Source organism: Dromaius novaehollandiae, chromosome 4 (assembly GCF_036370855.1).
Source record: "Dromaius novaehollandiae isolate bDroNov1 chromosome 4, bDroNov1.hap1, whole genome shotgun sequence".
Taxonomy (NCBI): domain Eukaryota; kingdom Metazoa; phylum Chordata; class Aves; order Casuariiformes; family Dromaiidae; genus Dromaius; species Dromaius novaehollandiae.
The window spans coordinates 9594867-9704231 of record NC_088101.1 but is presented as its reverse complement, the minus strand read 5'-3'; the positions used below and the strand labels follow the sequence as shown (position 1 = coordinate 9704231).

Genomic DNA, 109365 nt, shown 5'->3' with positions numbered 1-109365 from the left:
ACTTTCTGAGTGTGTTGCATTATTTCACAGATCTCACACTGCCTACTTTGTTGCATTGTGACTTGCCAAGACATCATTCTCTGCCCCAGTAGTTCTCTGTGCCAGTAGTAAGTCCCATCCCTTCCAGCATGCCTAGCAGTTTCATGGGCCCACCTGGCTAAAGATAGTTCTCTGTTATGCTCACATCCCAAATCTATTTGTTCAAGTTGGGTCAACTGGTCTGCCTGACTATTGTGTTTCTCTTCTTGAGATGCCTTTGAATTTGGGACACGTCCATTACCATGATATATTAAAGGAAGTATTTTCTTCGAGTAGCTGTTGCACTACTTTCCATTCTACTGCTGCCCAAATTGTTTTTCCTTGCTGCTGCCCGTTATATGATTCCATTGTTAGAGGCATTTCCACACTGCATTAGCTGCCATCCAGGATTATCACCTTCTGCTTCCTGCTGTGATTTTGCAGGAACCATCAGGAAACAAACTCCATCATTTATTTTCAATACGTAATTCAACACTGGGTCTTCAACAGCCTAAGAGTTTGGTCTTCCTTGTATTGTTGATTTGCTGGCCACCAACTAATCCCGATCTGGAGCTTGAACCAATACATTGTTGCTGGGTAAGGGCCAGAACCCATTTTTGCCACATGGCGGTGGTTGCTTTTTCTCCAGTAGGTGTGAATCCTTGAACACAAAATACAGGACAGGTAGTCTGGGATATAACCAGACTTTGCCCTGTGCCTAATGCTTCAGCAGCACTCAGAATGCCCTCATATGCAGCAAGGATCCTGTGGAACAAGCTCTTTTGTAGCTCTGACTCCAGCATCCCAGCAGTCTCCTTCTCATCTCTTGGGGCATTCTTTGCCATGAACTCCATATGATGCTGTTCTTTCTTGCACTGGTATATAACAGATTTTTCACATTGCTGCCTTCCCAGATTGGTCCTAATGGCACCACATGAGCCATTTCCCGCTTGACCTGCTCAAAAGCTTGCTGCTGCTCCTCTTCCCACTCGAAATGATATTTTTTAGGTCACTTAATATAAGGGTTTGGTCAGTTGGCCTTAACTGGAATGTGTATATGCCAAAATCCAATAATGCCCACGAAGACTTAGGTTTCTTGTTTACTGTATGGGGGTCTACGGCACTTACCCAAGCAATTTCATTAACCAGGATATGTCTCCATCCATCTTGCCATTACGCACCTAAAAACTGTATTTCTCAAGTATGTATAAAACCGTATTTTTCTGTATTATTACCTATTATCCCTTTTACTTTGGAGGGCTAAAAGGTAAATCTGTCATTGAGAAAGATAACGATTACTGTAGCCCTTTACTTAGTACTTCTCCTGGAACTGTTCCTCCAATCAACACATCATCAACGTGGTGGAAAAATACTTCGGAGAACGGCTGCTCTAAAGTTTGGTGGATGATGCCACGGCAGATGGTAGGGCTGTGTTTCCACCCATGGGGCAGCCAGTTCCAGGTGCACTGAATACCACTTCAAGTGAAGGCAAATTGAGGTCTCACTTCTTTGGCCCGAGGGATTGAAAAGAAGGCGTTTACAACATCAGTTGTAGCATACCAGGTATATTCTCTGGCTTCTCGTTCACACAAGAGCTGCAACATGTCTGGAGCTGCAGCAGCTAATGGCAGGTGACTTCACTCAAAGCTCTCAAGTCTGTTGTTAACCGCCATTCTCCAGTAGGCTTCCATAACAGCCAGTCAGGTCTCTTGTAAGATGTACGCATTTTTGAGGATGCATCCCCTTGTTTTTTCCAGGGAATCAATTAATTTTTGGATGTCACCAGTGGCTCCTCAGTCAGTTTGATACTGCTTTTGGCACAAACAAAGAAATCAGCAATAATCAGTGTCTCAGGCCCCTGTTGGTACAGCGAAATTTAAATATTAATAGTCTGCCTTTTGCAGAGAAGAGGTAAAACACTGTCTTTGTCAGGAAGTGAGATATTCTAAAGATGATTACAGATGAACAAAACACTGTCTTTCTTTGTTGGCGTCGTCTGCTTTTGGCTCAGTGAATGCAATGATTATGGTATAAATGAGGATGAGAATAGGTGGAAATAGGCAGTTTTCACTCTAGCAACTGATTATTTGTAGTGCTAGCTAGCTCTGCCAGTCCTGCTTTGACTGTGCAGTGTAATCTGTCAAGCAGAACTCTTCTGCGAGACAGAGCCCATTATTTCTAGTGAGAGGAGAAAACAGTTAACCACATCAGTCAGTTTGGGTATATGCTGAAGACGTACTGCTTGTACAGGACCCTGATCCTGCAGTATAAGACGCATGTGGAAGGGTCTTCAAGCTCTCCCATTGAAATCAGTGGTGCACTGCGAATGGAAAGAACTTGGTAGGGTCAAGGACTACTCTTTACTCCATCTGCTAAAAGTGGCCTCAAACCTATTTCTACCTTATCCATAAAGTGTTGCAAATACTGAGATGCCTTTCACTTGACTTGAGATGAGATGAATCACCTTCTGGAGGTGCCAAGCTCTTTCCAATGTCTTAAACTACATGTGGAAGACTTTAGCCTGTGATCACAATGTGAGATGAATCTCTCTCAGAAAAGAAGGCTCTTTTGTCTGAAAGCCAAACACAAATGTAATTTAAACTAACCCAAAACAACCCACCTGCTTCAGAGGTTGTGGAAGCAAAGTGTTATCGAACTGATACATGAATGGGCCAACACAGGCGGTAAGAATATGATATACAGCAACAAGGTAAGAGGCAGCACTTTGAAAACTTTTTTGCATTTTAACCAAAGCTGGTAAATATTAACAGAAAAAAGAATGTACCTGAAAACATTGTTGAAATACTCCTTGGGGTTCATTCCCCGAGTATTTGCACTTGCGGGCTTGTTGTATGTTTTCCCCATGGTTTTAGAGTTCTGTCTGGGGTTTTTGAAGCCCACCTCTCCTTGTGGAATTAGAGAAAAAATGAATTATAAGAGAGAAAATTCATGTGGAACCATATAACTCATTTGGTAAGTACTGAGAGAAATTCTTCCACCAGTTCTAATTTTGAATCAGTAGGATGTAAAACTACATGAAGAAAGAAAAGCTCTCCTCACACTCTTGACCTTATAGTTTCTTCCACACCGGGTTTTACTGTGCCACCATCCCCAGAATATCTGACCACTTCTCAGCGGCACATTAAGCAAGACAGCATTTCTCTGTCATGTGCTTATTCTTATTTTCTTTACTCTGAAGAAGCAGCCTTTCCAATTGGTGCAGGATGGGTTGTACAGTCCTACCTGAATTGCTGCTCATTTTTAGCTTTATTCCAATTACAAGGTACCTATTTCAAGGGAAAAGGTCGGAAAAGGAGATTGTTTAGGAAATAGGCACAGCAAATTTTATCATGATGTTTAGTTCTCGTGGGATTCACACCACCGCCTCATGGGATTCACACCACAGTTTTATTGAACAGTTCAATCTTCCAAGGCCCATGAGCAGCTTCTTCCTGTACAAAGTCCCATTGTAGCACAGAAAGGGAAAAAACTTTATCAAGAAGTTTTGTGTTCTGATATTGACTTGTTAGCAAGTCAAATATTCCCAGTCTGCTATTAGAGCTAAACTGTGCAGCTCATCAAAAATCTCAGGAGGCAGTTTATTTTATGTAGATCAGACAGTGTAAGTCCTGGTAAAACTCAATCCATCAGCAAAGCAGATAGTCTCATACAATGCACCATTGAGAGTTTTCAGAGGCGCTGAAAGATCATTCATAGCTAAATTGACTTCTTTTGTGGATGACTGTGAAGTGTAATGGAGGATGTAAATGGGACTTTAAATCTTAGCTTAGTCTGAGCAGGAAAAGAAAAGGAAGTTATTTGTGATATGCAGCACTGATAATGCTCATAACAGCTCTGAACCAGCAACTGGGCATACACTAGCCCTGACACACCAAACTGCCTGGCATTAACTCAAACTGCCTTGTAAGGCTAGCTCTTGAGCAACTTTGGAAAGCTTCCTTGTTATAAAGGCAGATCTCTCTGACTGTTTCCCAGGGAGGTCACTGTCACTAACACTGATGTGATCCCTGCAAAAGGAAATAGATCTCTCCTTGGTCAGTGTTTTTACTCAAGGGCTTTATTTTGTTTTCTAAAGATAGAAAGGACAATTGGATAAGAAATGTGTATTACATTTTTGTGTATCAAACAGATTTTCTTACTTTGACTTTATTTTGCTTTTGCTTTCTTTATTTTCTATATATTGGCATCTTTGTTTTAATTAATTCAAGAATTGCTGGTTCCTTAACAGTAATTTTATTTTTCACATGCTCACTCAGGAGTGTCCCTCAGGCATTCTCACGGCCATCATCCACATACACAACAGTGGACAGACATGAGCCTGGCCCATCCAGCTGGCCAAACACCCATCTGACAAGCTTGTCACCTCAGTGCTACACTGTTTTTTAAGCCTGGGCCCTCTGAGCAACTTACTAGCTCAGGCACGGAGCTAGAGCTATGCTATTACAGTTACATGTCCTCAGGAATAGAATTAGCTCACATGTGCCCAGCTCTGTCCACGGGCACAATCTGCTTTAAGTACCCCCAGTCACTGTGCAAGCAGAATCCTTGTAATAGGTTAAGCTCTGGCCAGAAGAGCATGCAAACAAGACAGCTCTAAAAAGACCAGGAGTATATCTTTATTTTTGGATAATAACACTGGGGAACTGAGTGACAAGGTCCTGAGAGCACTAATAAGCCTTAGTGGCCCTGACCAGTCTCATCTGAGGCCTCCACCCACACCTCCTGCCCATGGGCCCAGGAGCTCATTTAAGCTCAGCCCTGGATTTTTCATTCTTTCCCAAGCTCTGCTGGAGGAATATTGGTCTCTAGCTCAGCCATGCTCATTCCTGATCATGAACCCCATTAATCTGACTTGCAGGCTGGCTTCCTGGCTTGACTTTGGATTTTCCTTGTCATTATGCATGGCAATCACTGGAGCTGATCCTGGTCCTGATCTGCAGTTTGAAGTCCTGGCTTGATCTCAAACCTGCTTCATCACCACAAGTTTGCCTGATGAACTCAATTCTTTGTTGAATCTGGCCACAATTTCTGCATCTCCCCTGGTTGCCTTGCTCAGGTACTGTGGGACTAGGCCCTGGCTGGGGAGGTCCCTGTTCTACCAGCCAGCTTATCTCCTGTGGCTGCCAGTTTGCTGTCCCTTAGGGATCAGCCAGCTTTCACTGCCCCTTAACCCTGCATAATTTGCCCAAGTCATTGAGACTTAAGTTAGATCATGTTAAAGATACATATTAATGTATACTACATGATTTCAATTTATTTTTAAAGAAGAATATATGTAGTATTTAGGTATTACATCGCTGAAGTTAAATCATAACTTAAACATACATCTCCTAAGCTTCAGTCCCATGCTTCTACATCAGTGACATCTAACACCTCATAAAACAAACATTACTACTTACATGGATGAAACAGCTATCAAACACAACCAAATCCCTACTTCCTTAGGCCCAGTACCCTGCTTGTATGAGCAGTCAGTGAGTCTGTGCACACAAGGTCTGTGTGATGGAGTCAATACTCCACCAGTGCAAAGAGATGCCTTCCAGGAGCTACACTGTATTTGAAAGAGGCCAGGTGTCACCTTGGTTCAATGAAATATTTTTCTGAAGCAGAATCTAATGACAGTTCCTTGGATGAGGCCCAAAAGGCTGTCACCTCAGTGATCCTGCTGTTTGCTACTATTTTTGATTGCAGTTTTATACTCAGGTCTAGATTTGAGAAGTGATCAGCAGTGATTCATGGCTTCAAGGCAAGGGGCCCTCTTAGCCACGCTGGCTCTTGCTAGCATTTCTTGGGCAGGAGTACTGTAGATGTTTTCAATCAGGTGAAAACCAAAACCTCCAGAGAGCAGGGCTTTAACCCAAAGAAAACCTCTCCTGAATATGACTCTTTCTTTCTGTCTCAGGAAAGTAGTTGAGACAGCTGCTTCACACAGGTGGTATTCCATGCAGTGAATTACACTGCTTTTATGGGTGGCTGGAGACACACAGTCTCTGAACAATTAATTTTACCACTGCAGCTTTGACCTATGAGCACTTTTTATCACTGCAGAAAATCCTCATCAAATCCTCATGTGCAGGTGCAACATAAACACCTTGGGGAGAGCACGGTGCCTGTGGCAGGTACAGCTGGGAACAAATTATACAAGTGACAGGGGAACAGAAGTAGAGGCAGGACACAAGGCAAAACTCACCTGGGCTAAAGGAAAATAATAGAATAACCTCTGCTGCCTCTCCCTGCTGCTCAAAAACACCTACCTCCTTCTCATCAGTAGGGGCCCTGCCCTCAGCCAAAGGGCACACAAAGAAAGCCTCAGGACCTTGTTAACTGGTCACTGAAGAGAAGGGCTTCACACACAAGCTGTTTAGGCACAATCTCAGGAGCAGCTGTGTTTTCCTCACCACTGGACCCTCCAGGGAGTGGTGCAGCCAGCCCCACTCCCCACACACTCCTCAGCTCTACCCAGTCCCTGCCAGACCCACCTGACCTGGTAGGCAGCTGGAGAGCCACAGCTGGGCACTGAGCTGGGGAAGAGCCCCTCCTCCAGCTCCAGAGACTTTGCTCTCTGCAGGAGGACCACCCCCGGGCAGCCAGCTCTGCGCTGCACCCAGGAGCTGGCAGAGCCTGATAGAACAGAGGGCAGGGATGTAGTGGGAAAGGTTTGCTCCAGGGGCCTTAAAATGGGAGCCGGAGAGAAAGTTTTGCTGGGAGTAGTTCTAACCATTGCACAGCAAAGGAGGGGAGAAGCATTCACAAGGTGTACTCTGCACAGAAAGCAGCTAAGTGTTTTCTTTGTTCTTTTTTGGGGTAGGAACAAAGTTTCCCAGGACTTCTGCTTTGCTGCTGTGTGCACTGGCTGCAGCCCCCTTCAGCGTGTAATCAGAGACACTCAGCAGACTTTTCAACCCAGTTGTCACAATCCTGCAAAATTGGCCCTTTTGTACAGTATTCTGTGAAGTCATACCCTTCCCCTGCTCCCCCACGCTGACAGCAGCCACACGCAGTACTGAATCAGCCTCAAGAAGTGCATGTCAGGATTTAAGTAACTTACCACAGTTAAGCAGTAAATCAGCACCAGCATTGCAGATTGTGCCATTCCCTTGCTTTGAAGACAAATCAGATCATCCCCCTAGGAAAAAGAAAAAAGTTTCATCCTTAAAGTATCCCTCCACTATTTTCTGCAGCTCTTCCTTAGCATATAGCACCTCTTTGGGGCTTCCACATGGATTTTTTGACTGTGGTTGACATAGCTGAATGAAGGCATTTAGCTTGTGGAATTGAATTATCTCAATGAGAGACATCCTAGGTAGGAATACCTTCAGCACTGCAAAATGCTCCTATGAAAACTGATAGAGGATTCCAAGCGGTTAGCACTGTCATCATCACACAGTTACATATGCCTCCACAGTGCCATCTAAGACAAAACAGACTTTTTCCTGACCCAGTCAAAGGACATGGTATACCTGGGAGCTATGACTGCTTGTGAAAACAACAGTCTGTAGCAACATTTATGCCTGTGGAGAATTATCCTTGGCTTTTGCCATTACTGATGTTTTTAGTTTTCCACTCAAATTAAGAAAATTCTCATCTGGCCACTTCTGTCTTCACATTTAAATGAAGAAGAGCAAAAAAAAATCCACCACCCTTCAGGTACATTCCATGATTGTTCTCTACCATGATAATAGCCTTGATATGGTTGACAGACCTTCTGTGCTGATCAGCAGCACATTCCCAGCGAGGGGGGGACAGCGCGCAGGCTAATCCAGTGCATGGCAGGAGACAAAGGCTCAGACTTGCAGAAGACACCCAGCACACCCCTGGCTAACCATGGTGGTCTCCAGCTCCCCCAGCATTACCCCGCTCCCTGGGCAAGCCTGAAGTCACCCTCATTCTCTGGTGGTGTGCCAGCTCTCAGTGGCTTAATCTAGTCTGAGCTCTGCAGGGAAGTTCTGGACCTCTGCAACGTTTCCAGAACCGGATGCGCAGGCCTGTGCCATGCTTTAATTTTCCTCTTGGCCACAACACACACTTTGGAGTCACTCATTAATGAGCGAGTTGCAAGCAGCCAACCAGCGTTGGGGCAGTTAACATCTTTTCACTAACCGTCTGCCAACAAAAATCACACAAACGTTTACACCAACTGGGCAGCGTTCTGCTTGGGCCAGGCAACTAATTCTGGAAATTAATGGTTTTTTTACATTCATCAGACCAGCTAACTAAAGGGTCATAACATGAGCCAGAACCCATAAAAACTGAAGGGCTGGGTAACTTGATGGCTACTGACACTAACACAAACTGAACCCAGCTGTCTTTGTGAGCCTGTGTGCTTTGTATGGGAGTCAGATTTTCACTTCAGGCCAGTGTAACTCTTCACCTGGCTGGAGGCACTCCTGACTGACCCGGTCTCACAGAGGTGACCTCACCTGTGACAGAGCAGCCTGGTCCTTACAGACATGAAGGCCCCACCACCTTCCCCCCAAGATACAGGTCCGCAGAGAAACACTCTGCCGTTTCACTGTCCTGGCAGTACAGGAACTGCCAGCTCCAGATCCTCCGTTTGTGTCCCAGGAGCTGAGAGACCACCCATAGCAAGGTGGGAAAGGCTACCTCAGCCTCTTGGCTGGAGAGAGGGGTTTCCCCCACACCAGTGAGCACATACACCTCTTTTCTCACCATTGCAACTTCTAGAGGCAAAGGGCCTGAAAGGAAGCAGCCCATTCGGGACCATCCGGCTGGGCTCCACTGCTGTTCTAGCTGGCCACTCCTCTCCCTCCCCTCCGGGCAGCCTCGCTGACAACACCATGTTCCCGGCCTGTCCCGAGAACCGCACACGGGGCCTGGAAGAACCACAGCTCATTCTGAGGGCAAACGTTAACAACTCTGGCACGGGAAAGGCTAGGGTGATCTGACCTAACTGCCCTCTGATCAAGAAAAACTGGGACAAAACGTTTCCGTGGGTAGTCTAAGAAACTCAGCATAATAAGGGATAGGATACAATGCTCAAAGGGAGAATTTATTCCTGCAAGCCTTCCAGAATTACACCACATCATGGGTCCCAGCTAATCATCCTGCAATGACAGAAAGAAAGCTCGTTTCCAAAAAGCTGCAGATACAGACCACCTCTTTCTCGTCCCTCTGGCTTTCTTCCGTCCAGATTCACAGGCCTCACTGTCCCACAGAAACTACTGGGCCAGATTTTAATGGGCAAACAGAAATGGTCATATGACCTATGAAGTAAGTCACAGTGCTGGCAGAAGACATTAGGAGCTAAAGCAGTCTTTATAAGGACCCAACTACGCATCAGGGAAGGGCTTTCAAACACAACAGGCCTAGGCCAGATATGTGTCAATACCACTAAGGCAAAAGGGGCTCTGAAACCTTGCACAAATCTCTCCATTCCTAAACACATATACTTTCTAAAATCATATCTCAGAATACGCTGGAGTGAACCATTTGCCACAGTCAGGTGAAGGGCCATGAGGTAATACAGCGTGACACAGCCAGGTGGGGAGAGAGTCCCTGCGGCAGGAGATGCCTAACATTTTTTATTCTTGAGATCTTTCGGATTACAGATCTGCCATCCCTCCACACGAAGCGCATCTAACTGGGAGGGTTTCAAGTAGCCAGAAGCACCCTAAGCTGAAAAACAATCAGGGAGAGAAGTGGATTTGTCACCGGCTTGGGAAAGTGAATTATTCCTGACCAATGCTTCTCCCACGGCACCACAGCCCACCGGCAGCCACCCCACGGTTGCCCGCCTCACTGCGTGCAGCATGCTCTTCCGCCAAGCAGCAGCCACAGGGAGCCTGCTGGCCAAAATGTCATGGCCTTTGTGTGTGTGTGGGGGGGGACCCATGATATAAAATATTATTTCCCCCTGTCAGCTCCAGCTTCTGCAGGCTGAAGCCCACCTGTTCTCCCAGCCCTTCCCCACCACACTGCAGAGGAAGGGAGCGGTGCCCTCCCACGCACGGCTACTACTTGTGTGAGGTGGGGAGCAGCCCCCCCACCCTTCCCACACCCCGCGTGCAGAAGCCGGGCCCCCAGCCCCAGATCCAGGCTCACCCGCGGGCAGTCTTCGGGCCCCGGGCCCTGCCAGCGCTGCTCCCCGAGCTGGCTGCGACAGCCGAGGCTAAGGCACGGCAAGGCCTCGCGGCACCTCCAAGTGGTGAAGGCACCGGTGCCAGCTCCCATCGCTGTGGAGCAAACGGCGCGCCGGGACCCTGGTAACGGCCGCACGCGAGATCGCTGCCCTCACCCCCCCCCATCCACGCCGGGCCCAACGGCCGCGCGCGAGACCGCGTTTCCCGCCCTTCCCGCCGGGCCCAACGGCCGCGCGCGAGACCGCTGCCCTCACCCCCCCCATCCACGCCGGGCCCAACGGCCGCGCGCGAGACCGCGTTTCCCGCCCTTCCCGCCGGGCCCAACGGCCGCGCGCGAGACCGCTGCCCTCACCCCCCCCATTCACGCCGGGCCCAACGGCCGCGCGCGAGACCACGTCCCCCGCCCTTCCCGCCGGGCCCAACGGCCGCGCGCGAGATCGCTGCCCTCACCCCCCCCCATCCACGCCGGGCCCAACGGCCGCGCGCGAGACCACGTCCCCCGCCCTTCCCGCCGGGCCCAACGGCCGCGCGCGAGATCGCTGCCCTCACCCCCGCCATCCACGCCGGGCCCAACGGCCGCGCGCGAGACCGCGTTTCCCGCCCTTCCCGCAGGGCCCAACGGCCGCGCGCGAGACCGTTGCCCTCACCCCCCCATTCACGCCGGGCCCAACGGCCGCGCGCGAGACCGCGTTTCCCGCCCTTCCCGCCGGGCCCAACGGCCGCGCGCGAGACCGCTGCCCTCACCCCCGGGCCCAACGGTCGCCTGTGAGGGGCCAGAGCCGGGGCCGGGGTCCCCGCCCTGAACTGCCGGTCCGGCCGCCTGCTGCCCGGCGGCCCTGCCTCCTGACAGGGCCGGCTGCATCCCGGCTGGCGCCTCAGCTGCGAGGGGGCAGGTGGGGGTAACCGCGGTGGCTTCCACTGTCGCTCAAAGAGCCTCGAAGCTGCTTGTTCCGCAGGGGGCCGAGGAGGGACCGAGCCAGCGCTCCTGGGCAGAGGAGACGCGCGTGCCCAGGTAGGCCAGCGAGGCAGCGCCTCTGACCGTGCACTGATGGGGAAACGCTGCCCTTCCCCTTCCCGTCCAGGCAGATCTGACACACGCCCTCAAAGAGCAGCTGAATGTTAGCGCTGACACTGACAGACACCAGGGGAGGGAGCAAGCAGGAGAGAAAGGCATCACGCACCCAAGGCGTCCTGGGGAGCTCAGGCACCTGCGGCGGCCCTGGCGATGCCCTACGTTGCGCCGTTCTGTGGTTCGGGGGCTACCCAGTGCCCCCGACTGCAGCTGGGGCACCCAGCAACAGGTAGCAACACGCACAGGGCCCGGTGTTAGCCATGGTCTGCTAAAAAACTGAAGCACGACAGAGTTCAAAATTTGTGAGAACATGTTTCCTTGGAAATGTGGGAATCGGGGTTTGGCCTCCACTCTATCCACACTGGTTCTGTAGATATTTCTGCAGATAGATTACTGTATTTGTTTGTCTTCCAGGGAAATGTTGGTTTGCTCATGTAGAATTTACATTTTTGCCTGTTTAACTGTACCCCAGCAGTTACTGCTATTTCCAAAGGCACTCAGAGGTGCTGGTTGAATCGTTCTGTTATTTCTCTGTGTATCAGAAAGAAAAGATGATGTACTTTCTCACAAAATACCTCGTACAGCCATCTGAGGAAACAGTGTCTTTCAGAGTGGGAGTGACTCCTTCTTACATCTTTTGACTCTAGCATTCAGTTTTCCTTTTGTCAGCCTTTCTACCTGCAGTAAAACCATTTATTTTGCTGTTTTTTTTTCCCCCCCTACTTGCTCTATAGCTGCGACATCAACTAACTGATGTAGCTCCCCTTTTAGTCCCTAGACTGAGGAGCTTTCCCTGGGATATAAATTATACGGGTTGAGCTCTTTTAGCTCTCACCCGGTCTGCACTCAGCTGAGAACTTCTCTATCCCATGGAAGACATCCCAAGACTCTTCCTCCAGCGCTTCAGTCCCCTGCTTTTTCAATGAAATCCAATGTAAAATAGTCTAAGTTACAATGTGTGGATAAAGGTGACAACATATGTAAATAAAGCAGCTGTTGGGTGTTTGTACAATCTAAACAGATTTTTTTTTCCTCCTGTGAGTATTCCCCATGCACCACTATCTCCTTATTTATTTTTCATTTTCATCACAAGAGGGCACTAGTTGCCTAACTACATTAATTTTCCCACCCACAGCTTGACAGAAAAAGCAGAAAAGCAGAGATGTTCTTGGGATTACACCCACTGAGTAAATGTAATTACACTTGCATTGAGAGGGACGATGAAAGCAGACCCATCCGGAAAGGCAGATCGCATCTTCAGCGGGACTGACTTCCTGCTGTCTTTGAAAGTCACAGGGCAGCGCGAGCAGGTTACAGCAGCAGCCTGCTGTGCTGAGCAGCGCTTCAGCTGACTGTGGCCAGGGCTCTCTGGGATCAGAGGGGTCTCTCCTCCCGTGCTATGTAGCAGAGCGCAGGAATCCCAGCTTCCCCTCTCGTGCTCTGTTCGGGACACTTTCTCATGGTTGTGCTGGTATAGGTATGGCTAAAGTAGCTGAAATGCTAATTTCTGGCATTTCATTTGTGTCATTGATACTATGCAAGACTCAGCAGCTCCCAGGAGAAGCACACAGTGTTGCTTGGATTTTGTTTTCAATTTTTATTAAAGCTAGTTTCAAAGCTTCTGCTCTGTGCTGTGGCAGATGCCCAGGTTACCCGGGCACCTGGACTCTTGAGGGAATTGGTTATTCTGAGAAGGGTAAATATTCATTCTCCTTTGCATGGTTCTTGAGGAGGGAGGTTTTTACTATTTTTAAAACCTAATTCAAAAGTAGCAGACTAAAAATAAAGCATTTCAAAAAAATCCATATAGCACTTTGCACTGAAAATGCAATCCAAATCATGATGGAGCTAATTGAAATGCAACTCTTCCCTTTTTTTCCCTCTTATTCTTCACTGTTCTGCTCTCCAGACAACCCAACTGCACAAGCAGTTTAAAACTGCTGTGCCAGGTATGCAGTTTTTATGCAACTTCATGACCTGTAGCTTGACACTGAGCATCATTTTGGTATCAGTTTGCCTGGCTTTCTTCCCTACTGATGAGTGTCTCAGCGAGAATCTTGATGGAAATACTTTCATTGTTTGCCACAAGTAGGTGGCTCCAATGGTCCAAGGCCAGCAAAGGAGGTGGTTTTGTCCATGCCAAGCCTTTCTCCCTGGTTTGACAACATATACAATGTGCAACTTGTAAATTGGTTTGTATATGTTGTCACACCTGCTGGATCAGCCATAGAAGAGGGACAGTGCAGTAAAACTGGAGGGTGAAATAGTGCAATGAGTAACTACGTTATCAGATGCAGGTTAAGACACTTAAGTTCAGATACACATGGATGGCTCAGCTCCTGATGTAGTCAATGGAAACTTACAGCCCAGTTCAGTTACCAAAGCACAGGCCTCTAGTATTGCATTCGAAACATGCTAAAGGTATCCCACAGGCCCTCTGAGTGTCTGTCTCAAAGGATCTGGGTTTCCTCTAACTCCTGTGCCATACCTGCCTTTCCCAGAAGAGTATCTGATACTCTGGGGCATGTGAGCTGCCAATCTGCCTGTAGGCATGTGGAGTACACCCTCCCAGGCGTTGACTTTAGAGTTCCCTGAATAGTCAATAGTCCCTGTTGTCTAAATGTCCATTGCCAGTAAGGGGAGCTTACTGTTGTCCTAGTGTGGACCCTATCCATAGGAAAGAAAATAATCTTCCCTGGCCAATTTATTAAACCATTTATACTCTGAGGTATTTGAACTAGCTATTAGCTACAAACTAGCTAAATGAATTAGCTACAAACCTAATTTTTTAGCTACAAACCTAATTTTTCAAAATAAATTCCCAGACAGACCAACTGCCCAAAACCTTGGGGAAAAGAAACCTTTTTTTCTGTATATCCGGTTACCAGCATCAGTTGTTCTAATTTTTTCAGATTACATTACTTTCCTCCTTTCCTCATTATTAGTTTTCCATCTTTTAGTCTCTCTCGAGAAGTGAGGCCAAGCAGCTGTTTATAACAAAATCCATGATATATTAATTTCATTACTAGCAAACATATTCATAAATAATTAATGAAAAAACTGCTAAATATACAGCTGGTACTGTTTGCAAGCAATTATGCAGCTAGTCTTATTTTGCAATACAGTTAATACGAAGGAGAGAGCTTTATTCCTTGAGAAGAAAAGCAGCCCATAAATAATCCAATGAAATGTTTCCATTATATAAATGGAATTGCATAAATGCATGCTTTGATTCTAGAGAAGGTGACAGTCCATTTCTTGAAAACTGACAAGTATCCAATAGCACTTTGACAAAAGATGGACTTTGACCTACAAGTCTGTATTATAGAAGTGAAGGACTACCTTCTGGCTGAAAATATTTTATTTTGTACTGAGTATAATGAAAATTCTAAGTTTTGTTGCTTAAAAATTATTTCATATATTTATCATTCCTTTTCCCTTGAAACCTAATCTAATGACATAGCCCTTGAATATTACTCTCAGATGTATTTTCATTATGAAAAGAACTCTAATGTGTTTTGTGAAGACAGTTCAATATATATAGCAGTTTCTGGTTTTCAGTTTACACATGCTGAAATATAACATGATAAGTACCATCAAAACCAAATCTTCCTAGACAAAAATGGCAAGCACTGAATGCTTGCCATAGCATTGGGATTTTTCAGTGAGATCTAGTGAAGGCTTGAATGTCTGGAATGAACACTTAGCTGAGTATCTTCTGGAAAAGCAGGTTTTATAGGTGACTAACAATTTACGTCAATAAAGTTTAAAAAGAACACGAGGGAAAGAAGTTGTATTTCCAAGTGATCATCCAAGAGTTAACTCAGGAGGCCAAAAAGCTAGTTTCACTCTGCATAGCCTTTTGTTTCCTGTTCAATGAGATAAAGGGAGCAAAATTTGGTTTGGACTTTGCTTGCAATTTATTATTGGTCATGTAATATATAGTGTGTTTCTTAAAGGTGTGGCTCCAAGAGTCGTATAACAATGGGAGAACCATACCATTATTTTGAAGAAAAAGGGAAATTATAAGCTGTGGTGGTTGTAATGAACCAAACGGTTGGTAACATGATCCCAAAATGCACTGAAAAAAACTCAGAATACATTCACTGAAAATATTGCAGTGTTTAAGCCAATCTTCTGATCTGGGCAGTAAAGGGAGTGTTTTTTTAACACATAGGACTGGAAAAAACTTGAAAAATGAAAAAAAAAAAAAAAAAGGTAAAAGCATTCATATACTTTGTTTTACTCTGATGTCCCAAAAATATAGACAGTGCAATTAACAAAGCACAATATTATACTTTTATTTGTGAATCACATTTTTCAGAGAAACAAAATTTAATTTCTTAATAATTATGCAAGGCAGAAACATTTGAACCCTGTTTTAGCAGCTGGGTAAACAATGGTGAAAAGACTGTAGATGACCTACATTATAATCATAGCATATAATCAGAAGTGCACAAGATGCATCTCCCTCTTTCTCCTGTTCCTCAGCTGCCAGTGGTTACAGTTGACTAGTATTTGTACCTAAAGCGGAGATTTACAGGCCAGATTTCTTTAATACTCAGCCCTCAGAATTAGAGTTGGATTTTCAGATGAGATCTGTTCTCTGCAATGTTGCTTAAAAACATTTAGTAGTATAAACATATTTTTAATAGGGGACAATTGGCCTCTGAAAATTAGCTCTGTTGATTGTCAAATTAGCTGGGCTTACATGGGGACCAAACACTTGCTATTTCCTCTAGGCATGATTCTAACCTGTCAGACAGAAAATAGTACCAAAAAAGTTACAGATTTGCTCAAGGAGAAATTAAGAAAAAACATATCATTCTCCATTGTTAACAGCAGAGTAGATCATTACTCTAGCAGCAATGGTGGCAAGAAACATCACCTGGTAGGAAAATGCATCCCCATAAACATAATCCTTTACTTCTTGTGTCTCATACTTTGCATACTAAGTTTCTAACCTATCTCCTATCCAGACTGGTAAGTACATTCCTGACTAATGGCTCTGATTTCAAATCAACTTGTTAATCCTGTTACCATTTCACATTTTACTCTGCTGTCATTTCTTTTTTAAGCACACGAGATCTCTATTGTCTGGTTTAATAGGTATAGCATGTCTCTGATTCCCTTTGTAACAACATTGCTATGGCATTTCTGGGTATGAGTGGAGCTTCTGTGTCAGCAAGCCCATAGTTCTATATATTATATATATATATATGTAAAAGAAACACTGTATCCCAAGCTTTGCATACTTGCATTTCTATTCAATACCTCTGATCCCAAGTAGGTGATTACCATCTCAGAAAAAGGTCCTAACCCTTTTCCTACCAAATCCTCCTTTCTATTCCATAAATGCTTCCTCTAACTTCTTTTAAGGAAGGGCAAAACTGCAACTGTCCAAACTGTCTGGGGAAGAAAGGAGGTCTAAGGAAAGTCCAACTTCTTCTGAAGAAATTGACTTGCTCCCAGCCCTAAGTTGTATTTCTGCCTTTCTACCAACCTTCACTAAAACATTCCTCTTGTAGATGTTGAAATCAGCAAGAAGCATAGATTTTTCACATTTGCTGCATTTTATTCTTATCATCGCAAACTTTCGATTTTGAATGGGCTGATGATACGAATGTGGAAGATGGCCCAGTCTGAAAAGACATAGCCAAGTATATGTTGGTTTTCCTGAGAAATAGTAAATCCTCCATCACAGTCACACACACAAAGACAAAACCTTCTCTGGGAAGAAACGTCATCGTCCACATACTGCGAAAATACCTTTATGGTTAAATAGAAAACAAATCATCAAGGTGTTTTTTGTAATGCCTCCCACAGTAGCTTCACAACATATTTCTGAATTTGGAGACAGCTTTAGAAAATCATTTTGCAGAAATACGATTGATTTGTTTCACTGATAGCAAGATATGTTTCTTTGAACTTCCTTTCCCATGATTCACTCTATTCTGAATCATCTGCCTTGAGCTTTCAGCCACAGCCATTTGTGATGCTCTTTTATATAAACTTTTCTCCCAGAGAAAAACATTTAAAAAGCAGTGAGGCATCCAGAATCTAAATGCTATAAAGTTACCATACCATAAAGAAAATACTTGAAAGGCTAAGGATTTTCTTTTTTTGTCATCAGTGTTTATTAAAGCTGCATGGATTGGTGTATGTCATGCTGGTTCTTTCTAAGGAAAGTTATGTCATCTCGACTTTCAACTGTAAGATCAAACTTCAGGGCTTACAAAAGTATCCTGCTGTAACACGGAGACTGAGGCTTTGCTTTCTTTATCCTTTGCTGGAACTGAATGGGTCTTGATGCTGCTTTCCACTGCAGCTGGGAAGTCCACCTAAGAACAACTTCCCTTTCTCACCTCTGGACTTCACAGGACAGGGGAGAGAAGCGCTAATAGATAGCAGAATATCCTGCCCCACAGCATGGCTGGCTCTCAGATTATTGTGGGCTACATCAATACCGATGAGAAAGCGCTGCATTCTTCACCTTATCTTTACATTTTTCTATCTGAAAAGTAATCTCTATGAAGCACATACATATAAATACATACGCAGAGCATATGTATTTGGCTTATAAGAAGATGTCCTTTTAGGCCACAATATAGCTAGAATTTTCTAAAAAAGGAAAAAATGTACACAAACATATTCCAGAAAAGCTTAATACAGCACAGAGACAAAGCATCTGTGGGCTTCAATGGTGCACTTTTTGCAGCTAGGCTTTCACGTCAAAACTGATTGAAGTTTATCCATTTTAAGTTTCACTGTCAGCTTAGAGAAGCCTGGCAACTGTAACCTTGTGAACAGACCAGTTCCCTTGAAAATCCTTACCAGCCGTGTTTTTAAGCTTAAAAGCAGCGCTCGTACTGGGAGATGAGGACAGGACTCCATAAGCATAAAGCACAGGCTGGGGAACAGTTGCTTGGTTGAAGCAGGTTATCAGGATCTGTCTGTGACAGCAGCTGCAGTAGCAGGACAACTGCAGCTGTGAGGGAATGAATTTCAAGGGGCCAGTCGGCTGCTCTTTTTGCTGCTACATGGGGAAAACCTGCTTAGCATAACCAAGAAGTGACAGAGAGGAGCTTAACAGATGCTGGTGTACTACCAAAGGCTTGTTCTTCTAACTTTTCTAGTAGAAGTACTCCACGAAGTCCACAAGGATTCTCACTGCACACTACCGATAAAAGGAATGCTGCCCCAAGTACTGGGGAAAATTCCCGAGATCAAGAAAATCTTAGAAGATGAAAGCCTATTTGTCTATTATCTAAAAAAGCAATTTTTAGTGCTAGAACAAGCTGTATAGGAAGGGGGCAAAAAAAAGGAAAGGAAGAAAAGGCAGTGGTATATATTGGAGCTGGCCACCTTTCTGTAGTATAGGTTCTTGCTTGCTTTCTCAGAGATGGACCATTCTAAGTAGGCTTTTGCACATTTTTGCATGCAACTGACCTTTCTCTTCATGATTATGCCATGAAGCTGTCTCTGAGCAGCAGAAATGTGAAATATTTGCATGACAAGAAGAGGTATTGTTCTTGTGGGATTAGCCAAACATCTAGACTCTTTTTATCTCTGCTTTCACCACTAGGAAAAAGAAATATAAGCTGTGTTTGAGTAATTTTTACAGGATAGACTTAGGTGTTGCTTCTGTCCCTTTTAAGCACTGAGTATCTGTCACCACTGAACTGGGATGGGATATTCAGTCCTGGCTGAATACTGAACTTTTTACATTTAATGAGTTCTTGTAACTCTTAATTTCAGGGGGTGTGTAATGTTTCCTTTAGGAGCTGGTTAGCCTTAGAAGATTCATTTTCCCCTCTCATTCCCTACTGATAAGTGCTATTGACTGTTTCCAAGCCAATGCTTCAATGGTCTAACAGAAGCTCAGGATGTTCAAAATTATGTTAAAAGCCTAACACAGTGGCTGCATTGAAAGATGGGACAGAAGGTACCATGTGTGATGAGACTCAGATTGCTGTACCATCAAATAGCAAGTACATTAACACCTACAAGGAACAGCCTCTGACTTGCCTCGGGCAAGGGAATTTGCATTCCCCTTTGAAGTACCAGTCCCAGGCTCCTGCACCTGCTGCCAAGCTGCTGTGCCCAGGAGGCAGCCTCCTCCTGCATACCAGTCACCCTGCTACGGTGCTGCCTCTCCTCCATAAAAACATGTCCCACAAGACAACACAGAGAGCACACACTCTAGATGGAGGCTGCTTAATGCTGTTTCTCTTTTTATTTACAAATGCTTCATTCAAACTACATAAATAACATATGCATTTCTAAGCCAGGCCGGTAGTCAAACTATGTTACAGTGCAGGAGGAAAGAGAAGTTACTTCCACAGGCAGCTAACCCTTTGTTCCACTCTCTGGCTTCCCCTAGAAATAAAAATGTAAAAAAGCAGGGTAATGATAGCAAATATTTTGTCACGGAAACTATTTTCATTTATGCACTACCTTCATTTTTGTACCTTATGATCGTACTATAGTATTCCCAAAAGGAGGGGAGGAGGAAAACACGATGTTCCCCAGCATTTTACAACAATTGATTTCAAGTCCTGCCTAGAAGCCTTAAAAAGAGAACAATCAAGAGGGGAGGGCTGGAAAGACCTCACCTGATGAAGGCTGGAGATTCAAGTCCGTGAACTGCAGAAGCAGTTCTCTGAAAGATGGATTTCCTCCTTTGAAAGAGTTAGCATCTTTTTTCTCCTTCACCTTAACACACTGAACGGGAGAGGAGGGGAAGAGTCCTCTTCCACCATCAGGTCTCCTAGCACTTTCATAGCTGAGGTTCATGGGATATGAAATTCAGTGATTTCCAACACCTTGTACCAGCAGACAGGTAGTAGTTAAGGACAGTATCCTTGCTGACTAAGGGTACTTCAACGTGTTCTTACAGAATTCAAAAATTAAATACTTTCCTAAAAAGGGATTGACAGAGCATAAACTTAAACACCAGTCTACCTGCAAACTCAGAGATGCAATGCAACAGATATCTTTATTCTTTTTTTTTTCTTTTCTTTTTAAAATAATAGTGGCAGGGTAATTGCAAATACCTTTCTTTGCCATGTGCTTTTGCTTAGTGATTTTGCAGCCAGGGTGATCTACAGCTAGTTTCTTTTTTTTCCATCAGGTTCTTCCTAGGATAGAGTGGCTAAGTATTCAGAGCTACTACAAACTTATCAGATGTGTAACATACTGAGCTACTTCACAGTCATAATGATAATCCATAAAATAAACACAAAGGGAGACTGTTTTGTTTGCAGCTGTAGTTGAGAAGAAACCTTATCTTTTTCTGACATCTTGCAATTTCAGTCAAGCTGAATTGTGTTCTCTCCATTGTTACTCTTTCAAAAAAGAGCAATTACAAAAATGACTTAATAAAAACATACTTTCATATTTTGACATAGTTTGTACATCAGATTCTCAAAGACCGTTCTAGAAAAGTCAGCTTGTTCAACCTAATACAAGAAGAAAGTCAAGTATGGAAAATTAGAGTAACAAAACAGTATAGTAAAAATAAGAACATCTGTAGCATGTAGTGGTTAGTTGTAAACAACTGAAAGAAAGAAAAAAAACTCCTTACAAGACATAAAATAGTCCAAGCTACATTGCTACTGTATTTTTCTAGCAGGTGTGTTTTCTGTCACAGTCTTGATTTTTATTACTATATATTTTTTAAATAACTTAGAATAATAATGAGTTTGCCTGCCAGCAGCCAACTCAAAAACATAATGGAAAAAGAAAAAAAAATAGCCACCATTACAGTGGTGGGGAGAAACTCTCCCCAGCAGCCTACTTGTTGTGTCCAGTCCTTCCCCTTCTTAGCAATCCTGATTTAGGCAAAGTTCCTGGCTATATTCAGCTTATTAAGAATGGAAGTTTTTCGATGCAGACTTGGGTTTCAGCAAAAGGAATGGTGATTTTTTTCCCCTCTGCAACCTAGTATCAACTCTGCAGAGTCCTAGCAGCAGCAAGCTCCAACATAAGAAATGGGAAAATATTCCATCCAGGTGTGAAATGATTCATAGGCGGTATCTGAGCTCTTCCAAGTATTCTGTCAGCGCTGTCCTCAATCAATACTTAAACGGAGTGGGCTGTGATTTTATCTCCTCTGTCAGATGTGAGAAGCTGCCTGTTTGTCCTGTTTGTTGACTTGTTTCATCTTTGCTGACACGGTATCTTGACTGACTGCACAGTTCTCATTACTCCGAATGCCACTCGGTGCACAAAAAAATAAGCCAAGCCATGCCCCTTAATAATCCACGTAATGCAGCAACGGCAGAAATAGCAGCCATCTCATACATTAGACTCTGCCCAGAAGCGTTGACCTGAAAGAGAGAAAAATAAAGACAATCGTTTGAATGATGTAAATCTTTTCAGATAGGTTCAGAGCACCTCAGATAAGGATCCTGCGAAACTGAGGTTAATGTTATCACAGCTTTGCAAGCCCAAAGTCTTTCTCTGTCCATCTCACCTCTGTGCATTATGAGGAACAGCTGTATACTGATGTGAGGAGCTCTCCCTTTCCCTCCCCTCTCCAAATGAACTGGGACTGGATTTGTTTTCATCTCCCTTGATACCCCAGGAAGAGGCAACATGGCCTAAATAGAAAGCAAAGCTCAAAAATTCCTTAAGGTTATAGTGAGTTTGTATAATTGTCTCTCCATGATATTGCAGAGTGGATCAGAACAGTTGGGATATTTATCCACGGGTGCCTTTTGGTGTTAATGTACCAGCTGCCTGAAACAGTGCTGGGAACAACTGGCTATTGGCCATGGGTGGCATCCTTAGGATACCAGTATTTTGAAGAATACAGTGGAAGCGTATTTTAGGAGTGAAAATACAGACTATCCATATACCTATTTACCTCTTTGTCTCTATCTATGTGCCTGATTAGTCTTCTCTTCTGCCATGAATTCACATTTTTTGAAAGTTAATTGGCAAAGCAGCAGCTAAAACATTGCCCTGCCAATTCGTGTATTTTTTCATAATTAGTAAAATGAAAGAGGTGACTAGGCTGTGTTCAGCCAGCAGTGGAAGAAGAGCCAAGAATGGGATTTGCTTGAATTTGTTTTTCCCAGCTGTAACTCTGAATTATGTTACCTGGTTTCATGAATAGATTTGCCCTAGAATGATCTTTGTGCAAAACCCATCCTTGCCTGAAAAGATGTATGTAGAAAAGGATGTAATAGCTCAGGAAATGTCTGCCTGAAAACTAGAGTGCTCTATAATAGTTGTGAGGAAACAGAGATGTCTTTGAAGTTTAGAAAGTGTTTTTCTGATACTGAATGACACAAGAAATTTATCTCCTACCCCTTGAGGGAGAGGAGGGCTGAGAGGGTTTAAGATAAAGAAGAACCGACTGTGCTCATTTTTCCAAGAGTCTAGTAGCAGAGGGGAAATCTACACTGATGCTGTGCCCCATCTGTTGAAGCAAGTAGCATGCCATTTGGTTTTAACTGTCTAATGCTAGCTCTACATCCCATTCTCTTTATTTATTGATGCAAATAACCTTTGACACAAACCTCAGAGTCTTCCATCTGTCCTTTTCAATGTGATTCTCAGGACTTTCGCTCTCATAGGAAGCCAAGTAAAGTGCTGCAATCGGAAACAAATACAGTATGTTTAGGCCTACTGGCATTTTAAAATTTGCTCTTCCTGTAAAGTAGACTGAAATTAAATGAAGCAGGCCTATATTATCCATCCCTCAGGTTAGGGCTCCAGAATCCCATTCAGAAGTATAGCATTGCTTATAATTACATCCAGACAATATTAACAAAAAATGCATGAGAACAAAGACTACCCCAAGGGGGAAAAAACAGCTAGTGAAAAACTAAAAAGCATGAGAGTGGAAGAAAACCCTCTCAAAAGAAAAAAAATGAGCCCAGGGACACGGTTCTGGTGCTTTGTAAGCAAACAGCTAAGTCCCAGTTTTCTCTTTCAAGCAGCACCCTTTAGTGTAAAGCATCCTGGAAGTCCATATAAATACACCTCAAATGGTATTTATGGTAACCACATTCCCATAAAGTTTTTCATCCCGTTTCAAAAAAAAGGACACAGTCACTTTTCACAGACTGCATGCACACTGAAAGAAAGAGTTTATTCTCTCCCTGATTTGTAAGGGAGGAGCATTTTGTAATTTCCCAGGCAGAGATGTCCCACAGTAGCTTTTCTTTAGTGGTAAGGAAGGAAGCAATAACATAACATGGATAGAAACTGAGAAATAGCAAGTGATACCTGACCTACAGGCAGTTCAGAGCTCCTTACCATCATCACTGAAGACTGGGACAGTAAGCAAGTACTGCAGGATCTTGCGATCCCTTTCGAATGGACACTCCACTTGCTTCCACGTCATAAATTCACTCACTTGTTTTGCCAACTCCCAAAATTTCTGTCAGAGTAGAATAGGAAACAAAAGAAACACTATGTAGCAGACAGCCTATTTACCAGAACATTCAAAAAAAAAGGGGGGCTGGGGGTGGAAAGAGAGAGATCTAGGTTTCAAGTCCAAGGCTTGGATCTTCCACAGCTTTTAATCTAGAACTGAATGTGACTGACTGAAGAACTCTGCTTCTAACTTTTGCGTTTCTATTTCAAACTGGAATGACTTCCCACTCCTCCACCCTCGTAAAATTGTCATTATTTATGAATATAAATAGTAGATCATCATCTATGCTCAGTTTTCTTTTCAAAGAGCTGATAACACTACTATACCCCACTTCTAAATTTGATGATGCTCATATGTTTGTTTTGCACAGTGAGATGTTTAGTAATTCTCACTTCAAAAGTCTCTAGATGTTTAATGCTGACATTTCTAAGTCCAGATGTTCCCATTTAGTTGACTAATCTGAAACACTCAGTTTTCTTGATGGAAATTTATGCCAAAAATAAACATTCCACTTGTAGTGGGATGATACCATTTCTAGGCAAAATCTTTCAATTAAAGTTTTACATGCCTCAAGTATACTTGGATTCCTTGAGAAAAAGGACATTCCAGGTCATCACACAAAGTAACTTTAGAACCAGGCTACTAAGGCTGATTACTACAAGTAAAAATTACTGTAATTTTGTGCAAGTGATCCATCCAGGCTTCTTTAAAAGTGAAAGTACCTGAAAACAAATCATTCGGTAATCCATACTGTCAGGTAACTAGCAGGAAATCAGAGGCAGAGAAAGGGACTCAGATCTCCTGCACTGATGCTGTATCACACATTTCTTCAGAGATAATCTGTGACTTACACGCATGAAAATATTGCATATATATTATGACAAAGGACAAACTCATCTTTTCCATTGGAATTCAAGGAGAAGCTCCAAAATATTAATTTTTTTTTTTTAGTTAAGTCAACATCTGAACTGAAATGTTTACATGAATTTGAGCACCGTGAAGAAGTTCTGACTTTTTGTGCTAAAAAACTGTCCATACTGAAACAGTTTCTGTAAACATTCCAACTTAACAAAACTGCATTTTCCTGACTTTCTCCTAGTTCCTGTGAGAAGTGACATATACACTCAAATTACAACCTAATTTTTCCTCTCTCAGAATCCAGTGGAAGCTCAGTCACGATCTGCCTTCAGTCTCCTCTTCAAGGAGCTGATGATGTGTATAATACCCCACTCTCAGTGCCACAGTGGTCTACTTACTTCAAAATTGACATGACCATTTGGAAGACGATTGGCACAGCCCTCATTGAGGAAGTAAAGATCTTTGATCAAGAGGCTGAAGAAAGGTATCACAATCTAAGGAAAGAACAAGATTATTCTCAGTTTGGTACCATATCAAAATATAACGCTCTACAGAGAAAAATACAAGGAAGTCACATGGTACAAAAGCTATGCAAAACACTGCAAAGGATTAAGATCTGTACAATTTCTCTGTCCTTTCACTGAATAAAAATTTTGCATTCACTACACTCTATAATACATAATGTTCATCTGTAAAGAAAGTCCTCCCTCACATGGTAAGCTAGTCCCTACAGCTTCATTGCCAGCTTTGTCTCAAACTGCTTCCATAACCCTGAACTCTTCTTGGTACCTCACTCTTTCAGGGTCACAGTTACAATGTCTGTTATCACACCACTGCTTGTCAGTTATGGGTATGAGGTGTGTTTACAACAGCAATTTGCCTAACTTGTTTCATTTTGTGTCATGTCCCTGACATGTTTTGACTTCTCCCTCACACTTCCTTGCAGATTCCAGAGTGCATGACTTGGAGGTGCCTACTTTTTGCTTGTGCTGTATTAACATCTCTGTAGCTGCTGATGGCTGAGCTAAGATGCTGTGCGGAGCTGTGGAAATCATGACCAAATGAGTAGCAGCACCACAGGTTCCCAAGTTCAGGTAAGCACTGGCTACATGCAGCAGACCAGAGTTGGAAGTTGAGGGAACAGAAGCATACCACAATGTAATCCTAGCAGGCCAAACAACACTGTGAAGAGGCAAGGCATCAACCCTCCTTAAAACAAGAGGAGAAATGGAATCTAATAAGCACAAAATCTCCTGACTTTACTAATTTCAGTAAGGGCTGAGTAAATAGACCATCATGGAAAATATTTCTTGGAATGATTATTCGTACAAAAATGAAGACAGGAAAAAGTGGGATCAATTCAACCGAGATAGAGAGCTTTCATCCAACAAGAACTGATGCTGCATTGTCTCCCTGAAAGTCTTTTTTAACCTCCACTTATGCCCCAGATTCCTGCAGGGCACCTCCAAGAGCACAGATCTCCCTCTTGACAGAGATTTGTTTGGTAGATGAACAGAGATGTACATTAAAGAACAGCATAGAAAACTGAGGGCTAGCAGTTCACTACAGTAAATGGCTTTTGAACTACAATTCCCTAAGCTCATGTGAGAAATTGAACCGTGGCATTGACTGACTCAAAATGAAGCATTTCCTGCCAATTGATGAAATTGAAGTATTTGTCTTTGGAGAATGCTGAAACATTCCAAAATTCTTAAAGTGATTGTTTTTTAATTTTCATCCTACAAAAATTTTCATAGTTGCACATCCTTTTTGTAACTGGATATTAAACAAACGAAAAAAATCAGCGCATCACTATTTCCATGGAAGACTTTGCTGCACCATTTCAATATATAGAAGTCCTTTGGAGTTTTAAAACTCACTTTTCACTGAAAAGAATGAAGCATTTTACATTTAAACCTCTGCAAACAGATCCTTAGGACTCGGAAAAATCCAGTATTTTACTTTCAGTGTAGAGCATCAGTATAAACAAACAAACTGCATATAGATTAGCCTCATCCTGCCTGGTAGTCTAAATTATTCTATAAGCATCAGAATCAGGTTTCTGAAACATAGCATAAAGTGCAAATATTATAAGCAGCTGCTTCTAAATGGATGGAAGCTAGCAAGCTATTTGGCTCCTCTCCACAAGAACTACAACTAAGATTCTGCATTAATGTGTAACCGAATCCAAATTACTTCTCAAAAGCCAGTTTATTTTGAAGAGGTAAGTAAAGATACAACCTCTGTTGATGTGTAATTCACAGCTACTCTTGAAATTAGCAAAGGGGAGTCTTAACACACTGTATTACACGAAGACCTCATGCAAAGACCGTACAGGAAGGAAACTCTACAGAACTGGAAAGCTCTGTCCAGGTTGGGGTTTGTATTCCCTATCTCAGGTTGAGAGAACAAGCATAAATGCCAATTTAGACGCTCCACAAATGACTGTGGTTTGCCAAAGGCTGAAACAGATACTAGAATTGGAGGAACCTTTATGGAGTAATCCCCTCCCAACAAAAAGGGATTTCTCTTCTTCCTGTAGTTTAATCCTGTAGATAGTTGCAAATAAGGAATGGTTCTTTCCTGTGTTCTTTCATGACTGGCATTAATCTAAAATCAAAATGTACAGGTCTTGTTCTGCCCCTAGTAACCTTAGTCCTGGCTGTTCTTCAAGACTCCCGTTGGTTCCAGCTTTGTTCATGCCAGCTGTTCTGGTCAACTGCTTCACACTAGCAAATCGACTGCTGTAGGGCATAAGCAACTAGGGAGGTTGGTGTTACTTCCAGAAGGTCCCTTTTTTCCCATCACGTGGGCCGCACTGCAGCATCAGGACCTGTTTTAGCAATCCTGTTGCTCCTGAGGCAGCCATTCATGGAACGGTGCATTTCAGAGCGAGCAGGGTAGCATGTGTGATGCAAATGACCACTGGTACTAAGGAAAGATTAAGCTTTCTGACTAGCACATCCTTGACCCACAACTAGGTGAGAATTACAGTCCACTCTTCTCTTTAGACCCTTCATTCAGAATGGTCAGTGTCTAGTAATTGGCTGCCCTTTTTACAGTCTTTTTGCCACAGAGAATCTCACAAAATCAATCCTTCTAAAAGACAGAGGAAAAGGAAGTTTAAAAAGCAACAGCAGTTCTGCCTGCCAGTTGAAGACTTAAGATTAGCAACTTGGGTTTTATTCAAGTTTTAGAATTTATTTTCTGAGTGGATTTTAAGGCTTTTCCACCCAAAACTGTTAAAAAAAGCACTTAAGAGATGCCCAGTGTCCCTCTTTGAAGCCATTCTTCCCATATTTAGTATACCCTCTAGGATGCTTATCAAGATTTTTCCTCCTTATCCTGCCTATATTAACAACCATCTGTCCCTCCTTTGAAAATTCCACATGCAAACATCATCATCCATAAAATAAACACACACAGCCAGAAATACTCACAAATTACTTTCAGCCACTGAAGAGCTACACTGTTTCCCCAAATTAGCCACCTCTGAACTAACTTTCATTACCCATAGTTAGGCCAGTTGATCTCCCCTCCTTTGGGCATAAAAGCACTAGAATGTACCCTCCCAGGTCCCCTCTTCTTCCAAGTTAATACTGTGAATGGAGGAGGTACTGAAGGGAAGGAAGTCACTCAGGGGGCTTTATGCAGTGAATACACACAGAAGTACTGTGAATGTGTGATAACAATCATAAACTCCTCTGAACATAATACCAAGTTACAGAATAGCATAAACTAAAATAATTTATGCTGTCCTACCAGCACTCCTCAGCTCCCACTTACAAGTAGCAATCATAAGCACGATAAATTACTCCAGTGACCTCTTTTCAATCCTCGCCTTTTCCATCCATATTACTGACACAGAAGTCAAAAGCTTTTGGTGATGGTTTGGGAGAGAGAGCTCTCTGTCAGGCAGGACCTGAACTGAGGCAATGTAGCGTATTTAAATCATGAAAGCAGTCACTTAATATTGGCAGCTTTCGGTCAGTACCAAGCTGGAGTGGATTTCAACTGGCAACCTAAGATGAAGAATCATTTTTCACTGATCCACAGTTTTCTGAAATATTCTATTTACTTTCTTGCTAGTTTACAAGTAATAGTTAGATGTTCTGAATAAAGAGTGATTCAATTTTGAGGTTTATTATTATTATGATTATGATTATTTAAAGGCCCCTGGTTATAGTTTCTGAGAATCAGAAATTTGAGACAAAAGCTAACCATGCAACTTAACAAGTGCCTATCATTTCTGCCCATGTGCCAGGTCATTTGTAAACATACCTTCTCTCTGTTGCTATGAGCTGTCAAGGACCTCTGAGCAGCTCCACGCAGAGCAGTTCGGTAATTGTAAAAATTACTAGAAGGGTCCATCTGATGCTACAAGCAAGAAGAATATAAATAAGAAACTTCAGAGAGCCAGGGTCACCACCCACCCACAGCACTTTTCACTTGAGCAACAGTTCTAAAAACCAAGAGCTCTGCTGAACTGTGCCATAAATACAGCCTTTCAGAGGACAGTGGGATCACTTCATCTGTTCTTCTGATCAGAAGAGAAACTTTACTTAAAAAAAATGTTCACTCAGCACAACAAAGGATCCAATACAAGTCTGGGCAGAAAAGCAAAGGCAGGCTTAATGGACCTTCTTTCTCTCCTCCTAGAGAGGTTATCTCAGCTTATATTTGAAAGCCAAAACCCTGAGCTCAGACATACAATGGATCTTAGCAATAGTATTCTGCTCCTGCTGCATATGCAGATTTCTCAGAGCTGATTCAGCTGCAATGGCAGGCTAAAATTAGACAGGTAAAGCTGTTAGTGCCCCCAGCTATCGCCCTCTGTGCTCCACCACAGGCTGCTGCACCTCCATGGCTAGGATGGCTGTATGGCTCATGAAGCAAGTCCTTAACCAGCAAAATTCAGCCTGCATAGTAAGTTTGAATGAAACAGGGCTGCCATCAGAAGACCTGCTCCCTGAGCTTTGCAGCCAGCCCCGACACAAAGACAGCTTTCTCCCACCCAAGGTGGCTGCAGCTCTCCAGTTTTAATCTGTCGTCATAACAGAAATCAAAGCTCCTTATGCCATTAATAAGCATTCCATGCTTGGGTCATGAACAACGTATTAGATCTTCTCTATATCACTCATAAATAGCCTGAATTAACTGATTGCCATTTAGAACAGGATAATTAACTTGTTGGTAAAGAATCTGAAAGGTAAATCAAAAATTCATAAACTGCTGCACCTATACAATCTTTGACAAAGATCTGAACTACATGAAAGTAACTGGCAATCAATTAATTAATTCAAGATACATTTCTCTGAACAGACAAAGCGGCTGCCTTATAGCTTAATGGAACTTTCAAAAGCAAAAACTGCATTAGGTCAATCCATACCATCTCTCTCAACTACATCTACCTTTCAAGAGGTTACTTATAATTTCTTTAAATTGCTCTTCCATTAAAAATAACAACTAGTTTAATTTCCTTCTTCCAAATCAAATAAGCATAAGTCAGCTGAAAGATTCTTATTACATCTTCTGGAATTTCCATTAGGAACACGTACATACTAAACAAGACATGTCTTAGTGAAGCCAAACTTGTACTTTAGAACCAAAAGTGACACACTGCTGACAGCCATGTGTCCACATACTGGCCAAACTTACCTCAAGAATATCAAATTTGGCTGTCTTCACTTTTGCCCAAGTTTTCTTTAATCGAGAGACAGGACTCATGTTCATGCCAGCTTGATTTAAGAGAGAGAAATTGTTTGAAGATTTAAAAATCTTTAAAGTAACTAAGGCTGGTAAGCATTTCTAAAGGGAAGGAGTTACTAGAAGTAACACATTTTCAACAGAGCTACTTAGAAGTCTGACTTCTCAGTTGCTTGAAATTCCACTGTTAAAAAGAAATTTTGGAAACACAAAAATCAACATTTCTTACAGAATGACAGCTCTAAAAAAATACTGTGACATGATTTCATGTGGTTTTGATAAACATGAACTATATGTAAGAAAGCCCAAATGATTCATCCCAATACCTTCTCTTACAAATTTCAGTGAAAACTAAAACACACCCATGAAACTTTCCCATTTCAATAAGAAGATATTCCCAGTGTTTTTGTATTAGATATAAAAAATGGTGTGGAATTTTTAAACCACTAGGACATTTGTGGTGCAGTAGAAATAATGGAATACATCAATTCTCTGTTAAAGGAGAAGTTACTATTCCAATTTAGGATTAAAGTTTATTTTAAAAAGCAAGAGATTTAGATTTCTGAACAGTTACAATAAGAACTTACTTTTTACTGTAATTTAAACTACAACAGAAAATCTTTTCTTACATGTGTAATACTCCAAGATTTAGCAATTCTCCACCATTTCGTCCCCCAACTTCACATTGCTGTGTGTGCTAAGCAGTAAAAAGACTTCCGCATAAAGCACCGCGCTTCCTTTATTCAGATTCAAACAGGGACAAAATTTCTCAGGCCATATACTTACAAATAATAGCCATTAAGGAGTTAAAGTTGCCAATGTTAAAACATTCCCGGGCCACGTCAATGAAATATTCTATCACTCTTGCTCTGTGCTTCTTCTTCACAGGCTGCAAGAGATGCCATTGTAATGTTACTTTCAGGAGGAAACAAGAGCTCTGACAGATCCCCCAAAGAAACAACACAGACATTAAAATTCTTTTCCACATGTATCATCACATCCTTACACTGTGATTTACAAACAGATCAGATCACGCAGTTGTGTTCTAAAGCCCTTAGGACAGAAAAGACAAGCTAGGCATGAGGCAAGTAGATGGCAAGAATGAGAGGTAAAGGTGCTTTGCAAAGAAAGGCACGAGGAAAGGAAGAGCAGAGAAAGCAGTTGACACAGAAGGGAAAGATGGCTCTGTTCATGACAGACAACAGGAGATTAGGAAGGGCCAGATGCATCCCTGTGCCAGGGAGGGCTACGGCATACCATCCCCACTGCACCACATGAACAGGGCCAAGGCATGAATATGATACTGAAAACAGGGAACATATTTCCTCTTCGTCCCTGCGCCCATTACATCCACGCATGGAAGAGTGCAGAGCTGAGAGAAGGAAAAGTCAAAGGGCACACTGAAGGGGACAACAAAGCTAAAGAGGATCCACAGTTTTGGCAACTAGACAAAACAAAATGTTTTAGCAGAAAAAGTCCTTGCTCACCATACAGATTTCTGTTGCAACCAAGTAACTGAGCCTGTTAAACCATTCTACATAGGCTTCCAGATTACGGGTCTTCTTTTGATCTCCGTAGCAGCTCTGCAGGCAGAAGAAAAATTGCAGCTATCAATGTAATCTTCATTTTCTCCCTGAGAGAGACCCTTGGCCTTCTACCTTGCCATCCCTAGACACTGTTAACCATTAACACTGTTAACCTGGGTTAACTCAACTACCCAAAGTGACAAAAAAAGGTGAGAATGAAAGCAACAGTGATAGTATCTGGGCATGCATCACTTCTTCCTGAGGTGCCAGCTCAGTATTCCAGCACCTGCTGCAAGTCCTGCCAGGATGCTTTGAGGAACAGGGATAGACTTATGCAAATAATCAAAGCTAAGTACCTGCTTAAGTGCTTCCTTGAATATGAGCACTGTTTTAGTCCTGATGCCTGTCCTGCCCGGGTACTAGCGACAACATTATACCTTCTGCAGGTGCAAAACTACAAACCGAGGCCAGTCCACTCCTTTGACACATTAAACTCAGTTGTTTACACCAAATTAAGATACTGCATCCTAACTTTTGTAGATCAGATCAACAGTTTTGATTGGCAGCTCCTTTTCCTGTCCTATTTTAGAACCTTGGAATGATTCCTACATCACGTCTCAGGTTTGCCCGAAAAAGGCAGGCAGAAGTTTCAGTAGTCTCTACCTATAAAACCATTTCAAGGGCCCGTCTGACTGAGCTACAAATTATAAATGGGAGTCATTCTATTCTGTTTGCCCGTTTTGGGGAGGATATTAATTCCAATGTTAACGGCCTGATTTTGGCACAGTTAATTTAAAGAACATGAGTCATTACACAACACTCAAAGAGATAACAGCTCCAGCCCAGTCAGTTAAACACACTGCATCTTTGCCCTTCATCTCACATGGATCTGGAGCTCACGGCCCAGTTTTTGTAACATGTGCTCTACCTGCAAATTGCCCCCCTTGCCAGTTTGCTGCAAAGAATTCAATTTACTAAAAGGAAGAATAGATGTTGAAAATGAGTCACGTAAAAGCCAAAGTTTAACTTGTTTTTCCAGGCTATAGGCCACATAGATGGCAAGGATAAATCATTCCCAGGATTAGGTTATCCTGTAATTTAAATCAGAAAAATAACGGATGCCTTAAGCTAAGTCAATTTGATGCCACTGCAAGGCCAGAACGCATGCTAAGCTTTGGAAGCCCCTGGAGTTGTCCTCCAGTAAGAAGGAGCATCACAAAACCCGCCAAATTTTTAAGAGGAATATTACAGCATTTTACTTTCAAGCTCACTTCTACTGTCCTCAGTTACTGTTGGAATTTCCTGCTCACAGGTCGCCTTAACTCTAGGATGCTAAATGCTACATTTTAGAGCTGCTCCAGCGCCACTCTGATTACCTTGTCATTATCCAAAGGATCCTTTTGTACAAACGCCTGGACAAATTCTTCTGGTCCAATATAATTGAGCCTCTCCTGAATAAAGCACACAAGCAATCAAGTCACATTCTATGTTAGTCTGCATTTCAAGAAGAGAGGAAGGAAGAAATTGTACTTGAAAAATAAAAACTTACAAGCTCTATGTGCGTTAGTTGCTGAGCTAACGTGTAGGGATCATTGCAGACTGTGATTACGTCCCTCTGTATGGACTGGGGCTTGGTCTTTAGGACCGTGAGTCGATCCGTAGATGTTGCACTGATTTTTGCAAGTACTTCCTCATACTGGCTAACAGTGGCAAGCTTCCGAATCAGGTTCTGGAGGAGCTGCTGTACATTCTTCCGATACATCTGTCATGACATGAAGCAATCAGGATACATTTCCAAAACATGAGAGGATAGTATTAAAGTCTGAATGACACTGAAATAGACTGATGCTGATAGATATTTGTTGTCAACACTCTACTATGTGAGTTACACACAGTGTAAGATACGAGGGTGAGATATTCTCTACTACCTGAGTTTTTGATATTGGCATTTAATGAAAGCAAAAGGAATCCAAATGAGCATTTAAATACCGATTGCCTCCGGGATTCAGTAGTGTCCTGATTAGCCCAAGTTACAACAAGTAAACACATAAAATTTACTGTATGAAATAAAGCACTGGCTGCCTAATAAAATACCAGAAATGAAAATACTCTGTCTCCTGCTGCTGAAGACAGCAAGCAAGAACAATACATGGTCATTCAGTGATGAAAATAGGACCTACTTCTCTCCGGAGTCAGTCAAGACTAGTTTCACTTAAGTCTGTTGAATTAAATTTTACAGTAAAACTGAGATAAAGGAGAGGAGAATAAAGCGTGCTCTCTTTCACCCTGCAACGCCTTCCCATGTGGTCATTTAAGTTAACAGGAATGACAGATTTCAGTAAGAGCAGGACTGTACTCTTAAGCAGGCAGATCTCTCTCTGTCTACTTAACAGATTCCAAGGCAGTTACTTTTCGAATTGTAGATACCATCCTGCAGCCATTAATGAAAAACCTAAATGGTTGAAAAACTGACCATCCAAAACATATCAGCATACAGCACAGGGTTATCAGTCCAAGGGATACACGTTTCCTGTTTTCCAATGAATATGTTTTTCACTCCGCAGCGGCCGTTCACATGGATTTCAAATTTACCCAAATCCAAGAGCACTCATTTGGGTTAAATTCATTCAAGTCAGTGGTGTTCAACCAAGGCTGAATTTGGCTTGTTACTTAGTAAATAACAGCTTTCTGCTTAGAAAAATTTTGATTTTACAGAAAAACAGACAGCAAAATTTTTCAGAGGAAGGTGGGGGGAAATCCCTGAGAGCCCCTGGGAGAGGATCCCAGACTTTCAAAGATAAGAATCCACATTTTCCTCATGAAGACACAGAAGTATTACTTAAAGTGCTGCATGTTCATAAACAGGCATGAGGTGATACAAACAAAAACATCTTTACTGATGCATTCCCTTCTAAATTATTTGAAATTTCATACAGTAGAACTTTATGAAACATTTTCTTGCCTAGCTTGTATTCAGCTGAGATCAACAAAGCATCTTATGTACTTGGGGTGAGTTCTGGCTAATCATGGAAACTGCATAACAATCGATGAATTAATCTCCAAAGCAAAAAGCCCTTGCCTGAATTTGTGGTTCACGTCAACCCAGAACTGGGGGGAATAAAAGGGGGTGGGGGAGAGAGAAAAGGAGTGCAGATACCAAGCTGAAACACCTAACACTGGTCAGTTTGCTCCTGTAGCTGCAAACCTCCAGAGAAAAGGAAAGCTGGGACAGATGTTCCTAAATCAAAACATGGAAATCAGGGAAATTAGCCCCCATTTGATATAACAGCAGTTTGACATAACAAACATCTCTCTATCCACTGATGAGGCAAGACCTCTTAGCACAAAGCCAGAAGGAAATGCGAGTTTCCTGTCACACTTCATAGATGTACCTGAGTCCACTAAAACACCATCCCTCTGTTCTTTCGAGACTCAGTCACTTCTTGAGCAAACAGGCACTGATCTCCAAGCATTCAGTGTGAGAATAAATACTTACTGTGCTTTGTCCCCATAATGAGATATTTACTGGTGGACCATTACTTACATTATCTCAGGCACTTTTATGATGTCATATATATATATTTAATAACACACCGATGAACTCACAGAATATGTCTTATCAACTCGATATTAATTGGATTGTAATATGGCCATCAGTCAGTGTAAACAGATTGTCTCCCTCTAGATTAGGCTTACCCTTTCCCAGCTATTCATCACCCAGTCTCATTTCTGATTCTGTATTCACACTGACATTCACATCACACGTATGCATCCCTTTAGTTTTATATAAATAACATGACCACACAGAAACAAAGGCATCTCAGACTGTTGGACTGCAGCACCCTGTTCTCAAAACTCCACTTATTTCAACTCCGGAAAATTACAGACACCTCTTTCCTAACAGTTACACAAACTTGTTTTTCAGTCTATTAGAATGCCTTCTGACCTGCTTGTCTATTAGCTCCTGTATCTGTGCAGCAACTTGAGTTGTAAAAACAAGATCTATATATCATCCCTAGATCTTCCTAAGATCTGCTATTCTCTGTCTTTTTTTAAATTTAACAGGCATTTTAAGTATGCCCCTCTATTTCTGTACCACACCTACGCAGTCTTGTAGAAGAAACCTCTAAGGACTGGACAGCATGGGAGAAAGTAACAGGACACTTTTCAGCTGACGGTCACCTCTTTCTGTCTGTCCTCTATGGACAGTGACTGGAAGTCATTACTACCTGCTAGATATTGAATAGCATATTTTAAATGAGTTTCCACACTCGATCCCACTACATGATATGGCAGCCAAACAAAAGAAAGAGATCAGTGCAATTGTTGGGATGCATATGAAAAGACATCATGACACAGAACGTGGCTTTGGTGTGACTCTGCATACGCTGATCATGTTTCACAGGAGACTGGCAAATATTTACAGGGAACTAATCAGAAAATGGGAGGCAATGGACAACATGAAAAGACTCAGAAGACATGTATTGAAACGCATGTTAATTAAGTGATAAAAGGGACCAGAACAATGTAGAAATATCTCATAAGTGTGACCTCTGGGGAAACAGGAGGGAAGAAGTATAAGGAAAGGAATGGAATCGAGAGACAGAGGGGGGGAAAAAAAAAAGATTAAGGCTCAGCATCCCAAAGACTACATTTTGACAGGGTGATCTGCTAAGCTGATGAATGGTCTTTACTGGACTCTTACTGATAGCTCTTAACAGCAGTGGAGCACAATCATTCTGAAAGTGCAATAAGAAGCTGCAAATAAAAGAGCCACAGTGAACAAGAATAGGAAAGTCTGTGCTTTTGTATGCTTCAAGGCAATGACTCACACAAATAAATCCAAGCAATCTGCAGAAACGCAAGGTCAAGGAAGCTGCCATTTGCTGTTCCAGCAGTTCACCAGCCAGTAACACAAATAATTTTACTGCGGCACTTGCTTTCCTTTTGTTTTCCTAAAGGAAACTTCAAAGTCACCTGGAGGTCTAGAATGGGAGCTAGAGCTAGGAAAGATCTATAGCTCCCTGCCAGAGTGAGATGGCTCCCTACAGCTCATTGTCTAGCAGTTTGTCCATCTCCTACCTTTCCCCTCAACAGATGATAGATTCACTGTTTAGATTTGCTGTATTGTCTACAGTGAAGTTTCTGGCAATCTTTCCCGGTTGTCATTTCACCCTGCTTTTACTTCCATCAACCCAACTTTCCCCATTCTAAACAATTCCCTTGGGTTTTTTTGTGCCAGTGGCTATTTTTCAAGTGGATGCGAGTCCTCAATCTTATTGTTCCTCCATAAACTGAACTTTAGTTCCTTATCTTCCTATTAAAAGAGTGCCCAGAAACAAAGCAGCACCGTGGGAGCAGTGCAAAGGAAAGCTGCCTCCTGGCACCCCCAGGGTGAAGACAAACCTTTTGTCTGTGAAGGAGTGCCCACAGTCAAGGGAGCTCCCTGTAGCTCTCCTTCAACAATTCCAAGTTTGACCATTAAATTTGGTATCGTTTTGGTTTATATCCCATGCCACAGCTCACTCCCTTCTCCCCTCTTCTTTTGCTCCTCCCCCCTTTCAGGATACAGAAATGTATTTCAGCTTCTAAATTCAATTTAGGTCTGTTCTCTTCCACCCTTGTTTATAGTCTCTTAAGGTCTTTTCAGGCCCCTGACAGCATTCTCAACTCCTCCCAGCTGCCAAGCTTACCTACCAAAGCTTGTTAACATGCTGTTTGCTGCCTTGTCTACATCATTACTCAAAAGCTTATATAAGGAACACCAACCCCTCAGGAACACTAGCTAGCACTACGCCATCTAGCAATTGCTCTTTGTGTTTATAGTTCTTCCAAATGCCACTCCAGCATCTTTTGTAATCTTAGTATGCTAGCTACACATGATCTGCTTGCTGAAACCCTTTAATTGCCTGTTCACCACATGAATATAAGCCCTGGTTTTCAGTTGAATTTTATCTTGGTACTTACAGGATAGGCAACAGTTAAGCATCAGAATATTTCATAAGACCTCCATGAAACATTATTTCTATCTGAGAACTGGGACTTAGTAAGATTAAGTGATCCTTCATGTGCTCCCTTCAGAGGGGGGAACACAATAAATGTCCTCTGAGCCCATGATGAGTGCTTTAAGCTCAAAAAAATTCTTCCTGGTCCAGTTTTCCTTTAGAAATTTTTTTCTCAAACCTGCCCTGACTCTTCCGTAGACTCTACAGATCAGTGGCCTGATTCTAACAAACCTTGCTCACACAAATCAAAGTAGTTACTAGCCCAGAGAGGGATTTCTCAGATACGCAATGCTTTCCAGCATCATATCTAGCTTCTTCTAAACAAAGATCACTAAGATGAAAAACATAAGCATCTACAAAGTGGTATTTGTCTGCACAACATGCAATTATTTTACGGGTTTAGGGATGGGGTAAACGCAGTGCTTTCAAAAGAATCTGTATGTTTTTTTTCCTGAGCCTAGGTACCAGACAGAACTTTTTGTTATAAGCACCTTCTTAAGTTAGCTTAACTGCCCAGAGCCATATCATGCTGTTAACAACAAGCCTGCAATATGAAAGCATTAAAGTAATGGCTTTTTATCCAATAACATTGTGCACAGACAACTGACCTCATCACCACTGGCTATGCGTTGTGCCAGCTCCTTTAAATTTCTCATCATTCTTTCATCTCGGAAATCATAAGGAAATGTCTCTGTCCATTCAGTCAACAGCTGTAGGATTTTGGGCGCAATTTTTCGTATCCGGTTCTATTTGAAAAATATTAAGGAGGAACGTTACAGGCAACAGCAATACAGCGTATATTTAACCCAAAGGAAATGCAATTCCCTCCTAGAGGATACTGTGGAACATAAGGGTATGAAGGTCAGTTAAATTTTTAATCTTAATTTAATTCTGTACTGGATTACAGGCCACAGTCAATACCCAGTGAAGCCAATGAAAAGACTGTCATTAGCTTAACTAGGCTAGAAATTAGGCCCTAGGTAATTTGACAGTCTTAGAATTATATTTGTGTTTTGCGCTTCATTATCTGGAGCATCACAACGCAAGACATGCTAGTATTTCCACAATCTGTGGCTAACTACCAGCTATAAAAGTGATAAGCTTCAGCTCTGACAATAAATTCTCAATACACCACACAGTGATAAATCAGTAGAATTAGTCACCTATCTTAATTTAATTCATGTTATTTTCTACTGGGGTGGAGGGTCTATCTAGATGTCCACATTTCTCTCCCTTTTATTCTCCATATTACATGAACAAGAAAAAACACTTCCCTGTAAAGCTGCCAGCAATCTAAGCCACTCTGCAAAAACTGAAGCAAGACTGTAGCTCAGCCTGTGAGATAAGTCAGTGTAATTCATTTTCATGTGCTTAACTCACACTTACATCTTTCCAACATTTGGCCTTATGCATCAAGACATATGGATACCCTAAAACAAAAGCAATCACTGCAAGGCCAAGGTAGGATATGTTGTTAATAGAAAACACTTTTGTTTCTGGCCCTAATATCAGAGCTTTGGTAAAACAAACAATGCAGCAGCAACAACAGTCATCATGCAGGAGGACAGGCTGCGCATCGTGGAAATTTCCCACAGATGTCAGTGACTGAAGGGTCAAATTCCAGTTGCTCATGTCAGGTTTTCAGTCTGTTTAATGCTGCTGAGGACTCTCTTGAGTAGAAACATATTGCTATGGGCAGGGTAGAGACATTTGCATGAAAGAGAGAGTCCCTCAGAGTGAAAGATCTTACCTTGTCCAGGCCAGGTTCACTTAGTCTCTGCTGCTCAATACACAGATGGCAAACTTTGGCCATCAGCTCGTAAGGATGCATGAACAGACGTGAACTGAGAAGGAAAGTGAAGATATATGTCCTCTGCAAACAAGAACAAGACAGAGAAAAAGATAAATCACTGCCAGTTTCATATTCTCTCAAAATGTATTTCTGACATATCAGTTCCTAATACTTTACAATCCACAAAACACAACTGTTTGGCTGTGCAAAGTGCTAATACTACAGCAGTAAACATTTAATTGTAACTTGTCATAGCTCCAGAATCAGTACTATATATTCGTGTTTGAGCCAAGTTATGCAAGATTAAACCAAAACAAGGCAGGGCAGGGCTGATTTAGTTCTCCTTTTGTACACAGTGTTCTAACAAGCTCAATACCTGAAATTACTCAGAATACAATTTCAACCCATCCTCCCTTGCTCTGTAGTAAACCTTTTTTGCAAGAGCAATTACCAGATTATGCAACTCTTTCTAGCCAAACAGTGGAATATAATTCATGCTGTGAGCCAAAGCTACTTATAATACCAATATAGAACCTTCTCTGCTTCCACATTTCTGGTTAAAGTAAACAGGCTTCAGAAGACAAAAGAAAGAAAGATGGCCCAATACCAGTTTGCCAGGTCACTGAACTGTCTCAATTTTATCACGTGCTCCATCTTTTCTGTGCTGTAGTTGCCTGACTTCAGTAAACCACACACTATGATCTCAAACTTCCTTTAAGAAGCCCCAAATGCCTTTCATCTCTCACAGTATTGCCTGTCTCCTAGGGGAAGGGGAGGGAAATGCACACAATTTAATTTTAGAGAATAACAATTAGTAACTCATTCTGGAAGTACAAGAAGAGGGATCTTACGCTGCAGTAATATTCCATGAATTAAGTTTTTAAGTCATTATGAAATGGCTATTCCACTCCACTCCCCACATTGCGAGTAATTAAATATCTGTAGTACCCACAAAAAAAGTCTACAACACTATAGTTCTAGCGACTTGAAATAAATCATCATGTTTGACCAATCAGTGTCTAAGTAGCTACGTTTGCATTTTTTTCTTTAAGCATTAATGCATAATAAATAGCTTAAGAACAGTCCTAGGGTGCTGCTAACTGACAGAAATAAAAAATGATCATGTCTTGGAACTGTGAATTGATTTACAACAAGAACAGAAGCTGAACATTAGCAGAATTATTTCTTCAGCTATAGCTTTTCAACAAATAGTGGTGTAGTTTCATCTACCCTTAATCATCCCCCTTCCCCAGACTCCTTGGTATCATTCTTCTTTTCTGATAAAGACATCTCAATGCACAAACGCCTCTAGGCAGGCCAAGAATTCTCAGATGATGAACGCCCTGTTCTCATGCCAGCTTCTGGCTGGGCTTCTGCTGATTCCCAACACCACGTGCCAATTCAACATTTCAGTTGCTAACCACAAGATACATGTCAACCTGAGTTGCAACTGGGAGGAAACGTATTAAAACCCCGTTATCTTTAAACTAAATACATCCACCAAGTTATGCTGGTGATCCTTTCCCGTCAGCCTGCCTTCTGAGACCCTTCCATTATTGATGGATTTATAATGGTCAGTGGTGCAATCCATCAGACAGAACGCCACGCTAGGTACTTACTTTAGAAATGAATCACCAAGGTTGTGCACTTAGCAGCAGCAGTAATAAAGGATTAGACTTCTTAAGTCAGTTGAGTACTGCATGCTGAACTCACACGGAGCACATCTGTTTATACTGCATCACTGCTGATCAGTCAGTTGAACCCCTATCAATTTGATGTGCAGCTAAAACAGAATGTGTCACATCTGACAGACTCCCTTTATGAGGTGCATCAGGCCCAGCCATTTAGTTTGCGAGGTGTATAGACTTACATCAGGATAGTAATCTACATTGGGTACTAAGTGCTGGATCAGAGCTTCCAGAGACCCTGACAGGAGATTGTTGTCATGGTAATAGAGTCCTCCACAGTTGTCCTCTTTTGACTGATACAGGTTCCTGTTGTATCCACTGCTGTCAAACATAGCTGCAAAGGGAGGTGTCTGTGGCATCCTTTCCTGAGGAAACACACACACACACGAGAGAGATGGTATAGTTATCAGAAGGTGTAACATGAGAGGCATTCTGAACTCAAGAGCTGTTACCCACAGCACCACGCTAGAAAAATATCAGTCTCACGCCCTAGGTTGCTTGCACGCAGCAGTAAAGATCGTATCACCTTTCAACTCATGCAGATTTCTCTGGAAAGGGTTCTGATCACTGTCTGTTGCAATTACTAGGTACTACTTTTGCATCTTGGTGCTTTTTGTTAAATTATAGATAAGAGATTGAGGTTAAGACTAAGGAGGAGTGTGCAAGGATCCTGGCAGAGATTTTGGAACTCAAACTTTCTCTAAAGCTTTTGGGGACATGGCATAACATTATTTGATGAATTTGGGCAAAATCCTGACAGTAGCTACATGAGAGCAAGTCTCTGATGTGGAGGTGTTTTCAAGTTGTTATGGGCAGATGCAGCTCCCATGTGGAGGAATAGACAGTAAAATAAAACCATAAAAAAGGTTGTGTGTGATGACAGTCTCCTTGTATGACAGGAGAGCCATGTAACTGCAGTCAAAAGCTCCTTTTCCCCCACCCTACCCAGGTAAATCAGCTGTGGGTTTTCCAAATAACACTGTGACATGTCTGACCCAAGCTAAAACTTCACACTTAATAGCATCTATCTTCACCTGTTCTCTGAGCAGCTCCACAGAAACTTGGAAAGCTTGTGTACAGTTCACTACCAATGTAATCGAAGATGTAAGCAGAGCTGGAACTCTGCTAAACCCTCCCTCTAAATTTTCGGAGAAGGTAAAAAATCCAGCCCTATGTTTTCCAGCTTCAGATGTGCTTAGTATTAAAGAAAAAATAAAGTAATTACTCATCAATCAGCATCTCAGTGCCTGTAGATTAAAAATGCCTTACCAAGAAAAATCTTAGATGAACCAAAGTATTAAAGAAAAAATAAAGTAATTACTCATCAATCAGCATCTCAGTGCCTGTAGATTAAAAATGCCTTACCAAGAAAAATCCTAGATGAACCAGTGCTGCGGGCTGTTCAGTGATCCAAGTTAGCAGGTGGGCGGAGAGGGGGCAATGACCCCCTGAGAGCTCTTTTGGTGATGCAGTATGTGAAAGGGCCAAAAGATAATGTCTCTGATTACTTAGGAGGTGAGTTATGACCCCCTTCCCTTTCCCCTGCCTTCTGGTAGTAGCAATTCTTGTCAGTTTGTTAAAGAACCTAGGTTTTATAGCCTTTACTGCAAGCTAGGTTTGTGCTAATTTTAACCCCAAACTTTTTTTTTTGTTTTTCTTTTTTGTTTTTAACTCCACTACCAGAGTTACTACACCATGAGCACCAACGAGGCAGTCTCATTCAGGGAGCAGAAAGATCAAACGAAAAAGGAGTCGCACACCGCTTCCACTCCTCTCCACAAGGAGGTAAGGGAGATCCAAATTTTGAAGATAATTTTCACAGGTTGCGGTGCTTGTGTTGACAGAGCATGTGCATGTGCCTGAGAAAAGCTTTAATGCCTCTGAGCCATCATTGTAAGTGCAGATGCTGTTGCTTTTCTCTCCATTGTATCAAATCCTATTTGGAAAAAGGCTCTTTAAAGCCACAGTCCTTGGCGAACACCAGTCTGTGAAGGCACACGATTTTGAGAACAACTAGTAATGTGACAGCCTGGAGATAAGTAGCATGCCGCCATCTGTGTGCTCTGCAACTCAAAACAAAGCGCTTTTCAGAGTGATCTCAGTAGAGACTAGAAGCTATTAAGTTATTAGCTGGATTCCTGGGGACCTAAAGCACTTCATATAGAGCCAAAGACTCACTGCTTCTGGCAGCATGTCTGGATAATGGAGGCATTCAAACCAACACAGGACTAAGGGATTCAGAAAGTAAACAATAAAAGAAAGCCAAACTCCATTGCAAAGATAGAGAAGGACAGTGAACAGAGCCTCCCGGCCTACATGACCTGCACTAATCTGCTTTTTGAGATGCCAAAAGACATTTGCATCAAAATGTGAAAGAGCGAGGGGTCTCCATGTCTGAAAAGTCACATTAGTCACTCTGTGCAGCTGTTCAACCAGGGATTCAATTCCTTCCAGCCCAATGAATTGGGAGGAGAGAAGAATAAAATAAACACACGTGCCACAGCATAAGAGCACAAGGTGCAGGACTGAACAAAACCAGGTTCCAGTAGAAGAGATGCTGGGCAGGTGAGACGCAACACGACCACTTCCACGCTGTACAATGGTAAAGCCTCCTGACAGAGAAATAAAAGAGTCTTTTAGACCCTTCACAAGGCTAGCAAAGTTCAAGGAGCTGACACGGCACTTCTGCAATATTTCCTGGGCTTTCATATGGAGTAAAGATCGCTATGTCTTAATTGCAAAACAGACTTGAACAAATTCAAAATATTTTTAAGCCCACTGGTGTTGAAAGATGTTCTGTTCGTACCAAAATTCAGAAGCCATTTCAGCTATTGTAGCGAAGTTTCTTCAGCCAAAAGGCAAGTAGTAACAGATGCTTTGTAAATACTGCCACTCACCAAACATTTGTAGCCCTATGGCCTCCAAGGTAATACTCCACAAGGAAAGTGAGAAAGACTAGTTTCGTTCTTCAAAACCACTTGACATCACATTTGGCACTGTAAAAAAACAAAGAGAGGAATTTATTTAAATCCAGATCTCATATTAACCAAGTAAGCCCAATTCTGGGTGAGACTGGAATTTGCAGAGGTTTTAATCAAGCTGACCATCAATCATTAGTTGTGATTTCACATAACCCTCAAAACCCAAAGCAGAGTTAGGCAGTATCTTATATCATCAAAGTTTGAGGTGATGTAGTGCTTGAGGAAAAACCTCCTGTTTTACATATCTCTAAAATTCAGACTAGTAGTGCAGTAAGAACTGAAAAAGGTGTGAATCACAGAATGGGTTTCTCCAACTTCTTTCACATGTGCACATTACATGTTACTGCCTCTGTAAATACCAAGTTTTTTAGAAGGTCCATAGTGCAGAAATTCTAATTACTAACTCCCAAAGGGAACAAGATCTCTTGGAAGCCTGCAATCTCCAGCTCTTAGCACAGCAAATTACCCCCAGAACTGCCCCTATCTTTTTTTGAACCAGAACTAAATTTAAGATAGAGTCTCATACTGCCTGAATCAAGAGGGAAGAAAAAAAAATCATTAGATCATTCACAGATACACTGATTGATAACAATATAATAAAATCCCCAAAGTCAGGTCCTGAAAAGTATATACTGCTTCATTTGTTTGCTATCCACTTATGGAAATCACTTGACAGAGAGTTCACTTCTGCTTCAGCAAGACATCAAGCTATATTAGGAAAGAGATGTCCTATATCCTGCACATTCAGACAAAGAGGATTTCACTCACAAGTAAACTAGACACAGAACATGCTGTCCATGCAATGAAAAGGGATGGTATCAAAGTGTGAGGAAGATAAGTATAGCACAGCCAACAGGATGATTCATATAACACATGTGCTTTTCCAGCAGAGTTCCTCTATCACCTTGACCTTGACTCTTTTGCTATATTTCATAAGGAGGTGGAGATAAAAAGCAGCATACTTTGTTCCAATTAGCTCAGGAGCTAAATGGACAACATCAAGCTCTGCCTACAAAATAACTTCAGTGAAGTTGAAATGCTGGTCATGGAGCACAGTCTGGTCCACAAAGTCTTGAAATACAGAGCAGAGCTATCTTGGGACCTAAAACTATTGATAAACTGCAGCAATACAACATTCTGAAAAGCAGGAAGTAGAAAAACTGAAACAGGAAAAATGATTCAGGTGAAAAATATCCTGAGAGTTGAAACTGGAACTTTTAAATTGGGCTCTGGAAACATTTGGCTATGAAGGAAATGGAAGATATTTATTTCCCCCCCACACCTTTTTTTTTTCTTTTTTTAAAAGGAGAAGAGTGGGGTTTTTTGGTTGAAGAGCTGACTTGAAGGAAAGAACACTGAAATCATTTTCCTGGCTCTACTACGGATGTTTTCTGTGACTGAGAGCAGTTAATAACTCTCTAGATTGTGGAAAGAGGAATAAAACAATTTTTCTGTATTTAGTCTCATTACAGAGAATGTGAGATCTCAGACATTCATGTCCCCATTCTGGCTTTGAATAGCATCTCACAAGAAAGAAGTTACAATCTAGCTAGTAACAGTCACGTAAACAGAATGCCAGAACCAGAGATGACGTGCTCAAAACCCCACCATTTCCTGCAGTATCCGAGTTTCAGTTTGGCAAAACTGAAGGAATTAGATAAAGCTTCCACTCTGCGGAGCACTCATCCAAACCTCAACATTCAGCAACAGGAAAGAATCAGTTTTTTACTCGCAACAGTAGAAGGCTGCATTGGTTTGTTCTCTTTTCATTTATGTTTAAGAGTTCTGTCTGCACATGAGGCCTATAAAACAGATCCAACAATATGGGTATCTTGTCTCCTTTATAGAGGTACCCACTGAGTGATTCAGTAGTAACCATGAAAGGCACCTTTAAAGCCCTTACCAAACGTCTTCATCCTTTCTGATGTGTACAGGTCATTCCCATAATGCACAAGGGAGCTCCTTCAGCCAGAGGAATGGTGACTGGATTTGTTCTGAATCCCAAAACACACCTCATAGAAGATGCAGACCTGAAGTCTGTGATCATATCCTCTCAGAGTTGCTTCACTATGTATGTCAGAAACCCCGAACCACATTTAGGAAACAGCTGCCCTCCCTGCTACACATGCTTTAGCTGTTCTTAAGGGAGGCTGTTGTAAAACTGGAGTACAGGAAAACAAAAGACTGCTGGGCAAATGGTGACAAATCTAACAGTTTGTGCCAAGCTGGGAAAGTGTGAACAAGTCAGAATGAGCTTTGGCTGTAACATACAGGAAGGGAGTAAGGACTAGGTGCTTACCAGCAGAGTCCAGCCTTATCTTAAGTGTTTCTGAGGTGTTTGTGAAAAGTGTAGAGCGTTTTATATCGTGATACAGGCTACCCAGAACAAAAGCATACCAGACACAGAGACCAACCTTTGCATTCCTTTCAGCTGGGAGTGCTAGCTTTGTTTACAAAGCATTTGTTTTCTGTGCTGAAAGGTAAAGTGAAATTTTTCAGATTCCTTATCTTCATAGTAGCTTGATCTGTAAACTCCCAAACCAGTGCTTCAGAAGTCTTACCTGCAAAAACTAAGCACATGGAACTATCACAGTTTAAGTTTTCCTTCCTGCAATTCTTCTGCGATATAACCTCACTTGCCATATAATTCTGACAGTATGACCTGAGCATCAACTTTCATTCACAGTGCCTTCAACTATATCATCTTTCCTAGAAATACTTCAGAAAATACTTCTTACTACTTGTATTTTGTAAGAGGCAGAGGACTATAAATGGTATTTCATACTTGCACAGGAGTCGGAAAGGGAAGTGACATGAGCTGCTTCTTAGCTGAAACAGACAGTAAGATAGTAATGACATAGAAGCAATCCACCATATAGTAATAAGAGGGCTAAAACTATCTGTGGGTAGTACTGCTAGGCAGCGACGTAACCGCAGAAACACATCTCGCATCCAGCAGAGAACAGTGAGTCTTCATCTCTGGCGGGAAAAGCAAAGACCTGAGGCAGACACGACAAGCCAGACTGAGCCTTGAACCACTTCATTTTCACTGCAACAGCAGAGGATGAACAATTTTATACAATTTGGAATAAATTACCCAGGCAACAATAGGCTGCAACAGGAAAAAAAAAAAAAAAAGTAGTAGGCAACAGATCAAGAACTGAATTTCAGTTAAAGGCTTTTTCCTCTTGAATGTGGAAAGAAGCTCTTTCTTCATTCTTGGTATAAATAGAACCAGCTGAACATGGGGGAAAGTCAGATGCACTACCTCTGACAGCTCACTCACACATGAGAACTTTGGCGCAGTAATTAAGCAGATCCTGAAACATTCAGGACTCTGTTTAAATTCCCTTGGATGCCGCACTACAAGTGTGGGTGGAAATGCATGCATATGTGTTTACACTTGGGAGTGCTAGGAAAAGCGCAGGAGTTTTAAGAATGCCCTGAATTTCACAGAATCTGCCAGAGTGGGGGAAAAAAAAAGGGGGGGGGGGAAAATACATAGACGTTCTTGATGGCAGCATGCTTTGACCCTACGCAGCCTGCCTAAGCACCAAGAAACAACCTTCTTTCTACGCTTCCCCCACATTCTTCCACGGGGCAGGGAAATCAAAGCGGGTCTAATGATCCTGAGAATAGCTGCGTCACAGCAGCATTGCAACACCAGCAGGTGTCATGGCAAATATCCCAATTGCAGGAAAATCACCTAGGCCAAGAGGGTATGGCATATGTTCCTTCCAATCAAAACAAAGGAAACGCACTGTCTGCCTTGCCAGACACTCAGACACAGCAGCCTCGAAACACAGAGCATGAAAACAAGACCACATGTATACAAGCAAATTAGATTCCTCAATACACGTGTATCTTCTGATTACAATGCAGCTGAGATTATAGCTGCAAAGTAAAAACAACAAGGCAAGAATTATAAACCCAGAAGATGACACAAAGAGTAGATATCACTGATAAAGAGGAAAGATTTGACAAGTCTTTTTAGATGTCAAGATGAAGAAATTGTCAATAAATTTAAAAAATGTACTTGCAACGTCCCTTTAATTTAATACTTGTTATGCAATTTTAACTCACAGGTAGAGCTGTCCTCCTAGAAATTTGTGGTTTTTTGTTTTTTTTTTTTACCTTGTAAATCTCTCTGATAATCCAACATCGTATTTTTTTCCACTTTTAGAGAAGAGGTTTAGAACATGAGCCATCCAAGATAAGTATTCGTTATCAGTGACATGATGGATTAGCACAGTGATAATTATATGTCACAAGCTCCTAAAATGCTGGAAAGTTCAGTCCATTGCACATTCCATAGCGAATCCTGTAAAGCTTGAGTGATTTACAGAATGAATTAAATGCAAAAACAAGCACAAAGGCCTCAGACCCAGCCCAAGCATGCAATGAAATACCGTCCGTCTTAAAAAGCAGACAACAGGGAAGTTTCAGAAGACAACTGATGCTGGGATCATATTAAAAAGTTACCTTTTCTAATCTCTTAGGATATATATTCCTTTAGAAAAAAATCATAAATGGGCTTTCCTCTAACCACCTTATTTAAAGCAAAATGAATGCACAAGCTGAGTACGAGCTCCTCAGTCCTAAATGTTACCTTTGATTCAAATATTACTGGTAAAAACCTAGTTCATTGGCTGGCCCAACACAAAGCATCAAGAAATAAGCTGGAACTACTGATGGCAAAATTCAGAGCCTTGAAATAAGAGAACACGTATATTAAATGCAAAGAAAACATAAGCACACTACTAAAACCTTATGCTTTCTCTAACTTAATGAAGCAGGGTGGGGTTTTTAGAATAATACAGCATTCCCCTAACTGCACCCAGAAAAGTACAAAAGAATTTTGCCAGTTGTTCTGTTGAGAACACAGGGCTCTTGAATGCCACAACCAGAAAAGACGTAACAGAGCGTAGAGAAAAGCGCGCACGTTTACCCCACCTCTTCAGCTGCAGACTGGTTCAGTCAGGGCTGCCATCCACCAGCACAGCGCAGAGCTTGAAAGTCTAGAGGCCTGGCCACCTCCTCTGGTGTGGGGACAGCTGAGCTGCTCATCAATCAGCTGATGAACTGCTGCAGTTTGCAGTCAGGAGCTTTAAGGCAAACCAAAAGCAGTGATGATTTACTTCAAAACATCACGCTGTAAACTGAGTGATTCAGCAGCTGATTCACGGCGGCTCAGCTGTCCAGGAACGGGGAGTGGGGTGGGGTGGACAGCTAGGAGCTGCAATGTCATCCATGCTATGCCATCCTTGCTAGTGAATCAGAGCCCTGACTATCGTTTCCGTAGCACGCTTCATACCTCCTGCGTGCTTCAAACTCAGCCTTTAGTCCATTCTTCATACAAGTGAAGAAATGGAAAATTGATGTGGCCAATGGGGGCAGGAACAGGTTGCCCTACGTGTCCATCGCAAGAGTACCACTGACCGCAACACGGTATTGCATTCCTGCTAACCCTAGGGGATGTGACCCATTTTATGTGACAGGGACACAAACCTCTGTAATCCTAACCCACCCACAGTGGGTGACTGAGGCCAGAAGATAAATTTTCTTCATCTGCATGTTCACTGTCTAAGAGCGGGTCTGAACTAGTTCACAGTGATAGCCAGCTTCATAAAGATGTCTTCACGCAGGCATCCACAGTCAACAGAAAAAGCATCATCTCCACGCTTAGACCTGGCACCTGAAAGAGTCTGGTTCTGCTTCTGACTCTGCTATGAACTTCTCATGTGGCTTTAGTCCAGTCACTCAGTTTCTCATTACTGCATTCCTCTCCTTGACAGTACAAAGAGGGATTAGTGTAGCGTTGTTTCCTTTCATTAAGTTCCAAGATGTTTTTTCAAAAGGAGTAAAGAAGGTGTATACCACTATATCAATGCCAGAAGCACAGCGCTAGCCTTAAGCATGAAGCTCTCCTGACGTGGTTCCCTCTTCAGCCTCATCAAAGCAAGACACCTTTTGAATTCAAAAGCCATTGCTCTTTGCAGACTTTCTTCGCAGACTTTCATGCTTTGTCCTTTGGTGAAACCTACGGTATGCTTAAGGAGAGCACCATTCCCTTTTATAATCATAAAGGACAGATAGGTTATAATCTGCAACAACAAGCTGTAGTAGTGCTAATAACAGTACTTATTTAATTTCATTTAACTGGTTCTATCTAAAACCTCATCACAAAACTTCTCTTTTCCATTTAGATGATTCAGAAAAAATGCTGGTTTGAGGCAAAAAGTTCACATAATCTCTGTTTTTGACTTAAGGAGTAGCTTACATTGCCATCAATGGTACAGAATATAACAGCATTTTTACTGATACTTAAGAGACACAGCTGGTTGAAAACAATTCACATTGAGAGTTTTTGCGGTAGAAATATTTCTGACTAAAGCAAAACAAGAAAACATATATGAAAAGTATACCATAATGTGTTTAGGCTGAAAGTAAGTAAGGACAGTCCCATTTTGACAGTAAAGAAAGCACATACAGTTCTCTATCTGGATCAGTAGTACTTGCATAACATCTATTTATACCTGGGCTGAATATCAGCTAGCAGATTGTAGACAAGAATTAGGCTAGAGGTATGATGGCCCTGTAGAACAGTTGGCTCCCATCAGCTAGACTGGTTTCTTGGGAAACCCCAAGGAGAACAGTCTACCCACACTGACTTAAGAGCTTTTTCCCTAGTCTAGGCAGGGCCACAGCAGAAATCGCTTCCACCGACACACTGCATCTGCTGGTTTCTGTCAGCTTTAAGACTTGACAGCAGTTCCCATGCTCAAGAGAAGGTGGGCCCTTGGGCTCCACAATCAATGGGTCAAAGTCTTCTCAGCTTTCAAACAATTACACCTATTAAGTCAACACACAGCAGGTATGGTATTTAACAAGCACATACCAGCTTGGATTGTAAAAGGATCATCATAAACGCAGGTAGCCAAATCTCTGCACGATGTTTAAGGGGAGGATCAACTCACAGCCCTGATGGACAGGTACTGTCAGGCCAGCATACTGCTTTGGTGCAGAAAGCATCTGCCTTGTACCAGTGAAAGCAATTATCTTAGAAAACATCCCAATCCCCAAGCGTATTTATGCACGTGACTCAAGCATATTTATCCTCTATCTTATTAGTTATGAATCTAAACGTCTCAGTATGCTGGCCAATGCAGACTCACAGCTTCCCAGACTCCTCTCTTTATTGGCCTGTAATCTGGTATTTCTGGCCCTATTTTCAGAAGTGACAAGATGCAAGCAGAATACCTGACCGCATGGGAGGGGCAGGTAACCTGGGGAACGTTGTAGTCTAGGGAGAAGATGCATTTTAATGAATCAAAAGCAAAATAGTCAGAATATGCAAGTCTGAGTCATGCAGCGCTACTCTAGAGCTACCTAGGAAGACAAAGCTGTGTTGTTTCCATGATCCTGCTCGTTTTCCAATTAAAAATACAAGCATACTGAGAGCCATCCTTGCACAGTCCCCACTGCAGTAATTTAGTTTTTTTAATATTACTTCTTACAGCAGCTATAATAAAGGAGAAATTAACAGTAGCTTTTAACTTCAGGTAGATTCTTTATCTCCTGTTTGTAAATTATGTAACATCCCCACTCTGGCTGCCAAGTACATTCTAGAACTTCCGTTTGCAAGCTAATTTTCCAGCAAAGCGCTCGTTAGATGATGTGGCTCTGTCCCACAAACCCATGCCAAGCAAAAGGCATTTATCAGTGCTTGCAAGGTATGGTTGCTCACCTACTAACATTTTGGGAAAGATGCTCAAGTAGGAGCCCCTGATCGCTCACAAGTTTTGCCTCCTTACTTCATTCACACACATGGTTACCCTATTCCAACTAACAGCTTTTCTTCTGTATTACCCAACTACCCACTGAACAGCAGAACAGCGATCAAATAACCAAAGAAAAGGAAGACACGTTGAGATGAAACAAAGACAAAACTAGTGTTTCATCTAGGAAGATTACATAAAGGTATAAGGATATAAATTGTTCAGATCATCTCTATCTCTATCTCCAGGAGCTGAGGAGTGACTTCTACAGGTCATGCTTTACAATAAATCTCCTAGGACAGCTACCCAGCTCAAGCTGGAACTTTGATACTCATGTCTCCAAATGAGAGAGACGGATCACAGTTAATGCGAGGAGCTCTACAGAACGGACAGGAACACAGGCGCAAAGAACAACACACCCACGTCAAGGACGCACAAGAATCAAGTGAGTACCACGAGCTCGCCCATTTTCAAGTCATTTGACAGGAACTCCCACCAGTTTTCTAGGTATAATGACACTCTGTTAAAATCAGCACTAGCTCGAACGCTGTTCCAGCTTCCCAGAGTAAACTGACTGCAACCTAACATGGAAAGAAAAGTTGTTAAGCCTTCTGATTTATAAAGCAAAGCTTTGGGGGGTAAACTATGCAATGCTTCCTATATCTCTTCTCTTTGCGACACCTAGTGCTTGATGCTCAGAAACGCTCAGAGCCACAGTGCATCCCTGATATCAGGAACTGGCAGTGTTCAGCATCTTCCTGCCTTCACTGCAAGACAAAACATTTTTTTTTAGTTTATGTATTCTGGAATAGTTAAACTCCCATATTTTCATTTTTCTTTTCAGTTCACATTTCTTCGCTGATGGGACTCAAATCTTAAACTGTGCTTGTCATTTTGAAATGGCGTAACAGCAGCTCAGCCTCCGGTCCACAGAACAGGTACGATACCTTACTGCATTTCCAGGAGAACGTGTAGATAGCTCATAAAACCGTAGCATGAATAACGCTCTACCTCCCCAAAAAAGCTCAACAGAAAAAGGCTATTAAGAACATCAACAAACAGGGATTTGTTGTACCACATAAAAAACATTCTAATCTGTGTGTAGTGGTGGTGCTGCTGCTGCTAGCTTAACCTGTAATAAACTAGTACTTTCTTTTCTCTTTTACAAAAGACTAAGAAAACCCAGGCAGCTTGTTTTAGTTCTGCCTGTTTAAGGGAACGATATCCCCATCACTGGTTCAAAACCAGAGCTAGGTCTCAGCTCTCAACGCTCTCCAACGTGGTTCTCCAGCTATCTGCCTGTCCCAAGTATACTTGGCATTCATTTTCTAGCTGATTTACAGATTCTCTCCAAGATACCTCGTTTGGAAGCTGCAGGATAAGGTTGAGAAAGCAGGAATACCGTCCCCAAAATTGCTGGTATCTGGGTTGGGAACAAGGCTTTTAAAATAGAGATACAGAATAGAAACACAGTCCTGCTTGCCAGGGTCCCCATTTCCCACAGATAACCCAGTATCTCAGACCACTCGGGCTTTAATCTCATTCAAAACAAACTACCTCCCCCCCAGCACTCCTTGCTTATATGGACAGCTCTCTAGGGCACAGAGTAACTCTTTGTTCTTTGCTGTTTTGATTTCCTAGGCCATTCTCCTCCTTTGAGAGGAGCCAGCCCTCTTCCCCTCTCTTAGGGGAACTCCTCTTAAGATTTTTCTCACCCTTCCGTACTATATTTAGCTTTAAACACACGCAGACAGAGAGGCATCGCTTGCCGTTGCGACTGCCTTAGTTTCTAGCCTGGCCTAAGCCCAGCATACTAGACATACCTGACAAGTAATGCGTCAGTCTTGGGCCATTTAACGACCTTTGCTCTCACTCTAACCCTGAATTGTGACATCCCCCATTCCTGCCTTGCTTAGGACACGGACCTGAAGTTTTAGCTCAGTCATACCTAGCAGGTAACCAGAAAAAAAAAGACCATAAACAGATTTTGGCCACGCCACACACACCCAGCTGTCCTGCCCACACACCTGATTTACACAGCCCTACAATAACAACGTGGCTAATTGGTGCTTTTTCATCACTCCCACGCAAAACAGCATCCGCCAACTGAGCAGATTCTCAGGAAAACAGGGAAAGCATCTCAGGGTGTTATCCCTAAAAAAGGATCACGCCATCCAGCTTCAGGACCCCCACCCCCACCCCTTCCTTTTTAACACAGGGAAGGAGGCTGGGAGAGGACCCAACCTCCCACTGCCAAGTGCTTTTTCTGCTAGGCTAAAGAGTCTCTCTGCTCCCGAGTATCTCGATCCCCTAGAAGCGAACAACTCAAACTATATAGAATTCGATAGCTGATAAAATTAAAACTAGGAGGAAAGCATCAGGAAGAAAGAGATCACCTGCTGACACTCGCCGGGAGGAGGCGGATGGAGAGGACCCCCCCCCCCCGGCCCGTACCTGAAGGTGCCCGCAGCCGCTCCCCGCAGCACTCACCCTCCGCGCACCGCTCCCAGCCGCTGCCTCCCGCCCGCAGACGCGCATGGCCCGCGTCTCCGCTGGGCTCGGCACAGCACGGCTGCCCCACCGCCGCCTCGCCCGGACTCCCAGGGCGGCGGGCGGAGCGCCGGGACGCGCCGCTCCCCGCCCCGGCCCGCCCCCGCCCCGCCGCCGCCTCCCCTCCGGCCGCGGGGAGCCGGAGCGCAGCCGGGCTGCAGAGGCGGCGGCTGCGGGAGAGGCACGGCTGCAGCTGGCCCGAGCCGCCGCGGAGCGCAGGGAACCGAAGCGTGCCCCTGAGGCCTTGCGGCATTTTGTAAGCGTCCAAGAGTGCCCACGCAGGTTCAGGACCACAGAGCCAGCCTGCCCCGTATCTCGCCTCCACCGGTGGTTTTAAGTGAATGCCTAGGGAAGGGCAAGAACAGGAGAAGCCTACATCATACTTCCTCCGAGTACTCTCACAACTTGCATTTTCAGCACCAGAGATTTCCCGAGCCTGTTGTTGTTCAGTAACCCCCAACAGATCTCTCTCCCCCAAGTACTTAACCACCTCCCCCTCAGTCCATCCACAATATTCTCTTGCAAAGACATTCACAGACCTTCTGCAGCTCCCCAGAGAGCCACCTTCTTCCACTTATTTCAAACCTGGCACTTACTAGCTTCATCTGATGTCCCCTAGCTTCTTGTACTGAGAACAGAAGTGAACACTTCATTCCTGCACACCCTCCCCAGGGCACTCAGCCTTTTCTAGATTTCTTCCTAACTCACCTCTTTTCCACACTGAAGAGTCCCACCCAACTCAGTCATTCCATGCACAGGATCCAGATCTCTGATGATCCTTGTCATCCTTCTCTGTCCTTTTTGCAGTATTAGTAAATCTTTTCAGAGATGAGGGACGACAAACTGCACGCAGTATTCAGGATGCATTCAAACCACAGATTTAGACAGCAGTACACCAACTTTCCCTGTTCTCTATCCCCATCTAGTAATTCCTCATCCATATTTGATTTGCCTTTTTGACTGCTACTGGCCTGGAACCATCCATCACAGCATGCCCATCATCTTCCAGACAAGCAGCAAAAGTCATGTTAGAGCCCATCATTTACATGTAGACAATGTTCCTTAATCGAAGAAAAACTCTTCTGAATAGCTACATGCTCGCCTCTGGCAACTATTTCCTCACACAGCCATAAAGGGAGTACATAAACTCAAGTTCCTTGGGCCAGGCTGATTCTGGGGGCAGGCACACAGTCCTGCCTACCTGCAATTCAGTTCCTCTAAATTAAGTTTTTAAAAGGGAATACTTTGAAGTCTGTTTTTAAAATAATTCAGCAGGCAAGATAACTGACCAGTAAATTGCACCCCACGCAAACACCCTTTGCCCACACAACTATTGAAATCCCTGTTCCAAAACCAGAATTGTGTGATCTCAGTGAGGATTCAAGAAGTGGCTTGCCAGTCAAAGATTGTCCCTTTGCATAGTATCACAGTAAAGTACAATGAAATTGCATTGGAATGTTATTTCTGAAAGAACATGACACAATGCCAACATGACACAGAGGTCACAGCCTTTACACATATATTTTAGTCCTTTTCCAACTTTGGTGAATTACGTCAGAGGATGGTGCTACGTGTTTTCCACGGGCTCTGCTCGGTGACGTTTCTAGCTCCGTTTCCTGGCTGTAACAGATTTTCCAACACAATAAGCTACTTAAGAAATAACTCTGCATATCAAATCTTTTTGCTTAAATTTTGTTTACCCCTTCAAATCTCTTCACAAGACAGTTCCTGTTGCCATACTTAAAAGAAATGTGACAGAAAGAGACTTCGACTTCATCCAGATAGAAAGGATTTTCCCTTTTTCTTCTTGCCCGCCTCCCTTATATTTGAACACAAACATCTATTTTTTCTTCACCTCCTCTCCTGCATTTTCAGACATGATCTTGTACTTGCAGCAGAAATAAGTTACTGAAGTAACAACGTGTACGGACACATTAATCCTGGTTTATCTTGGTCCAAGCTGACAAGGGCAAAGCCAGAACATGGGCTTCCTGGCAGAGAGGACTGCCCCCGAGGAGAGATGGGGTGGTACAGTCAACAACATGCTGCATATGAATCAGCAGTGCTGCACTACTGCAAGACTGGCAAATGCTACAGCTCACTGGGCTGCAGTGAGAGAAGTATCACGTTAGGCAAGAGAGAGAATTTGTCTGCTGCGCTTAGCGTTGCTCAGGACTCATTTGGAGTAGCGCAAGCAGTTATGAATAACTTGGCAGGAGTTCAGAGGAGATCAAAAGTTGTAAGAAGGTAAGAGAAATACAGTTATGAGTCAACATTTCAAAAGCAGGACATGCCCAGTCTGGACTGCTCAGATGCTTTGCTTATTTATTCTTCCCATCTTGATATGGTAGCAATCATAACAGCAACATCAATTAAGGGAGTTAAGCGCAAAACAAACTGGAAAAAAAAACAGATGGGAACCGATTAATCCAATTAGACTGATGCTCACTAAACACAGGTTCTATGCAGGTAGTGTTCTCAGAAAATCGAGACCCAGGTCCCACAGCTGGATTTGCTGTCATTAAAACCAGCATCTAGGCTGAGCTCTAACACAGCACCCTCCACTGTGGTAGAGATACAACTAGTGTGACTCGAACTGGAAATGTATTTTCCAGTTTTCACATTCAAATAAATGCTTTACTTCCAAACCAATTGCATTTTAGGAGAGAAAAGATTCTTGTACCTGTTAGACCCTAGAAAACTCTGGGCCAATATATGCAGACAAAATTATAGTTCAAGCTAATTTTAACAAGGCTCCTGGGCTTTCAGACCAGTTCCAGAAAAAGCAGGTTGAAATGCAAATGCCAATTGCTGAAGAAGCAGGAGTAACTCCCAAAGTTTCAATACTGACATAGAATGGGAAGGGATTTTTCAAGATAGCTTGGATTACTTTTTTTGATGATGAGTAGCTGAACCCATGAGCTTTGTATTAGCATATTCATACTATCCGGTCTTTCTCTGAAATACAGGGATTAGAAGTTATAAAGAATGAAAACAAGCTTAGTATTTCATGTCATCATATCACTTAAGGAAATGAGGCTTTAGAAAAAACCACCAAACTTGGGAACACAATCTATTCATTGTGAGAGCTGCTAATTCTATGCATTTTCTGCTGTGGACTAACTTCGGTTGCGTGGTTGAAAATCTCTCTACACATAACACAATCCACTCCTCTCCCCCTGTTCTCAAGTTTCCACCATTTTTGTCTTACCTATGAGGAATATGGGTGACACTAAAGCAGGTTTTATGGATATACATTTCTAAGTTCAAAGAAAAGTTGTCTACAACTCTACTCACAAGAAGGCAGGTCCATTCTCATCTAGCTGCAGATCTACTTTGAGCTTTAGACTGAAGCTTGACAGGACTGTAAACTAGTAATATTACTAGCCTCTTCCTCCTTTTAACGGCAAACCTCTTACCTTTTATCCTTTTAACTCCCCAACCATTCATACCATTATTTCCCTCATTACACTGTGGACAATTCTAGCACTGAATTTATACATCTAGCATATAAGACCTGAAGATTTTTCACTCAATGCAAGCCCAGTCAGTAGTACTGCAGGAAAACATTTACCTAGTCCTTTCAGAAGGTAATCATCAACTGAGCTTTGAATTTAGCACTTCCAAGAAGAGCCGAGAATATGGATCCATTTCACACTTTCACTGCTGCTCTTTATTTGAAAATACATTTTATCTCCATTAGAAAATATCTACTGGTGCTGTACTACTCATAGGAGATAACCTGATAATTCATATTTCAAGTGAGTACATATATACAGCTGATGCTGCATTTGCATTAATTATTATACAGTTACATACTGGGTCTATCCTGACCCCACGCAGCGTTGCTTGTGCTAAAGTGCCACAGGCAAACTCTTACAATTTCCAAGTGATAAACTAGAAACCCCTTGCCTCAGTCTACCCAGTAATCTTGTACTGGTGAGAGCACAGAGGTACTGCCAGTAAAACAGTTAAATGACATTGAATTATAAGCATTAAGGCAGAACATTCTATTTTCTTTCAGCAAGTGACTGTCTGGACAGTTCTCTGCTAGAGTAACAGGAAACGATCAGCTTAACTAGCTCATATCTAGCTGCTGTAACTCCACAGGAACTATCAAGAAGAATTGAGAGAAAATGACTGATGGCAGTTCTTCTTTTATTTTAAAATTTGCTGATGTGTAAATATATAAACCTTACGCTATGGTCTGTAGCACTTCACTGCATAAAGCAGGAAGACATCAGGTTTCATTTAAGTCCCATGTTTATTCATATGGAACCTTAACTAGGACCATAATAAAAAACAGCTTATAAACTACTTAAGAGCTATTAATGCTTGCCAAAACTAACCTGTGGTTTTAAACAAGGGGAAGGTCAAAGTAAATGAAAAGTAGCACTTAACTCACTGTAGAGAAGGCATGTTAAATAGAGAGTGCATAATATGTATTTGGCATTTCAGAAAGCACTTGAAAAAATCCCATACACAAAGAATATTCTTGATAGAGATGGATGAAAGGATTTAGAGCTTGAAGTCAAATGTGTCATCAATTCAAAACCAAGGCATTATGCTGGCAATATTAGCACACCTATTTAACTTTGTACATAGAACTCTTACTGAAATTGAGACACCTGCACTAGTGAAAGCATTTGCAGAATTAGCTACCAGAGCTTTCAGCTGCTTCTGGTTTTCAAAAAATTATTTCAAGTTCAATTTACAACATAAACAGTTAGATGAGGGGGCTCAGTCCGGCAGATCACAAACATGGCCTTGGCTTCAAGCTGGAAATTAAGCAGATGCTTCAGTGATTTGACAAAGGAGGATTCAAGCACACTCTTAAATGTGCAAACAGAGTGGTGTAATAGTGCAATTGTAGTTGTGTGGGGGGATTAAGAGATGTGCGAGCACTCAGAACACTTTACCGGTGAGCAGACAGCACTTCCTGTAATGACGATGCAGCATTTTTTGTAATAAGACTTTGGGTTTTGCTGTTAACAGCTTCGTCAAAACGTGAACAATTTGAGCTAAAATCGTCAATGGCAGATGCCCAACTACAGGCTGATTGCAAATTTCAGCTAAAATGGTTTATCCTCTCCACTGTCTTTTCAGGATAAAAAAAATCCATTATCTTGCTTTTGTTCCTGTGGTTATTACAGTTTCTTTTTTATTTACTACTGTTACCATTTGAAGGAAGATAATCTGTCACAAAGCCTTGGACAGGAACTTCAAGTTTGGAAGAACACATTCACTGTAGTTTGCCTTTAACATTTCTATGCAAGTACTGACCAATTTCAGACAAACTATTCATTTTTGAAAGCCCTCTGCCTGCTCTACAAGCATGTAGGAGTATTTGGCAGCAGAATTCCTTAGAACTTGCTCAGGACTGACAATGATCCAGTTCCAGGCTTCAGGGGTTGAGCTGGACTTTCCCTGAAATAACCATCTTAAGCCTCTGTAGCACTGGGTGTCAGAGCTGAGAAGACTGAGATGGTGGTCTTGTGCTCTCAGTGCTCTCCATGCTAGCACCAAGACCATGTGGAAGAGGGGAAAAAGATCGGCTGACATGTGAAGGGATCAAACACTCCATGTTGGGCAGAAACCAAATGGCACAAGGAAATTGAGTTTTGGAATAATATAGTTAAGGAGGAATCTCAGAGGAAAAAAATAGAGTTGTAGCTATTTTTTCTCTAGTCTGTCTCTAACGGATCTCACTGCTCTTTGAAAAGGAGGTAACCTATTCGAGTGAATCAAATTCTGTATTATCTGGCAGGCAAATGAGCAGCGCATGTACCTCCTGAAGTCCAGCCCATATGCTGATACTTCAGAGGCTACAAAGCCACTGGAATAAAGTAAAAGGGATCCAATTCAGGTTTTTTTCACCTTAGAGCTTGGCATGGTACTTCTGTCATTTAAGTCAGTCACAATCTATGCCTAACAAAAAAAACCAATTCTTGAAAACCATTCACCTTTGAGCCTAACTGCTGCCCTGGGTGGGGACCAGAGGGGAAAGAGCAACATCTTTGAATAGTGTTTTCTCTCCCAAGTGACAAAGAAAGCATATCTGAGCTATGGCTCATGTATCCTGAGGCTCTCTCATGTGAGGCATCACATAGTCCTGCTCTCTTTCCTGTGAAACCTCTGTGTGAGGCAAGCAGCGAAGATGACAACATCGAATGGCTTGTCACAACACAATTCCAGCCTAAGGAGAACAACCAGCTTCACACTCTCTTTCATCGTATCTAACTATTGATCATCTTGACCTTTCCCCGGGACTGGCCAGCGCAAGAGTGAGGCATCTGTGCATAAAACCAGATAAGGCTGAAATTACGTGGGAGAAGAAACTTCAGCTCTCAAGGACAAGCAGCAACTCCTTCATTTACGACAGTTTATAAACCGCTTCTCGAAAGTCTTACTGAATCCTTGCATGTTAATGCAGTGTGGAACCACTCACCATGATGAAAGATGCCAGGATTTGACCTATCTTAATATATTCATATATTAATATAAATTATATATGCATAGATGTATGCAATGAGCAAATGGCCCATCTGTGCCCTTCCAGGTGAACATAACTGACAGAACTGTTAGAGATGCTTTACAAAGTTCAAAATAATCAAAACAAGTACAGCTCAGCGTGTGTCACTCGCTTCTGATGACCCTTACACACAGGCAGATAAAGCGAGTAAAGCTGACATCAATTCAGTATGACTTAATCACAGTTTTTATCTTTAAGAGGAAAAGTTCTTTATTCGTTACAAACACTTGCATTCTTGATGGCCTCTACTTGACTGAACCTAAATGAAAAACCTCTACAGAGTGGGATAATTAAATTCCCTACTTATTCATATAAAATGTCCCCAAAGTGTCTGATTAATAAAGCCTTACAACTGCCTGCAAATTTGACAAGTATTCAGCCTTGTCTTAAAGATGCAAAAGCTGAGGCATTTTCAAAGGTGCAATATGTAGCAACTGAACATCTAACACCAAGAATAGAACCGAATCCTGATTCACGAGTCGCCTTTGGCTGCCAGAACCTATTGAACTGGGAGTTATTCCTCATTGTGAAACAGGCTGCTCAGAATAAATAAAATACCTTGCACAAGTACTTTTTTTTTTAACCTGTGGATAAAAGCCCCTGTTTAAGACCTTGTCCGAAAGTATATGCGTGAAGTGGAAATACAGAGGAAATTGGAATACTGCTGAACGTGAGCTGACTTCTGCTGTTGCTGGATAACTGCAGATGGTTCAGACAGTGTCAATGCCATGTGCCTTAAGCTTTACCCCCTCCCCAACCCCTCCTTTAGTAGTATTCCAAAACTGGATGTTGGAATCCTTATTTCTGTTTAGTTACTGATTTATGGTTGCTATTGCTGGAGGCTTCCCCCCCCCCCCCAGCATAAAGAAACATTTACGACCCCACCTTCCCTTACCTCCTCCCCCTTTCTTCTTTCAGCCTGACATCCTCTCAAATGCTACCTGACAGACTGCAGCAATCGCCCTGTGAATGGTAAGTAATTTCCTTATTGACAGCCTCCCATTTACTCCGACATCTGCCAGCACTCCCTGACACTTGAATAAGCATTAAGACATTAACAGTCTGGCACAGGTTTAAGGGTTTGAATAATGATGTTCTGTAGGCCCACTACATGGGTGCACACACACACAGGCAGCCAAAAAGACCCTTGTTCACTAAACTTTGCCATCCTTGCGGCTGGAGACAGCTGCAGTAGGGGTTATGGCAGCAACAGATTATCTGCTTGGATGAACTGCCATCTTCTGTCATGCCAGACAATGAGGCCTGATCCCTAACCAGTAAAGCACTGAACGTCTTTCCATTTACTGCAGTAGGACTGGGTTCTGGGCTAAGACAGACAGACTCTTTGGTTTTGGAAATAACAGGGAAGAGCAAACAGAAACAAAGGAAGTTTTCAGAAAAGAAACAAATAAACTTTCTCCTCCCAAAGCCAAAACCAATCCCTTTTTCTGAGTTATGTAACAACCATAAACCCTTCCTGAACTGCAATAGGAGAGCTTTATTGCACTATGGATATCATGAGGACAAAATATTCCCAATTTCATTAATTATCAAAACGAGGAAGTCATCCAGTTATGTTTGATTAAAGTAATGGCTTATACTAACACATGGTTTCTCTCTCTCATGTGTGTGCTTAGCATGTAGCTGCTCTGGGAGTCTGATATGATGGATGATATATTAGCTTAAAAGATATTCTCTTCTGTTGCTTCCCACCATACCAACCACGTCAGACTGTTTCATAGGAGAAATTCATCCTTTTAACCTGCAGCAGTAATGGCTCTTAGACAAACCTCAAAGCAACAGTTAGTAAAGAGGCTTCTGTACCAGATGACTTGCAGGAAACCTGGTACGCCTCCCCAGATGTTTAACAAACATGACAGTGCCCTCTAAAAGTCTTTGGATAGAGTTCAATCATCTCTACCCACAACCAGTGCGCAAAGGATTCAAAGGCTTCACAAACCACAACTTTTGTTTGTAAGTATGGGTAAAACATGCACATGCATTTCTCTGTGCTTGCTGTTCGGTGAAGGCAGCTGTGATATTTTCCCCCGTTATGTACTGCAGGATAGGCTTACAGTTCAGGGTAAATGAAGAGAAGTCCTGAAAGCTAAGAAAACAGTGCTTTCAATACATTTAGGGTGATAACTTAATTGCAGCCCAATGAGAAAAAAAAAAGATTTATTATGTCTGAAAGTAGTTTAATGGCCTGTATGAACAGATTCTGGAGACCTGTCTGGTTCCAGGGAAGGCACCCACAGTTTCGAAACTGTCATCACTGTATCCACCAGCTGCATGGGGAAGAGCTTTCCTACTCTGCAAGTATTTTACTTGCAGAAATACTGAGAACCCATCCCAAAGCAGAATGCAAATTCAAAGTCACACCCAAAAAGTGAATGTTCATGAACAATCCCAGACACATTTCATATTGAAATTTTCATTTACATCGTTTTAAAAAGCTTACTTTCAATTTCAAACTTTTATATTATTTTAAACCTTATGCAGTATAAATTAACCAACGTGAAAACAAAGATTGGCTTCAATAAAAGGCCAAAGATTCTCACATCTAGAAATACCTAAGCAGATATTTGAACAACTCCAAATCTTCTTCTGTTGTTGTTTTTTTCTGGGAGGAGGTTTTTAGGAAAAAAGGGCAGTTGTTTTTGCAAAAACAGCCTAACAGCTTTGTTTTTCGAGAGTTTGTCTGGTCAAGAGGGAAAAAATGTCACTGGAAAATTTCCTACCCTTTCCACTTAATTGAAAGGTTGCCTGCTGAGTACCCAGCTGTCCCCTTCCAGCTTCCAGTGGAGAGGAGCATTACAAACCTCTACACAGAGTAAACCCTCTTGGAGGTCCCTCCCATGTGCACACGCACATAATGGAGCAGCTTCTACACCCAAAGCAAGAAAAACATTTAGCTGTTAGCCTTCAGCCCCTTTTTTTAGTGCAATGTGTATCTCCCAGAACATTTGGCACACACAATCGTGAGTTCACAGACTGCAGGAGATACCAGCCACCACCCAGGATATGCAAGGCAAAAAAAACAAACCACACCAAAATATTTCCCAGCTACAGGTACCAGTCCTAGCTGTGCATCTGTGTAGTTAGGTATGCATCTCTTCCCACACAAATCTAAGACTTTCCTTTCCTGGAAAACTGGTGGGGTAGAAGGGAGAGTAGCTGATACTATTGTCTTTTCTCCTGTTGTTTTCTGCATCTGCAAAGACTTGCCATTTATTCAGTATTTTTAATGGGCAGAAAACGAACGCAACATCACCACAAATGAAACACCGTAGGATTAGTAGCTTACACTGACATCATTTGACTTTTCACTGTTTCATTCTATTAAGCAAGTAACACTTGTTTAAAAAGGGTTTTAAATGTTACTTTATCCAACAGAAATCCCTTCAAAACAGCCAGTCTCGTAATGCAACAGCGCATGCTTAAATACTTGTCTAAATATGGTTTTGCAGACATATATTTACAGTCCTAATAGGCCGCAAATCGTCTGCCATGTCAGTTCACTAGCTTTCAACGGCAGTTTGCCTTTTCTTTTTCTTTTTTCGCCTCTTAGAGTATAATAAAAACAAAAGGCACTCTGCCAGAAACAAAGATTCAGATTCTGCAAACTGTTAGGCACACACTCAACATTAATAGGAGCTGACCTAAGAGAGACAGTCTCTTTAAACATTTACACACTTCAGACAGCACATTGAGTACAGGTATGTGGGACGGAGACCTAAAGGAAGGCCATTTACACTGAAGAGTATAATTTCTCCCTTATATTTACAACAGTGTCCAAATATTATTGTCTTATTGTTGTCATATACTTAGGACAGCTGTACTACTTTATCAGAGCATGACCGCAACCACGTAAGATGTTTCTCATCACCTCTCACTATATGTTGGGATGAACAGCACTGTGTGAGATGCAGCTAGGAGAGAGGCATCAGGACACTAATTTAAAAAAACGGATAAAAAGATATAGATGGAGGCTTACATTCTAATTTTGTTATTTTAATGAACTCCCACCTCTTCCTTGTACCTAAGCAATGACATAGCCAGTGTCAGAATTCAAAAACTCCACAGTAAGTTAAGAGCAAGAGTGATTATAAAAGGATCTGAAAACAAGTTTCTGGAAATAAGCAGTAGCACAATTTCCAGTTTTCTGGGTTACTGGGGAAGGGTCTGTACTCACCTTTCATACTGCAGCAAATATAGAAATATCCTGTCTTTTTCGGCAATTCGGTTCAATTAACCAACTTCAAAGATTTTATCACAGATCTTACAGTGATATTTCCCTCCTTTACATCAAAAGAAATTTTATTAATTAAAAAACATCTCATCTTTCCTTCTTTGTTTGGTTTTACACCACTTTAATGGCAACAGAGAACAGCTTGTATATATGACCCAAGGCCAAGGCTAAAGAAACTAGAAGGCAAATAAAAGCAATCCCATTTTTATATCAAGATTTTACAGTTACTCTCTCAATTGTTTGGGAGAAAAAAGAGGGAGAGAGGGAGGCTGGACATATTATCTGTGGCTTTCCTGTATGTCTCACAGCTTACATAGTCCTTGTTTTCAGACACAGGAAAGCATAGATGACAAATACAGAACACATCTACTCTGGTTTCCCTTGGATCACGCAGGAAAAAGATTTTGTGAAAATTAAAACAATGGTTTCTATTTCACATTTCAATGTGAATAAAGTACTGTCACAAAATAATTTTCCATTAGCCTTCAGCTAGAGAATTTCAATAAAACATCATTTTTTACCCATTAGTCAAATAGTCAGCCAGTATAAATCAGCACTGCTCTATGTATTTCTGCAGAGTTAGCACAAATTATTGTACTGACTTAGAGTCTGGCTTGTACCTTCCATTCTCCAACACAAGGGAGAATTTGGCTCTCAAAGTACAGATTGCTGAGGATAATCTAGGTAAAAAGCGTACATCCTACAAAGTTAATAATCATTCTTTAAGGACAGGATTAGTTTAACAGTAGGCTTTGGCACAACTCACTATGCCAAAGGAGCAGGTGGCATTATATATAGTCACGCATAAGTTTCTGCCTCTGTTGGCAAACACAAATATTTATTCTGATCAAAGCCAAAATAATTTTTGCTTTTGCTGAACAGTCAACACGAGCTCTGATTTCCAAGATCTCCTTACCAACAGGGACATATGGGCCTTGTTTCATGTTATTTGCTCACACAGATCAGCAGTTACCCTTGTAATCATTCTGACTTCGGCAGCACAAAGCTCTAGGAACCACTTCATAACAGACTGCTTTTAAATATTATGCACTGGGACAAGGAAGGAGGGAGGGCACTTGGATAAGTAAGGGCAGACTGGGCAAAAAAACTGAACAACAAAAGCAAGAACAAAACTTCAGGCTGCAGGAGGTAACTAAGGGGGAGTGCAGTTCCTAAGAGAAAAATCACAGTTCATTATGTACTATTTTCATTAAACCATTTTATTACCATTTAAGCTCTGTACGGCTGTGCTGCAGTCAAACAGGAAGAATGCTAGCAAGGAACAGTGTAAAATCTATATGCTTGTAAGGCTGCTAAAAGGCTCTTTGGGTCACTCACGTATAAAGATCCCAAGCCTGTATGGAGTGCCTTCAACAGCAAAGGCAGGTAGATCACACACTGTTTTTCCAGAGTAAATGACAGATCAGTGGACTCCAGTTTTAGAAACATCATAGACCCGCTTCCCTCCTCAAAGCAGGATATGAATCAAAGCTGCTGAAATACAAAATTGGTGGGTGTGCGCTGTCAGGCAACATGGATGAAGGAAGAAAATGTTCTGCGAAACCTTGAGGACAACACTGCCAATAGGTACTGATAGCTCTACGGAACTGAAAGTAAGGAGCCATGCGTTCTTTCCCTGGTTCTGTCACTGCGGCTGTACATGCATCATTTCCTCTCTATGCCTCTGCTTCCCTTTATCTGTTTATCTATACGGTAAGCTCTTCAGTGCAGAAAGGAAAGCTTAGGTATGCGTGTGCTCGGACAATGCAGAAACAGGACAAAAGCGCGGGCAATATTGTTGCAGGCATACCGAATGAGCTGAAAAAACATAGCCTAGAAAATCAGGATGACAGCTTCACTTATGAGAGAATATTTGATTTTCCTGAACAGCAATTACTTGAAATCTTTGGACAAATGCATAACTAAGTGACATACCCTTGACTAAGCTCTCAACAGAAGCCAAGTCACTGCACTGTGCAACACCTTACAGCATTGCAAATGCAGATCATCTTGTTCACCGCCTTAGTTTTCATCCAGTAATCAAGTGCTGTAGGCACTTTACTCTCCTGTGTGTGGCTTAAAAAGATAACGTTTACCTATGCTGATTTCTATGCAACTCTAACATGATTTTCTCAATCAACTGGAATATTTTAATTTATTCCATTGATTTCCAATGTTAAAAATGTGTCCATGTTTGGCAAAACTCACAGAGCTTCTACCAGCTGAGTAACACATCTGAGGCATTGTCTTTGGCACCTTATGCTTGTTCAACCAAGAAAGTTCTTGAAGCCTTCCGATGTCTCAATTCTGTTTAGTTTTAAGGAGCTGGTCAGCAAAACTCACCTGCTCCTGATCTGATTCTAGCACCTGATCTGATCTGATCCCATCCACTGGTTGAAAGCACAGTTTCCACAAATCAGCAACTCCTAGAGAAACATTTGGATTTTGTGGAAGGGGAAAAATATCTAAAAAACCTAATACTTAACCATCCACAGCACATGCCTAGAGAACAGAAACTCCAAGTAAGGCTTTCAGAAGGCCTCTAAAGCACATAAAAGACAACTGCAAGTTCCCAGACAAAGTAAAGGCTCCAGCTCTCTCCGGAGTCCTTGACCTGCCCTTTCTGATACTCCAGCCCTTTGCGACTTGCCAGCTCTTTTAGCACCTAAACAATCTTTAGAGTGAAGGGATATGCCATGGCCACATCTGTGTAGCAGCAGCTGGAAATTACAGCAAGGAACAAATACTTAAACATAAAAAGCTTACTACAGCAAATATAAAGTTATTATGAAAAGAAAGCATCTTGGAAAGCAGTAATATTCCCATCCTCCTGTTGTACAGAATTAAGTTTCTTGAAGGAAACAGCAAAGAAAATTGTTAAACAAAAATGTCTTTCTTTTTCTTCCTCCATGCTGTGTGGCCTAGGCCCTAAGAAAGTCCTCCAGACCTTTGTACCTACCTGTAAACCATCTGAGATCATGGCCCCATGTGCTATATGCTGCCCAAGTACCTGGGCCACACTAGGCCTTACTGGACACATGTAACAGTGTAATTCCAAACAACCGAAGCAGAAACAGCAAAAATTACCCGCTTTTTTACTGTGGATGAAGTAAAGCACAAAGACTTGGCCAAGATCACAAAAGTAGTAAATAAACTCAAATCTCATACCAGCAACCCTGCTTTTACATTCACAGACTTTCTGGAAAGAAGAGCTGCAAAACGTTAAGATCATTGCTCACTCTTTGGCATGAAAGCCACGTATTTCAGTTGCCTAAACATCATGACCTAACCTGCCATGAGCGCCTTACATCCTGAAGGCAATGACAAAAGGGAACACAAGAGTTGGTGGATTTCTGGAAGGGTGCATTTTGGGAAGCTGAAGAGAGGCTGTGAACTTGGGGGCAGAGGAATACCTGAAGCAACCCAACAGCTCCTTTGCTGCCTACATAAAACACACTGGAGAACGGAGACCTTTTCTTCCAGCCACAGGCCTTCAATACAATACCAGCATGCCAAATCTCTTTATCCACATACATTATCAGTTGGGTATTTTCCAGCTCAGCTGCCACAAGCCATCTAAGCTCAGTCTCACATGTATTTATACACTTTAAAAACAGAGATAAGTATCACAAAACAAGAGACAATTCTATTTCCTTCTAATGCTTGAGGTGTGTTCCCTTGTGCCGAATCCAAAAACTGAACAAATCTAAACCGCTGGTGTGTCCCCCAACACAGACGTGATGTTTTGTTTCGCTTGACCTATCTGAAGGCAGCTCCACTTCAGAATTTCAATTCTCTCTTCACATGGCTGAGACACTGGCTCTAATACCCACCCCAGCAGCGGTGATTCTGTGGGTGCACAATTCAGATGCAAATAGCATGGCCTGACACGGGTTCGGAGGGAGGGGCTCTGTCTTGGCTTAGCTTCCAGGCTTTTTTCTTCCAAGAAGGGTGCGTCGTCAGGAGGTACGCGCTTTAGCTCGTGCCTGGCGTCAGATACAAACCTCACGAGATGCCAAGTTAGTCACTGGCAGACTGGAGCGCCCTGAATTGTCAGTGAGAAAGAAGGGTCAGAAAGCTGGGAAAAGGCAGGGAGCTTGAATAATGTGGGGCCTACGCGTGTCCATATTTGGACTCAAAGTAAGCGCTAAATACCCTGATCACATTTGTGTTATTATATGCACAGCGTGTGGTAACAAGAACTACTACTACTTGCAGCCCTTGAAATTCACCAACCATAAACATGACCCCTCAGAGTTCAAGACAGAAAGGGACAGGAAAAACTATTTATTTACTTACTCTAGATAGGAGAATATCCCCAAATTCTAGTGGGAGCCATTAGAAAAGTTGGTTTTCAGCAATACGGTAAGAAAGGCTCATAATAGTATATTTCAAGGTCATGCCTGGAAATATTAACAAGACAAATCAAGCTATATCATTCTGAGCATTACAGAAAAGTTGCAGGGCCCTGAGGGCACTAATAGGCCTTAATGGCCCTGACCAGCCTGCTCTGGGCCCATTTAGGAAATAATCATTGCAGGATAAACTTCTGATGTATCAAACGCTGAAGACGGGTGAACTCTTGGTGATACTCATTTTTAGAGACCATTTTAGAGAAGCCAGAGATGGGAAGAATTGTGGCAGCTCAGAAGCTAGAACCAACAATAAGAAAAGACTCAACTGATGTTATAACCAAGTTTTGGGGGACAAAAGGGAATTCCCTCCCCCTCTCCCTTCCATAATTCTTCTATGCACTGGCATTGCTATGCCTGAAAGAGAAACTGCAAATGCAAAAGCATCTACAAGTAGAAGAGCCTTTTGCTGCAGGAGCCTGCAACTTCAAGTGGCAGCCAATGCTGCAACAAATCACCCATCCGCAGAGTTTGTGATATGAAAACTACTTCAGAGCGCTATACGTGAACTGAAGCGACTGATGTGGCTGCCAGAAAGCCCCTCCTAAAAAATCATGACTCCAACAGCTGGTCCTAGTTACCACGAGACTTCTTGTGTGTTCTTCTACAGAAAGCAAAATACCCAAAACCATAGTCCATGTTTCATCAGAAGAGCAGTGCTCGATTATAACTAAACTGAGCAGGCAAGGCTCCCATCACCACCCATTATAGAAGTGGCTTTTCTATCCCCTACAGCTCAGAAGCAACATTCCCGTCTGCCCTACTCACCTTATGACCAGGCAGCATTGGGCTTTAAAAAGAGGATGATCAGACTTGGCAGAAGCAACCTAGAAAGCCTTGGAGATTTTTCTTTCATTCGTCAAAAGCAACAAAATCCTCAAAGGAGCATAGGTACTAGTATTAAGGTCCTTAATATTGTTCAGAATTTTTACTCATAAGTAAGCAAAACGTTTACCAGGGAAAATAAAAATCCTACCATGTGCTGGTACGTAAATGGTTCCTTTCTCTTCAAGGCCTCACAAATGCTTCTTCTTGTAAAACCTCTATGAAGTTGGCAAATAGGTGTTTTCATCTCCCATTGAAAGCAGACCAGCGCGAAGCAAAGGGACATCACTTCCCAAATTGCCATATGAGAATGGGTAATAGGTGATAAAGTTTAGTTCAACTGGGGCCAGACCCACCACAACATTAACCAGCCCACCTCTCCATTTCTCTTTGGAAATAACAAATATTGTTTTTATTAATAGTCATAAACTGATCCATAGTGGGAATGAGCCCCACTGCTCCCACATCCTTCTCAAGGGTGGAAGCTCCTGGTTTTAGCAGCCATCAAGGGTGCCTGGTTGCTTACTGAGACACATTATTGCTCAACTAAGACACCTCTCAGCTGAGTTCTCGGAACTAGATACCCTTTCTCAAGAAAACCTCTAGTAGCGAATCATTCAAGCATTTTAAAGCTCTAGTCTTCTAGCTCTGAGGCCAACCTGCTAATCAGGTCACCCTCCCTTCCAGGGAGGAACAGGAAGAGGGTCACAGACCTGAAACTGCTGAACAAAATTGCCTCACTAAAAACAAGGACCATGAGTTTTTATACCATCACCCAAAAATGGGTAACTTATTACCCACAGAAGGCAAAGATCCAAGTAGTTTTCTACTTCGCATGCGTGTGCGTGTCAAGCCTGACATTTCCAAATCTGGCTTGTATCCAGCATGCGAGTTTTTCACACTGCCTTAGAGAACAGGATTCTCTTAACACACTTCCCTGTCCCTCCTTCCCTCATCATCACGTGTTATTAATGTACATCTGTGGATTAGCTACCAGCGCACTTCTGAAAACCACTTTCCTGCTATTTCAGTATTTTATTGGAAAGTGCAGTTGAAGCAGAAAGAGAAATGAGGCAACAACAGGAAGGCTCTTCTCTTTAAATTCGTTAGTTGGCAGGCTGAAAAATTTGCTTAGATCAGAAGGGGTTTCCAAGCTGCGAACCGCTTTCTGCTCTGGAAGCTGCGTTACTAGAGCACAGCAGGTCTGAAAGAGCGGAACGGTTTGTTTGGCCATCTCCCTCTGCTCCCTTCCCACCATGGTTCTCATGTGCCTTTTAAATAGGTGAGATCTGTAACCCGCAGAGAACAATTTACTCCTGTTTATGTCAGCATTAAAATTCAAATAGACACTTTCAGAAAAGGCTTGCTATAATTTTGAGATTTCTTTCCTCTTCTCTAGTTTGTGACATTGCTATAACAATGCCTATTACTTTTAACACTGAAATAGTGACAAATAATTGTGGAAATTTCCCATCTCTCAAAGTGCTTTCAACTGACATAATGCACCAATTTAAACAACTTACCATGCTGGGATTTAGAAAATAACACAGGAAAAGAAAACATCCTTTTAAATAGCATTTTATCACTTGTTAAGTCTAAAAGAGCTATGTTGAGAGATTCAGCATAATATTAATGATTATTTTACTGATGTCACAGTGTTTTTTATTTTTAGGACATTAATGGTCATTCAGCTACCAATTCAGAAGCAAGAATAATCTTGTTACTCTCCAGAAAATATCCAGACTTATATGTGGTGGGCTTCCTATGCAGTTATTTTCATTGAAACGTGACAGCTTGTTCTAAGCTAATTTTAAAAAATAATCTTGCTAGCATTTTTTCAAAGCTTTAACTGATTGTAGTTATACATATTTTCTTTTTTGGTAATTTTTGGGGTGAAAATTATAATAAGGGCAACAAAATTTAAAGTTATATTGATGTTTTGGAGTTTAAAAGTAATGCAGAAAATGAAAAAAGAGACTATTCAAATTGTTCAAGTAAAATAGAGGCAACTTCAAAAGCTGTAATCTCTTCTTATGTGTTGCTTTTAACTCTGGTACTCTGTGACATCTACAATCATACAAGGACAGGTACAGGGCTCAAAATGCAGCATTCTTTGGGATGTATTTTTCATTAACATACATTAAGAACATGAAATTTGGCTGCCCTTTCACCGAGTCTCAACAAAGCAGCTGAGCTAGTATTCGTTTGAGAAAGCTCCACAATAAAACCAAAGTCTCAACCCTTTCCTGCTTCATCCCTTGCAAAGCCACTACTGCCTTTCCATCTTCAAGTATAAAATCCATTATAATCAATGCATTCAAGCAACAGTAGAAAGGAGCTGAAAGCTGACTAAAAGCGAGGGAGTTGCAATCTGCTGCAATCGACTGGTTGTCTTTCCCCCACTAAAATGACCTGCGCGCTGCAGAACGCCTTGGGAAAGGCTTCTGGCTAAGGCACTGTATGAAGGCTTCAGAGAAGGCAGAGGAAGCTCCTAGAGAAATGGAGTTGAATTCCCATTTCTGAGGGATGAGGATCTTACTGAAAGACATCCTGGGTCTCCCAAAGCAACAGCTGAATCTCTCTGTCTTATGCTTTGTTGTGACATGTGGATACAATCAGTGTCCTGATCCCTTCTGGATATCACATACTTCCTTTGCTTGTGTTTTACCACCCCACCGCACACTTCCTTTGAAAGCCTCCCTCCCCCACCTTCATCTCCAACTTCCTTCAGTTAAGTAATTCCCTAAACTCTGCCTGTGTTCTGGGCACAAAGGGAAAGTTTTATTGCTGCAACCCAAATCCCGATTTAACAGCACACTCCCTCCGCCACTGTGACACTGCAGTGTCTGCAACATCAGCTCCCAGCATGCAAGATGTGACAGGCTTAACAGCTCTATGTCTTTTACGTGCAACCTGAGGCACAAACCCTGTAGTTGCGCTAATGCTAGTTTCTTCAGCAGTGCCAAAGGGGCTTGCGGGACACGCAGGAGATGGAACAACACCTGGGAGATGAACCTGTTTTTGTAGTAATAGTTGCCAGAGACATGGGCTTTGAGGGGCTCTCTTTTGCTCAGTCTCAATACCTTCCAGCCCCACTTGGGGTAGGAGACAGCAAACTGCTTTGCTAGCGACAAGACACACGTCAACACCTACGTGAACTGTGCCTTCCCTGAGCTACCAGCTCAATTTCTCTAGTCTTCAGACAATGATTGTCTCCAAATAACCTTGGAACAATCCAATGCCAGCTGCCTTCACCACAAGTAACCGTCACTGCTATTCAAAGCAGAAAGGGGAAGTGATGAAATAACCCCCTGGTTACAAAATATATTTGCCACGTAGAAAGCAATGGAAAGAACTGCTAGACAGGGTATAAGCAACTTTCAGAATTCTACCAGGAAAGGAAAAAAACCAATCTCATTTCCCTACGCTGGCTTTAAGAAAGCTTCATCTGCCAAAATACACATTGCCATGTTAGACTTAAGGTACACTCAGAAACCTTAATTCTATTTCTGCAGTCTCCTCATGTGCCTTCTATCACTCAGCTCACCCTGACAGAAAAGGTGCATCGAAGAGCAGCCCAGGCTGCTGCTGTGGCAGATCAGGGCTCCCTGGGAAGCCCGTACGGCCTTACATCGCACGCTTTAGGAAGGTCTCTTCCACCTAGAACTGGGGCTGCTTCTAATGCCTTCACAAGTAACATATGGGCTGCAAAGAAAATTCAGCAGGGTCTGCAGACTTCACTCCTGCAGCCATGTCTGGTTAGACAGCAGGAGGAAGCACATCTGTGTCCACTCAAAAAGTCCCTTTTGTTTTGTGACGCCTAGAAGTCCTGACTGTACCTACCTCAGAGCAGGCGTGAGACCCCCACGTTTTGAAGTCTGTGCAGGCCACGCTTGGCAAGATGAAACAAGGCCATCGGGAAGCTACTGGAATAGAATAGTACTGCTACTGATGGGACAACAGAGTTGTGATGGGCTGAGGAACTGCCTCTCTTTATGGCTAGCGAGAAATGATGAATTTTAATGCAATTACCTTCGAACAGAAACTAGTACCAGAGACTACTTAAAAAGCACCGGAGCCAGTCTGTTATGAAAAACAGAGGCTCCAGATGGAAAAATGAGTACAGAAGGAGCTTCTCTTTTTGTCTCAAGACACTTGGCTACCTCCAGGACTCTGAGGTATAATAAGATTTCCAGAAATGTAAAGAGTGAACTCAGGAGTTAACTGCTTTGCATAGATCCAAAACTCTCCAGTGCTGTTTAGGATTAAAGTACATGCGTCTAAACAGCCTGTTCTCACCCTCTTTACTTCTCACTTTATTTGTCAGAGCTCAGCCATAACTGAGATTTAGCAAAAGTGCACAAGTGCCTGAGGAGGCTTGAGAAATCTTGGCAGTGATCTGCGAGCTGATAGCAGTTGGATTTCAGATCCTCACCTTCCAAGGAAGGGATTCGAACTGGGTAAGTGCACCCTAGAGAATGAAACTCAGACCTCCAGACTGTCTCTGCCAGACCCAGCTGGCTTACGGGCATACAAATTTAGTGATCAAATCCAATTAACCCAGTCTAGAAAGCGTATTCTTAGTTCTCATTCCTGCTATGCTTAGAGGCTTCCTAGCAGATCTGCAGGGCAGACAGTCTTTTTGGTCCACATATTAATGCAAAGGCAGGTACCTCTTTTCCCAGAGCAGAGATATTTGTTTTTCTTGCTTCCAAGCACAGACTACTGAACGGACTGTAAATAATACAAAGCATATTAGAAAATCAAATTAAGTCTAAACTAAGTGGTCTAAAATCCAAACCAAACTAAGTTACATAACTCCAAAAATCACATTCTGCATCCTTACCACAGGGATATTTTTTGTCTTTCTCCCATCAGTTGCATTCTGACATTCATTGCATTAGCTCTACTATCACAGAGCTCTACCACCTACACAGCCCTGTGCTGTGCTTATTTTCCTCCTGGAGCAGACCCCAGTCACTTCAGGGGTCATCAGGTTTACCGGAGTGAGTTCCGGGTGCAGAAGTCCTGGAACGCAATCCTCACCAGGAAGCTATTCTTCATTTACACCATCTGTGGTGTACTCAAGTGTTTTGACCAACCACAGAAAAGATTTTGAAAAGACCTATTATATAAAAGACTATTAGAATACCTATATAAAAGACTATTGAAAGACTTTTTAATCTCTGTAGCTCGTATTGCTAATTACAAATGGAGGATAAAAACATTTTAACTCATTAGGGTAAATGAACAGTAAGTCATGACAAAAACTTCCCAAGAAAAGAAATACTGGCAAATGGAGCCACTGTGGGCCTGTTTTCACATGTTTTCGAGATGTCATGCCATTTCATCTGCCTAGATTTAGCTGAAGTGGCTGGAACAGCTGTTAAAAATTCCAGTAGGCAACAGGGGACCATGTCGACTTCTAACATGGGATCTTCAAAACCACTCACCACTGGTCCATCATCTTGCCAGCACTGTCAATGAAAGGCTAACTACAGCAAAGCTAACTAGCTGCTCTTGAAAGACTTAAACACACACCTTCTTATCCAAACCAATTCAAAAAAAAATGTAAACTCTTGTAAAGTGCTCACTGACCTGCCCTTAATCATTCAAGCATGTGCTTAACTTAAGCTGACCTGCAATAAGACAGCTCCCAAAAGGCTAAACAAAGGTTTGGGATAGAAAAAAAAAATCAGCCTAATCAAACCTTTGATTTGGTTTGACTTTGCAGTTGCACAAATCACAGTACAATCAAGGGCCACAGCAGAAGCAGGACCAAATGATGGTGAAAGGATGGGAGAGCTACTTTACAGAGCTCTATTACCTATTATCAAACTAAGGCATTAACATAAGGAAAATAACCCTTTCTTCAACTTTTAAATATCATGTAATCCATATCTGTAAATTTTAGAGTGTTCTAGATTTTTTTCAGGTCGAATTCCTTTTTCCATCTCATTGTTAAATGAAACAACAGTGCTAAGGGTACCAACCTTCCTACCACTGGAAAGCTGACTGATTATACACAGATGACTTTCAAGCAAAGTTATTCCAAATGAACTTGCTAGCTGTATAGTATGCCTTCCAGAATATTTGTCCTTTACCCTCCTTTTTGACTTAAATATATATATTTGGCACCTTATACCGGTGTGAAAATATGGTCAAAGTGCCAGCAGTGCACACATGAAGAACATGAGGGATACTAATGTTGTGAACATCATATCTATTTGTCTTCAGGGCTCTGATAAAGAATTTTGGACCCTGGTTTTCTGGAGCAAAAGGGTTTATTTTTGATAATACAAGCTCTCCGCTTCCATTCAAACAATTTAGAGTTGCACGTTTTTAGGTAAATCGCCCATTGTCCCAAACTTAGATAGACTACAGAGACAGATTTACCTCTAAGCCTGCTTGGGGAGACACATGAGCTGGACTGATCAGGGTTAAGGATTGCATGGCAAACAAATGGGCTTAAAAAAAAAAAAAATGGTAAAACACTGTCTGCTAACTTGGGGGAAGATGCTGACTGCCAAAAAGAGAGAAAGAGTGGCAATTATAGCTTGTCTTTACTTGCTTGTTGCGCTGGGGAATGCTTTCCACAACTAGGACCCACATGCATTGGCAAGGAGAGGTTAAGGTCTAAGAGAAAAGGCAGGACTGGTTCCTTGAAGAGTAAAGATCAGGCCTCATTGTCCCAGAATACAAAAGCTCATAAAACCCAAACACCACCACTAAGGAGCTGTAATTGAAAGGTTGTGTGTCAAATGACGGGTTATCAGGATTCACAAAAGATACACGTCTCAGAGGCAAGAAAATAACATCTGCCAGTTAATGCTACATTCCAAATGTTTGCATGTAAGGTGCTATTCACAGACAGAAATATAAACACGCAACCCAAAAGTATGTATTTGCCCTTAAAGGTGCTTCTTCAACACAGCATCAGCTCAAGTTATTCACACAGACCAGCCTCTCAAGAGTTAGCCCTGCTGGCAGAGTGAGTACTACTGAGCTTCACAGAGTAGCTATACTCCCAGGGCACAGGCATCCTGAGAGACAGCAATGACTAGCCTCAAACTTAAGCCATCAGGAGGCCCGTTAGTCCTGTTTGAATCGAGCAAAGGATTTTTTTCCCCCACCTCATGGCAAGAGTTGAATTAGAGGCCACACAAGCTAGCACTGCAGTAAGGACAATTCAGGTCCACAAAATCATTTCATTATACTGCCTTGGTAATGTCAGGCTTCCCAGTAATTTCACTGCATCCATCACTTCTTCCAACCTTCACCCCACTTCGCTGCCCAGCTGTGAGTCACAGCAATGACCTGAAATCATGCAAGGGGGGAAAAGGTAGGTTACCTATTTACAGTGAAAGTAATAGTATGTAGAGATAAAAAAATGAACTCATGTCACTCAGACTCTGCTTTCAGTTCTGTCATTAAAAGGTAGCACAGATATTATAAATTTGGGATGGTGTTAATTGAAAGCTATTTTTCCCTTTTGCATAAACAAGAAGCTGATGCATCTATCAAGTAGTCTGGGTGCAGCTTAGAGGTTTGAGAGTTTGGTTTCAGGAAGTCACTGAAAAAGACTGGCATATAGAAGAGACATTCTTTTTCTCTGCTTCCTGTAAAGTCTGGTGTTCAAACTTGGTTTTAGGCCTTCTCTGTCTCCTAACTCACCTTGTTTCATAACCACCAGATCTCATCAGCTAGGATATCTCGGAGTTGAACATTATTTTAGAATCAAACAACTGGAAACGCTTTGTCAATTATTCACAACTCTGACACTTGGAAATGCAAACAGAAGTCAGCCAGCTGGTTTAATATGATAGCCTTCACATTTCAGAGCACCACTTGATTTATAGTTCTTCACATGAACTATCAGAATCTCCATGACTAATTTTCCTTAATGAGATATTAACAGTCCTCTCCAAACATATCTGAAGCTGGCAGGCATTTCTGCAGTGGTTGAAATTAGGGAGAATATTCCAAATCTATCAGTGTTTCCACATGAACTTGCCCCCACGCCTTTTCACTGTTGCTAGTTCTTAGGGAATGAAGCCATGATATTAACTCTTCCCTTTCCATTTCAAAGAAAAGCTAAACGCTTACCAGAAAGTTCAAGCATGTTTTAAATTTGATACAGCCTAGAGCTGTAGTTCAGCAAATTAAGAAACATTATCAATCAATCCTCAGATTGCTCAGAGCAATGGCCCTGCAGTATGTATACCTGTGCACGTAGAATGGAGATGTACCAGCAAGTGAGACAGACTGCACGCTCCTCCATCGGTTATTCTACAACAATGCTTGTGAACACAAGGTGTTAAGAAGCTCGCCAGCAGCCTCCAAATTTGGGACATTTTGGAGATCAGAACTTAGAAACAACAGTCAAGCCTAGCAGTATGCAGCCTTTACAGGAGAAACAGGTTTGTAAACTCCTGGAGGTATCAAAAGCTAAACCAAGCACACAGACTACATGAGCAGATCTTGCCACACAAATCCTCAACCTGAGAGATCCTCCTTTTTTATTTGCACTCCCTTCAGAGAGCTCAGGATCAAATTCCTGAAGACAATCCATTTGTATAAGTATGCTCTAAATATATCTGTAAAGAGCCTGAATAATAGAGAACTCATACAAGGGGAATAATATACTTTGCTGTGAGGCATTTGACAAAATGGAGAACTTCTCGGGGACGAGGCCTTCTGGAAAGGACACACAGGTATGTGGAATGCTGAGGAATCACAGTAATGCCTATAGCAAAGCCTTTTGGCATAGCCTTGCCGGAGGAAGCACAGATTTGATACACTGGCTAACTTTCAATTTCTCTGAATGCATTCTTGAAACATTGCAACCTCTGCTCAGTGGGACACAACCCATACTTGACCCAAAAGACATGAGAGATCCCGAGTTGGTTGCAGAGTGGCTGAGGGTGGAAGCTGAGACAGCATTTTCCCTGGTGAGAATTTCTGCCCCTTTGGGCAACATAGCTGGTGTAAAAGTGGCAGTGGGAGAGCAGAACTGAAGTTCAGTCTGCTTCCCAAGGGGTGCCAGGAGACAGCAGTCAGCTCCCGGCACAGGGAACTGGGAAGACGGCACCCACCACCTTGGTGCCTGTGCAGACATGCACAAGCTTGTTCACGATATAACTCTGAAAACTACCATGGTAGAGGATTTGAGATATATATACACAGTGTGTGTGTGTGTATATATATATATATATATATATATATATATATATTCATCAGTTGTACACAAAATCCATTAAATCAAAGAGTTGCTTCCCTCAACACTATTAGATTATCGATCAGACCTCTATAAAGCTGGGAAGAACTGTCACAAACAAAATGCAGACAAGTGATAGACCGTGTTGCCAAATGTCAAAGGATAATACCTGCACTAGCCAGGAGGAAAAAATGAGAAAGGCAACCACTGAGCTTATTTTCCCTCTTAACTGAAGTTCCTAAAACAGTTTAAAGGGAAGAAATTTCTGCTTCTCCAAAAGAATACTTGGCTTTTTGGAAGCTGACATCTTGGACAAACTGGGTCAGCGAAGGAACATCTTTATCAGATTAAAGCATCTGCTGGCAAAAAAAAAAAAAAAAAAAAATCTCTCTCATTTTACTATTCCAGCCAAGTGATATGAATGATAATACTGAGGCTGGGAGAGATGATGAAATACATATGTTGTAATGGAACTTTCTGAGGAAGACTCCCAAGATTGAGGAGAGATGATACAACAGTCTAGGTTTGCTAACAAAATGTAAATAGTTAATACACATCCAGTTTTCTCTACAAAAAACTTTGTAAAATATTTAGCAGATGGGTTTTAAGCACATATTTGTATCACCATAAAGTGCTTGGCTAGGGCACAGAAGACCTCTCTGACAGACACCTGGCATGCAGAACCCTATTAGTAATGGTGGTGACAGAGAAGCAGAAAGGAGTCTATCTGGCATTTCGGGAAGAGCCCACTCTTGAGTTTTGAGGCCAGTGATTTGAAAGCCAATTCATTTTACTTGTGAACTGAGCATATTCCATCAGGCATTCCGGGATGATCTACCAGGGAGGCCTACACCACCAATATGGAAGCCACACAACAGACCTGCACTTAAAGTTGCTAACTAAACTGCAACTTGGTTTTGCTTCCTTGATGATAGTTTCCAGACAAGAACCGTCTGCCTGCACAGCCAAGTAGAAGAACAGCGATTAAACTGCAGAGCATGTTAAGAACAGAGTGTTACAGATCATTTGCTTCCTTCTTTGTGGTCCCAGGCAGACTAAACTTCTGACAGAAAAGGATTTCAGTGGCTGAAGGAATGTGTCCCCCACCCCCCAAGATTCTGGAACAGATGTTTTTGGTTAGATGACCTATCATGGAGGACGCAAAGCCATTTTGACACTCTGTATTACTGAGTGCTACTGGTAGCTGAAGTACTACTACTTCTCTTACAGCAGCAAATGTAAGATATTTTTTAGAAGTCTGCATGTTTTCAGGGATGCAAAGCAAAGAGCAGCTTGCTTCATCTTCGGCTCAAACCTCCTTTCCCCAATCTACTGGATTGGGGTAAAGAAGGTTCCTAGATCATGGGAAAACTGAAACCCCAACCCAAAGCCTTTGATCCCATTTCATAAATCTTCCCTAAATTACACAGACAGAGCACACAATGTTTCCACATCATTTCCTGAAAATGATATGACTTGCAAAATTAAAATACAAGTGGTAGGCTACTAAAACAAGTTACTTTTAAATGGACAGGAATCCTTTTCAGTGAAGAAATTCATTGACCTGGTTCTATTCCATTTCTCCAGGTCAGTGTCAGGCACTGACTTCCAGCCAGCCTCCATCACTTTACTACATTCTTAACGCACACAAATAGATTCTTTTCTGGGCTGTCATTCAGCCATGGGAGAAGCTCCTTTCAACCTCCTGCAAAGTTAATTTATTATCCTCCTTCAAACCTGCTTCAAAACTCTCCTTAGCAGTGAAGAGTAGAGAGAATTCAGCAATGTTGAGGCCACCTCTCCTGCCTGCTGTAGTCACTGATATTTGTTGCACTGACTCCTGATGCTTACTTGTTGGGGGATATCAATTTATCAGGTATTGATTCAGATCTCAAGTTCCCTAGGACAAGGACTATCTTCTTGTTACATGTTTGTACTGTGCTAAGCATGATAGTATCATGACCATGACACAAAAATGCAAAAGTAATAGTCTGTTTAACAATACTAACAACAGCAGCTCTACCTGGGGAAGTACGAAGCACTGCACAAAATTCCAAAACCGTGAGGGTTTCCAAGGCTTGCAACATACAGCGCTATCCACATTCACAGCACAATAGAAACATTCATTCTTACAGGACATTTGTCAAGAAAAGCAATGTCACTCTGGGCCCAAGCTAGATTAGAAATGAAGACTCCCACGTGGCTCATGTGCTGCCTTTATTTAGCGCAGCAGCTAGAACTTTCTAAAATGGGTTTAGGCTACAGGTAGGTATTCCTTACACCACAGGCAATTCTGCCCTGTCACAAAGGAAAAAAATCTAAACTGCTTCTGACAGATTGCTTCTGCTATCAGACTTTTATTGGCTGATTTGTTCTGTATTTTTACTACATGCATGTGAACAGCCTTTTACAAGATGGTAAAGTTAAGCTTTTGCCCCATGTTAGTCAAAGCACCATTTCAAGGCTGTTGAACTACTACTGAAATACTTACTAGATCCTTGAGTGCCCTGTTCACTCCACTGAAGGCTGCTGCCAGGGGAATAGAGTCATTGCACGTCTTCATAGGGGAAGAAAACCACTGTTTGCTGCGCTGATTCTGTCAAGAGGTTTTTCAAAGAAAACCCTTCTGATTAGGCATCACTGGCAATTACCTTCACAACAGGTTGCTCGTAATCTTGACTTCTGCAGGCAGTTTAGAGGCCTTTGCCTTGCTAAATGATGGCTCAAGAAAGAGAAACAGTACTATGCTCCACCTCAGCGACACAGTTTGGTCTCCCTTTGTAACTTCACGATGCTGCAGTGCATGGCAGGACAACTCCAAAGCCAGTGGGGCAGATGCTAGCTCTTTTGTGGGGTTCAAAGAGTGGAAAATGATGTGGATTTAGCTTCGCCTAGCTAATAATTCACTACATATAGAGCAACTACTCTAATCTACTGTGCCATTAGGCTCTGAGCCTTGACAATATTCAACTACTACACAGCCACTAGTTTTAATAAGAACAGTCTCTAGGTTGCTATACCTTAAGTTTTAAGTCAAGAGCTTGAGGATGAGAACGTTATCCTTGCTCCCCTAATCCAAAGGGCACAAGGTTGGTCAGGGCCAAGGTTTATACCAACCCCAGTATAAACATACGAGTAAGAGAATACTGAAGTCATTTGTTATCCTGAGAAAACTGCAATTAAATCCATGAGATACATTAAACTGACAGGATTTTCAGCCAAAGAAGATGTAATGAATTTCACAGACAATAGGCCTGGAAAGGTTTTCAGGAGATCACAGTGTCCATCCTAACCATCAGCATTTGACAACTGAACTTCAGGACATGTATAGCTTGAATGAAATCTCTCAGAAGAACTCAGAGTAAAATAAAGTCAAACGGCTAATGCAACATACGAAAGTACAACAGTCACTTAGAGCAGTTAATTCCAAATATAAGGAAAAGTCACTTGGTCTTCTAACTAAATAAAGCTGAATTTTGTCCTCCAGCTGTTAAGCCAAATCTTCAGCTAGAATGAATTCAAAGAGCTCTGTGGAAGTCAATGGAAAGACCCATTGTTTCCAGTAAGAATATTCATAAATCGAAACATGACTGCATGCGTTCCTGTCCTGCCGCTCAGCCTTCCAGCCAGCCCCCTAGCCACACATCCACTGTTGGCCCTCAGACTCCGCTCCCAGAGAAATAATAATCCTTCTTTGTCCAAATGCTTTTTGGGGGAAGGGAAGAACTTTCAACTCAGTTCCTAAATACTTCCATAAAACAAATAAGAGTGTGTTCTGAGGAATCAACAAGGAGTTAAAATGAAGTGTGGAGGAAGAGGGAGAGGAAGAGGAATTGAAAGGAAAAGCACATTCTGAGAAACACAAAGCTTCATGGGCTGAAGTGTAGGACAAGCTGCCTATGAAACAACAATGCCAACTGCCCTACAGTAAGAGCTAAAAACAGCTGAATGCTGCTCAGTACAAGCAAGCCAGGAATAGAAACCTTCAACCCATCCAAAAGAATAAGGAAGATTCCAAAGAAGCAGAAGCCTGCTAGAAAAAACGTTTCTTAACTGATCCATTTTTATGTATCTAGACACTTTTCTGATTTTGACACTTTAGAGCTAATAGTTTGGAAATTTTTAACACCTTTGTTGCTTTGGAGAAGCAGAACAAAAAAACAAACTGAGTTTCTCTTGTACATTTTTGATTCCAGGCTCTAGGATTGCAAGAGAAACATCAGCTACCAGGAAATTCAAACTGACATCAACACAGGCAGTATTGCCTTAATATCAGGGGCAAAAAAGTGAAGGCAGGAGCTGTATACATCTTCTTGCACAGAATCCTCAAGACTCAGAATCCATTTTTTTCCCCCTTGTCCTCTCGATTACTGCATAAGCAGACTCTTGCTTTCAGCTGGACTGAAAGCAAATCCATAAATTTAGAAGCTGCTTTGCTAATCCTCCCGTCGCACAGCCAGCTAACGCTACGGACAAGTTACCTTCCAGAGATACAGGTACGCCACAACTAAGGGAGACCTAAGCTTTGTAGAGCTCTTATCAGAAAAGAGCTCTATCTGCCACAGTCCCAAGTCCCCAGTGTCCTCATTCCCGCAGCACCAGCGGCTCTTCTCCTCCGCTCCGTCGGGCGATATTCAGGCTGTACCCTCACGGGTGCCTCCCACCGCCTCTCCAGCGGACGCAGGAGGAGGAAATACTCCCTCTGCCCCAGCCTGTTACTCCTGTTCTGGCATTGAAAGGAGGACGTGGCAAGGAGCTGTGCTGCTAAACAGACCTGACAAGCCTTTTATTAAGGCTCTTCTTGCTTGGCCTCAAGTGGGCAAGACTTGCAAAGATTAATATGCTGCTGCCACACGACAGGGGCCATTATCTAGCAACTCCACCGCAATTTGCGTGAGAGAGTCAGCTAAGCAGGAGTTAACAGAGTCTCCCTGTGCCTTAAACTCCGGGGCCTTAGTCTAAATCAATCCAGACTCTATTAAATTGCCAATTTTAAGTAAGCATGCGTGGGTGTTGGAGAAAAGTACTGGAATTCTCTGCTTTTGTCCAGAAAAACAACATATAAATATATTTTTAATACTGGAGTGGGAAAATGTGCATCTCTGCTCCCTATCTTTATCCTATTAATTTCACTAATAAAAACAGTCTTTCTTCTTGGCAGGCATATTATTTTTGTGTTTTAAATTCTGTCTGAATTTCAAAGGAAGGATTTTCTTTAACAACATACAAGAGATACAAACAGACTGACAGAGAAAAAATAAGGGGCTCAGTAGGACTGACACAACCTTTTTAATGAACTTAAGTTTTCTTCCCCTTTTACGGGCAATTCAGCTCCATTTCTCATAAGTGCAACTATACTAATTTTAATCACCAGCAGCTTGTAACCACTGAAATACCTTCTGACTAAAACCATGACAGCATTTGACAGTGATGCATGCAAAACGCCATTCGGTGATTAAGCCATATCATTACCGAGAGATCTTTCACCTCATACGAAGATTAGAAGATCCTGACAGTTGGTGTCACATTTACCACGGCTGTTTGATCATGCACGCACCCACACCAAAGTAAATCTGAACCAATTCCACTGAGGTCAGCATTAGTACATCAGCACAGAAAATTTGTAAGCAACGTAACAAGCAGCCTTATATTTGGGCACGTGGAGCAGCTACAGGGAAACCTGACCTAATATAGAACCTGTATCAAGAAAGGAGGCAAGGGCTTTGCCTTCATGGCCATTCCTCTCCGTGGAGGCTCCAGTTTGAAGAGTTTCTGCCTCTAACAGCTCACTCAAAGCTCTTCCCTGGCCTTCAGCTGTACCCATGCAGTGTCTGTGAGGCCACAGCAGGAGCCCAAGTTGAGCACTGAAGAGAACAGAAAGGAAACTTTTAGGTCAGCCTCTCAATCCATTTTACGCTTTCACCTCACAAGCAGTTGTACTGGCACAAGAGCAACTGGCCTGAAGCCATTAAAGCTGGCAGAGATGTCCAGGACCACAGGTGAACAGGCAGGACCATGAATGTAGGGCAACAGGGATAGGAAGGATAGCTCCTTTTGGTAGCAGTGGACATCTTGATTAAAGATAATAATAAAAGCAGATCCGTCAGCTACAGAGACAGCACAGATGTGGGGATAACCTGCTCTGAGCATGTACTGCTTGAATCTAGTATGCTGCAAACTGCCATTCACATCTCACTAACAGCTGGCAATTCTACATACATCTGCCAGTACAGCCAAATTACCGAGGATATGAGGTGGTGACATCCCTGCTCTCCTCCACTGACACAGCCATACCGACAGAAGTCTTTATTTAGGCACAATTACACTGGCGGATGATTTTTATCAGCACAGCCTGGATGGAGTGAGTGGTATTGGTTCAAAGCACTGGTGTGCTTCTCTGAGCATACTGGTACATCTCACTGTAGACATGGCATGCAACTCTAAGAGCAGGATTTTCTTTCCCCTCAGAGCTGTGGCAGGAGGAACTGCTGAGTCCATTCCCACCAGGCTGCAGGTGTGATTAGAGGCAGCTTTTCATATCATCAATTTGTATTGGGGGAATTAGAGTCAGGCTCTCCAGGCAACTCTGCTGCATGTGCTCTCTCAAGATTAGAGAGGTGCAATTCTGGAGGGTTCAAAGCCATTTCAACAGCTAGATTAAACACATGGATTTATTCTATTTATTTGTACTCCAGGACAGAACTTTCAGCTGTATCACTCCAGAAACAGTTTGTCAAAAGCAGTATGCTAGCAGAAACAAACACACAGCTGATAGTGAATTAAAGGCAAATTTTGATCTAATGAGTCTGACATGGAGAGCAAGGTAATGTGGCTACAGAAAGCATCCCTGAACTACAGCACTGCAAGAGCCTGGGAGGATCCTGTGGAAGAGCTGACGCCTTATCTAACAAAGCAGTATTGCATCTCCAAGGAAGTGAGTGCGCTTGTCTCAGGAAAGCATCTACAGTAAGTTAAGGGGGCAGAGACAGAAAGAAAACTTCTCCATTTTATCTTGGTCCAAGTATATCCTCTTTTGTTTACATGTACATTACAAAGCACATTTGCAATTGCAGAGTTTATTTGGGACATTGTGAGTGAACATTCTGATTTCTGTTCTACCTCTTCTAGGTTAGGGCTGACACCTCAAAATTTCTCTTCCAAAGTCTTGGTTAGCGTATAGAACAGATCTTGGGATACGTTAATAAATACCCAAAATTTCTGTTAGTCTAGCAAGCATCTGAAGTGCAAAACTGTATGCCCCCCTTTGAAATTATAACAGCTACCTTGAAAGACAGCAGGTTAAAAAAGAAAAAAAGGGGGGGAGGGGAAAACAAATACTGGCACTGAGCAGTGTGTGGCAGAGGAATTAAGCCACTCACAGCCATCCTGAGGTATTTCATCCCCTGCAAGCTAGCAGATTTAAGAAATCCCACCAGTACTCAGCTGCATCGTTAAGCATCCATCCAAGTACCTTTAAAAATTCCATCAAAAAGTCTTTACTCCATCCAGTTCTAACTCAGCCTGCACTTATGTCTTTTCCCTAGCCCGCCTAAATAAACTGAGCCAAAGTTTTATCCTCCAAGTTATTCAGCATTCAAACCTCAATCCAGCAAAGAATATCCTTTTTATCTAGGAGTACAGTATCTATCTGTCCATAATAAAGCCTCCTGGGTATTTTGTGCATTCCTGGGGTGTTTTGCTGGATGGAAGCTGGAAAGTTCAGCCCCTGGCAGGGCTGATCCTGACACACTCATTCCAGGGTGACGGCTCATCTTCCCTGGTCAGATGCTGGCACCTCAGAAATTGCTGAGCTTCCCTTCAAAGCCTACCACTGACAGAGAAGGTCACCTACCCTGCTCTGTTCAGTCTGGTGGCAGCATTCAACACTCAAAGCTGAGAAGTACTGAACAGCAGATACCCAAAATACTGAACTGAGTGCAAACTGGGGCTTCACAGGCTTTCCCCTGTAGGTAGAGGACAGCTTCAGAGAGCAGAGGGCAGAACAAGGCAGCAATCGCTTCACTTTCTTGTGGAACAAGAGTTTGGTTTGTCCTTTGTTTCTCTGCTGTACTTCACAGCTAGAGATGCCTTTACATTTGAGGAAGCCATTCGTTAAGACAAAAAAATACAATAAAATAATTTCAAAGCAATAATCCTCCCAGTCCTGCCACTCTGAACTGTTTCATAGCTTAAGACACCTGAAATATTTTGACAACGAAATAAACCACCAATAGTTAAACCTGGATGAAATTGAAACTGATGTCTGACAGCCACAGAAAGAGCCCAAGGCAACTGGATTCTGACTCTGTATGCAGGCGCACTGGGGGAAAAAGAAAAAATCTCTTTTACCCCTTCTCCTTACTGAAGACATGACTTTGGTCATGGTTTAGAACATCACCTGAGCCCATTTAAGTGTTTTGTTGATCTTAGGCCTTCATGTTCTGCCAAACATAACGTATGGCAGGGTTGGGAGGAACACAAATAATAGGACTGCAAGTAGTCTAGTACTGCTGCAGCTTCTTGGAAGCACACTCTGCTCGTCTTTGAGACAGAAATGAGGAAGGACAACTGAAACGGCTGTCCTGTGCGCCAACCCATCCTCCAGCTAGCTGCTTGTAGGGCTTTTCTCTCTAAACACCAAAGCTCCCAAACATTTCCCTACACTAACTACATAGCTCTCTTCCCAGCTGCTCACATCACCAGTATTACATATTATTGCACAGACTATTTAGCTCCGGAACTTTCAAGGCTAGTAGTAAAGTCCAAAGGTTGCAAACAGACAGGAGCATTTCAGCACTGCGCAAGTCCATCCTGCCCCTGATGAACTAGGATAACAACATCCCCTACCACCCTGTGCCTGCCTGTGTCCAGCAGGTACACTCTCCTAGACATACGAAAGCACACAGCACATGGAAATCCAAATTTGGGCTAGCAGGAAATTCAAATGCTAGCAGGTGCTATCATTATATCTAACTATTGCTTGCAAGCACACAAGTGCTAGTTCAGTTGTCAAGATCAATATCCAGAAGGTAGACAGGGAGCTTTACCCAAAAAGTTCTGTTCCACTACTTGCTGTAGTTCAGTTGTAAATGTGAAGCTTAGGCTAGGTTCAATGAAGTCACCTCAAAACCCAAGCCCAATTCCAAGTGAATGTTTACTAAATTTCAAATGAGCCTTACATTGGCTTTTTGGCTAGAAACCATGAGAAATATGTTAACTTCATATGATCAAACCACAAAATAGATCAAACTGAGCAGTTTTAGCTGAGCTTCGTATTGAGGGTTTTGGTTTCATTCAAACTCAAAGCAGAGCTCATGTACTGTGAGTTCACATAATGCAAAACCAGGAACAAAATGTACACAAACTCCCTGAGAAATGAAACTGGTATTTCCTACAGCGCTCATATTTCCCTTTAAATGCTCACAAGTGGAAACTGCACTCTCTTGTGCACTCTCTCATGCTTCTTTTAAGTTTATACCTGAAAAGTCTTCTAAAAACGCAAACATTAGCTCTAAGAGATGATGGTGAGCAAGCATTAGTTTGCAGGGTTTTTTGGCTTGCTTACTTTTTTAGTCTGAAAAAAACCCCACTAGAAGTGTTTGCTCTTAAAGCACTTATTTTGGGCAAATATGAGTTTAAAATTGAATAAAGGGACTCACCAAACCGACTCCATCCTGACCAATGTTTCTGATTACCTGTAAAGAAAGAAAATAATTACATGGTTCCCAGCACTTGCATACACAAGCTGCAACACAAGCAAAGTAGTATGGATATCCCAATATATAAGATGCTACATATGCTCTATCTGTAATATAACAAGGTGCCACATTTAAAGAGGACTCAAGGACCAATCTGTGGACTTCAAAGTTCTGACATCCCCTCCAAAACAGATTGTGAGAAGGCTCCTTACCCCAAGATAACTATTAGCCAAAGCTTTTGATCACCATCGTGTTTGACCACATTCAAGCACCAGAAATGAGCTGCGTGAATTAATTCTGCCTAGATGTTTGCATCTAGTCTGATAGCCAATACGAAGATTGGTAAACATATAGGTCAGCTCAAGAGACATAACATGCTGTTTGTACATTCTCAGGAGTAAAGGCATGGGGTGAAAGATGGGAGGCAGAGTTGATCCCTTTGCTGGGTCAGAAAGTTAAGTCACCTACATACCAAAAGTAGCATATGATTTTCCACTAGAATATCTGCACTGATGAAAAGGTGTCAGGTATCACCTGTCCGCAGGAAATAGGGTCTGGTGGAAAAGGAGTGAATATGAATGGAACCCATGGAAGATTTCCACAAGACAGAAGGGCTATATAGTAAATATGCTGCACCAGTAAAGGGTTTTCTCTTAAAAGTCTACAGACTTCAGATAGGCCATCAGAGTCCAGGGATGGGGTCCAGAAAGCAGCTACAGAAGTCAGCTAAATACAGCAGAGAGACGTGACCCTGGCACAAGCAGACAAAAAACATTTTGTTTTGTTTTTTCCCAATGGGCCACATCTTTTGTATGCTGTAAGTAAACACCTTTATTTGTATTTTTACCTTAATCTAGTTTGAGATAAGATCCATTGCAAGGTCACTGATAACAGCAACACATTCCCTACTCAGAGGTAAGGCCTTGAACCACTCAGAGCTAAGCTGGCAGGGCAGCTCCCCAGCAAAGCAACTCAGAATAGCTAGCGAGGGAGGGGATGTGGCATCATGACAACTGCACAAACCCAGAGGCTAGCTAATATTGCTAGGGACAAGCTAAAAAGAAGTGCTTCCAGAGGCCAGTAATAAGTAGGCAAGATTTCTGGCACTGAAATAAAATCTTTGGAGTATGCTTAAATCCCTGAAGCCTAAAGGAACATTTTGCAGTACACAGTCTAGTGTGGAGAGCACCTCCGGAGCAAACTATCTCCTTGGCTGTGATTTGGTACAAGCTGGGCTGTTCCTGCCTGTTTGCAGGATTTCAAATTTCAAAACATCAGGCCATGTCCCTACCTAGAGCAGAGATCAACTTAAAATTCAAACCCCAAGCACACCTGCAGACTCCTGGCAGTTCTTACAGAATCCGTACAGAGACCAGAGATCTCCGGGACCTATTTCTGTAATGGAACAAACTGGAACCCAGTCTCATCCCCTGTTAAAACACTGTCCACTCCAGCTCTGGGGATGAAGTGTTTGTCTTTTCCAGTCATTTCAACATGCTGGGTGCAGTGTGTTCTGAAACCTCGTTACAACCGAATTTAGTGAAAAAGCCCATTTCAATTGCACACCCATTCAATGTTATGCCCCGATGTCTTTTTTTTGTTTTTTTGCAGTGTGTTAGCTTGGCTCTGTACATATTCAATGCCCAACAGTAACCCTGGCTAATAATAAAACTGACTGATACAGTCAGTACACTAAAGTTTACTGACAAGAGGCTGGAACAGTTCGACACTATGGAAAAATACAAACCACGTCAGCTGTGCCAGTACTTCCCGCTTCAGAATCACTTGCTGCCGCACAGTATCTTTCCCTCAGCAATCACTGGGGATATTACAAATGCAATTTGTCAGAAAGACCCCAGCTCTTTTTATCCCTTATGGAATTATTTAAAGATCCATTAGGCTTCAAGTCTCCAAATCAGAACTTACAGAGACCTTTCAGACAGAATGACATACACTAGAAGTCAATTTAAATGGCGTTACCAAAATCTGAAGAGTAAAAAGCCTACCCTGACATTTAATAATCTTTAAAGCACTCCGGAGAATTGAAAGCTCATTCTGACTGTGTTGTTAAATACCATCATTTCTGGAGCTAGCAAAGAGTTTGGTAAGCTCAGTCCTCCAGAGTTTTAATTCTGGTCACTTAGCATGCATATATTAACCTAAGAACTTCCCATTAAGGACAGCTGGTTTACAGTAAATAGCAGCAAACAGCTGTATCGCAATAAAGGGCTCAATCACCTACCCCAGTACTTCCTCCCAATGCATCTGGCCCCAAAATTAGCATGATACAAAAGCGTACTGTGCCATGAGAAGCTCTGAGAACTTGGGCTGTCCAGGACACTGGAGCAGCAGCACCAGGGCCTCCCAGGGATGTCCCCAGGGTGGTCCAAGAGCAGCCGCTTCCTCCAGGCCAGCGATGCACCGCTCCTGAGGCAAAGGCTGCAACCTCTGGCAGAAAGGCTTATTAATTTACTGATGGTAGCACCCAAGAGCTGTAATGGCCTGCATGCTTGGCAGGTGTACAATAAAAGGGGGCAGCAAATGAGAGGAGGAAAGTCTGACAGCAAAGTAGGCATGCTTGTATCTAAGCCAGTCACGTACACTGTTAGTACCAGTCTTATTCTTGTTCACATGAAAACTCTTTATGCCAATCTGAGGATTTGGAGTTGGCACTTGTTGTCAGTAGTAAGAGGTGTCAGTATCTCTGAAAACCAAACTATCCCAGGCTGCTGGGCCGGTTTTTGGCAGGGGGGAGGGGGGAAATACTATCTGCCTAACAGCTTGACATTTGCCTGGGACACTTCATCTATCATAGTGCTGAGATCCCACTTTACATTAAAGGTAATTGATTTTAAATATTAAATAAGAAAATAGAAGTGATGCACAATTATATTTTAGAACAGGAATTTCAAAAGAAGCCGAAGGCTCTGTCTCAGCCTGTTCCTTCTCAAAATGCTGGAGCTCTGCCACTGACTTCAGTAGGCGCTGAAACTGGATTCTTTGGAAATCCCCTCAAAATCACAGGAATAAGCTTGTAGAAGTTACAGGAGGAGGATTTCCACAGAGACAGTGAGGCAGTAACCTGTCTCCTGAAAGGCCCACAAATAGGCAAAATGAAAATCCAGACATTTCCTTTGGCCCAATTCATGCGCTCTTCATTGCAACCTTGTGCCACAGGCCTCTGGTTCATGGTAATTTAAAGAGCTCCATTTCTTTTATCAGACTGTTTTGCAAATGTCTACTTCACACTGGAAATACAGACGAGCACACAAGTGTAATCATTTTAGTAGCTGCCCTCCCTCCCCAAACAACTCAAACCTAAACCCTTTGTGGCTGGGGGTACATGGAGGTTTCATAATCCCGATGCCAGGAGCAATCTGACACCATCCCAACTTTACTTAAAACCACACATGCATGCGAAGAAGCTATGTAAGCAACCCAAAAGCTTCCCTACTAGCTGATCTAGCATCAGTCCTCATTAATTTTCTCGTTTTGCTCAATTATGGCTTGATGCTTGCCAACACTCCAAAGGACAAGGTTACCTAATTGTCAAAGATTAGCAGTGCCCAAACCTCTTTTCCAGGTAGTGCTGGGCTTGTCAGAGAGCAAGATCTGCCAATTCTTGGGTAACTGCCAAATCCCCCCTATCGACAGTCCTGGCACAGTGAGGTCCAGCTGCTTTTGCCCTTTCAAAGGGACTGACAAATGGCTTTTTCCAGGTGGCCGTTTAAGGAGTTCACACGTGTATTTCTCAAGCAGCTCAATTTCCGCTGGCTACTACACACTTGATATGTAAAATGCCAGTAAAGCAAGCAGAGCTGTTGCAGATGTGATTGAAAGAGCGCAAACGTTTCTCTGTTTCTCAATTAATGAGAAAGGAAAAGGCTTGTTTTCATCTGGTATTAAAACCTGCAGAAGCAGGGTAATGCACACTGGAACAGTGCTTCTCTTCTAGCTCACTGCTGTAATGACTCGCAAGAGTAATACTAAGCCCTTCAGCTCACAGAAACCCTGCTCAGTATGTGTTGACTGGAAAAACATAGGAAAGGGCACTGGCTTTTTAATTCCTGACACAGGACAACAGGATGGTAACAAGGACTGAGGGGATAATCATTTTCTCTTTCCTCAACAAAATCATCACTATCAACATCACTATCTGACATCAAGACAACTTAAGTTTCTGTTCTCTCTCAGAACTTAAGGCAAGTTCACCGTAACTGAAGTCAAACGGCATCTACATAAGCACAACCCATGCAGCAACTGAGCCTTACCTGTTTGCAGTAAATTCAAAGGGAAGAAATTGGGGCTGAAAATGTAACTAGTGCTAATGCAAGCTTATTCAAGATTTATCCCCAAAACTTGAAATTATTCATGTTTTGTTTTTCATTTTTTTTCCTGAGGCAGCTGATCTTATGTGATCCCCTCATTTTCTTCCCCCATCCTACAGCAACAGATGCATCAGTAGGATCCAACTGATGGGGTGGAATGAAGCAACTTCTCTGAAGGGTCCTGGGTTTTTTTTTGTTTTTGTTTGTTTGGTTTGGGGGGGGGGGGTTGACCAAAATGGATCTGACAGCACCCTAGCAAGGATAGTCCTGCAGTCACCAATCCACATGGGGAATCAGAGCATATGCAGTCAGGTCTCAGCAACCTTTGGGAAGCTACTTAACCCCACTATCTTAGTTCTGATAGACATTTCACCCATCCTTTGTCTCATCTTGTCTACTGAAATACTATTTTCTTGAAGCATGCTGTCTTCACTTCTGTCTTCAAATAGCTCTGATCACAACAGGGGTGTCCCCGGGCCAGGTGTCACCACTACAGAAATTCTAAACAACCACCGAGTCTATGAAGGACACAGAAGTGAAGAGAGAGGTAAAGCATATGTAGGTGAGCCCAAGGCTACTACTGACAATAATGAAGAACTTGGAGACACGTGAAACTGAGAAAAAAGAAACACGCAAACAGAATACCAGAAAATTATTACTAACTAGCTTGCCTTTTGAGGTCATGTCATCTTCTGTGGGAAGCAATGGACAAACTAGGCTGGAGAAACTCCTTGATAACACAGGAATGCCCTGGTTTTGTAGAGCTAAGCAGACAGCTCTCTTCCATTTCAATCTCAAGGGTGACATAGCTCTTCTTTACAATTTATTTTTCCCTATTACTTTCTCCATTTTCTTACTGTATCACATTTCTTCTCATTCTGTTTAGTTGTCAAAGTGACCTTATGCTGAATGCAGGTTGCCTTTCTAATGGATAAACAAAGAAAAAATAGCTCTCAGAATTTGCCTTTTTTTTTTTTCCTTCCTCTGCTGCTTAATGGTCTTTCTATTCACCAGTTGACCTGAGCAATCATAAGAGGCATACTTGTGTTTGATTACCTTTCCTCTGCAAGCATGCTTGGTCAAAGCTTGCAACTTCAGGTCTAGCCTGCGAGAACTTTCCATAGCATCCTTCGACTCTGCAGTTCTTCGAGGCCATGGCTCTCAAGCTGGCCAGTTCATCTGCACCAGTAACAGCCAGCTACTGCTCCCAGGCCCCTCCGGTCACATTTCTTTTGCATCACACTTGACACTCAAACAACATGGAAGGTTTGAAGCTTCAGGGATATTTCCCTTCATCTCTCTCTCTAGGTTAGGCTGTTCTTGACCAAGTCAAGAGAGATGGAAGAGTCTGCTTCCCTCCTCTGCTTGGTCCTGCCATGACCCTCCAACAGCAGGGAGCTCTGCCCCATCCCCCTCGTTGCAAGGAGGAAAGTAGCGTGCTGTCTAACTGTTCACTGCCCAGTACGGCCGACCACAAACTTACCAAGGAGCCACTGACCCCATGGTGATGGGGAAGCTGCTTCTACGTGAGGACAAATGGGATGCAGAGGAGAAACTGTACTGGAGACTCTTAAGTCCTCTTTCACTCCACTACTGCTGCAGTAAGATAAAAACATTCCTATTCTTCCCTGTTATGGAGGACTGATAACCCATCTGTCCATTTGGTTTGTCATCTGGCTATGATAGTGTCCCCATCTATTAGAGAGGGATTACTGTCTTCTCCTCTTAGGAGCATCTATACTATTATATTCTCAGAGATCATCTCTCATCCCCTTAGAATCAAAATTTGTGTTATTTTCTGTGACTGCCACACACAAAGCAGCACCTTTCATTCATTCACTTTCTGCCATGGTTAATTTCTAAGCTATTCTACTGTGAATAATTTTGCCTAACAAACTATTTGCTCGCTTGATTTAAAACCCCCATTTGCAAGGAGTCAGCAGCTCAGGTATCTGTCGCTTTTTGAAAATATCCAGTCTGCAGGGAGCAGGTTGCTTAGGTCCCTGCTTTTTCAGGTCAGCTTCCTTATGTGGAACAGCAGCAACAGCATCATTACCTGATGGATAAAATACAGCCTGTCAAGCTGAACAAAATCCATCTTTCCTGTTCATTTCCATTCAGATTCCCCTTTGCCCACCAGCCAGAATCCCTCTCATGCGCAGCTGAAGTTTCTGATTTGCATTCCACAAATGGCACCTTCTTTTACCATGTCTTTTTCTGTTACAATAGGCTGTGATGAATCTGTTCCATGAGCTGTCACACACTCCCCAGCTCCACACAGAGCACCCCAGGACTCGTTCCATTTTTCAGGTTGCAGGGCCATCAGGACAAGGCACTTGCCTCACAGCACATGGCAGCATGCTTTTGTGGCAAGCAATCCACTCCCATCAAGTTGATACGGTTGGTCACAAGATGCTGGGTAGCAGAGAATAAATTCCCTCCTGCTCTCCATAGTTCTTCATGTTGTCACTAAAATAAGGTGAAAGCGGCCCCACTGGCATCAATGAGAATTTCATTACCAATTTCTAAAGAATTCACCTAGGCTTTTTGTTTGAAGAAAAAGAGCTGAAACACAGCACGGCATTTAAAGTCTCCCTTCCTGTCAGTGTGGGCCTGGAGACTTGAGCAAGGATCCACTCTGAAGTCATAAATTGGCTCTCTACTCTCTTTCAACTGCTTCCCACTCCTGGGCAGCACAGTGTTCCCATAAAAGCATCACCTGCAGAAAAGCTGACCACAGCCCAGAACGATGCTTTGGGTATGCTATTTGTTACAACTAACTCATTTCATATCCTAAGTGATAAACAACATGCACTCTCTGGGTAGCTTTAACTGTATGAGCTTAACCACACACATAGCCAAAGATAAAGCATGATCACTTGATAGCATGAACTCAATTAAAACATTGGTTTTTTTCACTTTGATTTTAGGTGAATAAACTTATGCCAACATAAGATACATATATCTTTATAGGTAAATCCACCCCCAAAAGCACAGAGAAGTAGCAGCAGGGAAGGGGTAATCACAGAAGTAATTAAACCTCTGGATAGGTTGTGGGGAGAGCGTATCTGCCAGCAGTTTCACAACCAGACACCCTTCCGTCTAGGAAGATTACTGTCCATCTACTAAGTGGCATAACATAGGTTTCTCACAGACATATCTGGTGGGAATAGCTAGATGAAAAAAAGAGCTTTTTAACTTGTGAATGATGTCACAAGCTTTTGAAGGGATCCCATGGGACAAAGAACAAATGGTCTCCCCTCCATTCCACTCCCGATCTGACAGGATCTCATCTCTCGCCCCTTCCACCTAGGCACGAGATGCTCTCAAAGCTTTGAAATCATTTGCTCTGCTCTACAGCCATGCACAAATGTTACAGGCGCAATCACACACAAGCTGTGCAGAGTTAACAGGACAGTGGCCTTGAAAACTAGTGCTACATAAGGTCATTCTCACCAGCCATCAGCCCTCACCTGGCCAGGCAGTGAGACTAACCCATAGGGAAAACAGGATTCCACCCCCCTCAACCATTTATTTTCCTTGAGTACTGATGATTCAAAGCTTTGAGTTCTCTTTCTAATAGGACATTCATCCCCTTTAGGAAGGGAACTTACTGAATGTTCTGCAGAAGGGGAAGTGTCTGCTGTCAAATACCTTTCCTTTTTATCACAGCACAATTAACCACTTGCCCAGTTCCCTGTAACCAGTGCATGCTTCCCGTTTTTTCTGTAGTAATTTCTTACTAGCTTCTTCACTTGGCATTTCCAGAGCTTTCTTCAGTGTCAGACAGGGTGAGAGCACTTTCCTGCCAAGAACTTTGTCAGGGAGAGAAGGGGAGGAAAGCAAAACCTGCAGCTGTAATAATAAAAACATAGATCAATGTCTTCTCTGAACCACCGCGTTGGGTTATTCCATACGGATGATAAAGGAACTTCACAAGGTTGGCTGTTTGCAGCTGGCTCAGTTTTTTCAAGGCTATGTGGAACTTCTACACAAAGTGGGCCAAAATCGCTTGTGAAGTAAACAGATACAATTCCCCTGACTTTAAGGGAAGTTTTGCAGCCACTTATTCCAAAGGGGGAAAATGGTAGTCAAACACTCCAAGTCCTGAAGTACCTCAGCCAGTGACAGACTGGCTTAGGCAATACCTTGGTTCCAGCCTGCCCTGAGCACCTACTTTCACCTGTCCAACTTGGTATTTTCCAAGTTCTCCCACACAAAGATTATCCCACAGGTTTCTTGGCCCTTGTGTTGACTTGAGGGTTACATAAGATACGTCATGTAACAAAGCAGAGCTGGACTCAAGGAGCCTTGCCAGACTTCCTCACATAAAGCTTTAGAGAGCTCTGTTAGAAACAGTGGTGGAGGAGCCAGGAGAGAACGGAAATACTGAGGACAGGAAACCAAAAGGTAGTAGCAGTAAAGGAAAGCACAGGGCAGAGACAAGGAGTTAGAGAAAGCAGTGGCAGAGATCCAGCTTTAAAAAAAAGGGGGGGGTGTCCTACCTCAGCTGCTTTCTTTGCATGGCTTAACAGGCTGAAACAGTACGAGTTGGGCAAGACATGTATTGCTCCGCCTTAGAGATAACCAGCATCCTTGGAGATAGCCCGAAGAACAGAAAGGATGAATCCAAGCACCACGAAGCAAAACTTTCAGCTGAAATGTTCGCATTAGCAGCTACATACAGTTCAGCTCCCCAACCTGTGTGTACCTTTTTGTGCTGTGCTCTCTGCCCATCCTTCCTCACAGCTGCTTCTGTGCAAGTACTCTTCCTCTGTGTCCCTTGTTCTCCACTCCCTGCTCTGCACTTAGCTCTTTCCCTAGTTAGGTGGCCTATTCCCTCCTTCCTGTATGTGCAGTAAAAATGATAGAAAAGAGCAAAAATTACTGTCAACTATCACAATCAATGAAAAATCACATGCAGAAACAAATACATTAACAAAGAATGTGCTCATAACCTCTTATCCTATGAGATTGATATTACAAAAAACATTCGTATATAGAAACTGAAGCCAAACTTGCTCACGACTGCAAGCATTTCTGTGATCGAAAACTGAACCCCTTTGGGGGACTGGGATTGTAGCATTGATGTTGTATCAAAACTTTTTTCATTTGGGCCATTCATGTTTTTAAACATGTGCATTATTACGATATGGTCTAAGATATTAAACAAGACCCTTCTGAGTAAAGGAAGTAGGCTTTCATCGCAAAAGTGTTGGCTTCTGCCCCATCACCCCCAGAATACTTCCCCATGCAATACTTTGCACAGCTGATTCTTTTCAACTGTTTATGATCCCCCCCCCCAAACAAGTTTTCTCAGAAAGTTCCCATCATCTCTACAGGGCACACAACAGAGCTTAGTATGTCTACTAAAAATAGAAGAGTCATTATATTGTTAAAGGAGTAGGTCAATAGTCCTGTATTCTGCTCCGGTTAACTTTTTTTTCCGGTCCTTCATTACAGGAAGTTGAGAATTTGACTTATTTCCTTAAAAGCAAAATATAGACGAAGTTCTTTGTGGCGTATTTTCTTCCCCTGTAAAATGGAAATATTGGATATTTGCCCCAGAGGACTACAATAAGAAACACGAGCAAGAAGTGTTCACTAAGAAATTTCACTGAAAGGAAGCCCTTTAAACTACACACACAAGCAGCGAGACACACTATACACAGGAGATGAAGCACCTCTGAATTAAGAGAGCAGTAAGAAACTGCATCGAAGGAGGAAACCTTTCTAAAAACTGTGACCTGTGAATTCAAAAATCACACAAACCACAGGCTCCTGTGTGTGGAGTTTGCTGAAAAAAACGTCTGTTAAATACAAACTGAGATGCAATTCTTCCCAAGGAGAATTAACGTTCAACTGTCTAACATTTTTGCTACTAAAAAGTTATCAAATATCAAAAGATGCCCTTCTTAGTAATAAATCCCAAATAAGGATCAAAGATCAAGCAAAGCCACTGCAGACGCGTTCCTACAGTGCAATTAAGCATGCTGCACTTTGTTGTTTCCCAGTTTGACCATGGACTCAACTATCAGCCTCTTGGCTCTTGAGTGACGCCACTGAAAACAGCAAATCCTAACAACGCATAACAGCATAAAAGAGCATACACATAACTATCAGTTGCTTCTACGTAAAAACAAAACTAGTAGAAAGCCAATAATGCTTTTTTCTTCCCTATTCCATGTCATACTTATTTTATGTCTCTGCTTGAAGTTACCTGAAGTTATTACTCTGCTTTGCTGCAGGGTATCAAGATCAAAAGTCCACTAGAAATTTAGGATTTCTTCCAACATGCCAAGGTTTTCGACACTTCTGACAAGAGAGTAACAGCAATTTGAAAAGAAAATGTTAAATCCAGCCTAAATCTGTTTAGGACATCTGAAGTGGTTCAAGTTACAGGAAAAGTTATCCTCTTATACTTCACATTGTTAGGAAAGATACAATTCAGATGCTTACTGTACTTATTTATTTTTTCATCCAAAGGCCAGCGCATGACAGATGATCCTCATAATAAATACTGTTGTTCCTTGGCTTTTCTATAATCTTATACCCAACCATGTTTGGGAGAGCAAGGCCAAAGGAAATTTTCCTGGCGCTTGTTCCATCTTCTGCCTCCTCCTCCAGCTTCCTGCTGAGGTTACCTTCTGTAACCCCCAACCACTTCTGTTTCTCCCTCCCAGGCAACAGGAGCAGCACTGCTAGATGCTAAGGGACACTCTCAGGCCTTGGGAGCTAAGGGTGCTGCACCAGCTGAAGGTCTGCCCTGGCACGGTTTGAACTTGCACAGCACTGACAAGCTGAAACGTCTGCCCAAAGAAACCGTCATCGTTCCACGTGACACAAGTTTCCCTGCACAAACCTTTGGCACGTCTGTAAAACCGCAGAAGCTGCCTTCACGCAAACAAAGCTCACTTAAGCGTTCGTCTAGTTTAAACTGCACCAGTGCATACCGTGTCTTGGGAAGGAGAGCACCTCTACAGTGGATTAATAGATTTCAACAGGAATCCATCCACGGACTTGCCAGGAAAAGCAGCTCCTAACTCAGGCCTCTAATTTCAAAGCTGGAATCAGTTAAACCTGGCCCAGAGTCAAGCCATCTGCTCTGACTCACAGGATTAAGCCGGCAACAGGTGAACTTTTAACTAAGCCTTCAGTTTCATAATGCCAGAGTTTTTATACACATTCACTACTACTCACTGCGTCATTTCTGTCCTTACCTTCCAGCCTGCACAGCCAAGTGACAGCCCATCTTTGCAACTGGGATATACTAGGAAATAGCAAAGTTCATTTTTGCTCCTAACATGAATTGACTTGGTAGATCCCTTGCCCATCACAGCACTTATTTTTCCTTTTCTTCTCTTGCTGCTTTTAAGCCAAATTCTAGCAGGGGCTCTGCTCTAATAAGCAATATGGGCTGCTGAGAACAAAGTGTCATCCTTTGCCTTTCCCACAGCTTACAACTGCTGCCCATGAGCCAAGCTTCAGAAGTCAAACAACAGATATATTTCACATAAAACAAGCGTAGGAATGGGACCATTATATTCTGTTTATTTTGGGATCTACAAAGGAGATAGCAATATCAATTTTATTTTTTCTTCCTTCCTCCCCCCCCCCCCTTTTTTTTTTTTTTTTAAAGTCTCCTTTGGTTAACTATTCTCTGGCTACCCACTATGCTACAGCGTTCCCATCTCTATTGCGCTGTTTCATCCCACCTTGATTTCCTATTTAGGAGGAAACAGAGAAAGTGGATTCCACTCTTCTGCCATGCAGTCAACGGTCTCTCCCTGAGCTGTCTTGCTGCTGCCCACGCCTTCTCTCGCGTGCACAAGCGTCCATCCTCCGTACGCACTGCTTCTCCTGGAGCCAGGTATGCGAGGAAGGTAACCTGCCCTCCCAGGACGCAGAGGGCAGAGCCAAGCCTGGGTGGCTGTGAGGATGCTTTGCCTTGCATGGTAACTGGAGAATCAATCCACGAAACACACGAGGCCCTTCACTCCACTACCCTCTTCCTCTTGTTAACACACCATCGACAACAGTTTGCTTTATGCCAACCTTGTAGTGCTACTCACTCTGTTTTCTAATGTCATATCCAGTTAAGGCAAAAAAACAAAAACACCCCACAGAAATACCATGAGTTACATTTTGGTTATATACGTGACTAGATTGAAATCATTCCATACATTAAACTCCATCCTAAAGAGCTTGCTTTTTTTGGACAGAATTCTGATAAGTCTGGGTAGATTTAAGAGGAATATGCCTGTGTATTGAGAGTTAACTGCTGAAAGCTTAACGACTGACGAGGAATATCCTCTGTCCTGGAAAAGGCATGAGACCACAATTTCCACAAAGCTGTTCTTAAACTTAGCAGGCAACTGTTCAGTGACTGAATAACAGAGGGGCAAGTTCAAAGTATGGCTTTTCTGTCAAAAAAATGATTTTGTACTATGGCCATTTTGAGGTTTCCAAGCACTGTGGATTAGAGATACTAACACATACACACTAGAGCCTTATCAGCTTCCACAGCAGATCAGCTCATGCTGCACATGAAGAGCACTTTGCTTTTTCCCCTCCCCTCTAACCGCCAGCCCGGAAAGCCAATCTCTGCTTTGGGAGGCAGGCTGCTTTCTTTCACATCTCAGCAAGTAACACAGCAGTTCTAAATGCCAAAATCTGCTTTCAACTATACTTGAGCAATCCTGCTATCTTCACATTATGCCTCAGACTAGCCAAGGTTTACCCCGGTGAGCAGCTATCCCAGAAAGTGCAAAGTGATTTTTACTACAAGTACCAAAGTGAAACAGGGGAAAAACACTGCAATAAAGAGGACAGAACTTCATAAGCAACTTAAGTGAATTTAAGATCACATCACTCCGGAAAGAGGTAGTCCCTTTTCCTCTCTCCCCACTCCCGGGTATATGTTCTTAAATCCTTGGTACCAGCACAAGGGCTTATACAGCTACAAGAGAAAGGGAAGGTCTGCCCGGTTCAAAGCAGGACAGAGGGCAAGAACACAGACTGCCGAGATGTAGACTGACCTAATTGCTGTTCATCTGCAGCTTAAGATGGGCTGAATTCCCTCTTGAAACAGCCATCTCAGATGTGCATGAAACCGTAGAATTAGATTCATAAGGAAGAAATACAACATCCCACGTGGTAACTTTTAAGAGACATCATTCAGAGCTTTTAGCTTACTTCTCCATAACGTTAAGCTAAGAAAAACTCCCAGCTGAAACCATCCTCACATTCCTTTGTCACAGTTTCAGTTTCCATATGGAAAAACTACTCTATTTGCTGTGATTTAGAGAGGACAGTTTCTGCTTGGCCCTCCCAGGAGATCAAGGCTGCAAAAACAACAGAAACCTACAGTTGTTCCTTGAAGGAAATGAAGGAGGCCAAATCGACAGGAACACAGCCTGCCTTTGCTACGCCCATAATACAGTCTTGCAGGGTGAGCAGCTTGAACTGCTCAGCAGCCTCCTTTGTAAAGTTGGATCAATAAATACATTTTATTTTCCAGCAGATGTACTGTAGCTGTAAAGGCATGAGTTGTTAAAAACTCCTTCTATCACTAAGTTAAAATAACAGAGAGCTATGCTGAACAGGGCTAAACACATATGCTGGTTTTGAGTTAATATACCTCTGCTCTATATAACAAAACACTGTGTGGACAAAATAGGGGATAAATCAGTGATGCGTTCCCATTACCTCACCCAGAATCCAAAAGGATTTAGGTACAGATTTGCCCCTGACTGATGCAGACAGTGCCAGCTGTTCCCAAAAGGGACTGCCCCATCTTACACCAGCAGTGAGGCTGGTCTGCAATGCAGACTCTTTCTTAAATGATATTTGAACACTTACTAAGATTTGGAAGAGGACATGACCTATGCTGATTCTTTGAAATCATTCTTTCCAGACAGCACCACAAAGTAAACTAGAAATAAGGCAAGACATATAATTATGGCACTCAACAAAAAAACAGATGGTGGTCACACTCCTTCACGTAGCCTTATGGAAGAAGCTACTTACAGACAACAAATCATTTAAGCAAGCAAACTCCCAAAAGACTTCAGGGAATGCTTGATGTCAAAATGCCTTTAAAAAATTGGTCTGTCACCTCCCTGCACTTTCCACACCTGTATCTAGCCTTCCAGACTATTCTGCTTTGCTTATTTAGACTTCAAGCAGGGAACATTTTCTTCCTCTGTTGGTATGTTCAGTGGTTACAGCAACAGGGCAAGGAAGACCTGCAATGCAAATCATAACTAGCAATTAGTTTGAATTGCCTTCACTTGTGCCAACCATGTTGCCAATTGATGCAAAGCCCAAAATTTCTGAATTGATTGATTTGAACCTGTTTTCACAGAGAGTCTTAGCAAGCTGTATTTATTAGCCATGCATTACACCACATTAATACGCACCTTCTCTCATCCTTTATCTGTCTCACCTACGCTGAACAAACTCAGTGCCACAGTGCGCTCTCACTAAGTATTTGTATTACACTAGCACCACAGGCCAGCGCAGCTACTGCAAATCAGTAGTGATAAAAGAGTAGGCAGTATGCAAAGGGTCCTTCCATCTCTCAGCAATACCTCTCAAAATGGTAATTCTGATCTGTGTAAGTTGTGAAGCAACGTTCAAAAATGCATTACTGAGCACATTTCCAAGTGTGCGTCTTTTCTTCTGTGCAGGCACATGCACAGGTCACGCTACACTGGTCTAACCTCCAAGCAACAAAGCCAGGATTCCCAGAAGCAAGGTCAGTGTTCAAAAGAAAGGAAAACGACCATGCAAGTGAGCAGAAATGTTAAGTCTTTTCAAGCCTATTCCTATGCAGGGTCCCAGCGGGGCTGCAGATCCAACACTCTCTCCAGGTGACAAATTAGCCATAAATGGCCATAGTTCCTATTGGCAGCAAAAAACAGAGCAAAACATCCCCTACCTGACCAGCTAACAGCAGTCTTTCAATTACCCACCATCAGCAGTATTTGCTTTTAATCCCTTCTCAGCCTGCATAGCCCTGCAGGTTAACAGAGTCTAACAGAGCAAAGCAGTGGCTAAGGAGTGAATACACATCCTCTTCAGCCATTCCCTCTACAAAAGGGGACGCAAAATAGCTGAGGGACGGCTTCCATATCAAACTCAAATTTGAAGAGCAGTGAAACTGTGACAAAAAGGCAAACCATACATTATACTAGCTTCTTTCTAGTAAATTATATAACAAAGCTTAAAATGAAGCCCAGTTAGAGAAAAAACACCATAGCAACAGAAAAGAAGGAAGACTTCTCAAAAGCAAGAACAAAACATGTCATTTTCTTAGGGGACAGTTACATGAGCTAAGCTAGTGCACTGGAAGTCGGTGCAAGCTACTGAAATAGGTGGAAATTAAAAACAGCTTGGCTGTAATCTTTGAGTCTTACTTTGCATTAGAAATGCTCAACCAGGGTGAGGGCGCAGCCAATATAGCTGATGGATCATTACCTTGACCTTCACTGTGGGCAATACTTGGTGGATCTAGAGTCTCAAAAAGTCAGTTTATCTCGGCATCAAAATGCCACCAAGAAGAATGGCAGACTTGATATCCCACAGCGCTCACGCAGAGATCGCTGCATTTGGGTCATGAGGACAAGTTTTTCCCATGCAACCAGTGGGTAAGGAAGGGATCCGATTTTTGACCCCAAACAGATCTAGCATAAGTGCAACTCCAGCAGCCAACACACAAAGACCTAGAGACATACCTCTACTCTGTCATATCTAAAAAATATAGTTTGGTTTATACCCAGCATGACTTTTTTCTTTAAACAGTAACACTTAACTGAGATGAGCTTTAACTGTAAGCTCTCAATCTCCATTAAAAAAAGAAAATCTCATAGCTTGTTTCTGTTCATGTTTTGCTATAAACAGCTTAATCATCTTCTACCAGACTTTTCACCTCCATATTAATTCAGAAACCTGAACCAATTAGCCTTGGAGACACTGCTGAGGGACGCAATTACCCACTTTCTGCTGCTGTGGCCAGCAGTGTCTGTGCTTGCTAGTTAGCAGAGCAATTTCCATGGTCTAGGAGCAAGGCTCATCTTGATATGGACACGTGGATGAAGAAGGCTGAAAACCTGGGTCTGGGTCAAGATGGAGAAACAGAGGCAGCAAAGCTACGTGGATTTCTGCAGAGCCGTGGAAACGCTTGGCTTCTTTTTGTTCCTCCACTAGTTTTGCAAGCTTTCTGGACTGCACTGCCACTCCTCCTGCTTTACAGTCACAGAGAAGGAGGCTGCAGTGTTCGTAACTCATTTATAAGGCAGGGTCTCACCCCTGCCTCCTCTGCACCTTCCTGCCTGAAGACAGAAAGCTGAAAATGCTGCTCTTCAATGCTCCAGCTCCTCTTCTCTGGGGAGGTGCCCAACATCTCAGCTCCCACTGAAGGGCAACGGGACTGGCCCCTGCACAGCAGAAAGCAGCAGGCTATGTATGGCCTCCTGGTGGTCCCTTTGCAAGAAACGGCTGTACTCCAAGTATAAAACCTCAGTCACATGCTCATCTACCTTATCTTTCCCATTATCTGCTAATAGGTGAAAGCACAGAAAGGCTAAGACGCATATCATCAGAGCTGTATGAGTAACAGAAGTTCACCTGTGTCCCACATCACTTCAGAGTAATCACAAGCATTAATCAATTAACAAAAAAGGAGAGTTTTCATCTTCTCCATAATGAAAAACCATGCTGACAGCCCCGACAAGCAGGCAGATCCCAAAACACCTCTCTGTACCAAATACACTTACTTCACAGCGTTCATCGTGGGCAGCACACATTGACACAGCACCAGTCACACACAAACCCTCACTGCCAACTGCTGGAAGCTGATGCTCAAGGGCTACGCTGAGAGCCAGGGCCTGTGCACAGGGGATTATCTTTAAGCAGCACACGAACGCACATGAAGGCTGTGCTGAGCTGAGCCGCTCCCGTTCTTACATCCCCTGTGGATGTAACACAGCAGTGAGAAGGGGCTGCCTGGGCACAGGTGACAGCTAGTTGCTGCACCTCCCCAGGCAGGAGCAGCAATGCATCTGTACCCATGCACCCTACTTCTACACCCCTTTCAGGACTCAGCAACAGAAAACTAAGAGCAAGTTTCATGATGCTGAGGCATATGTGCAGTTGGTAGGCAGCAGACAGAGATGAGATGTCCTTGACCACTGAAGTTTACTGCCTCCATGGCTTGCACAATAGACTAGTCTCTCACACAGTTTTTCAGCTCAAACTTGCGTGGGTCCCTTGCTCTTTCATTCCGATTCCTTTTACTTTAGACCTCTAGTGTTGATTTGAAATAATCATAAGAGATTATGATTATTCATATAATCATGAAATTTTCCGACAGGCTGTTTGGAAGTTGCGACCATAAAAGGGTTCAGTGAAGGGGCCAACAAGGGAGCTGCCAGGCACCTACACCTTTGGAAGCCAAGAGGCCAAAGTTGACTCGTTATCTGGAAAGTGGGAAGGTCTGGAAGCTATATCCTTCCCCCACTACCATACAGAGCTAGATGAGCCATTCGTGCCCAGAATTTGACATAAAGAAATACATGAGCCATGAGAGCTCAGGTCCCGTAACTTCTCAAGCTTTTTGATTTGCACAGGGACAGTCTGTGGTTCTAGCTCTGACACACTACAAGCTTTCCTCCTTCTCCTGAACAGTTACTCATGGCTGCTTGTATGAACAGTCCCATAAAAATCAATGGGAACGCTTGCACAAAGTGACTACACTCAAGACAGACAACACTTAATTGGTACTCATACCATACACATCGGCTTACTTTTGCAACATAAGGCATCTGGGACAGCATCCTCCAAACATGTAATTTAGTGCCCACAGCAAAATAACGAGAACCAAGACTTTATTCACTTTACCCCAGGCACTCCGATTTGGACAAGTAACTAATATCGTTCCTGCTCTACAGAACTACTTCCAAAATTGACAGTGCTTGGATAATTATGTTTAAAAACAGTCCTAAAACTGTGTTGCATTGCACGCAGAAAGAAAAGCAGATAAAGTGACACATTCTGTTCACATAACACCATAAAGAAGAGTAAGCTGCTACAATTTAAAACCCAAGAGGAAAATGGGTCAGGATATAAATCACTTCGGGCCTCCCCAGAATGGCCACCTCAGCATCTTCTGTGACTTTAATTGTATTGTGGCTTAAAACATTCAGTATAACTCAACATACAAATAGTAACAGATGACCACATCTGTCCCTTTCCCATCACAAGACTAAGTCAAATCCATCTATACAAAGTGTCACGTATTATTTTGATTATTATGTTTTAGAGGACAACACATGAAGGAGGATCATTTAAAAATGAAGTAAAAGGAGAGCATATGAAAACCAAATACATTTCCACTTTGCTGAAGTATTTTTTTCCCATGCCTGAAACAGCTGTTCTGTAATTTGAGAGTGTGCCTACAATTTAAAACTCTAAAATTCAAAACGTGTGCATGTGTGAGCATATGCCTGCTATGTGGGCATGCACATACCACCATACACAGAAAAGGAATATACTCACCAACATGGTAATGCTGTCGTGCATGTGTATGTGTGTGGACACATACGCAGTCCAACAATACTTACCATATGCTCTTAGGCAAATAAAGTAAATGTCAATTATTTTTTCTATTAGGAGAATATGTTATGAGTAATCACTGAACCTCTGGAGCCTTCCCAGTGGCATCCCAAGTCCTCTTTGGGAAGCTCATTTCATTTAAAACCATTCTTCTCAAGTTGCTGCTGCTTTTTCATCTGGATTGCCTTTTCACACTTAAATCAGGCATGAAGTGACCCTTTCCAATACCAGTAGGTTTTAAAAAAAAAAAAAAAAAAAAAAAAAAAAAAAAAAAAAAAAAAAGAATCTCCTAATCCAGCTTACTCCTTTCCTACGTAAGGGGAAAGTCTTTTCCTCTTACAACACACTCTTTCATTGTTCTAACCCCCCAACATGTCCACTTGCAACATACTGGATTTCCTAGGGTTGAATGCTAAATCTTTGCACCAAGACAGGCAATATACTACTACTCTAACTGCAAATGGTAGTACAGAAGAGAGGTACATGACAAAACACGATGATTAAGATGACTTGAAAGCAGTACAAAATAGCTTCTCAAAATCCATTACCACACAGAATACTCCTCCTACATCATCTTTTCTACTCAAATTCATCTGGTTCATTGAAGGGACCCAAACTATGGAATTCAGTCTGTCCAGCCCATTGACAGCATTCTTGGCCAAGATTTTTCCAAAATGACTGATGTCCTTGTGTTCTTTAGCTTTTCACAGTCACTATGTGTTATCTTCAAAAAGATGGTCAAAAATCATTGCCTTGTTGCTTCCTTAAACCTAACCCTCTTTTTGATGTTTCGAGGTGAGCACTTAACACCTGAAACAAAGAAAAGATGAGATCATTTCTAAGTATCTTGGCCATTTAATTTTAGGTCTATCCTTTTACTGTCTTCAAGGTTTTGGAGCTTCAAAAGCAGCTTACAGAAGAAAGGACCTTCAAAGATAGATTCTTCTCACTTTAGCCTTAGTACAGCTGTTTACACCTGAGCAAACAGGCTGCAAAATG

The 109365-nt window shown here is 42.4% G+C and overlaps 1 protein-coding gene across 4 annotated transcripts; it reads right to left on the bottom strand.

Moving 5' to 3' along the window:
• Positions 1–15487: 15487 nt before the first annotated feature.
• RASGEF1B (RasGEF domain family member 1B) lies at positions 15488–89419 on the bottom strand. Of its 4 annotated transcripts, XM_064510389.1 has the most exons (16): positions 54427–54526; positions 49112–49263; positions 44075–44173; positions 41360–41542; positions 39448–39570; positions 38306–38443; positions 33242–33454; positions 33069–33143; positions 31654–31749; positions 30953–31055; positions 30119–30198; positions 28742–28837; positions 24859–24954; positions 23482–23605; positions 22740–22812; positions 15488–21542 (listed from the first exon to the last, which is right to left on the bottom strand). In XM_064510389.1, the coding sequence occupies exons 4-16, from the start codon at positions 41534–41536 to the stop codon at positions 21518–21520; spliced, it is 1419 nt and encodes a 472-aa protein (XP_064366459.1). In that variant the 5' UTR covers positions 41537–41542; positions 44075–44173; positions 49112–49263; positions 54427–54526; the 3' UTR covers positions 15488–21517. The 4 variants fall into 4 exon arrangements, with proteins under 4 accessions (XP_064366459.1, XP_025971059.1, XP_025971058.1 ...); XM_026115274.2 differs by lacking the exons at positions 49112–49263; positions 54427–54526 and adding an exon at positions 89384–89419; XM_026115273.2 differs by lacking the exon at positions 49112–49263 and having other exon boundaries at positions 54427–54547.
• Between the last annotated feature and the right edge of the window lie 19946 nt (positions 89420–109365).

Coding starts and splice junctions, on each gene's coding strand:
- RASGEF1B (XM_026115274.2), bottom strand. CDS start 41,536: ATGCCACAGACACCTCCCTTTGCAGCTATGTTTGACAGCAGTGGATAC. Junction 33,455..38,305: donor GCATAGCCAGTGGTGATGAG/GTCAGTTGTCTG, acceptor ATGTCATGACAG/ATGTATCGGAAGAATGTACA. Junction 31,056..31,653: donor TTGCAACAGAAATCTGTATG/GTGAGCAAGGAC, acceptor CATCTCTTGCAG/CCTGTGAAGAAGAAGCACAG.